This window comes from Tenebrio molitor, chromosome 4 (assembly GCF_963966145.1).
Source record: "Tenebrio molitor chromosome 4, icTenMoli1.1, whole genome shotgun sequence".
NCBI lineage: Eukaryota > Metazoa > Arthropoda > Insecta > Coleoptera > Tenebrionidae > Tenebrio > Tenebrio molitor.
This window is the reverse complement of record NC_091049.1, coordinates 12,765,789-12,909,967: the sequence shown is the minus strand read 5'-3', so window position 1 is coordinate 12,909,967 and position 144,179 is coordinate 12,765,789. Positions and strand designations below refer to the sequence as shown.

Here is a 144,179-nt window from a genome sequence, read left to right as displayed (position 1 = left end):
AGGAACTTCACACGAGTTGTGAAGCTGTCTATGGCCCGATTTAGGTCAGCAGTCAGTTCCCCCTTCGCCTCCACCTGCGGTCCCGGTTCCGCCGCGAATCGACTCAACCGCTTCCTCAAATGAGCGATCTTTGTTGCTATCGTGCTGTTGTTGGCCTCGTCCAACACCCTCGCTAAAAGTTCCTGAATTTCTGTCAGAATTTCGGAGCACCGTTTCATTTCGTACTTGGGGTCCAATCTTGGGCCCGTTTCAAACAAAAACCGCTGCTCTCTAGCGCAAGATAGTATTTGAGATTGTGCACCAGCTTGTCAACTCCGTCCGCGTCCGTGACTTTCGTCCCACGGGCCGACAGCTCATGAGTTAATTCCTCGCGAGAGAGGCGTTCCGGTGTAATAATCAGCTCCATGGCCGCGTATACTAACAACCGCTTGCGAACAATACAAGAGTTTTCGTACGGGAACCAGAGAACAAACAGATCGTTCACCACTCACCCCCTGCCAGTGACACGACGATGACGCCTGCAGGTCCTGGAGGTAACGATGTGAACTCCCGGTCCTTCTGCTCGTCTCTCCTCAAGATTGGGTCGGCTTTTCGGGTCAGTTAGGTTGTCAGGTTCCAAGTGTGTTCCAGATGAAAAACAAAAGAAGAAATTAGACAAAGTCACGATCGGCTCCGCTCACAGGAAATCGAAGCAACGTCACTGTCCCAGACGAGCGCTATCAGCTTGATGAGGTTACGCGCAGCTTTTCGAGGCAACTGAGCTACCAACCCCCATCGTTGAACACCACATTCACACTGGAATAAGTCCCCCCGTGTCCAGTCCCTCGTATTGTATCACACCGGGACGTTAAGAGATTTTAGAGCAGGAAGTACAACATCAACTCGAAACCGGTGTCATTGAAAAATGTGAAAGTGCGTGGTTGTCACCTATTGTACTAGTGCCGAAACCCGACGGAAGTACCCGACTGTGTCGACTACCGGAAGATGAACGAAATAACTACCGCCGACACATGCCCGTTGCCCCGATTAGAGGACTTACTGAATTCCACGGGTCAATCCAATGTCATTTCCACTATGGACTTGTGGAGTGGTTATCATCAGGTGCAGGTACACGAACCCGACCGTGATGAGACTCTTTTATCACCAGCTTTGGTACCTACCATTTCCTCCGCCTCCCTTTCGGACTAAGGAACGCACCCGCCACCTTCCAAAGGTTAATGGACAAATTTAAAGCTGGCCTGAAGGATGTGAGAATTCTGGTCTACCTGGATGACATTATTGTATTATTATCATCTGACTTCGAAAGTCACATGAGCGACCGAAAGCAGCAGTTCAATCTTCGAATGAACAGACACAAGTGCCGTTTTGCATGTAACGAAGTAAAATATTTGGGTCACATCATATCCGCTAATGGCATCCAAGTTAGACCCGATAAAGTGACTGCCGTAACATCTCGTCCTGCCCCGAAAAACGTAAAGCAACTTCTGACGTTCTGGCAAACCTGTAATAAGTACCGAAGGTTTATACCTGGTTTTGCAAATCTCGCCCGGCCATTGACAGAGCTAACCAAGCGGGATGCTGTTTGGAAATGGGACATATCAGATCGAGGCTTTTGACAAATTAAAGCAATCTTTGACCACAGCCCCGGTCCTTCGCTATGCCTAACCAGGTCAACCTTACAAATTAAGAACCGATTCTAGTGGTCACGTCCTCGGAGCAGTATTACTCCAGGGGGAGGGACACGATGAACGTCCAATTGAATACGCCAGCCGTTTATTATCAGCTGCTGAGCGTTAGTTTGGGCTGTACAACGTTTTCGTGGATATAGGTTTAGAAGAAACTTCCGCAATTGTTATCACCGACCACCAACCTCTTAAGTGGCTGATGTCATTTAAATCGCCTAGTGGACGCTTAGCACGTTGGGCACTACAGTTGCAACCGTATCAGCTAACTATAGAATACACACCAGGTAAGGCGAACGTCGTCGCAGATACGCTCTCCCGCCCTCGCACCAGGAAGAGAATGTACACGTCAATCTCGTCTCCATCGACCTTTCGGTAAAAGAACCAGAACAACTACGACAAGAACAGCTGAATGACCCAGTATTACGGAAAATCATATCGGTGTTCGAAACTGAAAACGCTGAGGAAGCTTCCAGGTGGACATTCCAAGGATATCTCCTCACTCAAGGAGTTCTATATCGCTATTCACCCGACGACGATACCGAAGAACCACAATTGGTAGTAGCTACTGGTAGTCGAGAACATATCCTGCAAAAACTTCACGGCTCTCCCGAAGCTTGTCATTTTGGGGCCGACCATACCTACTACAAGATACTGGCCAGGGATGCGACAATACATCCGGGATTACGTGTACGTGAAGAATTGTGCGGCCTGTCAAGGTTATAAGGCCAGGAATCAAAAACCTGCCGGATTACTCCAAACTCCAGAGATGTGCCAACGCTTCGAAGTAATATTGAAACGTTTCGACTTCCTTAACTTTTCCTCGATTATTTTTTTCTCCCTCATTTGGTGTATTGTTGGTTGCCACATTGTGTTTTATTTTTCATTTTGGTTAATTAAGCTCTAACGAGAGGCCGTACCTTCGGAAGATTTTTCAAAGATGAAATTAAAACGATTGACCACACTTCACTTAGATTTTATTTAACAAATAATAGAGTGCGGTGGTGTTTGGTCCCAACAAATTATAGAAATAAATAAATGAATTTAATAACAGAAGTTGGTGGATATTTGACCCAATGAAATTTGACTCGCGGCCCACGAATTGAGATCTGACTCATGAATAAATGATTAAGCTGGGCAAATATAGAAGATTCTGGCGCGAACAGCATTATACGAGTTTGAGATGCGAACTATGTGATCCGATGTAGATTTACTCGTAAATTACCCCACGATTTAAATTGAACCCGACGCGCTGCCCTGGAAACCTGGTCTACTCCGGTGATTGAAAATAAAAGGGAAGAGGGTTCTAACAGACTTATAGGGTACCTCTCTTCACGTGACAGCTGGCCTAGTTTGGTTACTCTCCCGTTTACGGGTGACACGGCGGTTTCTGCACTTATGCCGGACCACAGCTAATTGAGTGCGACGGACACTGGCGGTAGTTTCCCCGACGGTGAAGGCCCCCAAGTAATGAATAATTAATGAAGCTATTTTATAATAAGTTGCAATAGATCGCCTTGGCGAGAATACGTTTCCCCAATCGGTAAATGCAAGAAGATCACATACTTCGCGATAAAGAATTTAATTCAAGATTCTAGAGTCACGTGGTCGTCAAATGCTCAAAGAATAATACAATCTTTACTTTAGAACGATAAAAACTAAATGCTGTTTGACTAATTAAATCGCGACTACAAATAATGTACAAGAATTAGAGAAATAATTGACCTTGTAAATGTGAAGCACGTGGTCACAAAATGGCTGCTGAAAGTACTGAACGTACCTTCGGCTACTTTGGAGATCAAACCCCGAGTGAATCATAAAAGCCTTGTTTCCCGTCCCGCATTCGGTTTTATCATTTCTGGCGCACCCCACTTTCGCAACCCCTACTTGACCAAAGTGACCAATCAGCTCGGTTCTACTTTACGCCGATCGCGACACCTTTTCGATATCTCTAGAACTTTTGAAATTACAGTTTCCGTTTTTCCACCATTATTTTAAATGTTTAAATTTAGGCTTTCGTTAGGACCAGACTGAATGTACAAATTTGTTGTTGAATTAGAACTCTGAAAAAGAACACTAAATTACTGACTCTATACAATAATAAAAATGAGCACCAAGAATTAGACAGAATTAAAATGAAACAAACAGAATTAAATGAAACAAACAGAATTAAAATGAAACAAACAGAATTAAAATGAAACAAACAGAATTAAAATGGAACAAACAGAGTTAAAATGAAACAAACAGAATTAAAATGAAACAAACAGAATTAAAATTAAAGAAACAGATTTAAAATGAAACAAACAGAATTAAAATGAAATAAATTAACCTTATCTTGAAACCTAAATTGGGCTTGAAACGCTGTTACGTAAGTGTCATATCATGCAACTAAATTCCATTGACCTGCTACTTCTACAAATTGTTCTACATTGGTTTGATTCCCCAAAACCGTTCTAATTAATAATTACTTCCTAATTTTCATTCTCTCTCTTTCACTCACACCTCTGATTTCTACGACTACCTGGCTTTACCGTTTCCCGGTCCTTTGTGTTTTCTACCGGGCAGGGGACGATTGCGCCCATATGACCTGGTATAATCCGGGGTCTCTCAAACTACCTGTAATCCACAGGTACGATTGCGCCGGTACTAAATTTAATCCCTTAACGGGAAGGGTAATTAGGGAGGTACCTGTACCTGTTTGCAAATAAAGTAGGGGTAGTTGGGAATATTCGGACAGCGTTTTACTAAAATCATTAGTTTCGTCCAACAATATTCAAGTGATCGCTGGAATAAACGCTACAATGGAGAACATGCTTAGTGAACGTGGCAAGATTCTTGTAATTTTCGAAAATTTTAAATTCCGTAATTGTGGAAGCACGGAAAAAGGTGTTGTATATATCTTTTTTGTAAATAAATGGTTTGTTGAGAATCTTTTATATTATTTGGTTTTCATAATTGCTTTTAAACATCGTTGGGGCCCACCATTACCTATTACCTGTATTTTATTAAGGGGCTTACAGAATCAGGGGTGCGGCGCAATCGTGCCCAGGTATTAACAACCACTTCGTACCAATCGCAATCGTACCATCGGCTTAAAACAACTCAGGTACTACCGGCGCAATCGTCCTATACCGTTTCTACCGACTGCCTTTCTACTTTGCCTTGTTTCTTTTCTAACTAAAGGTGCAAACGATCCTAGTTATTTTCTACGATAAAGTGCTCTGTTTCTAATTTGCAATTCTCGCCCTTTAATTACAAATCTGCTACAAATTTGAGAATGCTAAAAAAAGTAAATTAACCTAATGAACATTGGTTTGGTGGTTTTCTCAATTTGAAACCTGCTAACATCATTCATCATCAAATTCATTAATTCAATTATCCCCTGATTTTAACTGGACTCCCCAAATTGTCGAATGAGTAAATTTTGCAATGTTTCTTTTCCCATGAAAACTGTTATCTTTGTGTTGTGTTTGGATCGGGCGCGTACCTGCATTTTCAAAGAAAGGTTGGCAGATTTCACTTGAGGAATGTGGTGCCGAAACGGCATCAATAAAATTTTCAACAGACCAGCATTTCCGTCGCAAATGAACGGTATTTAAAATATTTCGTTGAAATGATTTTAAAATTAAAATTCTTAATTTATCGAACCTATTCGGACCGTTACAATATTAAATTTGTATCGTACCTGGAAATAGGGGCAATAAAAATAATAACATAACATTACCCATCATTAATTTTAAAATTTAGAAAAACAATTTTATTTAAGAATTAAATCTCTTTTAAAATCAAAATTAAACGGTAATAATTTAATTAAAGCAGTTAATACATATGCTGTTTCATTGTTGACCTATTCTTTTGGTGTTATAAAATGGTCCAAAACTAATTTACAGAATATAAACATTCGAACTAGAGTTCTCTTTACAAAATTTTGTAAACATCACCCCAAATCTGTTATTAAAAGATTTAATTTACCACGCGAAAATGGTGGTAGGTGTTTTTCAAATCTAGAAATTCTACAACACAATCAAATTGCTTGACTAAAATAGTAGTTTATTTGACGAGTTTGTGTGTAAATTGGGCCTTTTTTGGCACGCGTTTTAAAGGCCCACGAGTGCCAAAAAGGCCCAATTTACACACGAACGAGTTGAATACAACGTTTTTTTGTTCGACGAGCCCCTTAATGGCTCCAAATCGCTTAAAACCTTTAAAATTTGCTTGACGTTTTGTTTTGACAAGTTGTGACATTTATCAAAATCCGTTCACATAGGAGAAAATTCTCAAATTATGAGTGTCGAACAAAAAAATTATTTTCTCAATAGAACTCGTGATAACACTTTTTTAAATGCTTTGGTTTCAACGGATAAAGGTTACACACCTTTAAATTTAAGTGATTATTTCCTTCATGTGTTTAGCAACCAATTGCATGACAAATATTGACCAATCAAAACGAGAAAACAAAAAATAACCCGATAAAATTTCTCTAAAATGCACACTGTGCAATAATCTGATAAAAAATGTCGGTACCTGATTTTTTTTTTTAATAAATTATTTTGAATAAAAAAGATTGGAAATAATGCGTTGTAACAATATTGAAATTTCTGCCGCTGTAGTCTATTTTTAGAGTATTTTGACAATTTGACGTTTCTAATAAAGCGCGCCCAATTTTGACAGACTTTAAAGGGTGTACAAAATGTTGCTTGGCAATTAATCATCAATTGTTTCGAAAGGTTACTTAATTGTTTGTGTAGACCCCTATTTGTTAATGTTTAACAATCTAATAATAATCGCGCATAATTTTCGATAAAGGAAACATGTGTTAAAATTACATTTTTTAACTTAAGGTAATTTTATTATTACTAATTGAACCTTCACGGTCTAAAATATCTGTATTTTAAATTTCATAAAAATCCGTTGGCAAATAACCGAAATATTAGGCTCGAAAGTCTTAGCTGAGACACCCTGTATTTATAAACCAGAAAGTTATTTGGAAAAATGACAATTACGAATTATATTTTGATCGTACAGTTTCATTCATATTCAGCTTAACAGACCAGACATTATTATTTTAAATAAACAACAAAAGCAAGCATATCTTTTAGATATACAGGGTGACTGACGAAAAACCTTTGATGCTGTATCTTGCTTATTTTTTTATCCAATTTGAATAAATGACACAACTAAATAAAAAAAATATATTGCGTCTAGTTTTTGACAGATGAACATCAGCTTCTTTTTTTCAAATAGCACTGTACGTTTTTTTTTATTGAGTATTGTAGAGATTTGTCTTCTGAATATAAAAATGCAAAGAACTATACCCATTCATTAAACAAAAGTCAAGAAATGAAAGAGTAAATGTACAAAATTTAAAAATCAAGTGACCAAAATAAACAAGAGAGAAGTTTGTTCTAAATGCTCCAAATGACTAAGTAAGCTCTGAGTATTCATTTGTCGAAACACTTTGATAATAATAATATTATAATGTTGCTGTGGAAGAAAATTTCCAAAGACGATTTAGTGTTAACCTGTGGTGTGGCATTTTTGGAGATAGAATGGACTAGTGGGTCCCTTTTTTATTGATAGCAGTCTCAATCAAACAAAATATCGTATTATTTATTATCAAACGAAATAAGCAATTTTCTGGATGAGATACCATTAGCAGTGTTGAATGGAGTCGTGTTTCATCAGGACGGCGCCATACCACATAATGCACGCATGAATTTTGTATTTTTAAATCATTTAATACATTTTGGTGAACGACGAATGGGTGCTCATGGAGGTATTCGATGGCTCGCTACATCCCCAGATTTGAATCCATTGCATTTCTTTATATTCATTCAAAACTTTCGAGACAATGTTTATTTCACCCCACCAGGTACCCAAAAAGAGTTAAGAAAAAAGATAGTGCGAGTATGTCAGGAAAAACCCCGAAATTTTTTACTAAATGCAAAGGTGGGCATTTCTAGAAGGCATCGATAGTGTCTGCAACAGCATTGAGGAAATTTTGAGCAACTAGAATAGATTTTGTGTTGTTTACAAATTTGATTACTTGATTTTTGATTTTTATCATTTAAAATAGGTTTTTTTGTTTTTCTTTTAATGTAAGAATATTCAAAAGAAGATTCTTTATAAGAACGAATAAAAAAATATATAGAGTGTAATTTGAAAAAAAAAAGTTGGCTATCGTCTGTCAAAAAATAGATGTCGAAAAAAATATCGAATAGGATAATAATGAAGTGTTTTTCGAAGTATTTCATTTGATGTGTCATTTATTCAAATCGGATAAAGAATAAGTAAGATACAGCGTCAAAGGTTTTTCGTCAGTCACCCTGTAGCTGTTCCAAATTCACACAATATAACACAGACATATAATACAAAAATAGCTATGAGACATCTTTGGTGTTTAGAAAAAAAAATCGATTTTACCACTTATAATTTCAACAACGGGAATAGTACCGCAATCTCTTTTTAAAAATTTAAAAAGGTATATTATTATACTCATGTCATATCGTGAGGAAATTCCTTAAGATTGACACAGAACATAAAACACAAAAAAGTTAAAACGTGGAGGCGAGACGCCGGTAATTATGTTGATAAGCACTGCACTATTACTTGATAATATTATCCGTAATAGTGTATGCACTCCGGCAAAATTGCCGTGCCGTGTCAAAAGTCAAAAAAACCTAATGTAATAAAACCTAATCGTACGCCTTTTAATTATTCTTTAGTTATAGCGTTCTTTTGAGAACCTCAAAAAATATCCTTTCACCGTTGGGACCCTTACAGATATCCAGCTCGTTTTAGTCCTGACAAGTGATGTACCCGGTTATTGTCAGAATCAGATTATTTAAAAAAAATCTACAAACCCAAATTATATCTTTAGGTTAAACAGTAACCCATTAAGCAAAAGAAGAATTTATCAGGATATAATTTCATGTCGCATGTACCCCAAATACAATTCGATTTTGCCGAGAAATTTTCAAACAAATTAGAAGTAACTGAAGAACCGCGGTATAAGTCATCATTTCCCAATAGAATTACCACATTATGAAAATCCGTGTTATCTATCGGACTGGAGTTAGATTTAACTGAAGCCGGAGGAAAGTTCAATCCAGTAAGCCCCGAAGATTGCAGAAATGAATGGAAAGTGTTGCACAATTCTTATGAAAACTGAAAGCAAAGCAGCGTCTCAGAGAGATTCGGGCGTTGATACGAGTAAGTTAGCAGAAGAGTCTTTGGCGAAACAGTGGGTTGCAGGAAAATCGGATGCATCTACGGCAATCAACAGCGAAGAATGAACTGATTTAATAATAATCGTCGAATCCTATTTGTAAAGTGTTTGTCCATTTTCATGAAAAATGATATCATCAAACTCTCCTTTCAGTGTGACTGACATGTCAGTTAGAATAGAAATGGGACTTATTCGATTTGTAATGATGCCGTTATTGAATAAATTCGAAAAAAAAAATGATTTGTGAATGTGAAGTCATTCGACATAATATTCCACGAAAAGATTGTATGGGGTGTTTTTTTAAATTTCACCGCAAAGTTGGCGTTGAAAAAAGTAGTTAAGTGAGGCCGATCCTGGCGCGCGAAAATTTGAATTGTTGACCTGGAAAAGTGGTGACAGATTCTGGCTCACTGAAACGTTCGAAAATGTGAATTGTGTATTGGGGTCTTGAAAAGCGGTGGCGGTTTCTGGTTCACTTCTCTTAGTGTGATGTGAATTATTGTTTTGGTTGTGTTGTTTCATATTCTTGATGTGACATGTGTTGGAGAGTGAAATGTCAGGGTAGGTTGTGGGATGAAATTAAAGCAGAATTTGTATGCGAAATATTATGTATTATAGAATGGGTGTGTACAATTTATTGTAGTAATATAAGGTGTGATTAGTAGATATTTGGTGCGATTCTGTTTTAAAATTTACCAATATTGTACCAAGGTTGTAGTTGCTATGATATGAAGCTATTGAGTGGTTGGATCTATGAAAAATCAATGTTGTTCAATAACAATATTGCTAAATTTTGAAAACAGAATCGCACAATCTGTAACAGTTCTATGTGATATTGTTTCCATCAATCCAAGCGTTGTGACTTTCATCGAATTCTAACCATTTCACGTAGAGCTTCTTTCCTTTCTTCTTCAAAACTTTTTCAACTCCATTTCATAGAATCCACCTAAAATATTTTTTCCGTTCATATCCTTTAGCAGATAAGTAGGTTGGTGAATTTAACTTTCCTTATGAGAAAAATTTCATTTGACCAGTTCGGGGTGTATCACTGTGTTTGCTGATTCGAACATGATCTCCAACTGCATATTACATGAGTATAAATCCACTTTAAAATTAATTTTTCATTTCTTTTATTTATCATTGATGGTTTGGTTTTGATCGTTTTGTGATAGCTGTTGTTATATTGTTTTGTAATGTCAGCTAGTACTTTTATCCATTTATAATTACCTGCAAACTGAATTGTTTCCACATTAAATTTTTTAGAGTACGGTTAACGCGTTCAACTATGGATGCTTTTAGAGAATAGCTCTAAAGAATTGGTATTAGTCTGTAGCAATACAGATAATAACGCTTTAATCTTTGATGATGTTGATGCTACTACAAAATCTGCCAAAGTTTTGATACATAAAATAGCTTAACGAGTACCACATATATCCGTGGCTATTCAGGAACAATTAAAATTACTCGATGTTGTTAAGAGCGCAAGAGACATACTTGGGCTATTAAATCGTCGGTTGAAAAATCCCAGTATATAGTTTTTGGTGTTCAAACTGACAGAAAAGATCAAATAAGAAAAGATTGTAGTCGTTTCGATCATTGTTTTTTTTAAATAATAATAATAGGCTCGTTCCCACCAAATAGTGCACTATCGCAGCGTGAAGCGCCGGATACCATTTACCTGTTAACAGGCTCGGCCGATGTTATACCTTTGAAATAGTTCCGACTCCAACAGGCCGAAGCCCACTTATTGGAGTAGACAAAATAAACGAAAATAATTTCATCTAAACTACAAAAGACCAAACTATAAAAACAAAAATAGGTCATACAAAACCGCAAATCGACAAAACGAGACAACAAGAGAACTACAAAATCCCCGCAAAACACATAACCGCCGCATCGGTAATGTCCTTGGTGATGCAGTTAAAAAGATCAACCTCCCCCGCAAGCAAATTCCCCATACGGAACATTCTGATTATTGGTGACCCAGCCATAATATTCGTCTTCTAGAGAAGCAATAGGAAATTGGATTTGTCCCTCGAATTAAATCGGGGCCCACGAAATGAGACTCTTTTTAATAGCTCCGGACAGTCGACTTCGCCAACAATTAATTTTAAGAGAAATTTCACGTCTGCAACGTTTCGTCTGCATTGCAGGGAGACGAAACAGAATTGCCTGAGTAACCCTACCCCTGGGCGGATAATGTCCCTCAACCTTATGGAATAGATACTTCAGGAAGCGCCTGTGCACTCTTTCCAAGCCAGCCTTCGCGTATAGGTAATATGGTGCCCAAACCGTGGATGTGTATTCTAGTCTGGACCTGACAATCGCCGAATACAGTGTTTTCAGGACATCAATCGATTTGAAACTTTTGCTGTTGCGTAGAACGAATCCAAGCGATTTATAACTTTTATTCGAAACACGCTGCACATGCTCGTGAAACGAACGCCGTGCCACAGTCGTATTTCCGCAAGTGTAGTCAAATTGGTCCTATCTGTTTTTCGAGAAAAAGAGACCACCGAGCATTTGCCAATAATCAGACTAAAGTTGTTCTGCCTGCACCACTTGTCAATTGTCTCCAAATCATTTTGCAGCATGACACAATGTTCACTACTGGATACTTGTCGGTAGATCTTTAGATTGTCAGCGAACAGCAGGGCGTGGAACTCTAAATCGGTAACAATATCATTGATGTAAACGTTGAAAAGTAGCGGGCCCAAGACGGAACCCTGGGGAACCCCCGACCCTTGAGAATATTCACCTGAAGAGAATCCATTGTAAGGAGCAAGCTGCCGCCTTCCAGTAAGGTAGGATGAAAACCATTTAAGGAGGAGTCCATGGACACCGAACTCGGAAAGGTTTTTGAAGCAAAATATTGTTATCAAACCCAATCAAACCCTTTGGCGACATCCCTATATATCACATCGACTTGTCCCCTCCTGTCCAAGCATTCCGAGATAAACTGCGTCACACAGACCAAGTTCGTTACAGTAGAACAACCTCTCAAGAAACCGTGCTGCTAAGGTGTCAGAAAGCTTCTCCAGACCGAAGACAAGGAGTTGAAAATGGCAATTTGAAAAACTTTTGAAAAGCGGGACAGCAAAGCCACTGGGCGGTAATTCTCAATCTGAGCCAGGTTTCCGCCTTTATGAATTGGCACAGTCTTTGCAGTTTTCCAAATGTCCGGAAACGTGCCCTGTACCAGGGACAGGTTAAAAATATGTACCAACGGTTGGACCAATACATTTCTGCAATCCCTGACCAAAAAACCAGGTACATTGTCACATTCCGATGTATCAAATTTGTTTAAAGTAAAACATGGCCTGAGGCAATTACTATACGTCCCTGCTGTACACTTACCGGGAAGAGAAGACGTGGAATAAATACTAATAGAATAATCAGCAAAAGAGTTGATTATGTCCTGCGGCTGATTGTAGGTGACATCATCATGGGACATTTTAGCTGGAATTCTGGTGTGATCCTTTCTATCATGAACATATAACCAAAACCCTTTTGGATCCTTCTGCACGGAGTTTTCAACGAGATGGATGTAGGAGTCGCGCAAGATTTGTGTCTTCACCAATCTTCTCAATCTCACATATTCCTTGTGATCACTTTCCGCTCTGAACCTCTTATAATTCTTATAACAACGTTCCTTTGAACGAATGTTGCCTTTCAGCTCCCTAGTATACCACCCGGGGTAAAGACGATAATTGTGAACATAGCAAGGCACACTCTTATAAAGGACAAAATATAACTTCTCATCTACATCACGAATTAGAAAGTGAGTAGAGTGCACTTTTATAATTAAGCCGCATCTTTAGTTTGACCAGTAATTTATTTTTCGCATTTTATACAGTAGTGAACTATATTACTTTACTCAAAATCGTACAGTAATGGGTCACTTTACAGCATAGCAACCATTACTGTACGATTTTGAGTAATATTCCACTTTTTTACGAACAAAATTTTAATATTTCTAAAATGCGAAAAAATAGCGATTTTACTGGAGTCGTATGGCATTTAAGAACTCGCTAACGCTCGTACTTGCCATACTCGTCTAGTAAACTTCCAATTTTCTGAACTCGTAACGTAATCTACCATTTCATAACCATTCCAGTGGATTATTTAGAAATTTTAGGTTCTACTTTTATTTAATTGACATTGATTTTCCGAACTACAACCGACATTTATTTTCTCACCTTTTTAGACAGGAACTTTGCCTTATTTACAAAATATATTTATTGCTTTTCGCCAAATTCGCCATTCTCTCGTCTCGACCTGACGGTCTCGACCAAAAACTCATTCGAATGCGCCAACAAAACAATCATCTTGTGCACGAAATACAAACACTATTTTTTCTACAACCGATTTGAGAATTTTTGATTTTTTAAATTTTTGTAAAATTTTCCTTGAATGCTAAAATATTTGTGAAAAAGTTTCCTTGGATGCTAAAATATAACTATTTTAGCATCCAAGGATACTTTTTGACAAATATTTTTTCACTATCAAAAATTACATACTTTGCGACTTGATAACGATGAATAAATGTCACGTTTTTTGACGGTTGTAGAAAAAATCTTTTTTAATATTTAAAATAAACGAGATCAAAGCTGCACCTTTTGAGCCCCCATATCTTCAAATCTACTTTTAGATTCTTTATATAGAATTTTTTAATTACTTTTCCAATAATTTCTTAACATGAGTTGATATTGCTCAACTGAGTTGTTCCACGAATTTTGGGGCACCGGTATATACAGTTTGTCCCCGGATTGAGTTTAAAAGAGGAAAAAATAAAACTCTCGAGAAAATTTAGATACGAGGCTGCACGGCCGAGTGTTTAAGTTTTCACGAGTTTTATTTGCTGGTAGTCAACAAACGCAGTACAACATTTTATCCACAACGTATTTTTGATTTTACCCAAAAACTTCAGAAGAATGACATTTTTTGGTTCATTTAAAACCCCCATTTGTATTATTAAAATCTCAGCATTGATATACTGTATTCTTAGATTAACATTTTCTGTTAAAATTTGGAGTAAATTTTATGTTATAAATTTTATTACAGTTAACATTGCTTTTTGACAAACAGTATATTATTGTTCTGTTTTTAATGTTCTGTTTTCCCAGTATGTAATGAAATTTTACGACTGACTTGATGTGCTCTTTTGATTTTTGGTGTCGTTCGATACAAAGGGCAATATTTTTAAAATCATTAAATCTTAAACGCGACTAAACCGTGTTTTCTGTTTCAGCAGCAAATAGCATGCAAGGCCAACAAAATAACAAATTTTTGTTCACACTTCCGACGAGTCATGTGCATTTCTGATACCACGTAACCACGTAGTGTTAAATTACCGTCTCTGCTTTCCACTTACGCATACAGGGTGTTTCTGAAATAAGTACATTAATTTTAACTGGTAATAGAACTCATCAAAAGGAACAACTTTTCTCTCTGCCATTTTGGCGAAAAACGTTGCGTAGTGGCTTAAAAAAATAGGAAAGATTTTCCTAAAACCGTTCATATCTCCAAAACTAAGCTACCTAAAAACGTGAAACAACCAGATTCTTACGAATTGGATTTTTTGCTATACGGGTAGATTTCTTTGAATTTCGATTTCTGCGTTAAAACACGTTTTCTGGATGAAAAGGACGTTTTTTTCATATTAGCGCTGATCTCGATTAGCCATTGCAGTATTTAGTGGCGTAGGGTTATTTTAGTGAAAAATCTCTCCAATTTTTTTTTTTGGAATTAAACATCGTTTTTCGGCAAAATGGTAGATAGAAAAGTTGTTCCTTTTGACGAGTTCTATTAGCACATAAAATTAATGTACTTATTTCTGTTACACGTTGTATAAGGCCGGTTAAATTTGGTTGTGGCTGTTCTTGACTTTTTACAATTTGTCGTAAGACAGTGAATTAAATTAAATGGATGATTTAACAATTAATCAATAATATCTTCACAATTTCTTTAATTTCCACATCTTCATTCATTTTATTAAACAACATAAAAATAAATAAAACACGGACTTTTGACCAGGGACCAATAACACCACTCCAAATCTAAAACAAAAACAAACGAGCACCTACAATATACAGTTGTAAATATACGAATATACGAATCGTGACGTCTGAAAACGCGGCATGCCGCCGGCCGATGTTATTTCTCGGGCAGAAAACGATTTATTCCGAGCGAGTCGATGCTAGTTAGGTGCATTTCCATGCATTTTCGTCCGCTTAGCTGGGAACAGTGCTGCGCTAAATTAAACGCTGCCTCCGGCCGACAAAAGCAACAAATGCTAACCGCTAAAATCTTTTTTGCGCGATTGTAGTCTATTTGGTTGTTTACCACGTCTGTTTCCAAGATGGTAAGCTGTGTTTACTCGTTGCTAACGATAAACTCGATGGTAAGTAATTTTTGGTGTTCTAGAACGGTAAGTAAAGTTTATTCAAAATGAATCGATTATTATAATAATTTTTATGTAGACAGAAGTTGAAGGCAAGATGTGGGGGCACTTTCTGGAAACTCATAAAGCTCTTGTAGTCGACTTTCCTTGGCGCTGCAATGAAATAGCATTAGCAAACTTGCCGCGACATTGGCATTGTCAAAATTTTCATACCCCGCATTTTTCTTGTCTTCTTGATTAGGTACACATTGAGGTTGTTGGTTTCGAAAATTCTTCATTTATGTAGACAGAAGTTGAAGACAAGATGTTAGCACTTTCTGGAAACTCACACGGCTCTTGTAGTCGGCTTTCCTTGCTGCTGCAACAAAATAGCATTAGCAAACTTGCCGCGACATTGGTATTGTCAAAATTTTTATACCCCGCATATTCCTTGTCTTCTTGATTACACATTGAGATCGTTGGTTTCGAAAATTCTTCATTTATGTAGACGGAAGTTGAAGACGAGATGTTAGCACTTTCTGGAAACTCACACAGCTCTTGTAGTCGGCGTACCTTGCCACTGCAACGAAACAATTTTAGTAACAGACTTGCCGCGACATTAGAATTGTCAAAATGTTCATACCCCGGATTTTCCTTGTCTTCTTGATTACATATTGAGTTCGCTGGTTTCGAAAATTCTTGATTTATGTAGACAGAAGTTGAAGACAAGATGTTAGCACTTTCTGGAAACTCACACGGCATTCCTTGCCGCTGCAATGAAATAATATTAGCGAACTTGCCGCGACATTAGAATTATCAAAATTTTCATACCCCAAATTTTCCTTGTCTTCTTAATTACACGTTGAGGTCGTTAGTTTCAAAAATTCTTTATTTGTGACGCACCCCATATTCAAAGTTTCTTCTACAACATCCACTTCGTTTTCGGAATCACTAATATCACTCATTTTACTGCTTGTTTTTAAACACAACTCGCAATATTTGCGCACAAAAACTGCAATGGCGGTAGTTGTTTGCAGATTGCCTTAGAAACGCGATACAAAAATCTACATTGTGGCAACACGATATGAAGGGTATAAACACGTATCGCATTGGGCCTATTCTAGATGTGAATGTTTTGTAATAAATATTCAATCGCGCAAAAAATCTCATAAGCATGACGAACGTTAATGACAATGTACCGTTCTTTATACTTAATATACTATTGTAACACATTTTTACGAGAATAATTATCATTTATAAGCAAATATCTTCATAAATAATATGATTTAATATAATATTTAATTAAGTATTATGTTTTTTATTTTCTTTTTATTTAATTTTATTTGGGGAGGCACTGCCTCCGTTGCCTCCTAGGAGGAGCCGCCACTGGAAATAACCAACAACGTGGGTAGTGTGGGGTAGTGGTTGTAACAGATAAAGTCCCCGTCGAAAATTAGTCAATTTTGACTTAAATTGTAAATCATTTTACAATAAAAGAGAAAACCCCATAAATAATTCCATTATACCATCCAATTTTATTGCCCCTTTGTTGTGCAGTACCGACTCAAGGAAGGGCAAACATCGGGTAAACTCCTTATTTATGGTAGTTATAAGACAATTTTTTCTCTTATTGTAAAATGATTTGCAATTTAAGTCAAAATTGACTATTTTTCGACGAGGACTTTACAGTGAGTTCAAGAAAAACACGGAAAGCCAATAAGATCCAGAATCAGTAAAATCCAAGCTGGTGATAAGGGGTCCTTGTCCCGAGGTGTAGAATCGACAAGGTCATTTTCACGCGAACGGTGTACCGGCAACCGCTGCGCGATCACTGATACATCGGCGCTCAAGGACAAACAGGTACAATGGGTTGGACAAAGACAGACAACAACGAGGAAATGGAAGACATAAGGAACATGTTCAGACAAATAGGTGAGATGATTACAACGGTGGACAAGAAGATTGACAAGAACGCAAAAGAAATGAAATGCTTGAGACTGGAAAACGAAAATCTAAAACGGAACATAAGAGAACAAGAGGAAAGATTGGAGATGACAGAAAGAGAAATAAGGAGAATCAACATAATAATACAAGGATCAAGAAAGAGAAGACCACGCAGAAACAAGAGAAAAAGTGCAAAAGGTCTTGAGAAAAATCGGGGCAGATCTGGTCAACGCGAACACGGAAATAGTATAAGTGAGCAGAATTGGCACTTACGAAACAAGGAAGAAAAGACCAATTTTAATAAAATTGAGAACAAGGCAATGTAAGTTGTTAATTCTTAAAAGGACTAAAAACCTAAAAGGTACAGATATATTGTAGTGCCCAGATTCAAAATTCCACTTCACGGCTACCAAGTAGGCCTTGGTTTGTTTACCAAAAATGGAATCCAGTAGGCCATGGTCAAGAAGTGACTTAAGGGATGGTGGGAGGAGAAAGCGCCCTCTCTTTTTCCACCCTCGCCGGAGGCAAGACGTGTTTGGTTCGTGCAGTGTTTTGTTTAAAAATCTCGTTTTTTTTTTGCTAATTCCCACTGCCATCCGCTTTTCATTCGCAAATTAACAGACGGAGTGTTTTCCCGTGAGATTTGGTGCAAATCAGTGATATTGACGCTGTCCCATTTGGCGCCACTTTTTCCCTTTGTCTCACGCGTTACACTAATCTTTGTTCGAGCCAGGACTGTGTTTTGTTGTTATAGGTATGTTTTGCATGTAGAAAAGCATTGTAAATACTGCATGTTAGTTTGTAAGTGTTAGCGTTAAGATTTCTAGCAGAATTCGCTGTTGTTTTCTGTTGCACGCGGTTGTGTCATGTAATTGGGAAAGCAGTTTAGAGCGACATCAGCGTTCGTTTCGTCACGGGTTGTAATAAATGTTCCGCAATTCGTTAGGCATTGATTGGTGATTGGGACTATATAGATCACTGCACGTTGTAGTTTCGTTCGCTCAGCGTAATTTCTTTTCTTTTTTTGTTTGTCCCCTCCGAACCTACGCGTGAGATTCACGTCCTCACATGGAAGTTGTGTGTCCCGTCCCCTCCGAACCTACGCGTGAGATTCACGTCCACACATGGAAGTTGTGTGTCCCGTCATCTCCCTTCCGACCGGCATGCGGATGTAGAAATAGGGCGCGGGGGTGTCGCATGCGTTAAAGGTTGTAGGAATGGTCACACATGTACTCTGTAGTTGTTGTCTCTCCATTTAAACGGCTCGTGACGAAACCGCGCGTTCCCGTATCTCAACTGTACCGAAATGAAATATTTGATTGTAATTAGTGTTTAAGAAAAATTTGTTATGAAGTTGGAAAAAATTTCGCCTTTAAGATACCGTTTACGGAGGTTTTATCGGTCCCGTTTTGCAATAACCGTGTTTTATAATTTGTTTATTTTTGTATTTTGTCGGGAAAAATTCGTTCATTCACCTTAATTCAAAAATCCACTCTGTAGGTTCGTCTGGCGTATGCGAGTGCAACGTGAGATTTGGCATTGTGTCTAATTTCTTGTTTGTCTTTATTTCTTTGAAAATTCATCGTTTGCTATTTCGATTTTGGTAAATTATGTATTTTGTGTTGCATCGTTTAATGCTGTTTATTTGTGTACATATTTTATTTTGTTTTGTTGCCATCTTGCGTTGCTCGCTTCAAAATTCAAAGTTATTGCAGATCAAAATAATTAAATGAAATAAAAGTTTGGCGTCCTCCACACCTAGTTGTTTCATTTCTATCGACACTCCCCGAATCTGATCCGCCTTCGAAATCTTGTCAAAAAAAAAACACAACGTAGGTCCTAACACTTTTCGACGATCACCACTTGGCCACATTTTTGTTTAGTTTTTTTTTTGCTTTTAACGTGTTTACTTCTTTTATTCGTTTACTTTTGGGGTTGGTTTACTTTTGGGGTTCGTTTACATTTCAGGGGTTGTCTATTCTGTTTTCAAAATGGCGGATAAACAGTAATGTTCAGATCATTACAGATTTTTGGTGCCGTGACCAGGATACAAATTGCGTAGGGTCCTAGTGAGGAGTGTCAGGGTGTTGGTCGCTTTTGCATGTTTGTTGAAAACCGTTTCTTGGTTGTGTTTTGTTGTTATAGGAGTCCAGGATGGAAGGTCGCCGCCGAGGAAGGGGGGCTGCGCCGCGAGAGCGAGCAGAGGATCCCACCCTCGCGCTGCTTCGGCAGCAACAGGAAACAATGGTGCGGATGATGGAGCAACAGCAGCGGACCAACGCGGTCATTGAGCTGTTGACAGCACGGCTCGTTCAGGGTCCCGACGCCGGAGGTCCGTTGCCTGTGGCACCACCTGTCGTCCGTCCGCCGCCACCTCCGCCAGCTCCCGAGCCGCCAGTCCAGCCACCGCCGGTTCAGCCTCCACCGGTCCAGCCACCGCCGGTTCAGCCCCCACCGGTCCAGCCACCGCCGGTCCAACCACCATCGGTCCAGCCGCTGCCGTGCCAACCGCCGCCTGTCCATCCACCACCGGCGAGAGACGAGATGTCCGAGTGGCGACGAGTGGCGTTAGCCATGGCAGCGAGTTCGTCTCGTGCGTCAAGGCGCCGCCCCACTTTTGCCAACTCCGAGACGGAAAACCCGGCGCACTTCCTGGAGGAGTTCGAGGCCTACTGGGCCGACGCACACCTGCCTCCGGAGAAGAAGCTGCCGGAGATCGTCGACTGCCTCAGACAGTCAGCGGCCAAATGGGCGAGGTTCCACAGGGGTAAGTGGATGAATTATAATCAATTTCTGCGTGAGTTTCAGGAGAGGTTTTGGTCGACGGGGCACCAGCTCGCTGTTCGAGCACGCGTCATGGGTCGACGTTACAACGCCACGAAGGGAGAGTCGATGGTCGACTTCTTCATGGAGCAGGCCATCCAGATGCGTACGTTGACGCAGGCCATCCCGGAGTGTGTGTTGGTGGAAGACCTGATGCAGCTCTTCCCGGAGCCCATCACACTGCTGTTCAGGTCGGAGAAACCTCGCGGCGAAAGAACCATCCAGGAGGCCTTGGACTTTTTGGAGAGGCAGTCCGTGCTGCACCCACCGAAGAGGCCGAGAGTGGATCCGCCGCCGCGGAACCGAACTTGGGAAGCCCCCAAACCAAACTTCCCACCAAAAGCCCCGTTCAAAACCACCGCTTACCCACCGCCACAAGCAGCCGTGGTCTCTTCCATAGTAGCACCACCGCCCCAACCCTCGTTTGACCCATTTTCAGTGCCACCGCCAAATCATCAGTCGGGAAACGGGCGCAGGACGTGAATGGGAGGTGTTCCCGTCCAGAGATTCCCGATCGAACCTCCAACTTCCCCTTAATTCAATTTGTTTCGGAAGGGTATGTACCGCAGCATTTTCCTTGTTGTTCTGGTTTTCCGTTTTTAGGCCCAGGGCAATACCAGATTGGACCGCTCCCGAAATTGTCGAGGCGACAATGCGCTGCGTTATACCCTAGAGGGAATGATTTCCTCCGCCGTTTGGGGTGGAAGCGACCGTCCCAGGTTCTTAACGAAGGACGTCCCGGGCTCCGAACGCCTTTGGGGTTGGTGTTCAGAGAGGTTTTGTGTCGTCATGATACTCCCAAGTCCCTCGCGTCTACGGCAATAAAGCCGATCAAGAAGCAGTCCGATGTGCCGTACCCCATGTCCAAAAACATGTCCTTGCTGCCACACATCGTCATAACCGTTCACCGGGAGGATTTGCTTTCCCTGCTTGACTACGGAAGCGAGGTGACGTGCATTAATGAGGAACAGTTTGAAATTCTTTCAGCTAAGGTCAAAATTCCCACACTGCCCGTTGCGTCCACTTTTATCCAAGGAGCTCCCGTGTCAAATCGCAGGCCTGGATCGAATTCTCACTGGGAGATAAGATTTCATCGTCAGGTATCTTTTTAGTGGTAAAGAATTTGATTCTCCCTGTGATTTTAGGCATGGATTGGTTTTCCCCTGTGAAAGGCAAGTTGGATTTTGATGCCAATTCGTTGACATTCATGTCCAACAACGTTTGCCACGCCGTCCTGTTCCACATCGACTCTTTTCTCCGAGAAAACGATTCGCCGCCAACGTCGTCGCCTTTGGTTTCCGCCACCTTCGAACCACTTCGATTGGATTTGTCTCGAACCATCACTCCGATGGAGGTCCTTCGAGAAAAGGTCGACGCCATTTCACTGTTGAGCCCGTCCCAAAAGTCCCAACTGTTTGATGTCCTGGTTTCGCATCAAACAGCGTTCAATGAGTTGCCCGGCCGAACAAACGAATATGTGCACGTCATCAAGATGCACGACGCCACTCCGTTCATCAAGAGGGCGTACCCCATTGCTTTTAGTCTCCGCCCAGAGGTTGGAAAAGTCATCCAGCAAATGCTCCAGTTGGGTGTGATTAAGAGAGAAGCGTCCCCTTTTGCTAGCCCCATGACGGTCGTAAAGAAGAAGGATGGATCTGTCAGGATTTGTCTGGAGGCCAGGTGGATCGATCAGCAGATGGTTTCGGACTGTGAAGCTCCTCGACCACCAGAGGATCTGTTCCATTCTTTTCCGTCGATGCGATTCATGTCAGCCATTGATCTCCGTTCGTCTTACTGGCAAATTCCACTGAGCGCCGAGAGCACGCAGTACACCGCGTTTCTGTTCAACGGCCAATCCTACACATATCAGGTGCTACCTTTCGGATTGAAGACTGCTGTGGGTTCTTTTAGCAGGGCCATGGATGTCATTTTAGGTCCCGAGGTCCGGGAGTTCACCATCAACTACATCGATGACCTTTTAATTGTCTCCCAAACTTTCGAGGAACATCTCCGCCACACAGCTGTTAAGGAAGGGCACTGGATGGAGCTGGACTTCTGTTGAGCAACAGGCTTTCGAAAGGACCAAAGAATTATTTTTAGAGACGGTTATTCTACACTTTCCTAATTTTAGCAAAACCTTCTATCTTCAAACCGATGGTTCTGGTGTGGCTCTGGGAGTAGAGCTCTACCAGCTTGACGATGCCGGCGAACATGACGTGATTGGTTTTGCGAGCCGCATGTTGAGAGGACCGGAGTTGCTCTACACCGTGACCGAGAAGGAACTGCTTGCCATCATCTTCGGTTTACAGAAGTTCCGAACCATCTTGTTAGGCCACAGAATCGTAATTCGAACTGATCACTACGCCTTGAAATTCCTGAAGCAGTGTCGTCTGCTTAACGATCGACTCACCAGGTGGTCACTTCTTTTAAACGAGTTCGATTATGACGTGGAGCACATCCGCGGTAAGGATAATGTCGTTGCCGACACCCTTTCTCGTTTTCCACCAGATATGGGTTCCGTTCCGATCCGAGGTCCGAATGTGCCGATCGTTGGCGCCACTGTGATGTCAGAAGTGGAGGTTATCTCAGCAGTTTTTACTGCTTCTGGGTTAGGTGAGTTGCAGGCTCACTTCCAGAATCTGAGACAGTTGCAGGTTGATGATCCGTTTCTGGGCCCGATTTTCAACGCTAGGATCCAGGGGGGTGTGCCACCCGATCATGATCGACTCTTCCCACATTTCCGGATTCATCAAGACGTTCTTATCTTCGTCCATCCTGTCGATAGGACTCCCAAAATTGCACTTCCAGAAATTTTGGTTGATGACGTCATCCGGTTTTTCCACGAACAATATGGTCACTTTGGGATAACCAAAATCTACTCCCTAATGAATCGTCACTTCTTTTTCAGAAGGATGCGTTCGCGCATAGAGCGATTCGTCAAATCTTGCGACACGTGCCAGAAGTGTAAGTTCCCTAACCGAACGCTTTCAGGTGAAATGCATCCCATCATCGCAGAAAATCCGGGAGTTTTGGTGACTGTGGATTATTACGGACCACTTCCAGAAAGTCGTTTTAGGGTAACGTATATCTTCGTGGTCATTGACTCTTTTTCCAAATTTGTCTGGTTGTACCCGCTTCGTCGTGCCCAAGCCAAAATATCGGCGCAGAAGATTGTGAATGATTTCCACCGAATCATTCCAGTCAAAGCTGTCTTGAGTGACCACGGGACACAGTTCCAATCCCGACAGTGGCAAGACACCTTGCGAAGTTGGGGCATCCGACCCACCTTCTCAACGATTCGACATCCGCAATCCAATCCCACGGAGCGAGTGATGAAGGAGTTGAGTAAGTAGGCTTTTCCGAACCTACTGTTCACGTTCTCACGCAGGCTGAAGTACGATCCTATCAAAGATCGAGCTCTTGTTTAACGTCACCCCACACATCAGCACCGGTTATTCTCCTTACGAGATCATCTCTGGTAAGAACCCGTCTAACCCACTTTCAGACTTAGCCGACACCATCCTTCCGGCCAATCCCCCAAAGGCAGTGTATGAAATTTTTTTTTTAGACGAAATTGCGCCCCACACCATTACCCCGGATTCCCGTCTGTGGTGACGAGCGGCAAATTCTTCTTCTTTTCTTAAGTCATGAAAATAGTATAAATATCCATCTGGACCGTCAAGGCAAAATCTTTTTTCATCCGTGAAAATTAGGTACACTATTCCATTGCTCTTGCCACGCCATATGATTTCTTGCAAAATGGACGCGATTTTCTCTATGCGTTTGAGTCAAAAGAGTTTTTTTTTCAAGCGACGTGGACTTAAGTGTGCACACTTTCTAATCAGCCTCTGTACTGTTTTTAAACTAGCTGTAGATTCTGTTGCTTCTTTAATTTTTCTGGGATTTATAGTGGAATTGGAGGCTTCGCATAAAATAGTTCTTCTTTCCCTCGCTGTTCTAGCAGTTTGAATGCCACCTCTATAATTTTTTCCATAATTTTCAATATCTTGAACAAAATTATTCACGACCTTGGCACTACGCTGGATTCTTCTAGCAAGTTCTCCATTGGAGTAGGTACCCTTATTCTCTTAAACATTTAATACTACCAATCTCTTCGGCAGTTAGTCTTTTTCCGCGACCCATTTTATTTTAAGAACTTCAAAATTTAATGTAAATAACCTATTTATTTATTTTTTTTTAATTTTACTTACTTTAAACTTAATTATAATTAGTGAGGCTAATCAATTGTCGCCATTAAAATATTTCTTTTGGAGAAAAAATTCTGCAGTTAATTCTAAGTTGTCAGAAGTGACAAATTTTCTTCCAAACCAATCGTTGCCTACCTTGGTGCATTAAATGAATCTGGCAATAATACCAATTAGCATCAAAATTTTGAAAAAATCTTGTGGGTGAGGCTAATCAGTTGTCGCGGAGTGTATCTGTCATACTGATACGATTCTCTTGATCCTTGACACCGGTACAAGAATATTTAATTTATTGAAAAATTGTTGCAAAATACTCTTGTCTTGTAAATATATCCGCCGCACATGTTGGTCTTATGCTTTCGCAGGCTGCCATCCTCAGGAAATGTTTAAATCTCACGCTCTGTAATTGCATCAAAATTGAAACTGAGGCAACATCAGTAGAACGAATCGTAGAATACACCAAACAGGATCAGGAACACCGAGACGGTGTTTTGGTTGAAGGTTGGCCGCACCAAGGCGAAATAAAATTTAACAACATTTACCTTTCCTACGACTCCGACAATTATGGCTTGCGTAATCTTAATTTTACGGTGAAACCTCAAGAAATGATTGCCATTGTCAGATCTCATATTTCCGTAATTTCTCAGGATCCTGCTTTGTTCACCGGAACAGTTCGAGAGAACATTGACGTAACAGGAAAATATGCAGACGCTGAAATCTGGAATGCACTTAAGGTTGTACAATGCCCAAAAATATTACATTTAACCAACGCAAGATGGCTTTGAAGTTTCACACTCTGATAGGTGGCGTGTAGGCAACACACCAACCTTCTATCCTTATAGAAATAAGATGTCCAAGCACAATTGTTGTTATGCCTATTGACCGGTAGGTGGATTCAAATTCGACCGCTTTCTTTCACTACCTCCTTTCCGCCCTAAGCTATGGGTATAATTTATATCTTTACTGTGGGTATAATCCTGTTAACAGGTATACGAGCCCCGGCCAGCTTCAGTTGGCCCACTTACACTCGCTCCAGAGAAATCTAAATTATATTTTGATACAGGTATTTTTTTTTCACCAATTTAAAGATTTTTAATACAACCTAAGACCTACTAATATTAGTATATTATATTATAAATGATAGAAATGCATCATTATACAAGAGTGAAAATTTTGACCGACGAGTGCGCTTGCACACGAGTGGGTCACTTCTCACGAGTTTCATAATGGCATTTCGATCACGTGTGATATACGACGTTTTATCTTACAGGTGCAACTATTGCAAAAAATCCAAGAAATGAAGTTTCATTCATTCATAAAATGACAGTTGTCAAATTTAGTCACTTATGAATACTTTATGTCACGTTAAATGGCAGCTGTCAAATGTACTCACTAGTGAGTACTTTATCTCACTTGTGATTAAAATTTGACTTCTGTCACCGAAAACAATAGTCTAAGGTAGCTCAAAATCTCCACCTGTAAGACAGTGGGGGCTCGTGAATTCTGGGTGAGGTGAGGCCAAGCGTGAGGCGCATATTTTGGAACATTTAACAACGACATAACTAAATCAAATTGGGGATTCATGTTTGATGGTTGATCTACCTATGTTACCTTACCAAAAATCAAAAATGTGCACTTAACCAAATCAAAATATGTAACCACGCAAAATGACACAAAGGTGACCAGGGGCCTGTTTCATAAAAATAATAGAACTTGTCCGACAAGTACTTTACTATACAAATATTACAAATGTGACAAGTTATTGACTCATAAAACTATAAGTGACTAGTGATTAGTGACAAGCGACAAGTTCATAACTGACAAGCAAATTTTCCTTAAATTACTAGCGTTTTGTTTCATAAAATGACAAGTCTAATAAAATTAGTTAATAAAATTAGTTAATTTTATTAGTAAAAACTGACAAGTTAAGGGAGCACCGTGCATTTTAATAAACACGTTCTAACATATATATTTTATGCCCTTGGACAGTGAGAGTGATGACGATGAACATGTTGAAATTGTAAAACGTCCCAGAGTACATATTTCGAAAAAGAGCAAATTTTCGTTTTCAATATTTTTTTGAATTTAATGAATGGTTCCGTCTAAGTTCTGTAAAAGTGGAAGTACTATCTAATGCCTTTGGAAATAAATTACAACACGAAACGCAAAGAAATTATGCTTTGAGTATACAGCGGCAAATTCAACTAGCTCTGCCACACCGTATCTCTGATACTGATACATTGTTGTTTTCAGAATAAAAATTTCTATCAAAATTATTTTTTTTAAAGTACCTGCAGTTTAGCCTTGAAGCCCTTGGGGCTATATGTGAGTTTATTATGCCCTTTTGTAGCCTATTCAAAACTATTTAATTTGGTGTATAGATAATTAAAATCCTCCCATAAATAAGGGAGCTACGGACTCGTCTTTTTTTTGGGACACCTGTATAAGTCCAGCTTTTTTCGCTGCTAACTATCCTCAAATATGCAGCAATGGTATAAATTTCATGCCAAGCCTTTTGTTTAGTCACTTGGGGTGTTGAGCTTCAAATAAAATCTGTTTTTTTATTAATTTCCTTTAGGAAAGTGATTTTAACTGCTTTTTTATCATTTCAAAGAATTTTACAAGTTCTTGTCAAAAAACAATTAATCACCATAACAATTTAGGAAATTGTCATTTGGTTGACAAGTAGTAAATAATATTTTATGAAACACAAATTATTAGTACTTGTCGTTATTTCTATAATCACTTGTCACTAGTCACTAATCAACTTGTAAGTTTTATGAAACAGGCCCCAGCACAGAACAAATTATTATTCAAACTGTTACTGAATTGTATTAGTTGACGCGAAGGCGCCGCGTCGCGACGGCCCGCTGGAGTAATAAACTGGCGTGATCTTTACGTCATTTTTGGGGGATGATTTCCTATTGGTTAAAAGGCGCGCGTTAAAAAATATGGTGTAGCTCAATGCATGCAGCCAAAATTGTAGTACGAGAGTCCACGATGCTCACCGAGAGGCCCGGAAAATTTCATACCACCTAGCAGATAAACCATTCAATGGGAGTCTCTTTTCTCTGGAATTAGACCCTAATACGCATGCGCAAAGTGACGTAAGTGATTGTGACGTAAGATCGGCCTCGATTCGTAGTAATTGACGCGGCTACTAGTGGATGCCGTGCGACGATAAATATTTGAATATGTATTTCCCGTTGCACTGGGAGCCCTGGATTTAAAATTTATCGCTCTCCAGTAGAACACAGAAAACAAAATAAATGCCTTGAATACTACTCCTGATATTCATGCTAGGATTTACTAGTTTGAAAATATATTAAATTATAAAATAATTATAATATAAAAACAAATCTGCAAAATACTAATTCTTAAAAATAAATTTTAATTTAAATTCATGCTTAAATGAGGATGAGGCCCGGCCTCAGTTGCCTCACCTGACAAGCCGCCACTGCTGTAAGATAAAATTTATTACTATAAGATGATAAATTAAATAAAAAATATGATTTAGACGAACGTGAATGTATTTTTAACAACAATTAGCTAGTCTTTTGTCTAAAGTAAAATATTCGTTCTGAGAATTCCAATGAGAATCGCCCTCAAATGTCACATGATTTATATTAACAAATCACAACTCCGAATTATTTGAATAGCAACCAATCACAATTTAATTAATTTTCCCTAGGGAAAATTTCCGATATAATTTACCTAGGGAAAAGCTTTTTCGGGTGATTCTCTTCGGAATATACCTCGGGACAGAAATTTTTTCTTGCAGTCCAACACTCGTGTTTGTCGCTCAAAATTACCCTCGGGCTGGCGCCCTCGTGTAATTTTCTTGCTACAAACACTCGTGTATCAGGACTGCCCCAAAAAAAATTCCGGCAATATATTGATACCGCGCTTCGCGAATTTAGCCCCGATTTTGTAAATATTATACATAAATGTAAATAAAGAACACGTAGGTTAAGTTAGTTAAGTTAGTTAAGTTAGATAAGTTAGGCTAAGTTTGTAAATATAGTTAAGTTTCTTTTCTGTTGTGAGCCGGCCGGGGCGAGGTGTTGTCGACGAGGAGACCTGTCCTATAGTACGCGCGCGCGGCTGTTCCGCAGGCGTTATAGGCACAGGTTTTCTCTCGGCTGCGCCACCAAAGTTTCCGGCCGGACCAATCAGGAGCCGTCCTTGGCGCCTCGGCCCTCAGCCGGGCGCATATAAATATGGGGCTCATTTTGTGAACCTGCACTCCGGATCAGATCGTGAAGGAGGCTATAATAAAAAACTCTGAACCATTTCGAGCTTTTATTACCGAGAGGTCCCTGCGTTGGCACTATCGCCCAACCACCTCCCGCTTCGCATAAAACCTGACATCGTCTTCTTCGACAAACCGAGGGGTCCCTGTGCTGGCATAATCGACCAGCCACCCCTCATACCAGCCGCCGTCAACAAGGGGTCCCTGCGCTTGCACCATCCTCCAGCCACCCCTCGTCTGACCGCTCCAGCTCGTCACTGTCGTCGCTCCTAGACGCTCGGTGGCCCCGAGAGGATTCCATCGTCCCGTGGCGCTTCGCCCCCATTGGTGCTTCGCCCCCTTGGCGCTTCGCCCCCTTGGCACTCCGCCCCGGCGACGAGGAGTTTCCCCCGTAACAATATCCGTCCTTTGGTATATTATACAGGGTGGAACAAAAGTATCAAATATTGGCTGTAACTTTTTAATTTGACAATTTATGAAAAAATGTTTAATATAAAAGTTGATTGGTGTATTATCCTGCATCATCTGGTCTTTCTAGTTTGTTCCTATCTTCTTTTGTTTCGCTGCTATGGCAACCAACTTTGGTTTTTTAAATAGCACCCATACATTTTTTGTGTGATTTTCAAACAAACGTATCTTTCTGTATTCATAAATATGGTTTTGCCATTATGGGGAAAAAGAATAAAATTTAAAAAACAAAAAACAAAAGTGATAAAATTAACTTACTAAGTAATAAAATGCAATATCAAGAATGCCATGGAAATTTGACAATTTTTGTTGAACGTCATGCATGATAATAAACCAAACAATTTTTATATTTAATTTGAAAAATTATGAAAAAATGTTTATTATTATTTTTTATTATTCATTAAATTATCTCATCGAATTACGCTCGAGGTTTTTTTCGTCCAGGATAAAATTTCATTTTTTAAACTCTAATTTGGATCCTTTTTGGTAAATTGACTCCACAAACCACCAGATAAACTCTTTTTTTTATCGGGTGGTTTGTGTCGTCAATTTACCAAGCAACCAAATTATCGTAAAAAAAATTCAATTTTATCCGGACAAAAAAACTTCTTGTGTAATTACAGTCGACAATTTAATTCATGTATAAAAAATCTCATAAGGCGCTGTGATTTTGTCACTTTGACAGCGGATAAAAGTTTGCCCTAACTTTTATCACGGCAAAAACACTCAGGTAACTTATACCTTTAGTTGCTATGGATCTAATATGTACCTTTAATACCAAATAAAAAAATTAAATTTGTATTTCTCATTCATTAAATTGTCTCGCCGAATTACACTCGAGGTTTCATTTAGTCAGGAAAAATATTTATTTGCAACTCAAACTTATTGCTTGACAATTAGACTCGAAAAATTCCCACGATAAAATCAACTCCGGCCTACGGCCGTCGTGGTTTTATCATTCATTAGTAATACAACGAGAGGGTACGAAATTGCCGGAAATTTTCAATCTTATTATACGAGTATTTGTTTCGACGACAAATTGTCTAAGAAATAAATACGAGTAAAATGAGGAGAAAATTTTCCCGCAATTTCGTACCATCGAGTTGTATTCGGCATGACAATTCCACGAAGGAAAATTTCATTTTCAAATTTTACACAATTTTTTTAATTTATACGTATTCTTATGACTCTCAAAGCGTTAGTTAACGTAGTTGAAAACAACAAAAATTTTACTGTGGATCAAAAATGAGTTTATCAAAATGCAAGGAAGGAGGAGAAAATTACAGCGATAATTTTAGGAAGGTGGAGATGATTATTTTTTCGCAAATTTTAGGACCATGCTAAATTATCACTAGTAATATCCCGAGTGCATGTCAAATTGTCGATAATTTGTTCGAGTGCGCGGAGCGCACGAGAGAAAATTATCAACAATTTGACATGCACGAGAGGATATTTTGGCAGACTATTTCCTGAGAAAAATTTACATGATAAGTAAGTACAAATAAACGTAATTCTGTGTTTAAAAATTGGTTATTCTTTAAATTTTTATGTTCGAAAATTTGGCACTAGTGCAAATTATCGATAATTGCACTAGTGCAAGTATTATCGCTATAATTCAATCGCTATTGGCTAAAATTCAAATATTCGAGCTTTTTGATTGGCTTAAATTTTTCGAAGGAAATAGTCGGTGTAATTCGTTCCTAATTGGTCCATTGATTCAAAATACTACAAGCTGATTGCTTAAATTTTCTGAATGGAATTGTCGTGCCAATTTTTCTCGTCTAATTGCTAAGCAATGCGTTTTCGTTGCAAAAATATTTATCCGACTAAATGAAACCTCTTGTGTAATAAAATGTATGTGGCGCGCCTAAAGAAGTTTTCACTTCAAAAATATGTTTTTTGTTGACTTTCAGCTTTTGGTCATTTTCTTTCTGTGAACCGATCGTCACATTAGTCTTCAGTTTTTTTTTTTTAATAATTTTCTGCTCATCAAAAGACCCATTTAAAATTTCAATTGTTTATCAATTAAAAAATTGATTTCGCTTTCCTGTATATCAGGTTTGGCACAGGATAAACCGTAATGCGAATCGTTGCCTTGATTTTTCTTAGAAGACTAGTGTGATTTTTTACTTGGTTTTTCAGTCGTTAACCAGGTGTTTTTTGTTTACAGACTTTTAAAAACCACTCGCGTCCAAACTGATAGGCGCCTTGGGATTTTATGTTAGCCATTCCTTCTTTCATAGAAAGTTGCTTTGGCCCCATTATGTCCTCGTCCTCAGTGACAATGTTTAGAATTCAAAGGGCCATAAAGCCATAAATAGTACCCAGTGGACGTATTTTGGGAAAAACCCAATCCATTTTACAGTTCCTTGAAATAAATAAACTGTTTGTCTATCTATTAGTTTGCAGATTGCACTGATGATATTGGAGTTAGTAATTGAGGAGATATCCGTCCAGGCTATGGGGACGGTACTGTGCAGTGTTGCATTAGTAGTGTCGCATTTTGAAATTATAATCTCAAAATGCTTTTTTTTGAGGAAAAAACATTATTACAGCCAATCATTTGACTTACATCTTCTTTTCATTTTATTTACAAACTGTACAATAAGTTTTTAATTTTAATTAATGTATTTTTGCTTAATTTCGAATCGTCGTTTTTTTATTTTTTTATGCAAAGCTGTACTATGGCGGACAATAAATTTAGGCCGGCAAATTTCTGACATTTCAAAAAAGTCAATGCAAGCAACCATTTATTGTCATTATGATTGATGTGTCAGTTTGTCAAACTGAAGGTTTTCAAGCTGTTTGGCGTTTCCTTCGCCTTTTTTGTAACTTACAGATCATGACGCACTAGCATAACTGATTTGTAGTAGCACTTCTCTCTGGTGCACGCTTCTTTTCCCAATTTTAATTTTGATTATCGCTGTCAGGATGACAAGAATGACAAAAATCGAAAATGGGGTTAGTTGAACATAATGCCAGCTTCACATTTTGATGTCAACTCAATGACAGGCCGGCCTAAATTTATTGTCCTATCGCGGCCACGGAATTTTGGCCGTCACTTTCATGTCAATTAAAAAAAATGGATGTAGTCCCTGCTTTATTGTCATTATGATTGACTTTTTGAATTGACATCCAAAAATTTGTCACTGTCATACTTCATTCAAATAGTTGCGAACATGACACCAATACCCTATTTTAATAAAGTGCAGATAATATCCCTGTTGCAAGATGGTCTATCACATTCTAAAATTTCGGAACGTTTGGGTATAGGAAGAAGCACGATAAGTGCAATTATTAAAAAATGGAGGCAAGATCAAACAGTGGAACGACGTCCAGGTTCCGGGGGACGTCGAATTTCTACACGTAATGAAGACGAACAACTTTTAACTGTGATACGAAACAGTCCTTTTACTACTGCTACTGCAGCAGTGAATATCAGTAATTTCCCGGGCTCCGTCAGAACCTCACGTCGTCGTCTGAGGAATAGTGAACTACGAAACCACGCAGCTGCTAGAAAAATACGTCTTACCCCTCAGCATAAGGAGGCAAGAGTTGGATTTGCTTTAGAGCACTTGACAAAAGATAATGCTTTTTGGAGCCGAGTTGTGTTCTCCGACGAAAAGGTTTTCCAGTCGGAGCACAATGGTCGTGTTAGGGTGTATAGACCACGAAACAGCCGATATGATGAACGCTACGTTGAACCGACCGAACGATCCGGTCGCTTTTCTGTTAACGTATGGGGGTGAATTTCTGCTGTTAGTCCTGGGGTAATGCTCCATGTGGAAGAGCGGCTGAACTGTGGCGTTTATATTAGGATGCTGGAAAATGTAATGCGCCCTTCAGTGACTAGGGTTTATCCCAATCAAAACTTTATCTTTCAGCAGGACAACTGCTCCGTGCATACGTCTCATAGGGTAGCAACATGGTTCCAGGATCAAAATATAAACGTCCTCGACTGGCCCAGTCGTAGTCCAGATGTAAACCCGATAGAGAATATGTGGGGTTTTTTGGTAAGGCATTTGCAAAAACAGAGACAAATTTATCGTAATAGACAGGAACTCCTTACTGCGATCACTGATGCATGGCACGCGTTACCTCAGGACTACATCAGAAAGCTATGCCTTTCCATGCCGAATAGACTAAGAAAAGTTTTAGACGCAAATGGGGCAGTTACAAAATACTAGTTTCGGTCATTGTTCACTTTAACTACTTCTGGAATTTTCCCGTTTTTTTCTGGCTAGACAGTCTCAGGGCGTCCTCCTACATCGTTTTCCACCACTCAAACCTTGTGCAAATGAATTTTCCTTACCCTTTAGTTATACTAAGACATTGGCGCGACCTTGACACGACCTTGAAACACAACAAGAGAGAAAAAAAAGGCATTTGCACAAGGTTTCCATGGTGAGAAACGATCTAGGAGGACGCCCTGAGGCTGTCTAGCCAGAAAAAAAGCGAAAATTCCAGAAGTAGTTAAAGTGAACAATTACCCTAGTTTCTTTGCATGTTTCTAATACGTACTATCGCGGCCATCCAAAAGTGAACGTTTTTTTTTATAGTTTGATTTTTACTTTAAATCATAGGCGTCCTAAAATGTCAAAGTTTGACACTAGCGATAAAAAAATTATTGAAACTATTTTTTTTAAATGCCACATCTCACTCCGATTCAGACAGCTAGGGCTATTGCAAAGCTAGAAGAAAATTGGTATTTGGCTGCTGTGGCCACAGAATTACATTGCAGTAAGACTTGCATCTTCAATATAAAGAGGCGTTGGCAAGAAAACAGGCTTGAGAGGCCAATACGAATAGGTGTTGAAAAGGTTTCTTTACTAAAGTTTACTTTCACTTTAATAATGTATTAATTACTTCTCAGTCTCATTTTTATTAAAAATTATTTATTACAACTTTTTATTATTAAAATAGTAACGCCTGCTGCACGAACGCCAATGAATACAGCCTGATTTAATCTAACGAAAAATACGGAAATTTTCGCAAGCTATCGTTCACTTTTGGATGGCCGCGATTGTACCTATTTATTATGTTTTTATTTTATTTTTATATTTATCATCCCTACCTATTAATGCTTTCTTTCTCTTTGTCAACATTAGGTTAATAAAATATAATTGTTTGATCGTCACTTAAAGTAGCTTTATTATTATTAGTATCGTAATATTATCGCATTATGTGCAGGAAGGCATGTTTGTGCTTATTTAATGAAAGGCGTTATGCAGCACATGCGCACCTGCGCTAGGGTGCACAGATCTTACCGAGACGAGACTACCGAGAGCTAAGATTCAAGAAGATCCAAGAAAGTCTTGTCTTGAATTCGTTATTGTATATGCGTTATTCCTGCATATACATGTATAATATGTGTGTGATTGACTTGTTGCAGGCAATGAGGAAGCGCGTTTTCATGCAAGTCAGTCAGCGTCAAAATGACAAAAAGCAGAAAGTGAGGTTACGAATACGTAAGGGCCGCTTTACATCTCATGTGAATGGAATGACAAGTGACGGCCAAAATTCCGTGGCCGCAATTGTCCGCCATAGTACTTTCAAAATCACTCAAAAAAAATGGAACACCTAGTATTAGTAATGGTTGTGGGAGAATAAATTTCTTTGCCCTTAGGAGAATTGGACGAACTCCCTGAGGTGTGTCACTGATGTTTGTTGCAATTAAGCTTAAAGAGTCTAAACTCTTGTTCAATTTTTGAATTTTTTACAAGTAAATTATTATTATTATTATAAAGTGGGCAAGTCCCCCAGCCCGAATTTATTGATTGTTGCGGATATTTCTATCAATTAATCATAGTTCCGTTGGATGTATTGTTTACTTTTTATTTTCACTAATCGTCAGTGGCCCATTTATTAAAGAATAATTGGATACTTAATTGTTTTTTTCTATTTTGCACATATAAAACAGTCAGTATAACACTCAAACGAGTTTTCGATACGCGTTTCAGGAACATTTACTTCAATTTTTAATGTTGGCAGTGACTGATAGTGAGTTGTTGCTACGTGATCGCTGCACTTCATGACACTTTAAATTCAAAACATACAATTGTTCGTCTATTTACCAGCGTTACCAACCCATATATTTGCCAAATATAACTTTCCTAGCATTATGTTTTGAACTTTTTTTTTAATTTAAGGGGCAAAATAGAAAAAATATTGGATTATACTCGTTTTATTCGTATAAGCCATTTTGTCGCACTTGTTTGCTTTATAGCACTCGTCGCTGCGCTCCTCGTGCTCTAAAAAACGCGTGCGACAAAACGGTGTCTTGTATAATAAATTACTATTTTCAACTTTCCTTATTTATTATGTTTCAGTTTTTTTATATTTTTTAATTGCTCTTCGTATAATCATTCACATAAAACTTTTTTTTTCCTCTTAATATTGTTAATATGTATTAATGTGTTTTCTTCAAATAAATTCTATAAAATCTATTATCGATAATTTGTTGCCGTGAAAATGTATCGTATAATTTCAATTTGATTGGTCCAATTTTAAAAAATAGAGCATCTTCATAGGCCAATTTTTTGAGGTGAATACTCTCTGATATGCAATTTGAATTTCAGAAACGGTAATCCGCTGTATCTAAATGCAAGTCCGACACTCACATACCCTATGAAAGCGTACAAGAAAAACAAGTTTCCTTTAAAAAAAAACAATTTTTTTTTTTTTTTATCAAAGTACATTTTTATAATTCGAATAAATAGCCATACCCTTACAATGAAACTTTTGGAAATTCGAGAAGAATGTTCATTCTTCTCTTATTCCTCTATATAGTAATATTTATCATGTCCATGGAAGTACGCACGAATCAACATATGAACCACTTTCAGCTGTTTCTGAAAAAAAATTCTTTACTTAGTGAAAAAGTGACTAGTACACATTTAGGTGGATGGAGAGCAGAGAAAACCTAATGTGAACTAATATAATACTGACAATTACATAGCTTAAAAACATAGTTATATATTGTAACGCGCGAAGAATTATGGTGGTGTGTCTAGAACTCGAATCCGCACCTGTGTCGCGAACTGAGTGATCTCACCGGATCAGATAAAAAAGCCGGCACGCCGTACAGTCACAGTCAGACAATTAACTAGAGTTTGTGTACTTATTAATTGTTTACAAGTCTTTCGCTAACGACGTTGGCATCATCAGAACAAGGAAAAGACTCATGTAAACAGTTAATAAGAAGTTTAGGGTGCTTTAGAAAAATGATTAATTGTTTTTTTCTTATAGATCCGCACCAGGTTCTGATGTTGAAGGTAGCTTAAGTTTTTTTATTCCCTTACCGCACTGTCGACAAATTCTGTTCCATTTCTCCTCGCAGTACGAATAGCGTTGCATACGTCGATTTCCAACTCTTTTTGGAACTTTCGGAAAATATAGGACAAGACTACAAATAAGCCAGAAGCGCTGACTCCATCCCTAAGAGCAAAGATTTCGAAATAAAATTACGTAATACAAGTGGAAAGACTTACTTGCACGCAATTAAACATGGTTCACGGTGTTCACCAACTCTGTTAAATTCTAACATAATTTTAAGAAGGTTAAAGGAATTTTTTAACTGCCGTTTTACACTCCAGTCGTGCAGTTCAAACAGACAAATATTAGTTTCGTAAATAATCTGGAAATAGGATATTATTTATTATTTATTTGCTTATAATATTGTGAGTTTTACTTGTCCGGTTGTTTTAGTGAATCTCCGCACTTCTAAGTAATTTATAATACCATAGGATTTTCTACTTTTCTCCAATAATCTGACTGAAATTATCGTTGCAGAACCAACAATCCTATGAGGCCACATGGGAATATTTTCCTAAATTTTGAAATAAATTACATATTTTCAGCTATAAAAAAAATCAGAAAAATTCTGATTTAACATATCTCATACTGATTTTACTATTTTTTATAAACACGACTGCGCCACCAGAACGGTACAAGAATAGTAACAGGGAATTTAATATTAGGTAGGTGTTAAAATTTCTCCTCAAAGTTGGCGTTGAACAGTCGATTGTGAACGCATCACTAGTCAGTCTGCATAGTAAAGGTCTTGGATCTTCTCATGGGCTATGAGTCATATTTGCGCAAATGACGAATATCGGTCTCAAGTACGCGCTACAGACCGACCGGAAAACATCCTCATTCGTTACGTTAATTTCGCCTCTCACTCGTCTATTTGTATGTATTTGAATTTGAAAGTAGTCGACGTTTTCAATTTCGATCTATAGATTTTTCACTGGTTTATCGCTCCGCCTTCACGCAAACACTTCCAAGGGCACAGTCCATGAAAGAATCCAACACCTCTAAAAACATAAACAACGCAAAAACTGAGGTTATGTACTGCGTGGTGCGTTCACAATCGACTCTTCAACGCCAACTTTGACGATAAATATAAATGAACACCCGATATTTTGCTTCAAAACTTACGTTCAGTTTTTTTAAAAATAAAATGTGAGTAACTTGTTCTGTTACGATTATTTTCCAAAACTCTGTAACAGTTTGTTGAGTAGGATGTCGTGTAACTAAATAGTTTTCACTGGTCTCGTACCCATCCACTTGAAAAATATGTAATTATTACCAACACATAATTTTGTGTTTTGCCTTAACTAACCAAAACTAGTGTGAAGTTCTGGATTGGTGGCACATTGAGAACTCTGGGATTTAACTATGCTGTCATTCCACTGCAATCTTTTTAAATAATTGAGTTGTTGTTTGATGACATTTTCATCTAAGTTTTCATGAAGAGATTTTTTAAATGGATTTTCTATTTCCATCAAAACTTCTAAAACAACTAGATGTACTAATAAATAGTTTTCCTAAAATGTTGTGTTATAGTAAAAATTTCAATTAAAACATTAGTAGATTTTACCATTTTATTTACCATATGAGGTCTTTGTTCTCTTAAACATTTTGTTAAATTATAAATATCAACTTCATTTGTACATTTTGCCATTGCTAAAGCTAGATCGCACAAAATTAATGTTCCAGTTCTGTTTACCCCAAACCTGGAAAAATTACATCAGAAAGTGAATAAATTCCTTTAGAATATAATTTTCACTTACCCAGCTTGCCCATTGTAGCTTGAGCTGTGAGGGATGCGCAAAGTTGAATAAAGAGGTCCGATAAAGAGGCCCTGGAAGCAGCAAAGAAATGCGACAAAATTAGTGTTAGACCACTACGCATCCGACTCTCACAGCTCAAGCTACAATGGGGAAGCTGTAACTTTACACAGTCGCAAACTTTTCTTGCCGGTTTCGTATCAGTTATTATTGATTGTGATCAGTGTTATTTACTTATTGCATTTTCAACATTTGCGCGGTAGTGACAATAAAAAACATAAAAAGTACATGAACTGTCATGAACATATAGGTACTATAAAGTTGGCCGTTGTGCTACTATCCAACCTAAAATTGTAAACTTTTGCCATAACGATGGTTATCGAATTATAATGATAACGATAGGATTTAAGAAATACCAAATATGCTGAAATCGTTGTAGTTCAATAGCGACCAATGCTTAACGAGCATCACTATCGGACGGATAGTTGTTTAACGATAAGTTACAAAATAGACCCGTTAATCTCTCAATTCAAAGTAACCAACCTTAGGCATTCAAAATAACTTTTTAAAATTCTAGTTACACACAACATAAAAAACGTTATTTCCCTAAAAGTTCGAATTCTATGGAGTAATCCATTTTTGACACGAGAGTATATGAAATCATATATACTCACATTTAATCGCAATTGTCTACATTTTAATCCTATAGAGCGGGCTGAAATCGACTAATATACAGTCGGGAGTAGAAAAAGACATTTTTCGCACACGAGCGCATAATTTGATGCACAAGCGACGAAGGAGCGAATGCTTCATTTGCGCGAATGTGCCGAATACGTCTTCTCGCATCGAGGTTTGTACAATATTTTTCGAAACGAACATTAACATTTTAAAATTATTACCCAATAGTTCCCAATTTAGTCAATTGATGGCGCTTTCCCAAGTGTCAATCTAAGGTTCTCGATGATAAATAAGGTAGCGATAACTCATTGTTCATTTTTGAGACTCCAAAAAAAAGAGGACATTATCGATAAATGCCGTGAGTGTGACAAAGACAGAAGTATACACAATTTTACGGGATGTTTGTATCGTGTCGAACAGATTAACTTGCATAGACTCCAAATTAAGTGAGATGGAAATATTGGCGCAACCGTTGTCGTTACCTTTTATAATCGAGAACCTTATGTCAATCGAATTAATAGCGATTTATTTGCATTCTTTTGAAATTTTCAACATCTAAATTGGAGAAATGACGTTTTGTAAAGCAGATTTTATTATTATCAAGTCAAATTATTTTCAGAATGCTCAAAAAGGCCAATGCTTTTTAAATGATTTAAGCACTAGTGCGCGAAATCTACGTTCGCGGTTAACTGTTGCGTTTGGGAAATGTCATTTTGAAGTTAGTGAGTTCAAAAATTGTATTAAATCAACCCAACACTACACAATGCACTAGAATACATTAATTAGAGCATAATCTCAGGGCGAATATGTTACTGCTTGAAGGATATATTTAAATTTTACGTGCGCTAGGTGGTTAGGTACTACTTTCTCTACGTAGAATTTAGTGGTTTTTATGTCAACCAATCTCTCGCTGGACAAATTTTACCAAATAACGTCATCGATATTTTTTTAAATGGAAACCCCCTATTTTTTTTTTCTTGATTCTGATAGCCCTTTTAATTGTCTAAACGACAGTATAACAATTTTGTTATCTTACATAAGGAAATTTTTGATAGAAAAAAAATAAAGTTGGAAAAAATTAATTTAATAACGAACAAAGATACTCGTAAGTCAAAACCTCTGTTACTAAGTTCTTAAAATTATGGAATTAAATGTTCAAATTGCCATCCCCCAGCTTGTTGACAATGACAAGTCTATGAAGAAATTCTTCCTGTTTTAGTTTTATCTTTTATTATTCCCGCACCCAATCAAAATTAAAATTTCTATACGTTATGTTTCTGTTAAATGAGCCATTTTCGAAAGCGTTTTGTAAAACAAATAACACATACGAATGAAATTGACAGTACCATTTGACTGTTTTGGTTTTGTGACTTGTTTTTGTTCATTATAAAATTTATTTTTTCCGACTTGTTTTTTCTCAAAAATTTCCTTACGTAAGATAACAAAATGTTTATATTGTCGTTTAGACAATTAAAAGGGCTATCAGAATCAAGAAAAAAAATTAGGCGTTTCCATTTAAAAAAATCTCGATGACGTCATCACTCGAAAACAAATGACCGCTTGGAATTTTATTTGGTATTAAAATATGTATTTTTATATTTTTTTATAAACTAAAATTGACCCGTCCAAAGATTTTTTTGAAAATATTTTGTTTAATTTTTAATGAATTTATTCCATACCTTTGCCGCTCACTGTACAGGTGTCCCAGAACTCGCGGATCAAACTTAGAGTGCATTTTCCTTGATGGTAATGAAGGTAAAAAACGTTTAGAAAAATATTCAGGGTGCAACAGCTTTTTAGTTATGAATTAATCAAATTGAACAATAGAGCTCGATCTAATTGTCCCTTTACGAGAAAATTGAGTACCTTGCCTCAATTGCCAAGCAACGTGTAATTCGTATGAATAATTAAAATTATTTTTAATATTTATCTGGTCGACTTGTCGGAACAGACGTCAAAAGTGACAGCTTCTTTTGAAATAACCAAAACTGGGATAATTTCGCCAAAGGCAGGCGAAAAAATGTATAGAATCTTTACCAGGGAACACAAGAAGTTTCTTCTTCCGGCAATGAATGAAATATGGTTTGTTATTTATAACTGAAAATTTCCAGAGCAATTTTAACTTGGAGGGGTATGGGAAGGTAAAATGGCGACGTAGCGTCAAATGAGTCATATTCATATTACTACTTTAAAACTCTTAGTAAAAAGTGAAATATGCAGGGCCTGTAAAGTGAATCGGAATCACAAGAAATTTGTCCTGGCTCCTGTGCATACACTCTGCATCTGCAACATATTAGCGCAACTACACGAGCGGGACGCGTCATCGTCGAAATGGAAGGAAAGACTTTTAGGAGCATTCTTGACATTGCAAAAAGCTACTCCAGCTTTAGGTCTTGAACAACAGATCAGGCACAGTGGCAGTTCTAAAAGAAAGAAGACAAAACTGGATTGAACTAACCTATATATTTCAGCATCATTATTAGTAAAAATTTAAGATCAAATTTTATAACTTAAACGATGTACAGTCGCGAGCAATAAATTTTGATCGTCAAGGTCATTCTTTGACGCAATCAAAAATGCTCCATTCTAAAACAGGCGTAAATATCATAACCTATCATCATGTTTTATGACATTAATTGTCATTTTTTTCTCATTTTTTTTGACACTTTGTTGACATGGGCATAATCAGGCAGGAAATTTTTTTAAATTTGTGACAATCTAACCAAATTTTAAAATGACATTGACGACCAAAATTTATTGCTCGCGACAGTACTGTTACTTTCATAATTATGTGGCTTCATCCTACAGATAACTTGATCGAGTAGTACCTCTTGTTACTGCTAGGTCGCGTATTTTTTAGAGTGTATAAAAAGGAAAACTGTTTTACCGACTACTGATCCCGCGCTGCACTCCGCGCTTATGTCTTATTTTTCTTCTTACGCGGGTCGCGACAACGTGAAACAGAAGTTCAAAGGCGCCATTTTGGGACAAGTAAAGGAACTTGTGTATCCAGACGTGAGTATAAACTAACCTCTCCTTTGTAGTAAAGAGCAATGGGACGCACCGACAAGTTGTTAAGAAAACTCAGGAAAATCGAGGAGGAACTGAAGCATGGTCGTCGAAGTGCTGGTAGTGAACGCAGTCGGCCCAGCCGGAGTCGCAGTGCCTCCAGAATTCGACGCCATAGCAGCAGACGACGAGAATTACCGGAAACCCGAGTTAGGCCCAGTAAAGATAGGGACCGTTATTCTCGAGATAGGCCCACAAGGGACCGTTATTCTCCACAGACCTTAGTACGGCCCAATAGGGACCGATGCAGGTCTAGCCAACCCAGACCCAGTCGGAGCCGCAACAGCTCTAGCAGGTCGGGGGCGGGAAGCCACCGGAGCAATACCCCCGCGAGCGCCACATCTGAACTCTCTGCACAGCAGGAGGAACGGTTAGTCATCAATAATGACGTTACTCTAGAAGAGGACCCCTTACATTTTCTTGGGGAACTGTCTCCTAAAAACAAGGAAGCGTTCGAACTACACCCATCGCTGTGCAAGCGGTGGGGGCCATCACTTAGACAGGGCCTTGAGGAGAAAATGAGGACGACACTTCTCGAAAAATATCCTCATCCCACAAACTTCGGTGAATGTAAAGCCCCCATTCTAGACCTTGAGATCAAACGCGCTCTCGATCAACTGACCTTGAGACGGGACAAATACCAAGCTTATACCCAAGACAAGGTTGGTAACACGATAGCCGCACTCGGCAAATCTATAAATAAACTTTTGCAATCTGAGTTACCAAAACCTCTCAAGGACGATATCTTGACCGACCTCAACAATGCAGTTCTCATTCAAACAGAGGTTTTCTTCGAAATGTCCAAATCACGCCGATTTCTGATATTACTGATGCTATCTCCAACAGTTAAGGAGGTGGTGCAGGATAGTGCACCGACGGAATCCCTTTTCGGCGGAGATCTAACAGAGAGACTCCGGGCAGCAAAGGCACTAGAAAAATCTAGCCACGAGCTGAAGCATAAATCAAAAATGGTTATGACATCGCACAGAGCTACCAATAAATCTTTAAACGGGAGGGGGCAGCCGAGTCAAATGAGGGACGCTCGGCCACAGAGAAGCCCGACACGTTCCTTCAACGCAGCACGCAGGTCTTTTCCCAAGCAGAGGGCGTACAAAAGACACTACCAACAGCCCCAGCACCAGCAGAGGAACCGCAAATAAATGAGGTAAGGTGCCCTTACGCCGGCATACTAAAGTACTTCCATCATGTTTGGCACAGTATTACTGACAAACGCCAAATAATGGACTGGATTACGGGTTATAAAATCCCATTCACCAGGACTCCTATACAAAAAGCACCGCCAAAAAAGTTATGCCATTCAGTTCATGACAAAGAGACGTTAAACTCAATACAACTAATGCTAAAGCAGGGTGCCATCAGTAAATGTAGCCCCGTAAAAAATCAATTCATTTCTCGCTTCTTCTTGACAACCAAGAAAAATGGCAATAAGCGTTTCATACTCAATTTGAAAAGCCTTAATCAATTTATGACACCTCCACATTTTAAAATGGAGGATATAAAGACGGTAAAAAGTTTAATGTTTCAAAATTGTTACATGACAACCATCGATTTAAAAGATGCGTACTTCCTCATACCTATTCATGCGACACACAAAAAGTACTTACGTTTTAAGTTTGGACAAGACCTGTATCAATTCAATTGCCTTCCGTTCGGGTTGGCGTCGGCCCCTTATCTATTTACGAAAATTGTTAAACCGATCGTTAGTAGCCTCAGAAGAAAAAACATTTCATGTGTGGCCTATCTGGACGATTTCTTAGTAATTGGGAACAGCTACATACAGTGTCTACAACAGACACAGAAGGTCTTAACGGTATTACAGAATCTCGGATTCTATACTTAATAAGGACAAAAGTTCGCTACTTCCCGTTCAGAGATGTAGATATTTGGGCTTTATTTTAGACAGCATACATCACACCATCGAAATTACACCTGAGAAAAAGAAAAAAATTCTTGTTCACTTAAGAAATTTGAAAAATAAAAATTCCCACAAAATTCTCGGTATTGCTAGACTAATAGGGTTATTAGTTTCGGCCGCTCCAGCAGTCAAATATGGCTGGGCACATATAAAATCTTTGGAGAGGGAGAAATGTCGTGCTCTGTTTGACAGCAAGCAAAATTATCTTGTTCGCATGCAAATAAGGTCGACTACGGCACAGTCCGATCTTAAGTGGTGGGAAACAAATATCCACCATGTCTTTAACAAAATTAGAAAAGATACTTACGATCTCGAAGTCGAGACCGATGCTTCGCGGACAGGGTGGGGAGCCTGTTGTCATCACCAGAAAGTGGACGGGTGGTGGACGACACAGGATTCCCAGCAGCACATAAACGCTTTAGAACCCAAAGCAGCGCTTTACGGCATAAAAATTTTCACCAAAGACAAAACGTTATGTAACATATTGCTTGGGCTCGATAATACGACTGCTATCGCAACAATTAACCGTATGGGAAGTACAAAATATGAAACACTAGATGGTATCGCCAGAATCTTATGGTCGTGGTGTGAGGAGCGAGATCTCTGGGTTACAGCAATTTACATTTGTTCAAAAGACAATGTCCAAGCCGACCAGGAGTCTCGAGCATTGCCCGCAGACACTGAATGGGAACTCGCGGCGGGCGCATATGAAATGATTGTACAACGCCTCGGTATACCGGAAATTGACTTATTCGCGTCCATATCTAACCATAAATGCCAAAAATACGTTTCGTGGAAGAAAGACCCAGATTCCATTGCAGTCGATGCCTTTACAATCCCATGGGGAAACATTTTCTTTTACGCATTTCCCCCCTTTAACCTGGTAGGCAGGTCAATGAAAAAGCTATTGGCATTGTAATCGTCCCTCATTGGCCATCTCAGCCGTGTTACCCCCTCTTTATAAAGTTACTCAAACAAAAACCAATTTTTTTGGGACCACAATCTAAACTTTTGTGTTCATCCTTTAGGCAACTACATCCCTTGGCAGAGACACTTACCCTGGTGGCGGGGAGGTTATCCGGCACGCTTTCAGCATGAAAGGACTACCAGCAAATAGCATCGGCACAATAGAAAACTCCCTAGCGGCAGCAACCAGGAAACAGTACTCTACGACCTATAAGCTTTGGTGGGCGTTCTGCTCCACTAATCATATTGATCCATTCCGAGCGGAACCCAACCAGGCAATTAAGTTCCTCCAAGAGCAACTGGATTTAAAACCTAATACGGGATACGGCACACTCAATCAGCACCGCTCAGCCTTGGCTCTAATTCTTGACAACCTCAGCTGTAGTGGTATAGTAAAGCGGTTCATGAGAGGCGTATTCAAGATGAAGCCGTTGACCACCAAATACCGCCATATTTGGGACCCAAAAACTGTACTGAACTACATCGAAAGCTTAGGACCAAACAGTTCACTCTCACTGCGACAGTTAACAATGAAGACTGTCACCTTGCTAGCACTAATTTCGGGTCACCGTTTGCAGACTCTATCCCTTATAAGGCTCGAAAATATCAACCAGAGTCCCCAAAGTTTTGAGATTTGGATCACCGATCACATAAAAACTTCCAGAGTCGGGGGGGAACAACCAACTTTGCAAGTACCCTTCTTTCAAGCTAACCCCTCCCTCTGCGCAGCGACGACGCTTAAAGACTATCTGAAGGCCACCCAACCTCTTCGGAAAGAGGAATTTCTTTTCATCACATTCAGGCAGCCTCACCGTACGGCCTCAAAGGATTCCATCAGTCGATGGGTGAAGGAAGTATTAAAAGCAGCAGGAGTAGATATGAATGTGTTCGCTCCACACTCCACTCGCCACGCCGTGACTTCAGCCGCCTATAAGAAAGGCCTGTCATGGGACATAATTCGACGGTCTGCCGGATGGTCACAAAACTCCCAGGTATTCGCCAAGTTTTACAACCGACCTACTCAACAGCACGGCTATTCATTAGCTCCGGCCATCTTGGCGGTAAATAATTAGAATAGATCTGCTGACAGTATTGTTTACAATAGTTCATTTTTCACAATAAATGCTTGAATATGTAATCGCACCAGCAACAGTACACTCTGAATATCTACTCGATCAAGTTATCTGTAGGATGAAGCCACATAATTATACAATTAAACGAACTTACCAGTGATGTTCAATTGGAATTATGTGGCTTCATCCGGAAGATAACTTCCCAACCCCCCCGAACAACCCCGTCCTGTTGCAATATGCGAATGAGACTTGGGGAAGACTTTAAAAAGAATGAGACATAAGCGCGGAGTGCAGCGTGGGATCAGTAGTCGGTAAAACAGTTTTCCTTTTTATACACTCTAAAAATATACGCGACCTAGCAGTAACAAGAGGTACTACTCGATCAAGTTATCTTCCGGATGAAGCCACATAATTCCAATTGAACATCACTGGTAAGTTCGTTTAATTGTATAATTATAGAGTACACCTCAAAAATCAAGAAGTAGATTTATTACAGTTTTTTCCACATGTAAAGGTGTCTTTGAAATTTGAGCGTCATATTTTTTATATCGGTTAGGTAAGTTTGACAACATAAAGCGTCGCTGATATTTTTGAACACCATAATTTTGTTTGTTTTATCCTCTGCACGGTGCTCTTCGTGGTGTTATAATACTGGGCTACCCTCCAGATCGACCACCCTTCTTCGCTTTTACGTTTTCGGTTAGATTAGACATTTTGTTTGTCAAAATTGACATTGATTATTGACAAAAAATGTAAGTGCAATTCACACTGTAGAAAATTAGGTGTACTCTATAATTTTGAAATTAACTGTACATAGATTGCAACAAATGAAATAAGAAACATGCAAAATAAAAAGAATAATTTATAACAAATGTTCCAAATGACCACCTTTCATCTGAAGGAATAGGTAAGCTCGTTCTATTAAATTTTCCCTTGCTAATCTAAGCATATCAGGAATAACAGTAGCTAGTGCTTCGTGAATTCGGTCATTCAGTTCTTCTAAAGTATTGATGGGTTTGCGGTAAATATAGTTTTTCAAATATGCTTCTTCTACCGTCGTCATCAAAGGACTGAAGAACAGCATCTTCAGTCTCTGGCGTTCTAGCTTCTCGCGGGGGACCACCAATTATTTCTTGTCATGTAGGCACCAAGGACCCAGTGTCTCAAGCACGATTCACCAACCGTAGAATACGTTATAGTTTGGATGTGGCAAACGTTGTGGAAAACGTATTGCATATTCTCTTGCATCCTCACGTGCACTCTCCATAAAGTATGAGCATTTCGGCATACTCTGCAGCTGTATATACATAGTCGTTTTCAACGACATCCGTGCTGTCAGTGTAATTTTTAATAGGTTGTAACCGATTATACACTCAAATTCATAACCAGTATTTAGAGTATAAGCAAATTCAAGTTACAAAAATGTCAAACTAGAAATTGAGGTTATGTTAAACAAAACAACAAAACAACATCAACAACAAACAATAAAACTCTATTTTCAACACAGTGTAAAAAGTTGTTAAAGTAAGTCATTCTCGGAATTCTCATCAGACTACATATTTTCTTTGATTTGTCGGAAATGCTAGATAATAATTTGAATTTGTCAATTTGCCGCGTCAAGGTAAATTGCCAAATTAGGAAATTCAAAATTACTAAACTGAAACAGCAAGTGATGCCAACATGCTGTCATATTGACAGCACGGATGTCATTGAAAACGACTATACATGATTTCAATACGAAGTTTGACAATTTCTAATCAAATAATAACTTGACGTTGTCAAAATCTCCGCAGTTGCCCAAACATTTACTGGAAATTCCATATCATTCTTACTAGAATTATGTTGCTAGGAAATTCAAACTGTTGGTTAAATTTACCTGAAATTAACAGCGCCCTTCTGATTGGTCAACTTTAATTAATCATTACAAAAAATCGATTATACCCTGTACTTTTTTTAAACGTTATTGCTTTCAGTTATCACCAAGGAAAACGCACTCTAAGTTTGATCCGCAAGTTCTGGGACACCTGTATACATGATCTTAATCTGTTTAATTATTACCATAGTCTGCAGTATAATTTTTTAAGTGAAAACTTCTTTAGGCGCACCACATACTTTTTATTCCCAGGCAGTTACGAGTACTTAGTTTCATGCGTCACGCTAAAATCGTTCCCGTTTGCATCTCGTTAAAAAACGTTCGCAGAAAGCTAAAATCTCGGGAGTTGAGTTTAGGGGAGCCAACGAATCACAGTCAAGTGTGCGTCACTTGTCAGTTCCAAATTTTCATTATTCATTGTGTTGTTAAATTTAAGTGACCTCAGTGCAGAGCTGCAGGAGTAGCCATTTATAATAGTAGTTTATTTGACGAGTTTGTGTGTAAATTGGGCCTATTTTGGCACGCGTGGGCCATTTTAAAACGCTAGTGAAACGAGCGTTTTAAATGCCTACGAGTGCCAAAAAAAGGCCCAATTTACACACGAACGAGTTGAATACAACGTTTTTTTGTTTGACGAGCCCCTTAAAGGCTCCAAATCGCTTAAAATCTTTAAAATTAGCTTGACGTTTCGTTTTGACAAGTTGTGACATTTATCAAAATCCGTTCACATAGGAGAAAATTCTCAAATTATGACAGTGTCGAACAAAAAAAACAATAAAGACACGACAGATGGATATAGGATTTAGTAGGTAATTGACGATTACATGGCTTCAACAATTCATCTATTGGAAAAATTTGTGTAACAAAATGTGAAGCGGAAACTGGACAGATTATCATAATACAGGGTATCCATAAATGATTGTCTGGTCTCGCTTGCTATGCAAACTTGTGTTCTGTTCAATACAATAAACCATCGTCAAGAAAGTAAAGCTAAAATAAAACCTAAACATCAAAACCCAACCTAACAAATTTTGCCAGTCTATTTACTTCTAAAAGCAGTTTCTACTGAAAAATACAGACTTTTGGTGTTTATTTAAAAACAGTATTGGATTTTAATAATATCAATTATTTATGCTTTGTTCCTGATTTCTTCAAATATTATCATTTATAATAATATAGTTTATATAATATACAGGGTGATTCATATACTATCATACAAACTTTAACCGGTGGTAGATTCCAACCCCTAGACACACTAAAATATTTTACGTTGAAATAAACTACTGTCGGGCATTGTTATCAAAATGAAACTAAAGCGACCCCTGTATATTACTTAAAATCTTTTACGAGTGCCATGGAAGATTTCACTTGTGTCGTGCGGTCTTAAACACACACTTTTTTTTTATCATATATTTTCGGCATAAAAATTCTGCGATACTTACTTCATATTCTACGGTGTAATTGAAAGATCTCCCTTTTTCAATATTTTTCCAGTCTATTAATAAACTTCTTGAATCGACTAAGGTTGCTTGAAGGGTTTCTAAAATGTCAATATACTGGAATATTACAATTGATACTAAATATGTTACATTCTAAAATAATAATTTAGAACTACGTAAGAACTAAAATTATCAGCAAGAAAATGTTCAAACACAACAAATGTTTTATTTGCCCTATGGGCAAATATCGGGTGTTTTTTAAAATTTCACCTCAAAGTTGTCGTTAAAGAGTCGATCGTGAACGCACCACTCGTGTAAAAACGTAAGATTTAAACAGTTGATCCGTCATCTGAATCCGTAGTGCGGTCCCAATCAACTTTTCAACGCCAACTTTCAGGTGAAATTTACAAAAACACCCGATATACAGCCTGTGCATTCTCAAACTCGAACATAGGTACCTAATTAACATTAGATTGAACGTTTTTGCTGATTCCTGCTCGCCAATTGAACTTACAGCTAAGATAATGGTCTCAATAGAAAGATGAAATTATTGCGCTTCAAATGATACTAACAATAAGACTGAAGGTGCTATTTTTATTTTAAAATACTAATTTAAAAGTTGGCGATTTTTAAATATGACATGCCATGATTTTCAAATTGGACAGGACTTGTCAAAAATTTGGTAATTTGTTGGGTTAAGTCAGCGGGTTTCGGTAAATTACTGTCAAAATTGTTTTCGGAAAATTGAATAGTTACTCAAATGAAGAAGGCATTTTTATGGTAAAAACCTTTTACAGTGGTGTTATTTAGCGGAGACTTAGAGATTTGTTTGCCGTTTTAATACCAGACCTATTCCTTCTGTTAGTACTATTCACAAATTTATAAAAAAATGTGCAAATATTTCTGTAGAATTAGAAGGTAGAGATCAGTAATAAAATGTATTTTTATTGCCAAATTCAAGAATGTGGAAATATCATCCCTACAAGGCAGTGTCATCAAGAGATTTTTGGTGTTGACGAAGAAAGTAGGAGTGCATTGTGTTATAAAATGCAGGAGAGTACTGACAAGGATCGTCACTTTCTGTTGGCAATTTGCTTCACAGGCGAATGTACTTTTACACTAAATAACGAATCAAGTGTTCAAAACACGCGATATTGAGCCCAGGAAATCCTAAAAAAATTCATAACTGGACTGGGATTTTTAGTAACAATATTATTGGTTAATTTGAAATAGAGGGAAATTTAAAATCAGCAACTTATTTAGATTTATTAGTAACTAAGGTAGGACCTAGCATTGGAAGAAGTTGCAAGAGAAAATCACGAAATCTAGTTCCAACAAGATGGTTGTCCTGCGCATTTTAACTTAAAAGTTCCAAATTGTTGGACTGGTAGAGGTAGTGGTATAAATTGTCCAGCAAGATCTCCGGATTTAGCACCTTGTGACTTTTTCTTGTGGGGTCACCTTAAAGGAAAAATTTACAAAAGACGTCACTCAGATATTAATTCTTTGAGAGAAGCAATAACTGCCGAGTGCGCGTTAATTACTGAGAAGCAGTTGGCCAGTGTAAGACATGCTTCTTTTTACAACAGATAGGGGTATTGTTTATTTCAAAAGGGGGAGCTATTTGAACATTGATTGTAATTTTATCTTTCTTTGGTATTGTAATTTTTTCAAAGAATTTAAAATAAAAACTGCTTGAACTGTTAATTAGGTACTTAAATATTATTGTTATTTCCCTCCACCACCCAGTACATACACTATTACGGATATTACTATCAAGTAAGGGGGTCATTCACGAAACTCGGTAAGGCTCGATAAGGCGTTGCAAATTCAAAACCATGACAACCGACATTGTTGAAGCATTGTATTTGCCGTTTCGTTAACGATTTGCAAATTTGCAAAGTTTCGTGAATCTCCCCCTAATAGTGCAGTGCTAATTAACATAATTACCGGCGTCTCGCCTCTACATTTTGACTTTGTTGTGTTTTTATATTATGTTCTGTGTCAATGTTAAGGAACTTCCTCACGATATGACATGAGTATAATAATATACCTTTTTGAATTTCAACTACCAATGTGTTCCCTAAATCCAGAATTTTTAAATTTTTAAAAAGAGATTGCGGTACTATTCCCGTTGCTGAAATTATAAGTGGTAAAATCGAATTTTTTTCTAAACACCAAAAATTTCTCATAGCAACTGAGAGCTGTGTCTGTGTTATATTATGTGAATTTGAAACAGCTATATCTAAAAGATATGCTTGCTTTTGTTGTTTATTTAAAATAATAATGTCTGGTCTATTATGCTTAATATGAATGTCAGTTAAAACTGTTCGATCAAAATATAATTTGTAATTGTCATTTTCCAAACAACTTTCTGGTTTATAACCATAATTGTGGTTGTGTATCTTTTAATAAATTGAATTTAACAGCTATATTCATGTGTATAATTTTAGCGAATATATCATGACGTTTCTTATATTCGCTTTTAGCCAAAACGGTGCAAGAAGAAATGATGTGTCCAATTGTTTCCCCTTCAGTTCCGCAAATCCTACGTTTATCAATTATCGATTGCAAACCGCAGATGTGTTTTTATAATTTCTTGTATTTATAACACGATCTTGTATTGCAAATATAAAACCCTCCGTCTCAGGGTGAATATTTGATTTCTTAAGCCATGCATGAGAAGCCTGAATATTAATTTCTGGTTGTTCCAGTTCTTTAAAGTATCTCCTATGTAAAGACTTCTGTTTTATACCGGGTGTATTATGAAAAACCTCTGGTGCTATAACTTCCTTATTTTTTATCCGATTTTAACAAATGATACGTCAAACAAAATCGTTTTAGAAACACTATAGCCCGACATGCTATGATTTTTTTTTAACATTAAAATTTTTGACAGACCGCAGCTAACTTTGTTTTTTTAAGTTGCACTGTATATTCTTTTATCTTTATTCTGATAGATGTTTATCTTTTGAATACACAAACATTAAAATCAAAAATCAAAAATTTGTTTTTAATAAAAAAAAAATAGAATTTCCAAACATCAAGTAACCATAACTTTACTATAGCAAATGTTTGAAATTACCTCTATTCTCTCTAAGGCACATTCGACACCTTCCACTGACGCCCATTGCGGCGTTTAATAAAAATTCTGGTGGTATTTGTTCACATACTGCTACGATTCTTTTTATTAAATCATCTCTGTTATCGGCCGGAGTCAAATAGACATTGTCTTGAATGTCCATAGCTGTCTTAGTCACTTTGCAAAATTAGAATGCACTTTTATTACTGTTTAATGTGACTGCTTAATTTCTTCTTTTTGTTTCTATGCATGAGCATGGTTGTTTACATTTTCATATTTAAAATAAAAATTTCTATAAAACGGGCTATAGTGTTTCTAAAGCGATTTTGTTTGACGTATCATTTGTTAAAATCGGATAAAAAATATGGAAGTTATAGCACCAAAGGTTTTTCATAATACACCCGGTATTTGCTATAGTATCAGGTATATTTGGCTCAACAATATCTGAAATCATATTATCACTTAAATTTAATGGTGTGTAACCTTTATCGGTTGAAACTAAAGCATTAAAAAAGGTGTTATCACGAGCTCTATTGAGGAAATAATTTTATTAATTTTTTAATATCATTTATGTATAGAAACAATGGTATAATACCTATAAACTGAATGCACAATGTTAATTGCTTATGTTCGACTTTGAGAGTCGACACCCGGTATAATATACACATAAACATAATAGTGTCTTATGCAACGACCATATAATGATGGTTATTAAGACACGAGAAATGAATACGAGTGTCTTAATAGCTATTAAATCTGAGTTGCATATACTATTTTTTCTACGACCGGGTAAACAGTAACTATAAACTGTCAAAAATGATCATTTTAGATCTTTCAGATGCTCATGGCAATATTTGATATAACCGCATATTGCCGTTATGTTGAATTCCTATACCCCACCCCTCTCCTTCTCTATCCTTTCATCCCGCCTCTTCCATATCTCTTTCATTCCTCTGATCTCCCTTCTATCCTCATTTAGTATTTCTCCCCACTCCTTTCCCTCCCTCTCTCTAATTTGTGCTCGATTGTCTTTCTCCTCGTGGCACATTCTGCACCTTCTTTCCTCTCCTTCCATCCAATATTTGTTTTCTCTCTCCTCGTTCCCACATCTGAATCTCGCCATCATTTTTGCATCTCTCATACTCCCTGTTGTACCTTGATTCTTTGATTCTCTCCCTTTGTTCTTGCTTGTCCGTGTCTTTATCCCTTTCACTCAGCTCTACATAATATTCCTCTTGCTCTCAATTTTTCCACTTTTTCATTGGCATATCTGTTCCTCTGAGTAGTACTTTTCTCTCTCTCCTTGTTTTCCTTGTTCTTTTTATGTTCTCTTCAGCATTCCGTCAGTATCCTGCACTCTTCCCTTCCATTTATTTTGTCCTCAAACTTTGCCACTCTCTTTCCCGCTTTCACTCTTAGCCTATTCCTATTACACTCTTCACTAACTATGTTTCTCTGTCCACTCCTAGCACCCATCTTAAATATTTTTCTTGCACTTCCCAGATCTCTGCCCCGTACTTCAGTACGTTCTCGACCATGCTCTCAAACATCATCATTCTCCTCCTCAAATCACCTCTCAACTTTCTCTCTCCTATTCCCCACACATCCCACTACCTTCTTTGCCTTCTTCACTATCTCTCTCATGTGTGCCTTGTCCGAGGGACTTTCGTTGAAAGTGTAGCCCAAGTACTTGAATTCTCTCACTCGTTCTATTTTCCTTCCTTCCCACTTCCACTCATTCTCTTCACCATGATTTTCATCTTCTCAACATTCATTTCCAGCTTTTTCTTCCTCACATACTCTCCAGGCTACTCATCATTTCTTTCATATCTGTATCACCTTGCCACTATTACTATATCAAAATGTTCAAACACATTCTATGCAGACATTTGAAAATTTAAACAATTTAAATTCTAAATAACTTATTTAAAACTAAATATGTTTTCATTGATTACTGGGTGTGTTTGGTTAATAAACTTATGTAATGTCTTTTAAAAGTGTTAATTAAATTAAAATTATAGTTACATCGTGTCTCGAATGACAAAGGCAATATACTTGGCTGAGTAACGTACTTTTATATGTCAATAATTCCGGAACGTTATCTGTAAAAGATTTATTCTGAACGATTAATATTATTCTTATTTTATAAGCGTGCGCTTTTGTTGTCAGATTATTAATTTTGTAAGTCTTTATCTTTAGACTCGGTGAAATTGACTTTACATCTGAAAAGTTGGTGTACCTTCTTTCACTAACCTAAAATTTTAATACATAAGATTAACCGTTATACAATTTCCCTTGTTTTACTTACTTGCTTATATTGTATTTGATAATATTCTGGTTTTGCTTCATCAGCATCGAACCGCAGATTTGCCAGGGAAATTATCACTAAGTTCTCTTCAAGAGAAATTAGTAAAGGAGGTTCCAATGCAACTGGTAATTTTTCTAAAGTTTAACCAATTAGAGGTCCGTTAAATTCAAATAGTTTTGAACACCTACTGGAACATTCTTCTCCGAAAAATTCTCGTGTGCAGTTTATACAACCAATTATAGAATCGCAAGTTTCACAATTAGGATTACATAATGAACTGCAATTTGCTCCCCAATAACCGCTACCGCAACCTAAAAACGAAGGGTTGCAATTTGTTCTAGGTTTTTTTAATGCTTACGTTCATTACAAAACGATCCTGTGTATCCCCAACCACAATAACAAATTTCATTTTCCAAACAAATTTTATGATTTGAGCAGTTTGAGTATGATCTTCCTAGCAACTCTTCACAACTTATGTTACAATTCTTTCCTAAATATCCAATTTTAGTGCAAGGCGTATAATTATCGTCAGATCTGTATTCTGCAGTTAAACTTTTACAGAACACTGTATTGTTTTCGTGAGAAGACAGATTTGTTGAAAAAGTTTCTGCGAATAATCTTGTAGATAAATAATACAAATTATTTGGTCTCTATAATCATTACCTATTTTTTTATCGCAGAAATGAATGTCATCGATTGCCCAATAACCTTTGGTTTGATTATTATCTGACCGTTTGCGATAAAATATTAGTTCTCCTTTTCCAGAAGAATTACTCCGAATTTCAATTTTCTTCCACATTTTCAATGAGTTATGTTCATTAAATCCTTCAACTGTTTTGTTATCAACGATGTTTTGATTCATTTTTAAAATCATATTTAGGTAACAGTTCTTGTCCACCGAAACAAAAATAGACAAACATATATCTTCAGAAGACTCAATGGTTAACTTACTCGGTTTGTTTAAAGTGATTTCGTCAGAATAATAAAAATAATCTAAAAATGATACATATGTTGATTTACAATGTTCGCAATAGACAACAATCAAACGAACAGTTAGATTTCCATATTTTTGATCCTTGATAATTGTTATTAATTAGTTTAGTTTAGTTTCCAATCAGTAGAGAAAAAGTTTCCTAATTTTTTATCAGTTTACAAATTGTCACCCGGCGTCATTGCGTCCCGGTTTTGTTCTGCGCACACTGTTCTTTCATTGGCCGGCCAATGAGCGGGCTCCGTTCGTGTCGAATTTGGAGAATACACTACTTTTCCAACGCATGCGGACCAAAGACCGGAGTTTAATAATAATGGCGCCAACTTAGGAATTCTAATTTCGAAAGGATCGTTGGAAAGAAACCGTTGCCACTATCCACTTGTCGTTACTTAGCGCCTTGACTTACGGTGTTTTGCTGGTTTTTGTACTAACTTTTATCTACTTTGAGTTACAAATAGGCTCATTATTATACCGAAAACAGTTTAATAATGAATCATATTATTAAACTGTTTTTGGTAACTTTTAGCTTTTGTTGTATTGGTAACATCAGCTGTTTGACGTCAGGCGTCAATGTAACGAGTGAAACTATGAAGTAAATTTAGTAAATATAACCTTACATTTTTGTGAAAAATGTCTGTTGCCAACCCACGCGAAAGTCCCTAGTCTAATATAAAAGCTTGAGCAGCTGAAATTTCAGGAATTAGTAAAGCAAAGTAGATAAAATAGTATATTACACTCGTTTAATAAGACGTATTATCACATTCGTTCCGTTAAAAAACACACTGATGTGATAATACAACGTCTTGTTAAACTCGTATAATAATATACTATTATAATACCTATTTGTTTTAAGGTTATGTTACAGCACAGTCATGGAGAGGTGAGTGAATTTAACTTTAATCTACAAAAAAACGTTTAGACATTATAGTTTTTGTTTCAATGGAAATAAACTAATTTGCCATATATGTCAGAAGAAATTTGTTAGCGTTTCAACAAAGAATCGACATTTGAAGACAATGCATAATGAGAAAGTAGAAGAAAGAAAATCCCAACACATTAATTACCCAATATTCTCTGAAGAGAGAAAGGAAATTTTGGCAAATCATGATAGCCTTATTCAACAATTAATCAAGGTACACAATTTAAGTATCGAACAATGTCATTTCAGTTTTAGGAATATGGAAGAATTCGAAGCTTGGAGAACTCGGGAAGGTAGAGAAGTGGTAACTTTTAATAAGTCACTTCCAGTAGGTACTAATAATAATTAAAATGTATGTTACTGTTAAACTTTTAAGGAACGATAAACGTGAAATTTATTAAAACACATGTGGGTCATGAAGATGAATTAAGAACGAAACGTTTGTCTCAGAAAGAACAGACACTGATAGTCGAGCAGTTACAAGCAGGTATTTCAAATGACAGGATACTAGAGGATGCAAGAAAAACCATATGAGAAAGTGACAGGGATTTTGAAACAGTTGAAAAAAAATTTCGAGAAAGAAACAAATAATCAATTATGCAGGAAGAGAAAAATAGAGAAGCAAATGTATTATCCTAACAAGAAACGAGTAGTGAGTATTTTGCAAAATTCTTGAAGATATACAGGGTGTTAGGGAATGGTCTCCCAAGAATTTCAGGGTGAGTTTATCAGCGAAAATGTGGTCGAAAACCTTTATACCGCTTTTAGATAAATTGAACCGTTTTCTGAAAATAAAATTGTTCCCTGTTGTTTTGGGACTGCTGAAATATTGCTTTGTGCACGAAAAAATCTTGTATGTTTCGATTTAAAAATGATTGCTTGGTAACGATTTGAAATTTACTACTGTCAAAGTCTACACTTTGACTTGATCTATCTTTTATCTGTCGCCTGCAAAGATTACACTAGTTTACAACGCCAGAATATTCTATCGAGGAGTATGCAGATATACATTTTGTTTATGGGGAATGTAGCGGAAATGCCAATGCTGCTGTCCGAAGGTATGCTTACACAGGCTGTTTGATGAAAAACGCCTCAACCCATAACTTTTTTATTTATTACCCGATTTCAATGAACAAAAAAATCAAAGATATGGTTTTTCAAGCGCTACAAAATAGCCATAAAATATATTTTTTTGGCGTTATCTTCAATAGCTAACGATAGTCAACTTTTTTTTTTTAAATAAACACATGTAGTTTTTTAGGCTTGGTCTGGTAAGGTTTTTTTTTCTGAATCTAATGATGTATTAAAGTTATCATTTGGTTCATAGCTAACTGTAAAAAAAAACAATTTTTTGTGGTTGTGCCGTGAAAAACAATCGGAATATAAAGTACGATAAATGTCATCTAAACGTCAGCTTCGAAATTTTCATCTGTTTTTTTAAACTTTTTTATTTAAGAATAAAATAACAACATGTTGTCAGTCATGCAGGATAGCAGTCATTTGACTATTATTTTATGGTCGAGTGTAATAAAAATTGTAATTAGTCAAAAACAAAAAGTTAATAGAAAAAATAATAATTATTATTATTATTCATGTTTTCCAAGAAAATAATAATAAAACTCTTCAAGATTGCACCTGAAAATTTTCAAACTGACACTTGACATTTGTTGCTATTTGTGTTCCAATTGTTTTTCACGGCACACTTGAAAATTTCATAATAAACTGAACCACAATTAAAAATTGTTTTATTTTTTTTCAGTCACCTATGGACCAAACGATAACTTTTAATACATCATTTGATTCAGAAAAAAAAACTTTACCAGACTGAGCCTAAAAAACTACATGTGTCTATTTAAAAAAAAAAGTTGACTATCGGTAGCTATTGAAGATAACGCAAAAAAAAAATTATGGCTATTTTGTAGCGTTTGAAAAACCATATCTTTGATTTTTTTGTTCATTGAAATCGGGTAATAAATAAAAATGTTATGGGTTGAGGCGTTTTTCATCAAACAGCCTGTATAATGGCAAACGGAGGATATTTTAAGTATTTATTATGAATGTTTTCAATACAAATAATAGTAGTTTATTTGACCAGTTTGTGTGTAAATTGGGCCTTTTTTGGCACGAGTGGGCCATTTTAAACGCGAGTGAAACGAGCGTTTTAAAGGCCCAGGAATGCCAAAAAAGGCCCAATTTACACACGAACGAGTTGAATACAAGGTTTTTTTGTTCGACGAGCCCCTCAAAGGCTCGTAATCGCTTTAAACCTTTAAAATTAGCTTGACGTTTTGTTTTGACAAGTTGTGACATTTATCAAAATCCGTTCACATAGGAGAAAATTTTCAAATTCTGACAGTGTCGAACAAAAAATAAAGTTACACAGAAATTAACGAATCTTATTAGGGTCAGTGCTCGATTTCAAATCCCTTTAGAGGTTGATCGAGATGTGGCATCAGAAATGAAGCGCACAAATAATTTCAGTTCATTGCAGCAATAAAAGGGGACTTACCTCAAGGTTGTGATGAATCTAGATAAATATTTCGAATATAATTATTGATTTTGTCAATAAAAAATGCAGTCCTGGTAGTTTTTGATGATCTATTATCCAAGAGAAATATTTAAAACCGAAACGTCATTGTGACAGTAGGTACTCGATAAACTCTGACATGAGGTATTGTTGTTTTTGATTGCTAAGCAATTGACTTTCATTACAAAATGTTAACTATTTATTTAATTATCACAGCAATAAAATGGTGCAAAAGCTCCCAAACAGTGGGGCACTATTTAAAAGTTTTATTTTTAAGAAAGCCAGTTATGTTAGGAAAAAATGGTATTAAGGTTTTTGACCACATTTTCCCTCACAAACTCATCCTGAAATTTTTGGGAGACCATTCCCTAACACTGTACATTTCATTTCTAAATTTCTTGTATAATTATGGGCAAAAATGGTCGGTCAGTTTGGGTTGGTGGAGGAACGGATCCGACCCCCTTATCAGATGTATTCAAGAATCAAATAAATTAACATTTAACATTTTTTGGTTTTAAAATTGTAAATACAAAGTTCTACTGCAGTTTGTGATGAAATTTGTGTTTTTTCTGACTCCCATTTTTTTAAACATCCATCTGACAAAATTATTTTATATTAATTGTCAGTGATAGCAGCAGTGCTTGTGTACTTACATGAAACACATTTACTTTTTTTGAAATTGGCGCCATTATTAAACTCCAGAACTCCACCCTCCCTCGGTCATTAGCCCGCACGCGTTGGAAAAGTAGTGTTTGGTCCCAACTTTCCGATAAATATATAGTTAACGCCGGTCCTAAATCGTTCACTTTCGTCCAAGCTCTAAACGTGTTCGTTTCGTTCACTCCTCTCCTCTATAAAAAAGAGTGCGGCTCCGTAAAAGCAAGCGGGACAAAAAGACGATGCTCTTCTTCGAGACCACGTGCATCGAGAGGTGGAACCCAACCGGCTCTTTCCAGAGTCACTCCGGCGTGGCATTGGTCCACAAATCGACACCGGCCGCGGATTTGACAGTTCGACCACTTCAGAGAGACGGTGGTAACAAGATTAAGTGATGTAAATGAAGATCACTAATTACTCTCGTTTAATTCGTTCTAACACAACTCCTATATTATCATAAGCTTCAAATTTTGGAAAAGAGAATAGCCATGATTTTGAATGTATTACACCTGCAATGCTGCAAGAACATTTGTGTGAAACCGTACGCGAAATGAGCGCATCGCGTGAGTACAACAGGCCGCGAAATTGAATTTCGCAGCCGTTGCCTTGACGACGGCCGTAAAAGTAAAAGTAATTTTTATTATCACAATTACAACATATCTATCTGCATATTTCCGGTGTAATCTTACAAAATTTCAATTGGTTACAGTTAAATTTTGATTTTGTGTCAGGAACGGCCACTATTAGTACAGAATTTTCATCCGGTTTGAAATTTCCGCCAATTTCAAATGAGAGCCGCATGAGAAGGAGTCGATAAGAAAGATCCCCATTATCGATCTATCATCTATATAAAACATACACATGTGAATTAGGTTAATTTTGGTTAATTTTTACCGATTCAAAGAAAAATATCTTGTAACATTTCCTGAATGTCATCAACAGACATTTTGGTTTATTTGTGTCTTTGGACGGCTCCTGATATTTCCACGATTAAAATAACCTAAAAAAGGAGCAGATGATACAACCTAGCATAACAGAACTTAACATTTACCTTGCACAATAAATAAATTCCAATAGGTAAGCCAGTACAACATTATCCGACACGGTTTTCACATTCTTCTTGTTACATCAGTCTCAAAGTCACTGTAACATTTTTCATATTGCCGTTTCGATTTTTCAAGATTCAGATGCGACAATGCACAATTTATAATATTTTTTTAACTCTGGATGAGTACACGGAACTTAAACATCGTAATTTTCTTCGGACATTTTTGCAATTTTTTTCAAAGCGAATTGTTTTATTTATGTCGTTTCCATAGCGACATGGCGACATGTGGGCCGACTTTATTTTTATTGACAGTGAAGGAAATTTTACTTGTTCATTTTATAATTACAAATTTTCGGGTTACACATAAAATGTTGTGTACACCTTGGCTACGAAATCCTTTGACGATATTGAGATTGTTGCCTCGGCCGCAAAGCGGCCTTGGCGACAATTTTTCTCTCGGTTCGTCAAAGTACGATTTCGCATCCTTGATCTACAAATAACTATTACGAAATACCCTTTTCCGGCCTCCGTCTAGAAACACTGATTTTCCATTCGTCTAAATCGTCTGGAAACTAGCATTTCCCTGCCTAGGCAAGAAAATCGAAACAGGAATTTTTAACGAATTGTGGAATTGTGGAATTTTTGTAGAATTATTTAAGTGTAAAATATTGATGTCGGGCAAATTTGTATCCTTTATCGCAAGCTGTACATTGTGTATAGCAGTAGAGGTCGAGGGGGTATCAAGCGACGTCTTAGTAATAACAGGGAAGACGACGACGGTTTTGAATATTTGAGGAATTGATTGACTTTTGTCGTGACCGTCGCTTCTTGGATCCTTTATGTTGCCAATGAAAGAAAAATAAATTCCCTATCTGGTCATTTTTTAACAAAAATGATTATATTTTGTTTTAAATAAATTGTCGGCCTAAAAAAAATTGTGTATTACACGGCTATAAAATGTTTTGCAAGTGCTCGCACTTGTGGTCCTCGGCAGACGCTCCTGCCCCACAAACCGTGCTTGCACTTGCAAAATGGCATTTTCTAGCCTTGTGATACAATAGTATATTGTATAACAAGTGTTGAAAATGAAAGATTTCACACGAGTTGCAAACGAGTGTGAAATCGAATTTTCAACACGTGTTATACACGATATTTTTCCAATGACCGCAAAAAAACAAAAAAACGCTAATATTCGGCATCCCATTTTAGTAACTACCAGGTAGATTAGACTAGCACCTCGGCGGGCAAAAACTTACCACTATCCTAAATCGTCATTAATATCATTTTTACAACATATCCTAAACCCATTACAAGTGAAGAAGCTAAAGTTCCAATTTCTCGTTCCCAAAGATAGTATTTATTCTCTCTTCCACTTGCTAACGGTGCAAACGTCAAGTTAAAAGTTCAAATATCATTCGGCAGAGCACTCTAGCTGCGCACAAAATAATTATGCCCTTGCGCGGAAAGGTAGACATCGTTAATCATCGGCCTGTGTGCAAAATAAAAACACCGCTGTGGGACAATCAGATTTCTCAAATTTTTCATTTCACATGGGTAGGCCTTTCGTTCGTCTTCGTGTCGAAATTGTTCGCAATTTTAAAGGGAAAACTGTTTGAAATGTGCCATATTGCATGGTGGTCGTCGGAAAATAACTATTTCCGACGTAGAAGATATGTTGAAAATGGGGGATTGTGCTTTGAAGAATAGATGAGGGGTGTTAATGATTTTTTTGACATCCTGTATTATCTGGTGATCACGGGATATCAAGTTAGTGGAAAATAGGTATTTCGCGGCATCAAAATGATTGTTTATTAATTATTTTACATTAACGTGATGCATGCAAATCAGTAACCTATTTTAACATCTGATCGTTTTAAGTACTATACAAGGTGATCAACAAGAAAACAAATCAACAGTGCTACTGTCACCGGCCCCGGCTTTGAGAAAATTTAGCACACACGAAGAAAGTGAAGTTTTTATTCCCAGTTAACAAAAAAAAAGTTAATACAAAAATTCTCAAGTCAACTTGACAGCGACCCCGTGAACTTGATGAGTGCCTAACGTCTCACTTACTGGTAACACTACCTCATCTTTTGTTTTATCGAAACGTCTTTCTTAGCTTGATGTACACATGTGTCTACTTGCTATACACATTCGTTTTACTGGTTGCCCACCTCTCGAAAAATCTATCATGAATTAATTATTTATTATCCACAATCACATTTTAAAACGACTTTTACCCACTCTTATGAACCGTATTAACTAGCATTTTATCCACTAGTGGAATAAACTACTACGAAAAAATAAACAACAAATAACCTTAGCAACCAGCACCTCGCGTTCTGAGTTTCACCGAGTTTCAGAAGGAACATTCTTTGTGATATTTTAAATAATAATTTGGACTTGTGATTGTGGATAAAAAGTTATATTGCATTCGTGTTCTAGTCGAATTTTATCCACTTAAGAATATTAACGCTCGTGTGTTCGCACTCGCGTTTAAACATTCTTGCATGGATAAAATGCTATCTAAAACACTTATACAATAAATAACTATTAATAATTAATGCTTTATCTTCAGTGATAAAACTCATTTTCCCACTTATTCTGGGATAATTTTTTGTTGCTTACAATTACAGGAAACGTCCGTACATTTTGCCGAAATCGAAAACTTTTTTCAAGGTTAACATCAGCCCCGTTGTTTTAAATTGGCGTTTGTTTAACTTTTCACCGAAAAATCTGCTTACCAGTGGCTTCGCGTTTGATAATAAAGGTGGTAAATTACTCATTCCTACTAATGTAAAATGTTGCTCTTTAGCGGAGTAACGTTAGGTTTTTATTTCGGAACCGGTAGCAAGAGCTCGGATTTGAACGAAATTTTTTTAATGTGTTATAAATAAAACATTTTAAAACCTTTATAGGTTAAAAATTGCCGCTCATTGTTTGTTTCATTAATTTATTGTTTATTTATAAGAACTGAAATTTTCCAGTTAGAAATCGTTATTTTCGCAAGAAAAATACTAGAGAACAATATAGAATGACTTTGGGAAGAGTATATTGAAACTTGTTTGGAATTAGTTGTATGTGGAAAAAGAAGAACAATAGGCAGATGTTCGGTAGCCCAGTGTTGACCGGCTCAGATAGAAACACGTTCAGTTTGTCTTCTAGAGTCGCATAGTTAGCATTTTTTGGAGAAAATATATACTTATTTTTAATGGTTTTTGACAAAAAAGTGTTTAGTAATACCATGCGATCGAAAATAAAAAAAATCCAGAGGTCCGTGAGTAATACGCTTCAGTTGGCAACACGTAAAAATGTAATTCAAATGTCATCAGATGTCATTACAATGGAGAACTGGCATTATTAATTATTGACTATTAAAATTGCTATTGCAATATGTTCACTTCAGAGCAAAAAATTTTCATTGTGCAGTGTTACTTCAGAAACGGCGAATCGTCCTATTCAACACCTCTAGTTTTCGAGGAATTTCAACAAAAGTTTCCGGACTTTCAAGGCACTTACAGTGGAGAGTAAAAAAAACCAGACATAATTTTTGACATAACAGTCATAAGTGTGAAACCGCCCTTCCTACATTTAAACTTATTTAGACTGATTGTGACAGTTTAGTTAATAACTATGCTACAATCGTGTCAAAAATAAATTACTCCCTAGGATTTAGGGATATTCGATACTAGGTTGCCATAAATTTGGTTAGGTTGGGGGCTATGTGGTTTCTGGTGACAGGCAAAAGATATCTCAAAAATGTAAGGCTGTGGCTAATTCCTTGTCACAGTTGCAAATTAATGACTAATGCCTCGCTAAGTGATGATGATTTTTCGTTTCACAATCAATTTTGGTTTCTGTCGGCATATTTAATTGAACTTAATCCCTCAATTCATAGTAACCAACCTTAGGCTTTCAAAATAACTTCTGAAAATTCTAGTTACACAACATGAAAAACGTTATTTCTCTAAAAGTTCGAAATATAGGGAGTAATTTATTTTTGACAAGGTAGTAGGTACGTCTGATCAATTCTTCAAATGTTCCAGTTGTCATAAACTGTCACATTGACAATAAAGAATGGGTTATATTGAATGTTTGAAAATGTCACAATTTTGATGTCCGTTTTTTTTACTCCCAACTGTACCAACTTGCCTTGACTATTTTGTTTTTCCATTTCTGAAAAACAACGTGTTCAAAAATAGGCCACTGTAATTGCCAACCATCAACAATTTTAGATAAAAATTACATAGAAGATGAAACCGGGGAAAATATTTAATTTTTATAATACACTCTTAATAAATGTTTACTTTCAGCATCTCTTGTATATTTTTTACCAATACCCGTCACAATGATCGTTTGAAGAGTTCTACTCACTTTGAATTTTAAGTACATAATTCATTGTCTTAGAATTTTTTTTGGTATCATGTTGTATTGGTAGGTGCTATTTAAGTTATTCTTTACCAAAGAATATCCGACAAACACAACATTAAACACAGGAAATAAGATTTTAATGAAAATGATGAAAGTAATTTTTTAGAAAAAAATTTTGTTATAAAAAGTTGTCAAAATTTGAACAGTATTTTGAATTAATATCTCGTATTGTCAAATTAAAAATTTTAACACGTAAAACAACCGACAAAAACACAACATGGAAGTAGCGCAAACTATTCAATAATTTATTTAAACAAAACAATTCGGTTGCCATGGTGACCATAGCACTCCCGATCTTTGAAAATATCCCAATTTAACTATTATAAAAAAAAAATAAGCACAAATATAATTTCAAGATTATTTATTAAAGAAATCATAATGTGTCGGTGAGTGTATTTCCCACTATGAGCACAGAATAGAATCAATCAGAAAGCAAAGTCGGCAAAATCGCCTTTGATCTCAGTCAGCCAGCGGCAGCCATTATTATAGAGTAGAATATCAGGTCCGCATTTACAACATGTGAGCCCGAGGTTCAGGTCCGGACTCGCATAAATTGTTTTGAGTTATTTGTGCGAAAAGTACATCGAATTACAGCGATAATTTGCACTAGAGCCAACCGGTCGTCAAGAAATTACCTTAGATACCAGTTCAGTGCAAATGTCATAACTGTCAACGACACACAAAATTACGTTTATTTGTACTTACCATGTAAATTTTTCGCAGGAAATAGTCTGCCAAAATTCCTCTCGTGCATGTAAAATTGTCTCATAATTTCCTCTCGTGCGCTTCGCGCACTCGAGAAAATTATTATTATATTATCGACAATTTGACATGCACTCGGGATATTATTGTGATAGGCGCTTATAAAAAAGTTTTTCCAGAAATGTTACAAAGTACGGAGTCGAATATGAATATAATTAATTCAATTCAAGAAGTATCAAGAATCACACAAATGGAATAGAACGAGGTTTTAATTATTAATAAAAAATAGAAAATAAATAAATAATACTTAACAACGTAATATTTTGTCATCCATATGTGACAATTTCAGTAAAGCATAATTTAGAGTATTTTTTTATGTGACAGAAAAATTACGTTCAAAAGTTAATGAAAGTAGTAGTAGTAGTACCTACATAATAGTAGTTTCTTACCTTGCTCGATTATGTTCTTTTGGAAAAGTGAAGAAAGCCAAATTACAGTTGTAGGCTTTGTTTTCACAATTTTTTGCTTATTCATGTATCGCCACCACTGGTAGAAAACCAACTGCGTCAACCGCGGTTATGATACGCTACTGACTTCTACTCTGAACTTGATTGATTCTGATTGATTCTACTCTGTGCTATGAGCGTCAATTTTTAACCTATAAAGGTTTTAGTATTTTGTATTCATGACATAAAAAAAAATTTATTACAATCGGAACTCTTGCTACCGGTTCCGAAATAACGCCGTATTTTTGTCTATCGTTACTCCACTAAGTACTTGGTTTATTTTATAAATTTTCTCCATTATCAGATAATAATAAGAACATCCGTAATTTTCTAAAATTCATTAGGTATCGTTTAAGACCAGAAATTGTCTACGCCCATGCATTGAACGCTTATTTGCATAAGATTTCGCTACCACGTAATCGGTAATAATTTGCAACGCCTGCTCTGATTTGTTATCTTTTTGATCACTTTGTACAAAAGTTCCGTTCCGAAGTAGAGGAATTAACATGATACGTTTGCGTAATTGAAAAGTATAAAACCTGCATTATTTTTGAAATTTAAATATACCAATTGCAAAATATGATACCTTTATAATAAAAATAATTTTGTCGAAGTTTCGTATCTTCAAAATATTGAAATTGGCGGAAACTTTATTGGAGCAAAAAATTTAACATGGTATAAGGTGAATCAAAACAATTTAAACTTGCATCAAAGCAAATTACACTTTTGGTTGTGATAACAATTCTTAAGATCCATAAATATGGACATTAACCGTAACAAACATTATAAACAAATCCTTACAGTCGTGAAATTTTAAATTGTTCTTGTGTATTACCAGTCCGTATGGAACAAAATCACTTCTTATATTTTCCGTTATGTTTTCAATTGATATGTTAAAATTATTACTTTCTGCCACTATGCAATAATGAAACCACTGGAAGGGAAAATTATTTTTCTCAACCTACAATTAAAAAAATCTTCATATAACTTTTATTATACTTTTACTTTACTTATACTTTTCTTATACTGGGTGCCCCAAAATTCGCGGATCAACTCAATGGGGCAATGTCAACTCATGTTAAAAAATACTCAGAAAAATAATTAAAAAATTCTATACCTAACAGATTTGAAGATATGGCTCAAAAGGTACAGGTTTGATCTCGTTTATTTTAAATATTAAAAAAGATTTTTACTATTTGTCTTTTACTACCTAGTGGCATAATAACTCTGAACGATTGTGATCAGGGTTGCAATTATTTACTTCATTGTTTCCAGCATTTCCAAGAAGTGATTTAGTGAAACAAATGGGTCAATATTTTCTACAAAAAAGAAGATTGACTTTTTTTTATTTTTACCTGGTATTTTAATGACTACTTAACAACGTACTGCTAAGTTATTCGCGAATTTTGAGGCACCCAGTATACCTAATACTTACATGTCCCAAATATATTGTTGTTCTGTTTTTCATATCTTTTGAAGAAAAAGTGATATTTACATTGCTGTTATCAGAATATGTCGAAAAACATTGAGTGTTTTTTATGATACATCCATCACGTGTCGTAGTCATAAAATCTCCAAAAATAAAATACAATCTGATGATTTCACAAATAGTTATTTGTGCAATAAGTTGGGAAATGTATTTTTTTCCTATTAGGCATGGAATTTTTGATCGAGACGATAGTCGAGTTCGAAAACATGCCTACGTATTGCACACACGATTTTTCCTACTGGAGTTTGGAAATAGTTATTTACATAATTAGTGGGACAAAAGCAATATTACAGGACTTGAGTGTGAAGATTGCAGATGACGAGGGCGTTAGCCCGAGTTCATCTGTACTCATACGGGTTTCCTGTAATATGCTTTAGCCCACGTGTTATGTACAAAATTTTATCTAAGACCGCCCCAAATTAAAAAAAATTAATCTTATCTATTGATTTTCGCCAGTGAAATAAATGAGTTTCATTACCGCACTCAGTGGGATAAGAATTTACTTATCCCACTGAGTGAGGTAATGAAACTCATTTATCCCACTGAGTGAGGTAATGAAAATGCGTGAGGTAATGAAGTTCTTATCCCACTCAAAATTAGTATCATTTATCCCACGGGATTAGATAAAATAAATTAAATTAGGATATTTTCAATTTTCTATAATTATTTTAAATTAAAAAGTGAAATCAAAATTGTTCTGTTTTCGTTACTATAAAGAAGCAATTTTGTTCATATAAAAAAAAAACAAAGTTTGTGAAAGCGTTTAAGATGTTCGCTCGAGTAAATTTACGGGAATTCTATTAAAATGTCTGCTATAATGAACCGTTTGATATTGAAGAATATGCAAAACAGGCCGAATACTTGAAAAGTAACAACGCACGAATATTGAACAATGTTATTAGTGTTAGTTTAAGGAAAGTTTTAAAAAACATTAATTAGTTGTAAATTTTGAGGTTATCTTTGACAGACTTCAAGTTACGTATCTCAGAAAACAATCAAAATTGAACTTTTAGTGTTGAAGTATTATTTCCGCACTTGTTAGGAAATATTCTACTTTGCCTTACTCAAATTAGTATTCTAATATGTTAGTTTTCCAAACTCTAGTAGAAAAAAGACTTGACTTACTTTGCCATCTTCTATCTGTAACAGGCCCATAAAATGAATATTTTGAGTGTATTTCTACCCAGTCACTATAAAGCCAGTTTCTAAGTTCACGTAATTCTAGCCTCACCCCTATATTGTAAATATACCCCGTGAGCAATAATTACCTACTGTTTGAGTTGGCAATAAAAAATTTTACTTGAAATTGGTAAAACTGTGAATTGTATCTATTTCCATTTGTTTCATTGTCATTATTGACAGCTGACATAACTTGTTTGTTTTTAAAAACTTCTCGTTTTTCAATAAACCGTTGCTTCGCATCACGCATAACCTAATTTTCGGCGATCTATCAAATTTAGCCAACAAGAACGCAAAAAATTCACCACAGTTTTATTGCCAACTCAAATAATTGTTGCACACGCGGTATTTGTGTTGTACAAGTTTTAAAACCAGAATCTAATATTTCTTACCTGGAATTATTGGTGATACATAGACAACTGAATTTTGAGTTGCTACACATGTGACACTATGATTTTTAATTAGTGTAATTACCTCACCTGAAGTAATTGTTTTTACTAATATGCAATTCAACACCACCCACAATAACATTTCTGTATAGATTATTAACTTCAATTAAAAAATGACTTATCAGCTAAAAGATCATACATTTTATCTTTAACAGCCCATAACGGAAGGATTAAATTATTTACAAATGGTAAATAATAAAAATCAACAATCTAATCAACGTCTTACTGAACTTGTGAACAAAAACGTGTTATACTTAAACGATATATCTGATAATGATGTACAAAAAGCTATAAAAAAGCTGAAAAATAGTCAAACGGCGGGCCCTGACCAGATACCCTCTTTTTTACTTTGTGACTGTAAAACAATTTTCTCAAGTCCCCTAAAAATAATCTTTAATCTTATTGTTAAAACTTCCGTGTTTCCAGCTAAGTGGAAGGAATCTCAACTTTGCACAATATTCAAAAATGGTGATAAATCTGATATAACCAACTCTCGGCCAATAACAATAATCAACAACTTTTCTAAAATGTTTGAATTTATTCTGTTTGAAAGAATATATCACCACATATCGTCAAAAATCTCTGTTAACCAGCATGGTTTTATGGCTCGAAGATCTACCGTCACTAATTTGGTTTCCACGACGCAATTTTTGTGTGAAAGTTTGGATGCGCATGGGCAGGTTGATGTTATACAGTCTATGCATTCTCAAACTCGAACATAGGCAATTAACATTGTATTGGACGTTTTTGCTGATTCCTGCTCGCCAATTGAACTTACAGGTAAGGTAATGGTATCAATAGAAAGAGAAAATTATTGCGCTTGAAATGATACTAATAATAAGATTTTTTTTTTAGCTGTTCCAAATTCACATAATATAACACAGACATATAACACAAAAATTAATAAATATTTAGAGCTCTCCGTTGCTATGAGAAATCTTTGGTGTTTAGAAAAAATTTCGATTCTACCACTTGTAATTTCAGCAACGGGAATAGTACCGCAATTTCTTTTTAAAAATTTAAAAATTCTGGATTTAGATAACACATTGGTAGTTGAAATTCAAAAAGGTATATTATTATACTCATATCACATCGTGAGGAAGTTCCTTAACATTGACACAGAACATAATAAAACACAACAAAGTCAAAATGTGGAGGCGAGACGCCGCTAATTATGTTGATAAGCACTGCACTATTACTTGATAGTAATATCCGTAATAGTGTGTATACTCCGGCAAAATTGCCGTGCCGCCGGGTGGAGGTGGGATACGAAGATTTAAGGTGTTATTTTAATTTTAAAATACTAATTTAAAACTTGGCGATTTTTAAATATGACATGCCATGATTTTCAAATTGGACAGCATTTGTCAAAAAATTAAGTAATTTGTTGGGTTAAGTTAAATAGTTAAAAAGTTAAATAACGAACTAAATGTTCAAAACACGCGATATTGGGCTCAAGAAAACCCTCGAGTAAATATTCCTACTAGAACTCGGTGTCCTCAAAAAATTCATATCTGAGCTGGGATTTTTAATAACATTTGAAATAAAGGGAAATTTAAATTCAGCAAATTATTTTATTTCATCCTGTGTCAAATTTCAATACTTTACGTCATCAGTTTGAATCCGGGAAAACGCAAAAAACGGCCGGACGCCGGTTAAGTGTTGCTATTGGAAACACAAAAGTAACAATCGCAATAACAATTATTCAGGTTTAAGAAATGTTTTATTCAAAACTACATCTAAATACAAATTAACAATTTAACTATCTCGGCCACAAAGAAGATGCACTTACCTTCTCAGACTAAAAACGTTAATTCACAAATAAAATAATACAACAATTTAAACCAAATCTAAAAAATATGCCAGCCAGCATAACCTCTTCCGTTATTTTCTTCACATTATTTTCTGATTTTCATTTACAAAAATGGCTGAATTGTTTTTGATACATTTCACCTGACTTGCTAGGTATTAATTCAGCACAGGCTTCTGCAGATTTTCTTACAATTTCTGGAGGATTTGCTTTAGAAGTCATTTTGATGCACCAAATTATTTCAAAAAAATCAACAAAATAAACAATTGCCAAACAGCCATGTTCCAAAAATGTGACTAGATGGGGAGCATTTGTTGAATTATTTTGAAATTAATTTCAGTGTTTCTTTCAAACGAAATTTGAGGCAGGATGAAATAAAATACATAACGACATTTGTCCGTGAACTCTTTCTACAGTACTCGTTTCGAGTTTCAAGACTCGGCTCCTTCGTCGCCTCGTCCTTAAACGTCTTACTCGTACTGTAAACTATGAGTTCCCGGACTTATAACGTTCAATCGTATCCCACCTCCACCCGGCGGCACGGCAATTTTGCCGGAGTACATACACTATTACGGATAATACTATCAAGTAATAATGCAGTGCTTATCAACATAATTACCGGCGTCTCGCCTCCACATTTTGACTTTTTTGTGTTTTATGTTCTGTGTCAATGTTAAGGAATTTCCTCACTATGTGACATGAGTATAATAATATACCTTTTTGAATTTCAACCACCAATGTGTTCTCTAAGTCCAAAATTTTTAAATTTTTAAAAAGAGATTGCGGTACTATTCCTGTTGCTGAAACTAGAAATGGTAAAATCGAATTTTTTTCTAAACACCAAAGACCTCTCATAGCAACGGATAGCTTCAAATATTTATTAATTTTTGTATTATATGTTTGTGTTATATTGTGTGAATTTGGAACAGCTATATCTAAAAGATATGCTTGCTTTTGTTGTTTATTTAAAATAATAATGTCTGGTCTGTTATGCCGAATGTGAATGTCAGTTAAAACTGTGCGATCAAAATATAATTTGTAATTGTCATTTTCTAAACAACTTTCTGGTTTATAAATGTAATGTGGTTGTGTATCCTTTAATAAATTGAATTTAACTGCTAAATTCATGTGTATAATTTTTGCGAATATATCATGACGTTTTTTATATTCGCTTTGAGCCAAAACGGTGCAAGAAGAAATGATGTGTTCAATGGTTTCCCCTTCAGTTCCGCAAATCCTACATTTATCGATGATCGATTGTAAACGGCATATGTGTTTTTTATAATTTCTTGTATTTATAACACGATCTTGTATTGCAAATATAAAACCCTCAGTCTCAGGATGAATATTTGATTTTTTAAGCCATGCATGAGAAGCTTGAATATTAATTTCTGGCTGTTCTAGCTCTTTAAAATATCTCCTATGTAAAGACTTTTGTTTTATATTTGCTATAGTGTCAGGTATATTTGGCTCAACAATATCTGAAATTACATTATCACTTAAATTTAAAGGTGTGTAACCTTTATCCGCTGAAACCAAAGCATTAAAAAAAGTGTTATCACGAGCTCTATTGAGAAAATAATTTTTTCCTGAAGCAATTTGATTGTGTTGTAGAATTTCTAGATTTGAAAAACCCCTACCAAAATTTTCGCGTGGTAAATTAAATCGTTCAATAGCAGATTTGGGGTGATGTTTACAAAATTTTGTAAAGAGAACTCTAGTTTGAATATTTATATTCTGTAAATTAGTTTTGGACCATTTTATAACACCAAAAGAATAGGTCAACAATGGAACAGCATATGTATTAACTGCTTTAATTAAATTATTACCGTTTAATTTTGATTTTAAAATAGATTTAATTCTTAAATAAAATTGTTTTTCTAAATTTTCTTTTATAATTGAATGTTGAATATGATTTGATTGATTAATACCTAAATATTTATAAAATTCTCCTTTATTTAAATTTTTAATGATTTCTCCTTCTTTAGTTATATATTCTAAATTTTCGTAATGACCACGACATATTGATTGCGTTTTACACTTATCAATACCAAAACTCATGCCAATATCATTTGAGAAATTTTCAGTTATTGTTAGTAAAGATAAAATGTGATTCTTTTTAGATGCATAAAGTTTTATGTCATCCATATAAAGAAGGTGATTTAATTTGGATAGTGTGGTATTATTAACTCTAATATTGAAACCATATCCAGTGCTATTTAATAGATTTGTCAAAGGATTGATGGCTAGACAAAACCATAAAGGACTTAAAAAATCTCCTTGATAAATTCCCCGTTTAATTTGAATAGGCTCGGATTTTAATTTAGTATTGTTTATTGATAAATTTAAAGTAGTTTTCCAAAATGTCTTAACATGGGATAAAAAGTTAATCAAATCCAAATTAATTTTATAAATTTTAAGAATTTTAATTAACCATGAATGTGGTACTGAATCATAGGCTTTTTTGTAGTCTATGAATGCGGTACAAATATTTCTATTATTTTTTCTAGCTTGTTCCATTATTACCGTATCTATTATGAGTTGTTCTTTACAACCAAAACACTCCTTAACACAACCTTTTTGTTCTTCATTAAGTATATTTAATTTTTGACAATGGTCGTAAATTATTACTTTAATGCAAGATGTCATAATTTTATAAATTGTAGGCAGACATGTGATTGACCTATATTTTGATGGATTTTTAGTATCGGAATCTTTTGGTTTCAGATATGTTATACCATGGGCCAAAAACTCTGGAAATGTGTTAGGTTCCCTAATAAATCCGTTAAAGTGATCAAGTAAGCATTTATGAATACAAGTAAATTTTTTTAACCAAAAGTTATGAATTTGGTCACGTCCAGGGATTTCCAATTATGTGAACTATTAATATTTTTAACTAAAATTTCAAGGCTAATTTGAATATGATGTCGATGTGGATTATTACAATCTGGTATCTCATTTTCTAAATTAGGAATCCATTCTGCCTGATTATTAAATGGAACTTCATTTGACCATATGTTTGACCAGAATTCTTTAATTTCATTTATATTTGGTAGACCATTATTATTTTGAGTTTTATTATCTGCTAAATTTTTGTAAAACAACTTCTCATTATTTCTAAATAGTTTATTCTCAAATTTCCGTTGTTTATTATTTTTATATCTTTTTAATCGTTTAGAATAAATATTCAATATTTGTAATAAAGTGTCTTTAATTTCTATTAGTGTTTCATTATATTCGTTGTATTTTAAACAATGTATTCTGTTTTTATTTAAAATCGATTTAATACAGTTATTTAGATGATTAGAATTTATACCTTTTAAATATTGAGTTATTCTACCTAAATCTCGTCTGATATTGTTAATGCGTTTATTTAGTCTTCGTTCCCATTTTGGTAATTCTTTAGCTTTTATATTATTTGTCTGGTCAATTTCTTTTGAACCATTTAATCTGATAATTGTTAAAGCTCCACTATATATGATACTGTGTAATTTTCTAAAACTTGTCGTGTAGGTAAAATGAATTGATTTAAAATTTCAATCATTGCAAAGAATTTTTTGGAGCTTTGTTGTTTAGGTAATAGTGGTCTATTAAATGGTTCTATATGTTCAAATTCGTTCAGAGTTCTATTAAATTCATCTTCAATTTGTTCTTTAAAATTTTGATGGTAGTAAAAATTTTGATTAATAACATGTATATCATTATAACTCAAGTCTAAATTATTTATGTCGTTTTGTATCGTGTTGTTTGGTGTTGAATTACTTTGATAACAGAAAGAGTCATTATGATTTGGTAAACTTTGTAAACTTTGCGGTTCAACAGAATTTTCAACTAAATTATTAGAAACTTCATTATTGTCAGAATAATTAATTGACAATTCTAACTTTACATCATTTTTGATCTTTTCTAAAATTGCCGAAGGGATATAGTTTTTCTTCATAATGGCTCTCCTCTGGTCAGCTAAATTTTGAATAGTAACAGGAAACTGGGGGTACTTACTTTGGAATGCTTTAAATAAATCAAGCCTGTAAGTACTCACAACATCCTGTAGTTTCGTGATCCGAAAATATTCCCGTATAATGAAAATATTCATTTCCATAGTCCATTTTTTGCGTTTTCTAACTAGTGTAGCACCATTGGATTGCAGTGAAGCACTTGCAACAACATTTGGCGCGTTTTTATTAGAGAGCAAATTTATTGACATTTAGACAGTTGTCACGGCACTCTCATAACGTTAATTACTATAGATTTATTATTAACTAAGGTAGGAACTGCATTGAAATTTTTTCAAAGAATTTATAATAAAAACTGCTTAAACTGTTAATTAATTTAATATTATAATTTAATTCTTTAATATTATTGATGTATCGAAATAATGGCATAATTAGTGCGATTCTGTTTTAAAATTTAGCAATATTGTTATTGAACAATATTGATTTTGCATAGATCCAACCAATCAACAGCTTCATATCGTAGCAACTACAACCTTGTTAAATAGCAATATTGGTAAATTTTAAAAAAGAATCGCACCAATTATCTATAAACTGAATGCACAGTGTTAATTGCCAATGTTCGACTTTGAGAGTGGACACCCGGTATATATGGACCTGTCCAAAGCATTTGATCGCGTGAATCACAGGTTACTACTTTATAAATTAGATGATTTCGGTTTGTCCGATGGGTTGATTTTGCTCATTGAGTCATATCTTCAGGAAAGGGTTCAGTTTGTTAATGTAGACGCTTCAGATCGGAATCTTTCTCTCAAACTTCCGGGGTTCCTCAGGGTTCTGTCCTTGGACCCCTGTTTTTTAATATATTTATCAATGATCTGACCTCTTTATTAAATGAAAATTTTCAAATGTATGCTGATGATTTGAAGATTTATCGTACAGTATGTATGTATGTATATTTGGTACCTATACAGGTTTACAAAGTAATCCGATTTTTATACATTTCCACTAACTTATACATTTCCACTAAGTTAATATAATATATAATAACTAAAAACTAATCTAACTAAATAAATAAAACAATGATTCCAAATCAATAACCAATTAACAAATTATCAATTATCCCTCCCCACATATTGTCCTTCTTCTCCATTCAATATTCCTCATCCATTCGATCCCTCTTCCATCCTCATTCAACATTTCTTCTCTACTCTCATCTCTCTCTCTCAATTCTACGCATTCATTCAACAAATGCTCTATCGTCTCCTTTTTTTCTCCACACATCCTGCACACTCTAATCCTATCCTCATTCCAATATTTATTCTCTCTCTCCTCATTTCCACACCTAAATCTTGCTATTATCACTCTCTCCTTTCTACTCTCTCTTCCTAGGTACTTTGGTAGTTCTTCCGTTATTATTTTTTCATACTTTCCATTGTACCTAGATTCCCTAATTCTCGTTCTTCTTTCCTGCACTTGCACATCTCTGTCTCTCTGCACCAATTCATCTGTCATTGCTCTGCCTCCCTCTCGCATTCTTTCTATCTCCGCTCCTGCATACCCATTTCTTTCGAAATATGCCTCCCTCTCTTTCCATACCCCTGATTTATCGTACAGTTTCGATACTTGATGATTGTTCTAGGTTTCAGAAAGATCTTGACATCATTCAAAAATGGTGCAATGACAATGATCAGCTAATCAATACTAAGAAGTGCTATGTGTTGACTTTCTGAAGGAAGTTAGACAAGGTTATATGTGACTACTGGATAGGTGGGGTAAAGATATTGAGTGCTACTGAATTCAGGGATCTTGGAGTTGTGTTCGATTGTGGTCTCACTTTTCGCAATCATATTGAATATGTGACATCTGCTGCCTACAAATCTCTGGGTTTTGTTTTTGTAACAGGAGATTATTCCACAGTACTGAGGCAATTGTATCACTTTATAAGGCTCATGTGCGATGCAAATTGGAGTATGCTGGTATTGTTTGGTCACCAATATACAATAACCACACCTGGGCCTTGGATAAGATTCAAAGACATTTTGCTAAATTTTTAGTATTTAATGAAACTGGTCAACACCCACCTAGGGGACTTCAGCAGGAAACTCTTTTAGAACGTGTTCAGCTTCACTCATTGGCGAGTAGACGGGATTTTGCTTAAATCAAATTTCTGTCGGATGTCCTCAGCTTTTCTGTTGAATGCCCCTACCTTTTGTCAAAGCTTCTTATTAAGGTCCCTGCTTTTAATTGTAGAAGATGTGAAGTTTTTGAACTAAGATCTGCGAAGACAAATGTTCTACTAATGTCACCGTTATACCAGATGGTTAACAGCTGTTCAACCAAACCTGACTCCAATAAAATCGACATATTCTTTACAAGACCCTCTGAACTTAGATCTGTCCTGATATATGCCTCTTAGTATAGCAAGAATATATATACGAGTAAGCTGTGATTCCTAATGGGAGAGTAGTATCCTGCTGCTACTCATTCCACTTACTGCCTTAACTAATGATAGCTTGCCTGTAATTAGGTCATTACCTGTTGGCAAGCTCAACTTAATAATAATAATAATAGACATTCATATTCAGCATAACAGACCAGAAATTATTATTTTAAATAAACAACAAAAGCAAGCATATCTTTTAGATATAGCTGTTCCAAATTCACACTCCGTTGCTATGAGAAATCTTTGGTGTTTAGAAAAAAAATTCGATTTCACCACTTATAATTTCAGCAACGGGAATAGTACCACAATCTCTTTTTAAAAATGTAATAATTTTGGACTTAGAGAACACATTGGTGGTTGAAATTCAAAAAGGTATATTATTATACTCATGTCATATCGTGAGGAAGTTTCTTAACATTGACACAGAACACAATAAAACACAACAAAGTCAAAATATGGAGGCGAGACGCCGGTAATTATGTTGATTAGCACTGCACTATTACCTGATAGTAATACCCGTAATAGTGTATGTACTCCGGCAAAATTGCCGTGCCGCCGAGTGGTGGAGGGTTAAAAAAAATTGCGACAAATGCTTCAAATGACCTTACATTTGACTCGGTCGAACCGCTTGTGGATAGTACTACTCCTAGGACTTGAAGTATTTCTAGTCCTTTTACAGAAAAAGCTACTTCAACCGTTTCTATAGAGATAAGTAAGGGGCGATTTTCTACCACTTGAAAATAAAAGGTTGTGACCCAAAATGGGACAGGGACTGCTCCGGACTCTCAGGGTTTTGTCGGGGCACAGGGGTAGGTTTGTGAGTGGGCGCCAGGCAACTTTTTCTGGAGCTATGGTAACCTTGTCCAGCTGCCGGGACATGCGCTCTAGTTTTTAGCGTCGGAAAAAATAAAAAATTTGATTTCGGTTGAAATAAAATGGTCTCGTTTATTCTCGTTATATCGAAACAGCAATTGAATCAACAGTTACTTATTTTGGTGGTGTGCGCTGGTTCATTAAATTGACGTTGATTTTTCTCAATGTATAAAAAAATTAAATAGACCGAACCAGTTCACATGAAACCTTAAATTAACGCTTATTCGGGTCTTCTAGAAAAGCTTTTTCCTCACAATGACCTTGTAACTTATTAATAATTTCTGCTTAAATAAACTTAATACATATTGAGTGCTTTTGAACACTCCTATTTGTCGGTGGTGTTTCCGGGCATAAAACAAGTTTATAAATTAAATCACTTTTCCGAACTGAAATATGATGGTGAACACGGGGTGTTCAATAACTCTTAAATGAACAAGAAATTCTAATAAATGACTTGAATAATGGACTAAATTAATACATTAATTCAAATGCAATGACCTTGATCAATCAAACAATATAAAAAATGTAAAAATGAATAAGTTGAAATCGGAATGACTCCGAGAATCTGAACAATGAATATGAAAGATATGTAATAATGAAAACTCTAAATTGTCCAAAAATTGAAATATGAGAAAAATATGAAATTGAAACCTGCGAAAATCTAAAATTTAGGACATATAAATATATTTGCGAGAAATTCTGAATTGCGAGAAATTTGAATCATAGAAAAAATACGAATTATGAGAAGCGGGAAAGTCGAGGCGTCCTCCTCGTAAAATGTCGCGTCGTGCGGAACGATATTATTAAACTAATGTATCTGTCACAATAGTGTTAATGGTAATGTTAATGTTAGTGTTAGCCAGAATGTTAATCTTCAGAACATTGTTGAAACGTTCAACCGTTCACAATAATGGTGATGGTGATGTTAAGAGATCCAGAAAATGTCGGGTTCTTTAACATCTTTGTTAACATCTACCAATCACCATCGAGAATTTCACGCACGCGTAGGCGCAGTGACAGTTCACACCACGTGGACAGCTGGGCTACCAGGAATGTGTTAGAAATATTTTTATTAATAAAAGAATTCTGACGGTACCGTTCTTATTCTTCCTTTACAGCTTGATATATATTAAAGATCATTTAAACAAATACAAGCTACGGATCAACATGCATACACGTAGCTTAAGAAATAATGATGACCTGCACATTGAGTACCTACGACTTGAGAAAAGTAAAACAGCTTCAAATTATTATGGTCCTGTATTTTATAACAGTTTGTCAAACTGCATTGCCTCGTAATAAGTTCATAACGCAGATTAAAACGCTATTAGCTGAAAGTGCATATTATGATTACAGAAGTTTTTATGCCAGGTGTTGTGCAACATAATTAATCAAAATTCATTGTATGTATATACATATATGTATGTTATGTTTTGTTTTGTTCTGTTTTAATGCGGTTTACTAGTTTATATGTATATGTGTTTAGTCTGGACCTGTGTAAAACATAATGTTGTTAACACGAATAAATTATAAAAAATTTGTTGCACAGTCTAGGACTGGTTTACAAATCTATGAGGGGCATGATGACCAACTCAATAGACCGGGACCAATGGCTTAACGTGACTTCCGGTTCACGAGATAGAATATAGCCTTTTTTTTGGGGAACGATAAAAAGATAGGCCGCATCTAGACAGCCCAGAGGCGTGAAGCCACCTCAGCTCTATATTTTGGGGCCAACGCGTGTTGTTCCAGCCGCCCCGTGTGGCTGGCACAGTGACTCTAAAAGAAAACGGCAACAGAAAACAAAAAAGGGAATCGATAAACAAAAAACTGAAAGATGAAACAATCAAAACTGAAAGGTCTCAAAATGAGCGTTCCGAAAAATGTCACGGCAGGTGGGCGCGTCGCGTCGACATGTGACGTCGTCATCTCTGTCTCTTGCGCTTTCTCTGCTAGCTCCAGGTGTTGTCATGGTCCCGCGTGCATTTGTAGGATCTCTTGTGCCTCCTACACCGGCCAAAAAATTAGTGGCATTTTGTCCTGCTACAAGGTGTTTATTTAAGCTTTTCTATTAGGTACACTCAGATAACATATGATAAAAAAAATTGTTAAATTTTATTTTGTCGTTCCGATCAATAGTAAAATGATATATTATCTGTGTTTTGCGCCAGTGACAATTCTCAGTATTCATTTGCACGATTAGTACTGAATCCACAAATTTAATAACAAACGATTAAAGATGATTAAAGATGACTAAAGATTGAGGATTATAATGTTTATTGTTGGAGTAGATTTGCATTAATCACATGGATTAGATCTTTAACCATAATATACGTTTTTTTTTATTGTCTATTTGTTTACCACGTCTGTTACCAAGATAGTAATTGTGTTTACTAGTTGCTAACGATAAACTATTTTGGCGTTCTAGAACGCTAACTAAATTTATTCAAAATAATTATCCGCCTGTTTTCCTTGGCTAATGATATTTAAGACTTCACCAAACTACTCCACCCACCTCTTTAGCTCATTTTTGACGTTTCATCTCAATTTCCCGTTCTTCTTTCTCAGGCATGTCATTGCTTTCTGTTGGGCCTCTCTATATTTCTTTGCACTCTGGTAGAAGTTCCGTATTCCTATATTTTTGTAATTTTCTTTTATTGATTTTAGTTTTTTATTTAAATTATTTCATTTTTCTTGCCTGCACATTTGTTTCGCTCTCTTCTTTGATATTTCGTATCTTTTCTGATTTTCCTCTGTCTGTCTATTTAGGAGCATGAATCTTACTTTGTTCCGTTCCTCTAGTACTCTTTTACACTTTTCCGTGAAGCAGCCCTTCTTTTCCTTGGGTCTTCTAGGTCATACATTTTCTTGCAAACTTTCCTTCATAACTTTTTCTATCTGGTCCCATTCTTTCTTAATATCTTCTTCCTGGGGTATTAATTCACGTTTCTTGTGAAAATTAATTCAAATAAGCCAGAGAAAAATTTATATTACTACAGGATGGCTACGAAAATTGGATTCACTTTTCCACATTTGCCCAAAAGATGGAACTACAAGAAAAAATTAAAGAGAATTGCTGGCAACATTGTCTTTTTTACGTAACTATGCTTTCAAAAAAATGTAGCTAAATGTTGGTTGTAGCCGCTTAGGATATGTTGCACGCTAATGATCCTGCACTCTTACAGATGCTGTTCTACCAGAGCAATCTTCTTTAGCAGGATAATACCATTTTATGATACTTATTCGCTGCTCAATATTGAAATTCATAATTTTAAATTGGCAGTGACATTGACAATTGTTAAAAATAGTAACAACTCAAATTTTTTGTAAAAACTGCGACATCTCTTGGCAATATGAAGAAAAGTGACTCCAATTTTCGTAGCCACTCTGTATGGTAATCAACTATTATAGCCATATTACTATAACGGGCCTTCAAATAAATTTATATTTAGAGCAACCTATGGAAATTCAATTGTTTGCACAATTTTTCCAGCGTAGAAAATGACACAAGAAACGTCTGACATTTTAACGAAATAAAATTAGGTTAGAAAATATTTTTAATTTTTATAGTGCATTCTCCCTATTCCCCCTCCACGGAATATGACAATATGAAATTGGGAAAAAGCTTACTATGTCACCTGTGTAACTCCGGAGAATAATTGGTTACCTACAAAAATTACTTTACACTGTTAACAGAATTAAAATGTCGCCTACGCCTACTCTAAATATATATTTATTTGAAGGCCCGATAGTAACCAACCATTATGGTCACTTGTGAGCATAATATCTCACTAGTGAGTAAAACTTCATTTTAATCACTTAAAACAGTCGTATAGTGTATGGCAATAGCCGAGAGGATTTCCCTTGCTATTCAGCGTGGAAATTATCGGAAATTTTTGCATTGTAAATCAAAAATGTTATGTAATTATGTTATCAATACAATATATTTAATTTAATACAATTATTATTTATGATTACTACTCGTAATCTCATTGTTTTTGAAAAATGTGTCCTTTAATCCTGAAGAATTATATTCGATTAGATAGTGGCAATGAAGAATTCAATTGTCGCATTTTAGATATTTGAGTACGCATATGCATTCAGTTCTTTACCAAAAATTTTTGATGATTTATTTAAATATTTTATTTCGAGTTTAACATCCTATTGTGTGTGCAAGGATAAACTTTTGGTGAAGTATGTTACAATATATATATTATAGGTCGTTCTCATCTTCTATAATCACAATTAACAAATAACCAATTAACAAAAGAATTAATAGTCAATACACATTTTCATCACTTTTGCAGTTACTTTGTCGAATAAAGAACTTAAACTAATCAGATCATAAAAATCGTGAACTCAAAAATGATTAGAAATTAAAAAATTAATTATTTTAGTATTTAATGAATTTATTAAGAGACACAAATATATTTTTTTACGATCGTGCAAAGAGTGAGTGTTCATTGCATTGTTTTCAGTGGGAAAAGTGCCTCTTAATTGCACTAGTGCAATAAGATCTTTATTCCACGCATCTGTCAACCGTCTGTCAAATTTCAAAATAAATAAATAGAATAATCGAACAATTAAACATTTAATTCAAATTAGTCTTGAACAGTGACAAACGTTTAAGTTAATAGTACAATTATGTCTTGTTATTTTAAATTTTTAAACACGGTAATGAAGAATTTTCTACATTCAATAGAGTATGGTCTCTTGTGCATTTTTCAGCTTCCATACGTTCTGCAGTCATTTCTTATGGAAAGTAGTTATTTTATTTGTGACTTCTCAACCTACCCCTCGGCTACTGTAGCTGACTTCTAGCCGCCGCGCCGTGTCCAAAATATTTGCTCCACTATTCGCTAAGACGGTTGCTGAAGATCTCCTAAAGCTGTGCCCCGTAAGCATATTCAGATTTTCTAAATGTAAATATGTTGCGATTTCACGCATTATACGCATTTAATATTAGCAACGAAAATCTCAGATTAAGCATACCTTTTTCGTATCTGGAGCCTCCTTAATAAACTGGTGGATCTGCTCTCTTGTAATAGCTATTTACAATCGAGTGTGGGAAGTTACATTTAGTAACGCGAAGTTTAATTTGGAACACGACGCGCAGCGGAGTGTTTCATAAACTGAGCGTTGCAAAATGTTTCACACACGAGGTATTGTAACGTTTCCACTTCCTTGATTTTTCCTCGATGAAACTTTCCTCCCTCATTTGGTGTATTGTTGGTTGCCGCATTCCCTCGGATGAAATTTTTTGGAAATATACGAAACAAAAATAATGAGAAAGAAATATTTATGGATCCTACGTTGTGTTTTATTTTTCATTTTGTTTAATTAGGTACCTTTGGAAGGTTTTTCAAAAATAGAATTAAAACGATTGAACACACTTCACTTAAATTTTATTTAACAAATAATCGAGTGTGGTGGTGTTTGGTCCCAACAAACAGTGTGAATAAATCGGTGAGTTTAATAACAGAAGTTGGTGGACATTTGACTCAGGTAGATTTGACTCGTGGCTCGCGAATTGAGATTTGACTCACGAATAAATGACTAAGCTGGGCAAATACAGAAGTTTCTGGCGCGAACAGCATTATGGAAGTTTGAGATGCGAACTATGTGATCCGATTTAGATTTAAATTGAAGCCGACGCGATGCCCTGGAATCTCATAGATCACCCTGGTCCACTCCGGTGGTCGAAAATAAAAGGGAAAAAAGGTTCTAACAGGGCCAAAGGGTACCTCTCTTCACGTGTCAGCATCAGTGGCGGCTTGTACCCTCTTCGTGTGGGTAGGCGGCAATACATAAATTTGAAAATTGCAGTCGGCGAATGAAACATTAAAAAAAATGTCACTAATAGCGCAAAAGATCGGCCAAACCTTCAGGAATTCGATAAACAAAAAACAATTATTTACTTCCAATGGTTCCGGAGTTATATTTTTTTTAATGAAGCCATGTAACCCCGCTTTTTGGAGAAAAAGATGACGTGGGTCAAAAACGATGGCAGATAAGTATTAACAAAAGGACGTTCTAAATTCAGAATTTAACGTAGAATCCAAATTTGTAATTAAAATGGGGCCTTTCTATTTACAAAAACAAAGATGGCGTCGATTTCCGGTATATCCGGAAGTGTCGCCATTTTGAAAATATTTTATTTGAGCTTGGAGTAGTCGATTATAGTCGGCTACCAATTTTCATATTAATACGATTTTGGGAAATCAGAAAGTTTCTAACGAACGGGCTATGTACATAATTTGACACCAGTAGATATTAACTAATGTTTTTGGACACAAAAATTATATGTTTACAAAACTACTAGTCAGTACTTATAATGATACTAATAGTTACAAGATTGCTCATTAATGAAAAGTGAGTTGATTTTATTTCCTTCCTTGATTAATTTGTCACGAGGTTTATACAAGATAACAATAACAAGTTACCTACTTTTTGTAAATGTCTATCCTTTATAAATGAAAATTTACTTATTATAACATCTGTAAAATCATCTGAATTTTGAAGAAAATGAAGCAACAACTCATGCGCCCCAGACTACCTAGGTAGAAAACGAATCGGTGCGAAGGCCGCAAAGGCAACCGATCCAGTCGCCTTCTAAACGCAATATTGACATATTTTGCCCTCACGTCAATTTCACTCTGACACAGTATAAAGAGAGAGGGTAATCTCTCACGTTCACAAAATTCAGATGAAATTTAGCTTAGGCGTGCAGTCGCCTGCCCTTGCTTACAATAGCGTAGCACACATGCAAACATGATTCAAGCCAAAGTATTGGTAGGCAGTGCAAAGTTATTGGCGGAGATTCATTCGTTCATTGCGCGCTGCAATGCTGGATAAAACATTCGATAATGTAGACAAACAAAAGTTAAAAATTACATTTCAGAGTTATTAAATTATATTTATTAATACATTTTAACTTAAATAAATTTATACTTTTGACAAAGTCTGGGTAGGCGGCGCCTACCTTGCCTACCCTGACGAGCCGCCACTTATTACTCAGCTGGCCTAGATTGGTCGCTGGCCCCCTTGGGGGTGACGCGGCTAATTTTGTGCTCTTACGCCGGACCACAGCTAATTGAGTGTGACGGACACTGGAGGTAGCTTCCCGAACTCGAGACGCCAAAACATAGATAATGAATGGAAATGTTTTATAATAATTGTATACTAGTTCCCCTTCACAAGAGCACGTTTCCCCAATCGGTAAATGCAAGAAGGTCACATACTTCGCGATAAAGAAATTAATTCAAGATTCTAAAGAGTCACGTGGTCATCAAAAGCTCAAAGAAAATAATATAATCTTTCTTTAGACCCATAAAGAACTAAATGCTGTTTGACTAATTAAATCACGACTGCAAATAATGTACAAGAATTAGAGAAATAATTTACCTTGTAAATGTAAAGCACGTGGTCACAAAATGTCTGCTGGAAGTACTGAACGTACCTCCGGCTACTTTGGAGATCAAACCCCGAGTGAATCAAAAAGCCTCTTTTTCCGTCCCGCATTCGGTTTTATCATTTCTGGCGCACCCCACTTTCGCAACCCCTACTTGACCAAAGTGACCAATCAGCTCGGTTCTATTTTACGCCGATCGCGACACCTTTTCGATATCTCTAGGACTTTTGAAATTACAGTTTCCGTTTTTCCACCATTATTTTAAATGTTTAAATTTAGATTTTTTTAGGACCAGACCGAATGTACAAACACAATTAAAAATGAAACAAACAGAATTAAACAGGAACACTGAATTACCGACTCTATACAATAATAAAAATCAGCACCAAGAATTAAACAGAATTAAAATGAAAAAACAGAATTAAAATTAAACAAATTAACATTATTTTGAAACCTAAATTGGGGTTGAAACGCTGTTACGTAAGTGTCATATCATGCAACTAATTCCATTGACCTGCTACTTCTAAAAATTGTTCTACATTGGTTTGCTTCCCCAAAATTGTTCTAATTAATACCGAATTACTTCGTAATTTTGATTCTCTCTCTCTCACTCACACCTCTGATTTCTACGACTACCTGGCTTTACCGTTATCCTGTTGTCTCTGTTTTCTACCGACTCCCTTTCTACTTTGCTTTGTTACTTTTCTAACTAAAAGTGCAAACGATTCTAGTTATTTTCTACGATAAAGCGCTCTATTTTGTAATTTGCAATTCTCGCCCTTTAATTACAAATATGCCACAAATTTGAGAATGCTGAAAAAGTAAATTAACCTAATGAACATTAATTTTGTGGTTCTCTCAATTTGAAACCTGCTAACATCAAATTCATTAATTCAATTATCCCCTGATTTTAACTGGACTCCCCAAATTGTCGAACGAGTAAATTTTGCAATGTTTCTTTTCCCATGAAAACTGTTATCTTTGTGTTGTGTTCGGACCGGGCGCGTACCTGCATTTTCAAAGAAACACTTAAATGACATTTTTAATTCAGTTTGACGAATTTGACCAAGGACTTGTCAAAATTTATTTTAAATGTCGAATTCGTTTCAAAATTTTTGGAACACCGTAGGTCATGGAATGGCCTACCAGGGAATGTGGCAACACAGTCAGTGTCCTGGCCTGTAACTTGAGACCGCCTTGGTAGAACCGTCGCACCGTCCGTATTTTTGGCCTCCTGTGATGGAAACTTTACAAATACCCACTGTCCACGTCACATGAAACTTTGTTTTTACAGCGATTGTGCGACGGTGAATTTTTCCCACATATTATGCGGCAAAGTAAATAATCGTTGTTTTTAAATTTTAGAAACGTAGAAGAAATACACAATTTTAAATTAATGAAGCTGAGTTTCAGGAGAAAATATGTAAAGTCCTCGTCTAGAAAGAGTCAATTCTGACTTAAATTGTAAATCAATTTACAATAGGACAGCAAAGCGTTTTATAACAAACATAAATAATTTCTAATTTTATTGCCCCTTTGTCGTGCAGTGCCGACTCAAGGAAGGGCAAGCATCCCCTACTTAGAGAAAGTCTACCTAAAGCATTTGTTCAAGAAATTTTGTCTTCAGTTGTCCATTGATTTTCGTACCTTGCGAATAGAAATATTTTGAATTTGCCACAATAAAAAGAGTGTATTTTTCAACTTATAACCTGTGTTTAAATATGTGCCGTCCTTTTGAAGACAACTGCAAGGAGGAGATGGTCGACGTTGAAACAATTTTTGATAATAACGAGGAAAATGAAGGTAAAAAAAATATTGATAAGGATGTATATTTTAATGCAAAATTATAATAACGGTAGGTGTAATTTTTACAGCAGGACTGAAAAAGAAACGTAGGAAGCATTACTCTAACGATGCTTTTTTGAAGAAATCGAAAAGGAACTATAGTCCAATTTTTACCCTTTTGAGGTGACGTCACGATTTCCTTCCTCGCTTTCTCTTTATTGAAACGACAGAAACAGAAAAAACAAAAAAAAAGTCACGTTTATTTATTGACGGTCACTTTGAGGTTATTTTATGCTCCTGTCAATTTTTAATTGCTTTCACTTATTACATTGATTACAAACATAACCTTTCGAAGTAAATGTCAACAAATTTGACACATTTATAGTTATTTGTGATCAATTCAAATTTGTTTCTGATTCTAGCTCAAACATACGTAAAGTTACTAGATAATGACGTCATCGCAAAAGGGTAAAAATTGAACTATAGAAAAAAATTAATTAACGTTTCTGCATGTATTTTACCTGTTAAATAATTTACCTACTTATTATAAATTTATTCAGTTTCTGTTGTTTTTTTTTGTGGTTTTGTTAGGGGTTGAGATTCGGTTACGTTTTTCGATGCGTAACAAATTAAGTAGTTCCAAAATTATTATTTAACAATAATAATAAGAAAGTGAATGTGAGAACACAGCAAAAAGCAATATTTACCTGATGTTTGTCCTTCCTTTAGTCGGCACTACACAACAAAGGGGCAATAAAATTAGAGGGTATAATGGAATAATTTATAGTAGTTATAAAATGGTCCAAAACTAATTTACAGAACATAAACATTAAAACTAGAGTTCTTTTTACCAAATTTAGTAAACACCATCCTAAATCTGCTATTGAAAGATTTAATTTACCACGCGAAAACGGTGGTAGGGGTTTTTCAAATCTAGAAATACTGCTAAAAAATCAAATTGCCTCACTAAAAAATTATTTTCTCAATAGAGCTCGTGATAACACCTTTTTCAATGCTTTGGTTTCAGCCGATAAAGGCTACACACCTTTAAATTTAAGTGATAATATAATTTCAGACATTGTTAAGCCAAATATACCTGACACAATAGCAAATTTAAAACAGAAGTCTTTACATGGGAGATACTTTAAAGAACTGGAACAACCAGAAGTTAATATTCAGGCCTCTCATGCATGGCTTAAGAAATCAAACATTCACCCTGAGACGGAAGGTTTTATATTTGCAATACAAGATCGTGTAATAAATACAAGAAATTATAAAAAACACATATGCGGTTTACAATCGATAATTGATAAATGTAGGATTTGCAGAACTGAAGGGGAAACAATTGAACACATCATTTCTTCTTGCACCGTTTTGGCTCAAAGCGAATATAAAAAACGTCACGATATATTCGCTAAAATTATACACATGAATTTAGCTGTTAAATTCAATTTATTAAAGAATACACAACCACATTATAGTTATATTTTGATAGAACAATTTTAACTGACATTCATATTAAGCATAACAGACCAGACATTATAATTTTAAATAAACAACAAAAGCAAGCATATCTTTTAGATATAGCTGTTCCAAATTCACATAATATAACACAGACATATAACACAAAAATTAATAAATATTTAGAGTTGTCCGTCGCTATGAGAAATCTTTGGTGTTTAGAAAAAAAATCGATTTTACCACTTGTAATTTCAGCAACGGGAATAGTACCGCAATCTCTTTTTAAAAATTTAAAAATTCTGGATTTAAATAACACATTGGTAGTTGAAATTCAAAAAGGTATATTATTATACTCATGTCACATCGTGAGGAAGTTCCTTAACATTGACACAGAACATAATACACAACAAAGTCAAAATGCGGAGGCGAGACGCCGGTAATTATGTTGATAAGCACTGCACTATTACTTGATAGTATTATCCGTAATAGTGTATGTACTCCGGCAAAATTGCCGTGCCGCCGGGTGGAGGTGGGATAGTTATAAGATGGTTGGCTGTCCTATTGTAAAATGATTTACAATTTAAGTCGAAGTTGACTATTTCTTGAGGAGGACTTTAATAGTGCAGTGGTAATCAACATAATTACCGGCGTCTCGCCTCCACATTTTGACTTTGTTGAGTTTTATTATGTTCTGTGATTCATTGTTTATTATTACCATTTATTGTAGTTATTACGGTTATGTGACGTTTCGCCCCCGTCGTTTAGCCCCACTGTTTGTCCCCTGCCGTTTCGCCCCGGGATGTTTCGCCCCCGTACCGTTTCACCCCCGACCGTTTCGCCCCCGAAATCTACAGTGCGCCCAGAAATGTGGTAGCAACTTTTACACAAAGTGTCACAAGATGGCACTTTCGAAAAGCCAAATTTGTTCAATCTTGCAACATTCAATTTTGGAATTTTTTCAAAAGAATATGTTTAGGAGGTTTTTCAAACAATTTCTAGCCCCGATTTGTGCACTAAAATTTGTCGAGATGTTGCTCGAAGGGTTCAGTTATACATTGAGCATAATGGTGGTCAATTAGAACATTTTCAATAAAATTTAAATTTGAATGTTTTACATTTGACAATTCTTGACATTTATTTATCTCAATTTAGATAGCGGCGTTGCCATGCATAAAAAAGGTCTCTGTAAAAAAGTGTCATCTTGCGGGACCAATCGAAAAACTTGCTACCACATTTCTGGGCGCTCTGTATCTACATAACAGGGTTATTCACGAGAGGGGTATTTCTGAATTTCTTTTTGCCGCAACCCATTATACACATTGCAACAATATCTTGATTTCTAACTTTGAAAATAATAATTATAACTGACGGCTCTTAGTCCTGTCTTTTTGACGTTAAAGCAACAAATCTTTGTCAATTCGAAAAATTTGTGTTACAATAACGACGAAAAGAGTGACATGCTCCTCATTTATGGAGAGTGTGGAAAGAATTCTGTTGCCGCTGCGGACGTTTAGGTACAACCGATGGTAGACACTTCGAACACATTTTACATTAACTTAATTCGTTAATTTATTTGTTGAATTTTGATTAAATACAGGTTATCTGCCAATCTGACATTTCTGACAAATCTATCCAACTTACTTTGATTTCTAATTTAAAAGAAATAACACATTTGATTTAGTAGTTACTGCCACTGGTATTGTTGGTTGCGGCAAAATAAAAATTCAGAAGTACCCCTCTCGTGAATAACCCTGTATATATATCCGGCCTTCAAATAAATATACAGGGTGGTCCCGATATAACCTGCCAAAAAAATTCTGGGTCATTAGAAGGATCTAACAAGTCCAAAAAACCCCTTTTCATTAGGTCCAAAATAATGGGGATAAATTAACCACTATCCACACCAATTCGACGCTGCTGACCACAAAAATACGTAATTAATTGTTGCTGTTTGTAAGGATGACAGTATCTAAGCAACATAGGTGCCTGAATCGTTTATAACAAATCTCAAATCTGACAAACTACAGTGCATTCACTTTTGTTTTGACCAAAGTAGGCTATGGAAATTTGGCGAGTTGTATGGTAAGACTGGCTGAATGACAATATACATCATGTATAATATTTGAGGTTACACTTTCTTGTAAAAATTCATGACTATGTAGCCAAGCATTATCATTTTCCAATTAACTACATAGTTTCGAGGACTCAATAATGTGTGTATTTAGTGGTAAATGTAAATATTGCACAAATTTAAAATTAATTACCTTAATATCTACTTAATAATAATGTCAAATTTGACACTGGCAGTTCGAACAATTTTGATTTTATTATTTTGACATAGCCCCGATACCAACATTTAAAAAAATGTAAATAGCCTACTCTGGTCTAAAACAAAAATGAATGTATTATATGTAAATCAAATAAATGACATTTATTGAAAACGCTCTACACTGTGTGCGTTAATTCGCCAGCTTATTTAGGTACAAAAGCTGATTTTGTAGACTGAGATGAATGAGTAATAAATAAAGTGGTGTTGCTCAATGTGTAAATAAATGTAGAGGTAGTGTGTGCAAAATTGTGGAAGAACTGTGTAATAAGAGTATGATCTTAATTGTGATTAAATAGCCAAAATAATGTATTGAATAAATTTATTTATACTTTACATATTCGTACTTTCAACTCTAACTGAGAATATCTACTAACTAATGAAAGGTAAACTAGACTAGAAAGATTATTTTATAATAAATGTTCTGTGTGCCTTCCGTTGGCATTTAAGCACATTTGAGTACACCGGTACCAATTTTCATAAACAGAATTCAGCATTTCTGGGTTTTTACGAATCTGGTTCGCGGCGTCTGTTACGCGTTTCTGGAGTTGGCCTTTTGTATTTGTTTCAAATTCGTATACCAAATCTTTCGTGTGGTCCCAAAAATTAAAATCCAGAGGAGTTAAACGGAGGATCGGGGCGCCGTCGTATTGGAATCAGTCAGAACCAACCTCTCATAAATGCAGATGTAGCTCCACAAAAGTACAACGGGACGGAAGGACTCCTTCAGGAAAACGCTCGCCGTATGGTCGCCTTGCTGGTCTTGAATTACCACTTGTTTCGCCATAGAGTAAATGCAAATTGGCGTATTCTTGTTTTGTGAATTTCATAACTTTTTGAAGGATTCGCAAGTTTAAAATTAAACTTGACACATGTCATAGGTGTTACAGGTACTGTTGCTAAAGAAATTGCAGCCAAGTAACCAGAATTACCTTTTTAAAACCGATTAACTCATTAGCGTACAGCACATTTTGACCAAATTTTCAATTATTTTTATCTCGAAAACGAAAAGACTTTTATTAGAAACTTTTTTTGTGTATGAGTTCTACTCATCGTCACCTATTACTGGATTTCTTCTGGCAGGTTATATTGGGACCACCCTGTATATTTAAAGTAGGCGTAGGCGACATTCTAATTCTGTTAACAGTGTAAAGATAATTTTTGTAGGTAACCAATTATTCCCTGAATGAAGTGATACGGAAAATTGATTGTACACATTTGAAACCTTGTATGTATCAAGGGAATGTCACCTTAACGTTTCGTAATTTTTACTAATTTTTTAATAAGGTTTATCGTGCGGGTGGTAAAACTTGAATCACATAAATGATCAAAGGGCTTGCTAACAATTAAGCAATATTCTTTTTTTGCATATCGTAATGAAAGTGGCACTTTTTTACACGAAAAGTCGTAGTGAAAGAAGCACTTTTTTACACGAAAAATCGTAGTGAAACTATACAGGGTGGTCCCGATATAACCTGCCAAAAGAAATCCAGTAATAGGTGACGATGAGTAGAACTCATACACAAAAAAGTTTCTAATAAAAGTCTTTTCGTTTTCGAGATAAAAATAATTGAAAATTTGGTCAAAATTTGCTGTACGCTAATGAGTTAATCGGTTTTAAAAAGGTAATTCTGGTTACTTGGCTGCAATTTCTTTAGCAACGGTACCTGCAACACCTATGACATTTGTCAAGTTTAATTTTAAATTTTCGAATCCTTCAAAAGGTTATGAAATTCACAAAACAAGAATACGCCGATTTGCATTTACTCTATGGCGAAACACGTGGTAATTCAAGACCGGCAAGGCGACCATACGGCGAGCGTTTTCCTGAAGGAGTCCTTCCGTCCCGTTGTACTTTTGTGGAGCTACATCCGCATTTATGTGAGGTTGGTTCTGACTGATTCCAATACGATGGCGTCCCCGATCCTCCATTTAACCCCTCTGGATTTTAATTTTTGGGACCACACGAAAGATTTGGTATACGAAGTTGAAATAAATACAGGAGGCCAACTCCTGAAACGCGTAACAGACGCCGCGAACCAGATTCGTAAAAACCCAGAAATGCTGAATTCTGTTTATTAAAATTGGTACCAGCGTACTCAAATGTGCTTAAATGCCAACGGAAGGCACACAGAACATTTATTATAAAATAATTGTTCTAGTCTAGTTTACCTTTCATTAGTTAGTAGACATTCTCAGTTAGAGTTGAAAGTACGAATATGTAAAGTGTAAATAAATTTATTCAATACATTATTTTGGCTATTTAACCACAATTAAGACGATACTCTTGTTACACAGTTCTTCCACAATTTTGCACACACTACCTCTACATTTATTTACACATTGAGGAACACCACTTTATTTATTACTCATTCATCTCAGTCTACAAAATCAGCTTTTGTACCTAAATAAGCTGGTGAATTAATGCACACAGTATAGGTACAGCGTTTTCAATAAATGTCATTAATTTGATTTAGTTTGTCAGATTTGAGATTTGTCAAACGATTCAGGTACCTATGTTGCTTAGATACTGTCATACTTACAAACACCAACAATTAATTCCTGAGTAGGTACGTATTTTTGTGGCCAGCAGCGTCGAATGGGTGTGGATAGGGGTTAATTTATCTCCATTATTTTGGACCTAACAAAATGGGGTTTTTTGGACTTGTTAGATCCTTCTAATGACCCAGAATTTTTTTGGCAGGTTATATCGGGACCACCCTGTATAGTACTTTTTTGCATCATTTTATTCGATCTCCTTGGAAATTATTGTCAAGGCATACCTTTTTTTTTTCTTTCATAAATCTTTTTAGACCAAATTTCTCAACACACATCGATATGTAAAAAAATAGCGTGTCCAACACGTTATGAAAGTCTCTTTTTTCCACTTATTTGCTTTATTTACTCGGGCTACGCCCTTGTTAATCAAACTGCAAATTCATGAAAAAAAGTATGACTTTCATAACTAGTTGTACAAATAGCTATTATGAATACTGCACTATTTTCATAATCATATAACAGGAAGTCATACTATAATGGTCGTTTCAATACATAGATATATAAGGAGAAGATACAGCAATAGGTCTAGTACTGGGGACAAGACGTACCTTTTGTTTCTATTTCAGTCGCACGCATGTAATTAACAAATATATTATTCCTAGCGTTTTCCATGAGTTAGGTATTTCTTTATTTGAAGAATTGTAAGGAGTGGAACATACAACACAGGTCTTCATCTTTAAAGCAAAAAATAATTCACAATTAATTTGTCACGATGATGTTTCTCAATTATCAGTCAACTAGTTGAATACGAGGTACTTCTCTATTCAAATGCAGATGTATAGAAACAAGACAAGAATACATTACACTGTGTGCTAGAAAAAAATGGAGGATAGTACCGGAATCGTTGATATGTTATCCCAAGCAACGAAATACGTTTATATGGAATGTCTGTATCTTCCCCTTATATACAATATCAATGTTTCAATATATCAAATAATGCCATTTATGTATGTAATTTTAAAATGTACAAGTACTATTGCGGGCAAAAAAAGTGGGACATCAACGTCATTGTCTTGACTTTTAATGTGAAATAACCCTTATCTGATTCTAACCCTACTTTGATTTGATTGACGTTGTCATTAAGAATTGTAGGTTATAGGGAATTATTGTAAGTAAGGACGTAGTTATTTAGTTATTTATTTAATGCAAAGTTCCAATCAAAATCTACCTTTATCAAAAGAAGAGGGCATTTGGAAGAGTAAAATAGGAGTATAAAATAAATTTTTAAACTGTCAGCTAGAATAATGTCAAAAAAAGACAATAAAGCTTGAACTACATACATCGAATTTTTCAAAACTGATCTAAATTTGATCTCCCATTTTTATGCTCCCAATAAACTAGAGTAGAAATTAACATAAAGTGTGAATCTAAAGCAAAAATATACTACATCACTTGGGGGCGAAACGGTCGGGGACGAATCGGCGCCGGATGCGAAACGGCGGGGGCGAAACGGTGGGGGCTAAACGGTTGGCGCTAAACGGTGGGGGCGAAACGTCACCATCCCAGTTATTACATACATTTTAAGAAAAATGTTATGTTATTTCTTCAACAAATTAGTTCCTTGATATAGGTTCAATATGACAATAATGCTTATGCAATTTGAAATTATGTTTGTGAAAAAATTGTTTCACATTGGTTTACTTAAAACTGAAACACATATATACAGGGTCATTATAAATTATTGTTCCATCGCAGTTGGCGTGTACCTAAGACCCACACAAATTTTGGATGTGCCGCCAGCCTCGCAACGTTAGACAAACTAGTAGACAGACTACCGCCACTGTTAAGAAGTGTCGTGATTGGGTCATTTTCGTTCGCTTCAAGCACGTGATCGTGAAGCACGTGTCTGTAACCACTCTGTAGTTTGCTAGTCTGTGACTCGCTAATATAACATAACCGTTTTTAGTCGGGTGAAACTGTGTTTCAATTGTTATGAATCTTTAATAAATAGTACCGTGCTTTCAAATAAAATCGGAAGTAGAGTTGGCTGTGATTTTATTATGAAGTTGGAAACATGCAATTTTTAAACAGCAGTGACCTTGGACAGCACAATACATGTGTTAAACGTCTATTGCCAACCGCCAAAAAGCGGGGTTGCAGGGCTTCATTAAAAAATTTATTTAACTTCTGAACCATTGGAAATAAATAATTGATTTTTTTTACTGAATTTGCAAAAATTTGTCCGATTGTCTGCGCTATTAGTGAAATTATATTTATGTTTCATACGCCTACAGCAATTTTTCAAAATTGATAATCAAAAAATGTAGAACATTTCATTTTTTTAAATGGCAATTACCATTTCTCATTAGTATGAGAAATACTAATCTTGTATCTAGTGATACAAATGTAAAATGTATTTTTAAGGCCACTTTTATTATGTGTATGCCTATACCCAGCCGTTTTGGCGTAATTACTATATTTTGAATATTTTTTTTTTAATTTTGACATCATGGCATCTGAGATCTACATCCACGCCGTGGACACGCCCATAACTGGTCTACAAAGATCGGTTCGTGAAAGATCATAGCGAAGCGGTAAAATATTGGGTAATAATTTCGTTATTTCGCTTTTTTAGAGGAATTTCTTTAATAACTTTAATAAGGATAATTTAATAATAATTACATATTTCATGTGATTGATAAATAAATCGTGACAAATACTTCAAATGACCTTACATTTGACTTGGTCGAGCTGCCTCTGAGACTCCGCTCAGAAAAAAATGAAACTCTAACCGTCTCTATGGAGATACACAAAGGCGCGATTTTCTACCGCTTGAAGATAAATATTCATATACCGAGCGATCATTTAAAAAATAAATCGAGTTTGGTTTGGAGCCTATGCTATAGCATGGGTTGCCATAGGTAACACGCCGACTCGATTTATTTTTTAATTGATCGCCCGTTATTATACAACGAGAGGATTGAAAATTCTCGATTATACGAGACGTGTTTCCGGCAACACGTCGAGTAATCGAGAATTTTCCATTCTCGAGTTGTATACAGGTAGACTATATCATGAATAAAATAAATAAATAAAAAAATAAACAGGTTCCCGAAACCGACTGGGCGCATTCAGAGCAGAGCGATTTAATGTGACGTTAATGTGACGGCTAGCGCAAAAAATTTTGTAAGTTAAGGCGGCGAGCGAAAATACAAAGGTTGGTATATTCGAATATACAAAGGTTCGTATATTCGAAATCGCCCTGGTTACTATAATAACCGCTGTAATACATGGTAACTAAAGAAAATCAAAGAGTCTGATTGGTTTATAAAGTAATGAATGATATAGTCAAATTAATCTGTGTTTCCGTTCTATTGCTAAAGTTGGCAAAAGTGTGTGAAATTGGGAAAGTAAACACTCATGTTCTACAAAAAACACACATTAAACATAATTCTGATATCGTGCGTTTATTTAAATTTATCCTCAAAGTTGGCGTTGAAGAGCCGATTGTGAACGCACTATACGGGTTACAGATCACGGATTAACTTGGTTATTGTTTTCCGGGTTGTGCCGCGGTCGTCTGGATTCCTGGGTAGCTGACGTTTCAATAGCCATGCTGCTATCTTCTTCGGAGCTTGTAAATAAACTGATCAACTGTTTAAATTTTACGTTTTTACACGAGTGGTACGTTCACAATCGACCCTTCAACGCCAACTTTGAGGATAAATGAACGCACGGTATGATAACTCGGTAAACTTTTTCAAATTTTAATTTTTGTAAGAATTTTCAACGCTTTGAATTAATTAATGTTAATGAACGTGATAACATAACACAATTTTTTTTATGAATCTACTCGGTGGAAACAAAATAAAATATGAAGTTATTTAGCTTTCCTTTTTTTTAACATTTCTGTAGTTTTATCCAATTTCTATTTGTTACCAGTTTTGTTTTCTGATCAGATTCTTATTATACGGATTTTGCATACCTATTTCATGCTCATTCCCGTTTAAAGGGAGAGTCTCTCAAGGTTAAAGTAATAAACATCCAAAGATCAAAGGTGCCAACAAGAGTGTCCTCTCTTGAATAATTACCTACTCTTTGCTACCGCCAGGAGCGCCACCTATCGGCGATACTAGTCTCACTCATGTTATATCGCTTGTGGCACATTCAACTACGTCACCAACGCCTACTGCGATGGGACAATCGGACAATCATTTATAATGATCCTGTAATAATAATGAGAGTGCCGTGACAACTGTCTAAATGTCAATAAATTCGCTCTCTAATAAAAACGCGCCAAATGTTGTTGCAAGTGCTTCACTGCAATCCAATGGTGCTACACTAGTTAGAAAACGCAAAAAATGGACTATGGAAATGAATATTTTCATTATACGGGAATATTTTCGGATCACGAAACTACAGGATGTTGTGAGTACTTACAGGCTTGATTTATTTAAAGCATTCCAAAGTAAGTACCCCCAGTTTCCTGTTACTATTCAAAATTTAGCTGACCAGAGGAGAGCCATTATGAAGAAAAACTATATCCCTTCGGCAATTTTAGAAAAGATCAAAAATGATGTAAAGTTAGAATTGTCAATTAATTATTCTGACAATAATGAAGTTTCTAATAATTTAGTTGAAAATTCTGTTGAACCGCAAAGTTTACAAAGTTTACCAAATCATAATGACTCTTTCTGTTATCAAAGTAATTCAACACCAAACAACACGATACAAAACGACATAAATAATTTAGACTTGAGTTATAATGATATACATGTTATTAATCAAAATTTTTACTACCATCAAAATTTTAAAGAACAAATTGAAGATGAATTTAATAGAACTCTGAACGAATTTGAACATATAGAACCATTTAATAGACCACTATTACCTAAACAACAAAGCTCCAAAAAATTCTTTGCAATGATTGAAATTTTAAATCAATTCATTTTACCTAAATTTGTAAATAACACGACAAGTTTTAGAAAATTACACAGTATCATATATAGTGGAGCTTTAACAATTATCAGATTAAATGGTTCAAAAGAAATTGACCAGACAAATAATATAAAAGCTAAAGAATTACCAAAATGGGAACGAAGACTAAATAAACGCATTAACAATATCAGACGAGATTTAGGTAGAATAACTCAATATTTAAAAGGTATAAATTCTAATCATCTAAATAACTGTATTAAATCGATTTTAAATAAAAACAGAATACATTGTTTAAAATACAACGAATATAATGAAACACTAATAGAAATTAAAGACACTTTATTACAAAAATTGAATATTTATTCTAAACGATTAAAAAGATATAAAAATAATAAACAACGGAAATTTGAAAATAAACTATTTAGAAATAATGAGAAGTTGTTTTACAAAAATTTAGCAGATAATAAAACTCAAAATAATAATGGTCTACCAAATATAAATGAAATTAAAGAATTCTGGTCAAACATATGGTCAAATGAAGTTCAATTTAATAATCAGGCAGAATGGATTCCTAATTTAGAAAATGAGATACCAGATTGTAATAATCCACATCATATTCAAATTAGCCTTGAATTTTTAGTTAAAAATATTAATAGTTCACATAATTGGAAATCCCCTGGAGGTGACCAAATTCATAACTTTTGGTTAAAAAAAATTTACTTGTATTCATAAATGCTTACTTGATCACTTTAACGGATTTATTAGGGTACCTAACACATTTCCAGAGTTTTTGGCCCATGGTATAACATATCTGAAACCAAAAGATTCCGATACTAAAAATTCATCACAATATAGGCCAATCACATGTCTGCCTACAATTTATAAAATTATGACATCTTGCATTAAAGTAATAATTTACGACCATTGTCAAAAATTAAATATACTTAATGAAGAACAAAAAGGTTGTGTTAAGGAGTGTTTTGGTTGTAAAGAACAACTCATAATAGATACGGCAATAATGGAACAAGCTAGAAAAAATAATAGAAATATTTGTACCGCATTCATAGACTACAAAAAAGCCTATGATTCAGTACCACATTCATGGTTAATTAAAATTCTTAAAATTTATAAAATTAATTTGGATTTGATTAACTTTTTATCCCATGTTATGACATTTTGGAAAACTACTTTAAATTTATCAATAAACAATACTAAATTAAAATCCGAGCCTATTCAAATTAAACGGGGAATTTATCAAGGAGATTCTTTAAGTCCTTTATGGTTTTGTCTAGCCATCATTCCTTTGACAAATCTATTAAATAGCACTGGATATGGTTTCAATATTAGAGTTAATAATACCACACTATCCAAATTAAATCACCTTCTTTATATGGATGACATAAAACTTTATGCATCTAAAAAGAACCACATTTTATCTTTACTAACAATAACTGAAAATTTCTCAAATGATATTGGCATGAGTTTTGGTATTGATAAGTGTAAAACGCAATCAATATGTCGTGGTCATTACGAAAATTTAGAATATATAACTAAAGAAGGAGAAATCATTAAAAATTTAAATAAAGGATAATTTTATAAATATTTAGGTATTAATCAATCAAATCATATTCAACATTCAATTATAAAAGAAAATTTAGAAAAACAATTTTATTTAAGAATTAAATCTATTTTAAAATCAAAATTAAACGGTAATAATTTAATTAAAGCAGTTAATACATATGCTGTTCCATTGTTGACCTATTCTTTTGGTGTTATAAAATGGTCCAAAACTAATTTACAGAATATAAATATTCAAACTAGAGTTCTCTTTACAAAATTTTGTAAACATCACCCCAAATCTGCTATTGAAAGATTTAATTTACCACGCGAAAATGGTGGTAGGGGTTTTTCAAATCTAGAAATTCTACAACACAATCAAATTGCTTTACTAAAAAATTATTTTCTCAATAGAGCTCGTGATAACACTTTTTTTAATGCTTTGGTTTCAGCGGATAAAGGTTACACACCTTTAAATTTAAGTGATAATGTAATTTCAGATATTGTTGAGCCAAATATACCTGACACTATAGCAAATATCAAACAAAAGTCTTTACATGGGAGATATTTTAAAGAGCTAGAACAGCCAGAAATTAATACTCAAGCTTCTCATGCATGGCTTAAAAAATCAAATATTCATCCTGAGACTGAGGGTTTTATATTTGCAATACAAGATCGTGTTATAAATACAAGAAATTATAAAAAACACATATGCGGTTTACAATCGATCATCGATAAATGTAGGATTTGCGTAACTGAAGGGGAAACCATTGAACACATCATTTCTTCTTGCACCGTTTTGGCTCAAAGCGAATATAAAAAACGTCATGATATATTCGCAAAAATTATACACATGAATTTAGCAGTTAAATTCAATTTATTAAAGGATACACAACCACATTACATTTATAAACCAGAAAGTTGTTTAGAAAATGACAATTACAGATTATATTTTGATCGCACAGTTTTAACTGACATTCATATTAAGCATAACAGACCAGACATTATTATTTTAAATAAATAACAAAAGCAAGCATATCTTTTAGATATAGCTGTTCCAAATTCGCCTAATGTAACACAGACATATAACACAAATTTAATAAATATTTAGAGCTCTCTGTTGCTATGAGAAATCTTTGGTGTTTAAAAAAAAAATCGATTTTACCACTTATAATTTCAGCAACGGGAATAGTACCGCAATCTCTTTTTAAAAATTTAAAAAATCTGGATTTAGGTAACACATTGGTAGTTGAAATTCAAAAAGGTATATTATTATACTCATGTCATATCGTGAGGAAGTTCCTTAACATTGACACAGAACATAATAAAACACAACAAAGTCAAAATGTGGAGGCGAGACGCCGGTAATTATGTTGATTACCACTGCACTATTACTTGATAGTAATATCCCGAAATTGCCGTGCCGCCGGGTGGTGGAGGGTTAGAATACACAATTTAAAAATAGAATATCTTAAGATTAAAAAATGATCTTTATCAGACTCTGTTGTAGCATGAAGAGCCGAGAATTTTATTTTCTACTATTAATAGAAGCTGCAAACGCATTTAACAATATTGTTACTTTGCGAAAAGAAAACGAAGTGTGCTGTATTACGCAAGACGTAACATTAGCGACGTTTATATCACCGCCATTTACTGAGAATTCGACAAAATCATTAAGTTTATTAATTGGAGAAGACTGGAGTTGCGACAACTGGATTTTGACAGACGGAAGTAAGTCTTTATCAGGATCTGTAACGGATAAACGATGGGAAAGTAAGTACATAATTCTTAGGTATTTGTTATGAAAAGTAATAAGGTAAATAATACGAGTAAGTAAAATTTAAATTTAAACCAAAACAACGATATGTGACTAAAATGTGAAAACAATAGTTCGTTATTATTTCCAAACGTTGGTGATACGATTGTCAAAAAAGTATACGTTTCAGAATAGAACAATTAAACACCTGATGTTTAGGCAACATTAAGTCATATCTTCCCTTCTTCTTCTATTTATACTAGCGACCAAATTATAATTTTCGACATTTTGATATATATCTAATATAAAATAATAATACAGGTGTCCCCAAAAAAAAAGACGAGTCCATAAGTCTCTTATTTATTGGAGGATTTTAATTATTTATACACCAAATTAAATGGTTATGAATAGGCTACAAAAAGACCTAATACATTCTCGCACAGCCCCAAATTTTTTTTTTAATGTGAACACATATTTTTTTTTTTGTAATTCTAATAGAGATTTTTATTCTAAAAACAATAATGTATCACAAGTATACACTTACATACCAAAAATACAAAAAAAAAAAAATTGTATAAAACGCTACTATCGTCTATACTCCATTTTGCGCTAAACATTGGCCGCATATCTGCGCAACCCCATATGTTATTATTTGTCATTTGTTTTTCCGGGCAGGGCCGGATTGCGGCTATGGTCAACTTTTAAATCTCCCGTTTAAAATGTACTTGGAAAGGTGATGGCCGGATTGCGGCAGTGATTGCATTCGGGTAAAAAGTGGCAGGGCCGGATTGCGGCGATGGACTTATAAATCTTCCGTTTAAAATGCACCTGAAAAAGTGATAAAACTTTTCGACTTGCGTTTACCTAGATTTTGACATTGCAGCTGTTCAATGTGCAACACCAGTTCACACCTTGTTTGGTAGTACTTTTTTCAGAGTATGTATTTAAAAGATTCTAAGAGAATGAACTCTTCACCACGTTTACTAAATATCACTTCCATTTTCACTTCCCCACTTGTGTGGTTAACCAATATCGGTTTTTTTTTTTTCACCTCATAGTAGGCGTTAAAGAGTCGATTGTGAACGCACTCTACAGGTTACGGATCACGGATTAGCTGTTTAAATCTTACGTTTTACACGATTGGTGCGTCCATAATCGACTCTTCAACGCCTACTGTGAGGTGAAATTTAAAAAAACACCCGATATAAGACTAACCATAGTTTTGAAAAGCTGGATATTTATAACAGGGCTTTTATGCTAAGCAATAGACGTTTTAGGATTAAATAAAAAGATGCATAATAATTTCGCCGACCGGCCGCAATCCGGCCCCTACCTTTTCAGGTACAATTTCAATTCCGCCGCAAAACGGCCATCCATGTACAGGGTAAGTATGACCATGACCGCAGTCCGGCCACATCGGTTTTTCCAGCTAACTTAATTTGGTTATTACGTTGTAATGCAATGCATTTTGATAACTTCTAACTTGGTGTTCGTCATTTGTTTCAAAAGTTAGTGTTATTTTTCGATGTGAAGTTGTACTTGTGATACATTGTTGTTTTCAGAATAAAAATCTCTATCAGAATTAGTACAAAAAATATGTATTCCCATTTGAAAAAAAATATTTTGACAATGTAGCCTTGAAGCCCTTGGAGCTATACCTGAATTTAGTAGGCCGTTTTGTAGCCTATTCATAATCATTTAATTTGGTGTATAGATAATTAAAATCCTCCCATAAATAAGGGAGCTATAGACTTGTCTTTTTTTTTGGGGACACCATGTATAAAGATGTAAAGAAACATTATTGCCATTTTAAACTATTGTAACAACAACAATAGTACATTATTATACCGTGAGATCGAAAAAAAAAATTAAAGTAGGCGCTGACCAAACATTTCAGTTGGAAATTCGTGAGATTTTCAATTATACTAAGGACAACATAACATTTTATCTGCCCCGCCCATTACATTTTCTTAGTTACCAACCAAATAGGTTGTTAAGACGATCTGATTTACACAGAAAAAAAATTCTGACATTCGAATTGTCTTAATGACATTTTATTTTGTAAAACCTAAGACAACAATTGTGGACTTGACAGCAAAATTCTAACCTTAAGTTTTTTACCTGACAAATATGATGAAAAATTATACAGATTGAATCTGACTTTGATTCTCATTGGTCAATTTATGTGGGCGGAGCAGATAAAAAGTTATAACGGCAAGACTATAACAGATGTCAGTCTTAAAAGTTAGGTCAGTGATTTTGAGAATGTTGAAATCTTGACTTTCATAAAGAATTTTGTGGGATCTGTCGGTTGTAAAAGAATTTCCTCAGCTAGTGCAATGAAACAATGAGATTTAAAACTCCCGCACCTTTATTTAACGTGAACGCTAAGCACGGAGCCGCGCACGCCGCTTGTTTGTTTATAAATAGATCCAAAATCAAGATCAACGATCATCTATCAATCAATATTATCCAGAGAGGTTGCTGTCGGTTGTGGGGGCTCTTATTGTCAAGGAGTAATTTCATGCACAACAGACACACGATAGAGAAAAAAGTGCAAATCTTTTTTAAGGATAAGCTGAACTGTACCAAATGATAGGTTACTTTCTTGGGTTAATCTCTGCAATAATTCTTTGTTCACCCTCTTCAATATTTTCAGCTGATCTTTTTGTCGGTCGTTTACTGCCTTTTTTGCGCAGAACACTACCTGTTTCCAAAAATATGTTTACGCATTTGTAGACTTTCTGGGCAAGTTGTTGATTAAGTGCCTTGAAAGTCCGGAAACTTTTGTTGAAACTCCTCAAAAACTCGAGTTGTGGAATAGGACCAAGCCTTTCTCTATTGCTGAAGAAACACTGGACAATGAAAATTTGTTGCTCTAAAGTGAATATATTGTAATAGCAAATTTTAATAGTCAATAATTAATTATGACAATTATCATTGTAATGACATTTGAATTAAATTTTTACGTGCTGCCAACTGAAGTGTATTAATCATGGCAATCTCGATTTTTTTTATTTTCGATCGCACGGTATAAGTTTAATAAGAAGGGTATTGGCACACGCGCGTCCAAAGGGACAAGTGCCACAATACCTCTTATTAAACGCATGTAATATGCTATTTATTATATTTTGCACCTTTTAAGCCGTTTTTAAATCAAAAGTAAGAATTTTAAAATTCTGGGGAATTCGCGCGTATTGGCTGACGCTGCCAGAATCCTCTAGGCTTTATAGGATTCTGGCATATATCTATTAACTACTATATAGGTAACGTGGATACGAGAGTGAAGCAAAGATCTCGAGATACAAAACGCAGTCACTTATGCGCAGGCTCGTTTTCTGAAGCAACTGATTGGTGGAGGGTGGGCTGTTTTTCCCACAATCCGCAGCGCGCAGCAGCAACATCCTATATTTAAATTCCTGCCATGCGCACATTATACTTGCTCTTAACAAAGTGGTTGAGAAGATGTTTCTATACTGCTCCCACCCATGGCAATGTTTGCTTCACTCTCGAGCAAAGTAAAGATACGACGTTACCCATATAGTAGTTAATAGATATATGGATTCTGGCAGAGGAGTGTGGCAGTACCAACATGATAACTGTAAATTGTACTATCGCTATTATAGAACTGCTTTCAGCTATTGTGATACTGTCTTTGGTTTCACAATGGAGTTATTGTGAACGCAAAATATAAAAAATAAAGTAACGAGAGAATAGTAAAACTTTATAGTAACAGTTAATTTAATTATTAACGCAAATGTATTTTATGATTTAATCCTGCTCTAGATTTGGATGTAATTAAAACAAATTATAAAACATTTACCTCCGTCCAGTCAGTGTCCTTTTCACTATATTCACCAGGGGAAGTGCATTTATTTGCCAATGACGACCAAGATTTCGACTACAACGATTTAAAGGAATTTAAAAATGGATGGAATCATATTTCCATTTTTTTAAGAAATAACAACGTATTTTACTTGTTAAATAATAAAGTAATTAAATCAGTGGATGCATTTAATCCTCACAACATTACTATTATAACTAATAATGACACACTTTGGAAAATACACGACTGTGAGTATGCAAATGCAAAGACTTTCAAGAAATTTGAGCTTACGTGATGTTATATAGGGTCGTTAATGTATTAAGTTATTATTTTTCAGATCAGTTTATCATGTCGGAAAAAGTTACAGATGGAAAACATATAACACTAACACTACCCCATACTGAAAACGATTGTTTCTTGTTGTACGTATCTTTATGTGAAAAATGTGTTCTGACCATTCCAGAATTGAACCGAATTTATAATTCCACAAATGACCAAAGTGTTTTAAATTCTTGGCAAGTTTATCAACTTGAAATAGAAACTGGTCTAGAACATTTGAGATTTTATAAAACAACAACTGACAACAGTACGCTCGGATACTGGGGAATAGATCTACACGAATGCCCTACGAATGATATAGGTAAATTATATGAATTACATAGTTATTTATTACAAGACGATAAAATTGTATTTTATCTTCGAGAGCGTTTTTTAGCTTCGAAACGTTAGTCGAGACGCTAATTACGTTCGAGAACATAATTAAATTTTATTGTCCTGTATATTATTCTATTTTTTATATAGCATTTGTATTTTATTATTAAACATTTTTTTTAATCATTACTAATCGTGTCAGGTTTTAAAATCTCGTTAGTATGAGCGTTGTTAGGGTAATAAAAAAAATAAATTTCTTTATCTACCCTTGCGGTTAAAATGCTACTTGACCTTTTGATTTGAATAGATAAAAGCATACTTTAACATCTGCTATATAAAAAATTAATTTTTTACCAATTCATGGAAAAACTAAAAAAAAAAATATACATTATAAATAGTTAGAAGTAAAGTTGTCCGTTTTCTCTAAGGTCATATTGGGGCCCTAAAAGTAGTTACCTCCTAATAAGCTACCCTTTTCTGTGGGTTTCAGAAACTACGCGCCCCTACAATAAATCAAAAAACTCTGAACGAAACAACCAGCCGGGTTCGCCTACTGTTTACTACCACAAAATATTTCCTATTGTAGACAAATCAACTTTTACACGATGGGATAATTTTACGGCTTCAATATAACCTTAGAGAAAACGGACAACTATACCTACCTACATACAGGGTCTATCAGAATTGGCGGACCAAAATAGTACGGTGAATTCATCATCTTCTGAGAATAATAGAAAAATGTTCAAAAAATCTTTCTTAAATAGTGATTAGGAAAGAAGCAATTTAAACTGACCAATCCTCTTGTTGATGTTAAGTTACCTATAAATTAGTTTTCCTGCTTTATTTGTAACTATGGACGCATTTCAAATTATGCATATGCATTGTTGGGTATCTGCATTGTTTGTGCAATGACGGACGTTTTTAGGTTATAGTATTTTTCAGGTCATAGTATTTCTGCTAGGATATTCCCTATTGGGAAAACGAACTGCGTGCTCCTGAGCAGCAACTGTGGCACTCTCATCAGTCATCATTCATCACACTGTCCATATAAGACAAGCATATCAAAATATTCTGAAGAAGTAAACATTAAGCGTTTTTAATGACTTTTGTAATTGTCAGAAATAATTTATTATCACATAATATTCAATTATTATGTCTTTGCAACAATCAAATTTGTTTCGATAGTTACTAATATAATTTTTTAAGGTAATTTTATATCTACACGCAATTGGTCAATTAACAACGTTCTTATTTTAAAATCCAATGAGGATGGATTTTTTAAAATATTTTTCCTATTACTCCCAGAAGATGATGATTTCTCCGTATTATTTTGGTCCGCCAGTTCTGAGAGACCCTGTATATATATTAACTGTTTTTATTTTTGATTCTTAGTAATCTTTGTTTTTCATTTATATTTTTTACAATTAAAACAGCTGAAACATACAGTCGCGGACAAAAAAACGTAGGACAACGTTTTTTCGCTAATGTAAATTTGCTTGCCCTTTCTATGGTTACTATGAAAATATTTATTTATTTATTATAGTAACCCCGGTTTACTCAACTCAATTTTGGCTGAATTTCTTAATAAGACTTGTCCTACTTTTTTTTGTCCGCGACTGTATATTTAAGGGTAGATACATTTTTCACTTGTAATAAATCTGTATTTAGTTTCCCACAAAGTAAATGCAGCCGAAATAGAAGAAAACAATTATTTATGTTACGTTTTGAACCAGGAATATAAAATGGAACGACAAATGGAAGAGGATAGCAAAAGTGTGAACGTAGAATCATGTGAAGAAGATCTAAGGTGCAAGTGCATTTGGGGTTATACTGACTCATACGATGACAGTAAGTCAGAATTTTGTTCACTAAAAACCAATACGGGGTAAAAAAGTTTTTTGTAATTGTAATTTTGATACAAAATTATGTAGACATGTACTGAATCTACGTTAAAAAAGCTTATAATATTTTTTACGCACAACTGCATTAAAATTGTTTCTTTATATCTTGGTTACCATGGCCGATAGTTTGGCATTGCATTAAACGGGCTGTAAATTGTAAAGTAAGGCCCGTAAAGTAACGCATAATATACATAGCAACTAACATTTTTACGCCCCCCCCCCCACAAGGTAGCATTTTTTTTTGGAATTAAAAAAACCTAAATTTATTCTATGTATTCGGTAATGCAGTCGTGCGTAAAACGTTGTACACCCTTAGCCAAATAAACGCCCTCCTTCGTGGGGAATCTAGGTAAATTGCTCGAATGCAATTGCTCGAAAACGAATTGCTCGAAAACGAATTGCTCGAAATCAGCTGCTCGAAAGTCAATTGCTCGAATATGACTTTGCTCGAATTACAAGTTCCTAGTATATTCAACGGCAGAATATTGTTGCCCTGTCTGGAAGAACAGTGCACACGTGAACAAAATAGATGCTCAATTGAATACCACACTTCGAATAATAACGGGTACTTTAAAATCTACTCCATCACCATGGCTACATGTCTTAGCGCACATTATTCCGTACGATATTAGAAGAAAATACGTAACAAAACGAATTTGGGATAAATTTCAAAATTCACCGAACATGTACTCCATAACACAAGACATGGCAAATTTACCACCCTTTAGATTAAAATCGCGAAAACCACTTTGGAAAGAAGAATTTCTCATGGAACCATTTTCCAAATCTGACTATTGGAAAGCAGCCTGGCAAGATGTAGATATTTTCAATAAAAATCTAATTGAGGATCCTACAAAACAAATTCTGGGATTTGACCTACCTAGGAAAATCTGGTGCAAATTAAATCGTTTTAGAACCGGCCATGGCAAATGCAATAATATGCTGTTTCACTGGAACATTCGTGAAAACCCTTCTTGTGAATGCGGTGCAGAAAAAGAAACCATTCAACACATTGTGGAAGACGCCCTAAATTGGCTACAACAAATTAAAAACATATAATTTACCATAATTATTTTATGAATTTCGAATTTTAATTGTAATTTTCTTCATACGAATATATATATACAAGTTCCTCGAACGGGAAATTCTCAAAAATGTTTGGTAATGTTATCATGTACTCAGGATAATGCGGTGATTGTTATTACAAAAGCCGCATCCATATTGCATTTAATAAATTTAAAAAAAAAACTGTTTTACACAAAATTTTTAACTTCTGATTTTCTGAAATTAACGAAGAAAAATATTAATTCGATTATTAAATCAAACAATATTAAAAATCTGAAGATTGGTTTTATTTTTGATGTGGGATTTGTAATTGTGATAAGGGTAAAGATTTGCACCCGTTAGAGATCTTCGGGTGCAGGCATTTGAGATTCCAGTATTTTCTCCAAGGCCACAACGGTTTTTTTTTTAATAAAACAATAGGTTTATGCAATAATGTCCTTCCGCTTCGATCCATGCTCTTAAACGTAAACATTCTTTATAAATGAATTGACAAAAAAAACAAACACTCTCAGACACAAAAATCACACTTCAAAATTTCTTTTGAAAGTAAGATTTGGATATTTCTTATCATTTGTCATTAATCTAAACCTACCTGAAAATTAGAAGTTCTATCTATCTATCTGTTACAAATTGCAGAACTGAGGGATCGTGAACTATGGAATCGTGTTACGACTATGTAGTACGTAATTACTAGGTAGTAATTACACTCCAATGATAAACATTTTCTGCCATATAAATTCGAGCAAAACATTTTCGAGAAATTGCCGTTCGAGGAACTTGTATTTCGAGAAAAGTTACAATCGAGCAATTTCATTTTCGAGCAATTAATTTCGAGAAACTGCATTCGAGGAATTTGCCGGAGACGCTTCGTGGGGCCTCAAATTTTGCCGCGGGTGTAATCTTACACTTTCGGGCCTCTATACGTAAATAATTATTACAGTAAACACATTAACCCAAACGGACTGCAAAGAAGCATGTAATTTATGCAATAAAATCGCCAATAAGGATCGTACAGAAGGTAAGTAATAGTTATTTATTATACAAAAAGATAAAATTGAATTTTTTCTTCGAGAGCGTTTTTTAGCGTCGAGACGTTAATCGAGCTAATTACGCTGGAGAAGATAATTAAATTTTATCGTCGTGGATAATATTCAATTTTTTTCTATAGCATTTGTATTTTATTATTAAAACATTTTTTTTAATCATTAAACATTACAAATCGTGTCAGGTTTTAAAATCTCGTTAGTATGACCGTTGTTAGGGCAATAAAAAAAAAACTTTATCTACCCTTGCGGTTAAAATGCTACTTGACCTTTTGATGTGAGTAAATAAAAGCACACTTTAACATCTGCAATAGAAAAAATTATTATTATTGTCAGAATAAATAAGAATCTAATTGTTAGTTAATACGGTGCGATCAACAATTACTTAGATAAGGGGCGGCTATGACTTTGAAAGTGTCAAATTTTTGGTATCTTGGCTAACTCAGCTAATAAATGTCAAACAACTGTCATTATGAATTAAGTGTTAACGCAAAAATGTTTTTTACTTCAAAACATAAAAGATTAATCTTGTTTTTGTAGTGATGTTTTCAATAACAGCGCTGTTGCTTGTTTGACCGAGTTTCGGCAAACATTTCCAAATTTAAATTGAAACAGGTATATGCAACCAGAAATACTTCTATACATTCCAGAGCATCTGTGGAAATACGTCCAATACCTCAACGTCTTCTTTGATCTAAATAATTGTTGATCGCATGGTATTAAATCGAATATTGCCCAACATTTCGGCTACATAAATTAATGCAAATGTTGTATTTCTTAGGGCCGGTTGCACCAACGTGAGTTAAATTTAACTACAGATTAAAATATACGAAAACATTGTTATAAGTTATTATAACAATGGGTAACTAAGTAACGAAGCATTTTAACCTAGAGTTAACTTTAACTGGCGTTGGTCAAACCGACCCTTAACTATATGTATTTATTAATTGTTATAGTATATTATTTCCTGGTAGGTGGTTGCGCGCACCATTTACAGAATCGTCCAACGAAATGCGACCTCCCTATTGGGTAAAGTCCTCGTCGAAAAATAGTCAATTTTGACTTAAATTGTCAATCATTTTACAATAGGAGAGAAAATCGTCTTATAACTACCATAAATAATTCCATAAATAAATAGGGGCTGTTACTTTACCTGATCTTTGCTCTTTCTTGAGTCGCCACTGCACAACAAAGGGGCAATAAAGTTAGAGGGTATTATGGTAGTTATAAGAGGGTTTGCTGTCCTATTGTAAAATGATTTACAATTTAAGTCAAAATTGACTATTTCTAGACGAGGACTTTACTCTATTCCACCAACCAATAGGGAGGTCGCATTTCGTTGCAGGATTTCCTAAATGGCGCGCGCAACCGCCTACCAGGAAAAAATATACTATAGTTAGTTTGTAACTTCTAAATTGCCGCCAACGTCACTTAAACAGTGTCCTTACGGCTGCCCAAAATATGTTCCTCAGCTATAACTCACTGTATGCGAGCATTTTTTTATTTTTGTTAACTCAATGCAATTCAGTGCATTGTAATTACAATATTTTAACACATTTTATATATTTTAATTAGAATATTTTAACAACATATTAAAAATATGTGCTTGATGTTTCTACATGAAGTAGACAGTTTAGGACTGAATCTATACAACGTGTCTCAGAAATAAGTACATAAATTTTAACTGGTAATAGAACTCGTTAATAGCAACAATATATTTAAATACATTTTTCTCCTAAACTTTATAGTTATCCAATTAAAATTATTGAAAGATTTGCCACAAATTTCGTTACCCGCCTATGGGGACTACTTGCTTCGCCGATGTCGATAAGCGAAGAACAAAAAACAAATGCAAGAAAACCTTCACTTGTTTCTTGCGGCTAATTGCTGCGCCCGTTGCTGTAACCTATAATGATAAGCGTGAAAGAGAAGAAAAAGAATCATATGGTAGATATTAAATGAAAACAAGTTTAATAATAAATATTTTAAACTGACCCTAATACTGAAATGAAAATTATATTTCGAAAAAATGATACATAAAAATTGTGTTGTTCTTGACGAGAACTGTCACTGGTTAAAATTAATGTACTTATTTCTGGGACACGTTGTATACAGAGTAGTCCAAAACTTCCGCCAAAACTTTACAGTACATGATAAAATATGCTATACTGAATAAGAAATAATTTTAAAAAATCGGTTTTTCTATGTCTCCAAAAGATAAAGAGTTGCACAAGCTGGAAGAAAGATATCATAATTATACAATGTCTTATAAAAAACGGCACACGCTATAACTTTGCTATTGATGAACCAAATGAAAAAAATTATACAGGAAACGAAGTGGATCTAAAAACACTACAAACCTGAGTGAGCATATAATTTTTATACCATCTACCCATTTGTGGGCAATGGTCAACTTTTATTTTTTAAATGGTAACATAATTTTTATTATTGATTCTGTTAGAGTTTCTTTTTCTGATTGTAATGGCATACATTGATTATTATTTAATTATTAAAACATTATTACAATTGTTATCTTCAAAAAAGATTGCCCAATAATTCTGCGTTGGCTAATAGCAGCCCAAACGCCTACTTTCTGGGGGTACTGGGGTGTTTCAATGAAAAAATGTGGATTTTCTGAACTCCACATTTTTGTATTTGGAGAGTTGACATATCCACTAAGATGGAAGTAGGCTTTATCAGTGTAAAAGGTTCTATCAAGGTGAATATCTAAAGTATTCAGAAACCATTGACAATATTCTAATCTTTGGGGGAGATCAGGTGGATGTAATTCTTGAACAGATGTGAGACGGTAGGGAAATAGGTGAAGATCTTTTTTCACAATTGAATGACCAACAGACACACCAAGTTGTTGTGATAAATGTTCAATTGAAGTGCCTGGGGCTTCTTCCATTGCTTGTCTCGCTTCTTCAATCACTTCTGGAGTTCTTTTCTTTGGCCTGCCGCTTCCAGGTTTTCGTCCCACAGATCCATTTTCTTGGAAATTCTTTAAGCAAATGTTTAAAGTTTGTTGAAACTGCGTATATTCCACTGCAATGTCTGGAAATTCTTCTACAAACTCTTCCATACATAACGCAAGGGAATACTGCCAAACTCCATCTATTTTCACACCATTTCGAAAGTAAGACATTACCATGAAGATTTTATGTTGTTCAGTGAAAGCCATTGTTCACAAAAATGTCGGAAAACAGTAAAACACTGACGCAGATTTCGTTTTAGTTCTGACAAGAACTGATTTTTTGTACGCAAGACGTGGAATAAAACGAATAAAATCACAAACACAACTCAATCTGAAAACGGGAAAGAGAACGAATGTCAAATGTCAACAAATACAGCTGAACTGAATACTCATTTTAAATTTAAATAAAATATGTACTTTAGACATGGACTTCTGCTAACAATTTGCATATTTAGAACATATTTTCCAATATAAATGTGTATTTTCTTATTGTAGCGTCAATCAAATTAATTTATTCTATTTTAGTCAATAATCGTCTTTATACGCCTCCAAATGAAGGCATAAATTGGTCTTTCTGGCACAGATCTGTCAAAAATCTGCCAAGCAACGGTTGGTTTAATTATTCAAACAATAGTATCAAACATAATTTTATTAAAGAAAATCATACATTATATATCTACACAGTAACCTTAACAACATCAAAATAGCTAACTAAATTTGCATGGGCACAACTTTTAGTTGATTTCCTTTAAGGAATACTAAATATTTGTTTGAATCTTTTAGAAATTATAAAATATCGTGTGAGCAACAATTACTGATTAAGTTGGCAATAAATTTTGGTGACTTTTAGTGACTTTTATGTCATGTTCTAACGAGAAAACCAATTTATTAATTAAAGATTATACAAACCAAGACGTTTAAATTTGAAATGTATGCCAGCTGTCAATAATGTCAACAAAACAAACCGAAATAGATACAATTCACAGTTTTGAAAATTTCATGTAAAATTTGTTATTACCAACTGAAACAGTTACTGTTGCTCACCCTATAGAATAAAACGTTGTACCGGGACATTTTTTTAACGCTGAACATAGTCCATACTTATTCCCTATGTTCAATTTTAAAAAACACAGATCAATGCATTGTGAGTTGCTATGGAACCAACTACACCGAACACCAGAGATTTTGAAATAATGTTAAAAATTGTTTCGATTGATGGAATTTATCTATCATGTGTTGCATTGGAAATGTCACGCACATTTATAATGCTCTGATTGGCATAGAATAACTGCATTATGTGTATTTCTTCTTCAAACAACTTGACCATTTTGTTAAACTGTCAAGTAATTATTTTCGTTACCTTGGTTACGTGATTAGATACATGCATTGACCTGTGTTTTTTAAAACTGAACATAGGGAATAAGTATGGGCTATGTTCAATGTTAAAAAAATGTCCCGGTATGTACCACGGGCATAATTGTCGGGAATTTAAAATCCCTCGTTCCCCGGGCTTTAAACATTCCCTCGTGCCATAATCTTCTGATTATACTCTTAATACATAAATAACTATTATATTTTTTTATTCTAGATCTTATGACGACCGCAACAATGATAACACTAATTCTGAGCGGAATTTTAGGAATATTATTAATACTAAATGGACCACATATTTACTCTCTTTACAAAGTACAAAAAATATAAAGCTAAATAAGCCATTCTCAAACAGTGCATTTACATCAGTCGTATGTAATATATTCACCGTGTGTATTCCATTTCAACTATGCACCATTTACTGTTAAAATGATTAGGTGTTTTCTTATGAGGATGTAACATATCTACGAGTACTATACAATCAAATGTATTGTTTAAATCAATAAAATGTACTAAATAAAGCTGTTTATTTCAAAGCATGTGATATATATAACCTTGTAACCATTTTCAAGAATAAACTGCTAAAACATCTCTCGGAAATTCGTGACCACGACTAGTGCTGTAAGCTGCTCGAACGGAGCAAACAGTGAAACACAGCTGTTGAAGACCGTACAACACTAGGGCTTGCTGCGTAAATTTCTGGGAACAAAACAGGCTCATGCCTCTGTTCCTCAAATTGATAATAATAAATAATAATAATATAAGAGTGCTCTTAAGGGTAGGGTTTACCTGATGAAAATTTCATAAGTCGTGTAGTGTGGCTTGAACTATTTGAAATATTTGAAATGAAATAAACGGCTTTTCAGTTGGCCTACTTTTACCTGAAATGCGTAGGTCTTGCCAGAAGGTGTAGCTAATCCGAAAATCTCATTCATTATTATTACTAAGCTTTTAGATATTTTCGTCTCCCAAACTAAACGTTCAAATGTGAATTCAACAGGAAAAATCCCAATTAAAGAGCACGCATAATTCGACCAATACAAATTAAATATCAGAGAATTCAAATGATTTCAGCAATTCAATATTACACGAGAACAGATCAACGAGTATTTCTTTCTGATTTTTGTCCACGTCTGTAAATCTTTGTATTTGACGTTTCGGTAGTACTAAAGTTTCGTACGGCCAAATAGCCCAATATGGTACTACGATTAACCATTCTTCATTCTCGTATACAATACGTGTTTTCTGTTCCAACTCTCGTTTAACGTAGTCTTGTAATAATGGTCTCTTATATTTTTCGTACTATTCTTTTTGGTGTTGATCTTTTGCTTTTGGTTCGTTTGGCATAAAATTTGATGTCCATATCTGACAGTGGGGATGGGGATTTGAACAACCCATTATGATCCCCCGATTTTCAAAAATTTGTACCCACACATATTTTTTGCCCAATTCCTGTGTCTGTTTTATCCACTCGTTTATTATGGCAACCACTTCAGATAATGACATAGTCGTAAAGTATACATTGGAATGTGGATGATAGCAAATCACTCGACAAGTACCTTTCGCTGATTTTGTTTGAAATAAAGGGTCATTACTTTCAGCGGGTTCCGGACCTTCTTCTAAAAGGGCAGGGAAATCGTTAACAAAGACGTAGGTTGATTTATATTGCGGAGTTACGATTCCAGATGAACGCTGGACTCCAGGGCAGAGCGGATTGTTTGGGTCAAATGCTGGTACTGCTTCGGCCGGAGCTGGTTCAACTTGACCGCTCCAAGGTCGTAGTGCTCTATATGGCGATACTAGTACCCATTCTCCCTTCAAAGGGTTATATCGCAAATGCTGATGCTCTGGAAACATATTTAACATTTGTATGCTTTCATTGTGATTATTTGTTGTTTCGTTACGTTTATTTTGAAAAAATGTAAAATTAAAATAGTGCAATTAACAGTTTTTGTAAATTTGTATCTAAAAAGTACTGATGGATTATCTATAAAATTTTGTATTTTTTAGGTTAGTTAAACTTACCACTTGGATTAAACGCCATGTAGTTTATTTGACTCAATGAATAAAAGTTAAATAACCTCTATCAAGATCACACGATGCTCGTGTACACTTACTTTTATGTTCAACTGCACATGCTAAGTATTTGACATTGCCCCTCTCCTTCTAGCATTATCAATAGAAGATAAGGTTGGTGAAATTAGGACGTAATAAAGAATGTTGTTAAATAAGGTTAACTTTCTTTTAATTTTAAAAATGATATGTCATGATACGTCAAAAAATACAAGTGGAGAAATATTATCGCATTATCATATACAGGGTTATTTTAAATGATTGTAGTCGAAGCAGGCCATTCCCATGTTATGAAATTTTTGCCGCTTTCATGTGAACTGTCAATTTTTGTCGCTGTCACTGTCATTTTTTAGGTGAAAAGTGCGGTGATGAGAGTTTTGTTTATTTTTTTTAATTAACGATTCAATCCAAAAATGTTGCGTTGTTTTGCAACCAATTTAAGTCCTGTGTGTGAACGGTGTGTACTCACTTATTAACATCATTTTGATGTTTTTTATACGAAGCGGCAACTATAAATTTTACATTCAGTTTTTACGCCTACTTGGACTACAATCATTTAGAATAACCCTGTATTATACAACTAGAGGATGGAAAATTTTCGATTATACGAGACATGTTGCCCGGAAACACCACGAGATTTCAAAGGAGAAATTTTAAGAAAATCCGTTCTTGGAGTTGGTAAATAGAATTTGTTCGATACCTCCCTAGAAAGTTACCAGTGGGTGAAGGTTTCACTTTCGTTCATTCTCTTTCGCCCACGCACTTTCACTCACGCACTTTTACTCACACATAATTGAAATTCGATTTTATGAAAAAGAATTTGTATATTGAAAATAATTACATGCCAATAATACCTATTTATAACAATTCATCATTTTACATAATTCATCACAACGACAGACACCGAATATGCCCATCATCAGTACAACGTTCTGAAGGATCCACTCTTGTCAGCCGCTTCTAGTAAAAATTTGTAAACATCGTTTCTTGAAAAAGTTGCAGCTTTTTTCGGCTGATAGTTTCTACATTTTGTTTTCAAAAAGGAGGTGACGAGGTGAGACTGATGAACCTGTACTATCTATAATATAAAAATGAATCACTAAATGTGTTGCTAAGCGCAAATCTCGAGATTGGCTGAACCGATTTCGCTAATTCTTTTTTTAGAATATTCCTTGAAGTACGAGGATGGTTCTTACGAAGAGAATAATTTAAAAAATTGCCTAAAAAAGTCTAAAAAGAACGTGCCACAGTTTTAGTTGTCATACTCCTCCGAAACGGCTTGACCGATTTTGATGAAATTTTACATGTATATCCAATAGATCTGAGAATAGGTTCTTATCTATTTTTTATACCCCTAAGTGATAAGGGTGATCCACCCCAAAAAAAAATTTATTTATTTTTTGAACAAAATTGTTTATTTTTATTTTTTTGTGATGTGGCATTAAAAAATACATATAACCCTAAATTTTCACCCTTCTACCATCAACCCCTATTTTTGAATAGCGATATTAGTAATTCAATAATTTTCAACCCCGGTCGATAACTTTATCGTTCAGTTAATTCGGTGATTTCATATAACCTCAAAAGTACTCGACATGTGTCACGAGCTCACAACAATGCTTTTTATTGTATGTATTACACATTGTTGGATTTGTCTCCGCCCCGATTAGCAGAATAACTATTAAAACATCGAATAACTAACGAAAAAAAAATTATGAAGAAAATTCATTTTGTAAGGTTATGTCATCTGTCATTGTGCGCGTATTGACAATTTGAAATTAATTGAGATTTAACGTTAGCTGAGTTTTGACACCAAGTGTGATCAATGGTGATCAACACGTATTACTCTTACCTATTTTTGCATTGTACAGGGTGCGACAACATAACTTCCTTTTTTGAAATGCGCGCCATTCAGACTGTAAAGGGGCGGGAGTGGTCTCATTCGGAAGCCGTGGTCCCGTGGTTTTAAAGATTTGTTCCCTATCTCTGTCAGCTGCCATCATGCGTTGTCAGGAGGGAGTACTATTTGAAAAAAGCGGAAATGGCGCCTAAATGCGCACTGCCATAAAGTGGTACTAAATGAAGAGCGCACCATGTGGAAAGATCCCAGCAGAGGGCCAGCAGTGTCACTAACGCTTGCGCGTAGTTTGAGAAGAGTCATAAAGTGGTACCAGAGAGTGGCCGACTGATACCGCATCTAAAGCATTGACGGTATAGGGCTATAGGGAATCCTCCCTCTTGTTAATACTACCTCCATGGTTAGAAGAGTGGAGATGGAGACCCTGCGTTTGCCGTCGAGGTCTACTTTTCAAACTGATATTCTGTGATCGCAACCCTTCCGAAATCGCTTCAATGTTGGGTCGTGTCTCGAACAGTTGGTTGCAAAAAAAACGGGAACTGTCAGAATAAAATTGACACATTTTTACAATTTTTTCATAGTGTGAAACCTTCTTACGAGAGATAGGTTAGAATTAGTGTCAAAATTCAGACATTTTTATTTGATAGGTATTGTCGAGTAGACAATTAATTGACAAATGGACAAAACCAAATTTACATTAGAAAAATTTTCGTTTGCCGTTTTTTTCTTGCAACCAACTGTATTAAATTTGTTTGTGTATGCATTAAATCATTAAATTTCAATTCATTTTAATTATTCATTTTATCTTAATAAAAAAACTTATTTTAATTCACCTAATAAGTTAACACATTTATTGATTCTGAGGCGGTACGAAGTTCGCCGGGTCAGCTAGTTTATTATATTAAAGCCACTAATAGCTTATTAAAAAACCTCTTACCTAGAGATGTCAATGTTTTGAAAAACAGTGTAGGTACTCTTCAACATTGAATAATATCACGACCGCGCTGATGCTGCTCCTATATTTTTAAAATATGCCGTCATAACATGTTCGTCTTTTCCCTTGATCCGTTTATCGGTCTGCCATTGAGTAAATATTTCCAATTTTTTCTGGAGTTTCTGGTATCGTAATTTTGACTTCGTAGGCACCATTTGGTACTTCGCTGCACTTGCCTCTTCAGAACATTATCAGGAACATATAATTCTTCAACATTCATTTCCACAACGTGTACACAATCACTTTATTGACTTTACAAAACCTTGTTTATTTTGAATTTTATTTTTCCCATATACAGTGAGCGGCAAAAGTATGGAATAAATTCATTAAAAATTAAACAAAATTTTTTTCAAAAAAATCTTTGGACAGGTCAATTTTAGTTTATAAAAATACATCTTTTTATACAAAATAAAATACCAAGCAGTTATTTCTTTTCGAGTTATGATGTCATCGACAGTTTTTTTTTAAGGAAACCCCCTATTTTTTTCTTGATTCTGATAGCCCTTTTAAATCTCTAAACGCCAGTATAAAAATTTTGTTATCTTACATAAGGAAATTTTTGAGAAAAAAAATTATAAATTTGGAAAAAATAAATTTTATAACGATAATTTAATTCATGTATAAAAAATCCCATAAGCCGCGATGCATTTGTCACTTTGACATCGGATAAAGTTAGCTCTAACTTTGCATCTGGATAAAATGTGCTTAAACTTCCATGGCAAACTTTTTCGAACCTGATTATTGTTTGTTGTTATGATAACGAGCCAACAATCTTAAACATTGACACAGCTTGTAATAAATTGAAGTGCAAAATGGCCAATTCAATTTTTCATAATTACCTACCTATTATTATTCATTAAATTATCTCATCGAATTACGCTCGAGGTTTTTTTCGTCCAGGATAAAATTTCATTTTTTAAACTCTAATTTGGTTTCTTTTTGGTAAATTGACTCCACAAACCACCAGATAAAAAAGCTCGTCCTTTGGACTCGTTTTTTTATCGGGTGGTTTGTGTCGTCAATTTACCAAGCAACCAAATTATCGTAAAAAATTCAATTTTATTCGGACAAAAAAGACCTCTCGTGTAATTACAGTCGAACAAAAACAAGTCAAAAATTGTGTTACTAATTAGTTTAAAAAAATTTTGTTTAATTTTTAATGAATTTATTCCATACTTTTGCCGCTCACTGTATACAGCGTGGTATTGAAATGCGTTAAGAAAATTTAAACGGGTCACAATTTATTAGAAAGTGACTTTGCCGTAATTATCGTTAAGTCCTGTCAACCGAAATCGAGGCCGTTCAAGATCTCGGCGTGTCTTGGACTTGGAGCCTGAAATTCTGCAAGCTGTTGAGGAAGAACCGAATGTTACTTGCCGACGACTTGCATTACGAATGGGTGTTTCCAGTTTCACAATTTGGAGAACGCTGCACGAACAAGGATTACATCCTTATCATCTTCAACGTGTCCAACACTTAAAACCAGAAGGTCCACCACGTCGAATTGCATTTTGTCAATGGCTTCTTCAAAAAATCGACGAAGAACCCAATTTTTTAAGCATAGTCTTAACCACAGATGAAGCAGGATTTACTCGAGATGGAGTTTTCAATTCGCATAATACCCACATCTGGTCAGAAGAAAATCCACACCAAATCCGAGAACGTGGTTTCCAACAAAGATTTTCGATTAACGTGTGGGCAGGTATAATTGGGAATCGTTTGATCGGGCCACATGTCTTACCTCCACATTTAAATGGTGAAGGATATTTAAATTTTTTATAAAATGAGCTGAGTGACATTTTGGATGACGTGCCGTTGCAAGTTCGGAGGCATATGTGGTACTTACATGACGGACCGCACGAGGTGTTAATAAATTGGTTGGACGCTAATTTAGAAAATCGGTGGATAGGTCGTAATGGACCAGTTTTATGGCCAGCTCGTTCACCGGACTTAAATCCTTGTGACTTTTTTTATGGGACCATTAAACAGATTGTGTACGAGACTCCAGTTAACACCGTCGAAGAATTAACTGTTCGTGTGAATAATGCTGCCGAATCAATTCAACGAAATTCCGACATGTTGGTGAGAACTCAAGCTTATAATGGCTCGAAGGGCACAAGCGTGCATCGATAACGGAGGGCGTCATTTCGAACATGTAATTTAAAGGTTAGTGCCCTTGATCGAGTGTGGTGCGTAACTTCAATGTCACTCTCACTTACTACGAATAAAGAATTGGTTTTTGCTTGACTATCTAAGTTTTTATCTTCTTTCGCTTTTAATGTACGCACGGAGACATTGGCGGGTACTAGAATTTACGATCAAACTAATTAAAATTTTATCTGGGTTTAGACAGATTTTTCGAAAAAATGGTAAATAGAAAAGTAATTTGCTTTGATGAGTTCTATCACCGTTTAAATTTTCTTAACGCATTTCAATAACATATTGTACATATACAGGCTGATTCACGTAGCCCGTTCATTAGAAACTTTTTGATTTCCCAAAATCGTATTAATATGAATTATCAATTTTAAAAAATTGCAGTAGGCGTATGAAACATAAAAAAAATGTCGTTGATAGCGCAAAAAAGCTGCCAATCTTTCACAAGTCAGTGAAGTAAAAATAAATTATTTATTTCTGATGGTTCAGGAATTATAAATTTTTTAATGAAACCCTGCAACCTCACTTTTTTGCAAAAAAGATGACATACTCGTAGGTCGAAAACGCTGACAGATAAGTATTGACAAAAAAACTCAAAAGTTACCGTAGAATCTAAATGCGGAGTCAAAATGGGGCCTTTCTATTTAAAAAAACAAAGATGGTATCGATTTCCGGTATTTCCGGAAGTGCCACCATTTTGAAAATATTTCATTTGAACTTCGAGTAGTCAATTATAGTCAACAACCAATTTTCCTATTAATATGATTTGTGGAAATCAGAAAGTTTCTAATGAACGGGCTACGTGAATCAGCCTGTATATTCGTATGAAGAAAAACACAATTAAAATTCGAAATTCACAAAATAATTATGGTAAATTATATGTTTTTAATTTGTTGTAGCCAATTTAGGGCGTCTAAAATGTGATTTATTTATTTTATCCAATTTTGCCTTATAAAGTCATGTTTAAATACTTAGATACAGGGGATAAAAGCACTTGTTTAATGAATAATCCAATAAAAATTTTATTGCTCTAGCGGTTTAAAATTTTTATTTTACTAGCGGTTTGAAAATGTCAAGTAAATGTCAAAGAAGATAAATAAAAATTTATTAAACAATAATTATACATACATTACAGGTATTGGGAAGTAATTGTCCATAATTGTATCATCCATTTTCTAGATTTTCATCTTCTACACACTGATACGCCGTAAAGACCTAATTTTATTAGGAGTAATATTGGAATTGGATTGTCACACCGATTTTTTTGTCTCCTGTTAATAAACCCATGGCAACAAAAAATCACACTCAGCGTCTCGACAATCATAGGTGACACAAGCTTTGGACTTGATTTTAAAAAAATTACACTCAAATTGGAGAAGTTTATTAGTGTAAAATTGGATAAACAGTTGTATTATACTCCCGGGCTAAATGAATGTTTAACTTGCGATGTTAACGCGCTTGCGGCTTCGCCGCTCGCGCTGTTAAACGCATCGCTCGTTAAACATTCATTTAGCCCGCTCGTATAATAAATAACTATTATTTTAATTAAAATTTTGAACATAAAGTTACAGACTTAGGGCCAGTTTCATAATAAACTTAAAGTCGACTTTATCTTAAAGGGACTTTAATGGATTGTTGCAACAATATGTTTCTATGGTAAATGGTAAACTTTAATGTTAAAGTAACTTTAGGCTGATTATGAAATTGGGGGTCACAGACTCATTTTCTAAGGAGTTATGTCAGGTATCGAACAAAACCAAATACAGCACTCGAGAGTAAGGCCGCTTTTGTTCACTTGAATTGCATCGTCCAATTCGCAATTCGCGTGAACAAAAGCTTTACCTTCCTCTCTCGTACGGCCGATTGCACCAACGTGAGTTAAATTTAACTACAAATTAAAATATACGAAAACATTGTTATAACAATAGGTAACTAAAGTAACAAGCATTTTAACCTACAGTTAACTTTAACTGGCGTTGGTGCAACCGGCCCGTAGTGTAAATAACTAAAGTTTTTACTACGAGTACTCGTAGTAATAAAATGCCTTCCAACACAAAAATTAATCTGAGTGAGCAGAGAACAACGGTCAATCAAGTTATGAAGGATTTTGTATAAAAAAATAAATTCAATCACTTATTGCGTTCGGATAAACTTTTGAACGAGAAACGTTCCAATAAAGTGGTCTGTGAGTATCCAATAAGGAGATAACGTCCATTCTCTCTGAAATACAAGTATTTTAAGAATGTATTCTGCAAACGTTCAATACTAGCAATGTGAACAGCATGATTAGGAAACCAAACAACCGACGCATATTCAAGTTTACTTCTGACAAATTGTTGAAATAAATGTATTCATGTGGAGGTACTATGGCGGACAATAAATTTAGGCCGGCAAATTTCTGACATTTCAAAAAAGTCAATGCAAGCGACCATTTAATGTCATTATGACTGATGTGTCAGTTTGTCAAACTGAAGGTTTTCAAGCTGTTTGGCGTTTCCTTCGCCCTTTTCGTAACTTACAGATCATGACGCACTAGGATAACTGATTTGTAGTAACACTTCCCTCTGGTGCACGCTTCTTTTCCCAATTTTAATTTTGATTATCGCTGTCATGATGACAAGAATGACAAAAATTGAAAATGGGGTTAACTGAACATAATGCCAGATTCACATTTTGATGTCAAGCGAATGACAGGCCGGCCTAAATTTATTGTCCGCCATAGTACCTACTAGAGAAATCTCTGGTATTCCTAATAATATAGCCATATGTCTTCCAGGAATTTTTTATAACAGAGTTGATGTGGCCTGTAAAAGAGAACTTATTATCAAACAGCACTCCCAAGTCAGAAACCAAGTCAGGTCTCTCCAAAACAGCGCCACCAATATTATAATCAAATTCGATCTTTTGTTTATTATTTCTAAAAGTCATTACGACACATTTGACTATATTTAATTGGAGATTATTTCGCATGCACCAACTGGAGATTAAATCAATATTATCCTGCAACCTGATACAATCACCAACTTCTCCAATAGACGTAAAAATCTCCATATCATCTGCATACAGCAAACAGGATACTGAAAGATCCTCAATTATGTCATTAATAAAAATATTGAAGAGTAGCGGTCCTAACACATATCCTTGAGGCACACCAGAGAAACAATTAAAAATATTAGAACGATGTCCATGAACACTAACAAACTGCTTACGTCAGGTAAGAATACAAAACAATTACAAAGGTAGGAGAGCAACCCAATGTCCCCAGCTTTCTGACAAGGATTTCATTGTCCACCCTGTCAAAAGCTTTTGAAAAATCAGTATATATCACATCAGTTTGGAGGCCCAGATCCATTGAATTAGCTACATACTGTGTGAAAGTACATAAATTGGATATTGTTGACCTACCTTTCACAAAGCCATGTTGTGACTGGGAGATATAACTTTTAAAATGAAAACACAAGTTATCTGATAATATTATGAATTCAAATACTTTAGAAAAATTGCTACAGATCGAAACAGGCCGATAATCTTCAATACAACTGCGATCCCCTTTCTTAAAAATCGGCACAACCCTTGCAGTTTTCCCAATTGCAGGAAACGCATTAGTCTTCAAACATAAATTAAAAATCACTGTCACTCGCGTTTTAAACTGGCCCACTCATGCAAAAAAAAAGCCCAATTTACACACGAACTCGTTAAATAAATAACTATTAATTATAATTTTATTAGTAAGAAGAACATAACATAAACATTATGCCGGATCGCAGTTGCGCCGTGTTTAGTTGCAATAATAGTCGCGTTGTAACCGAACGAAAGGGAGAAACTGTAGTTTAGCATGCTTTTCCTAAAGGAAATGATTTAGTTTCTTCAACTATTAAAAAAGAATGGATTCGACGGTGCACAAGAGCTGATAAATGGAATCCCAACAACAGCCAAATTCTGTGCACTTTACCTCCAGTGATTACGAAAGGGATTTACAGAATGAACTTTTAGGTAAATAACAATAACATATTAAGAAAATGATTACAATTATTAGAAGTAATTTAGGTTTGCCACTAAGAAAAAAATTGAAGAAAACAGCGGCTCCAACAGTCAATTTACCCCATGCAAAGAAAAAAATTGACGATTCACAACAAATAGAAAGAAGCGGCAGACTTTTAAAGAGGCAGAGGCACAAAGAAGTTGAAAAAAATTTAAACGTTAGTTTACCACAATCCTTGAGTTTACCATCCGATAATAACTCCCAGGTTTCAACTTCACAAGTTTGTGATGAGGTCGACTCTGAAGAAATAAAGTCCACAATGTCTGACGAAAAGTTGTCTCTTGAGCTTAAATATAATGAATTAATGAGTCTTACTGGAAAAATATAATGAACTTGAAACGCAACATCAGCTATTTAAGAACAGTACTGGAAAGAAAATTAAGTTATTGAATGATCAATTATGCTATTATAGAAGTAAGTGTCAACAATTCTGTAAACTGGAAAAAGAAGAAACAAATGCTATGAAAAAATTCTTTACCAAAAACCAAATGGACTTGTTACTAAAGAGAATAAAACGTGTTAATTGGACTTCAGAAGAAGCTGCTTCTGCCTTTACTCTGCGGTATTATAGTAAGAAGTCATATCTTTATGTTAAAAGTACATTGCAATTTCTCCTTCCTGGTTTATCTTCTCTAAGACGATGGCTAGTAAACTGATGATTACCAATGGTATTTTAACAAATATCTTGAAATTTATGCAATTAGCAGGAAAGTCAATGAATGACTTTGAAAAAACAGTTGTGCTATGTTTTGATGAAGTCAAAGTCAAGAATGTGTTGGAGTATGATGTAGGAAACGATAGAATTTTGGGTCCCCATAATCACATGCAATGTGTTATGGCAAGAGGCTTATTTTCAAATTGGAAGCAGCCTATTTATCTTGATTTCGATAAAAAAATGACCCCGGATGTTTTGCTGACTTTAATAGAAAAATTATTTGAAATTTCTTTTAATGTAGTGGCAATAGTAAGTGACTGTGGCGGTACAAACGTTGGATTATGGAAAAACTTGAGAATAACTACTAGCAATACATCTTTTAAGCATCCCATTCCCACCAACGACATATTTGTCTTTGCAGATGTTCCACACATCTTAAAGTTAATAAGGAACTGATTACTAGATACCGGCTTCCTATTAGTAGATGGAATTTTGATAAACAAGAACCCATTGCAGGAATTGTTAAAATTAACAGACACGGAAATCAATGTATGTTACACACTTTCAAAAAACATATCGAGTGTAGTGGACCTCAAAGACAAAATGTTCGTTTGGCTGTCTAGTTGTTATCAGAAACTACTGCAAAAGCTATTGGTCATTACAAGCCAGGTGCATACCCTCTTCTTGCTTTGAATGTAGCCAGCTTTATTAGCGACATAATCCTATGATTTGAGATATTTAACAGTTACGCACCTTATAATAAGTTATCAAACAAAAATGCTTTCGAAATTAACTTAGAAAGTCACATGGCACATTTGGATAAAATTATGGTAATTGTTCACTTTAACTACTTCTGGAATTGTCGCGTTTTTTTCTGGCTAGACAGCCTCAGGGCGTCCTCCTAGATCGTGTCCCACCATTCAAACCCTGTGCAAATGCCTTTTTTTTCTCTCTTGTTGTGTTTCAAGGTCGCGTCAAGGTCGCGCCAAGTCTTAGTATAACTAAAGGGTAAGGAAAATTTTCATTTGCACAAGGTTTGACTGGTGGGAAACGATGTAGGGGGACGTCCTGAGGCTGTCTAGCCAGAAAAAACGCGAAAATTCCAGAAGTAGTTAAAGTGAACAATTACCAAAATTATCAAGTTAACAGAAAATATGAAACGTATTGGGAAAAAAATATTCAAATATTTCAAAAGGGCATAATTATATCAACCAAATCATTAAAATCCCTTTTTAAATTAATGCAAGAACAATTGAACGCTAACTACTTATGCACACACCGGTTAAATCAAGATTGCTTGGAAAACTTTTTTTTCCAACTAAGATGTAGAGGAGGTGCAGATGATCATCCTTCGCCGTTAAATGCTCTGTATCGAATTTGTATGATTATTTTGGGTAAAAAACCTGGAATTCTTAGTAGCCATGTGAATACTCAAGAAGTAGAACCTCGGGAATATTTATCGGCAAAAGTGTTTGAGCATGACGAATTAACAGTGCCATTAAATCCTTCAGATAATTTGGCAGAAATTAGCTTATACATATCTTCCTCTTCTTAAAATTCTTCTAATGATGGTCGTAACACAGAGACTACCAACGAGGCGTTACAGTTTACTGCTGGATACATCGCAAAAAAATTTAAAGATAGGCAATTACACCCATCAATTGCTTACCGAACATCAACATAATTTACCCTCATGGGTAGAACACTTATCATATGGAGGGTTAATAAAACCCACAAATTCGTGGCTTTTAAAAGTTAAAAAAATGAACAAATATTTTCGTAAGTACCATGGACCTGAACTTAAGAAGAAATACGCAGTTGCTAAACAGCTGAGTAATTTTATTCATGCGAAGGAAAATATTTCTTTAGATTTAGTTCAAAGCTTTATTAAATTATGAAAATATTAAACAAGAGGAGAGAAAAATTACGCACAGAAAAAGAAAAATTGGAGCTACTGAAAGGAAGATTGCTAAGAAATTCAAAAAAATTATGTCCTAAGTTCGGTTTTTAATGTAAATTTAATAGATTGTATTAGTTTTATAATTAAATTCATATTTACAAGTACTTACCCTATTATGCAGTTTTTAATTCAATTTTTCTAACACATATCTTAAACTGTTTTTTTCTACTTTGCGTTCGTACTGATGCTATTACGATACTGTTTTGCGTATCGTAATAGGAAAAGGCGTGATATAATAATAATACTAAAAACAGAGAAATTTAATTTTTTAATGTTGACGGATACTGTGGTGTCGCGGCAGACCGCAGACGTGACCTTGGGTGGAATCCTTCAACTTTAACGGTTTTAAATTTTAAATTATTTTTTTTTCATTGAAAAAGTGGCAAAGTAGAAAAAATACTGTATGACATCTCGTTTATAAGGCATTTTATCGTACTTACTCCTTTAGGGCACTCCTCGCTACGCTCGTCGTGCTCTAAACCCGTGCGTGCGATAAAATGCTTATGATACGAGTCTTATCATAATATACTATTATAGTGCATTTGAGCTCACACGTTATGTTACCTATAAAATATGTTTTCTTTATAAAAACACGTCGTCAGTAGTAACGTTTTTTATGAAATTATAAAACACGCCGTCAATAGCAACTTATTTTATAATTATAAGATTGTAAAATAGGCAGATGCACATTATTCAAGTAACATTTTATTCATCATTTTTACAGTAATTATTTCAAAATGAAAAGCACAATTATTGGATTGAAAACTCAGGCCTGTACTTGAGCTAGAACTGCCACATTCCTCCCTAATGCTTAGTGTAAGGCGATGTTCCCGTGATCGGTGGCCTCGCACTCTCGCCAGGCGTCAAGGAGCCGAGATTGCACAAATCACGGGCACCGGATGACATCATCCCGTATTCGATTCCCCAATATGAAGAATTGCTGAATTTGCTAGAATAGTGGAATAATTAGCCAACAAGGCATTCAATAATTAAGCCTCGAAGTGTAAAGTTGCTAATAGAGTCTTCTTCATACTTATATACCGAGTAAATTATTAAAACTTCCCCTGACACCTTTTATTAGCTTGGTGCTCTTGTTTATAACATCTACTTCTTTAACTTCTGCTGTTTCATCCAATGCAAGCGTTCCACCACCGAAGACTTTTCTGGCAATCTTTACTTTCTCTTCAAAGGATTCTTGCCGTAATTTGAATTAACTTTTCAATAAAGTTCTGCACACTTACCTTCATATCAAGAAACACCAAAATGACATCTTCGGTTACCTCCTTAATGCCTTTTTTATTCTTCCAACCTTTCGTACGAAATTCTTTTCCCTTATTCTTATTTCTTCTGGAACGTTTTGGCACATTTCAACGATGAAAATTGTTTTTTTCAAAATTTGTTGATATTATAACCATTGTGCCCACGGCAATCTTCGCATTTTGTGTATTGTGACGCGCCTCGAATAATTTATGACATTTTAGAATAATTTCTGAATTTATTAAAATTTGTGATAAGATGTTAGTGTTAGAAAAAATGTTGAAGACAACACGTGTTTTATAGTTTAAAAATCTCGGTCTATTAAATCCTCGCTCCCTGCGGTCGCTCTGATTTAAACTACGACCTCGATTTTTAAATCGTCTCTAAAACACTAGTTATCTTAATAATTATAATATACCTACATACGTATAAAATCCTATAAGCCGCTGTGATTTTGACACTTTCACAGCGGATAATGTTTATCCGACAAAATCAACCTCCAATCTATTTATCCTAAATGTTATGATTTATGAAGCTGTAATACGTGCAAAAGCCATAATACAATAGTGAGTTTACGGCTGCCAGATTTCAGAGGGCCGCTGCCTACGTCACGCCCGAGCACTTCCAATGGCGTACGATTCATTACGCAATCCTCTTATGTTTAGAATCCTTGGCATCGACGACAACGTCACGTATCGGCAGGAACGGTTTAGATTTAATCAACAATCATGTAGGTGGCAAGATCTTTCAATGACGTCCGGTGTCGAAAGCGATCGAGTTAGAAGCGACTCTAGACGCGTCGAGACGGCGGATTTGAGTGTACGTCGTACTAGATCTTCACCATAGTGTCATACTAGGGTGCGATTTTTGCAGTCTGTTTGGGCTCAAGATCGATTTCGCAAGTCGCAAAATAGAAATTGGTTTCGACAAGGTCAGAGTACCCACGTGCGACGCGATGATGGAAGACAGAAAATCATCGAAGTCATAAAGAGCGATCTCGAATCTCTAAATAATGGTGGAAAGTTAGAGAGAACGCACAAGATGACGGTCAGTATCGATACGGGAGACGCGAAACCGTTCAAACAACGCCCTTACTGGTGGTCACCGTACATGCTTGCTGAAGTTAACAAAGAGATTGATCGCATGTTAGAGAACGACGCAATTTCGCCATCCGACAGTCCGTGGTCGTCTCCAATCTTGTTGGTCAAGAAATCTTCCGGAGGGTATCGTCTTTGTTTTGACGGCTCTCCACTACCGCGGGTCGACCGTATTTTGAGCATGTTGCGGGGAGCTAAGTTCATTAGTTCCATAGATCTGAAGAACGCATTTTGGCAGATACCGTTGGATCCCGATTCAAAACCAAAAAGAGCGTTTGCGATTCCTGGCCGAGGTTTGTTTCATTTCAATGTTCTACCGTTCGGATTAACTAACGCGGCCCAAAGGCAGCAGTGCCTCGTGGACAGAATTTTTGGACCAGAGCTAGAACCGCACGTTTTCGTATATCTGGACGACCTAATCATTATTGCGTCGAGTTTCGAAAAACACGTCCAGACACTGAGGGAAGTGATAGAGCGTTTGGGGGACGCGGGACTTACGGTGAACGCCAAAAAGTGTCAGCTTTTCCGCTCCAACTTGAAATATCTAGGCTTCATAGTCGATGAAAATGGTCCAGGGACCGATCCCGATACGGTAGCGGCCATGGTGAGTTATCCAGTCCCGAAAACAAGCGCGGAAATCAAGCGTTTCGTAGGAATGTGTTCCTGGTACAGGCGCTCATACCTCATTTTTCGACCCGCATGTCGCCGATTAATGCGTTGTTGACAGGAAAGCGGAGGCGGCAAAAGACGGAGTGGACTCCAGAAGCCGAAGAAGCTCTTCAAAAAATAAAAAGCGCACTCGCGTCCGTACGAGTTCTATCAAGTCCCGATTTTTCAAAACCGTTCGTAATTCAGACCGACGCATCAGATACGGGTCTAGGAGCCGTGATTACGTCGTTCCGTCGACCCTGCAAATTCACTGGATCACTGTCCCCGTGACTCTCCGCACGCACTAATAGCCCGGGCAAGTTAGCTTGAAAAATAGGGTTAAGGTTACTATAATTTGCATAGAGCTGAAAATTGGTATGAATGTTGGGAACACCATTATAAAAGAAATATAAAAAGTCCCCATCGCTCCCACACCTGCAAAAAAAGTTATTGAAGGTCAAAGGTGGGGAAAATTGGTTTTTTGCATTTTTCGGCCAAACGGTAAGTTTTATCATAAAAATAGATCAGACAAAAATAGTAGAGCATGCAATTCTCTATAAAAATGTTCCTATACTTTTTTCCCTAAGAATAACCATTTCTGAGATATAGCGATTCCAAAAGCTGAAAAAGTTGTGTTAAATTGTTTGAAAAACAAGACTTAGTTAATTGTGTTGAAGTTTTTCAAAAGAGTAATTCTCCTCCACAAGCTGTAATCACCAACGGAATTCGCTTCCTTCTTTCTGTGTACGGAGCTCCAAAAAAACTTACCTGCTTAGACAAGTTTCGATACTTATCTTTTGTAAAAAATACTCGTAACAAAAAACGAGTGCAATTGGCATGTCTTCCTCCAACCTCTGCTTCTGCTCAGCAACATCTATTTTGGGTATATTATCAAGTTCAAGTGTGGCTTGGTAATAAACTGGACCCAGAAGACTGGGGTTGGAAATTAGTTAATATATTACAAATAATTTTTCTTTGAATTCCCACTTTTGATTAAACTGTATCAATATTTTCTTCTTTGCTGTTGTCAGGATGTTTAATCAATTTCGAACACTGAATTTAAAACACTAACTTTATTATGAACGATGTCTTATTATTTCCATACACTCGAATTACTCTTAACTCTAATTCTTAAGTCTACTCAGTCTTTGATTCACACTTTCTCTCCTCAACTTACTTTTATTATATTATTATATTCATACATCCCTATTTCATTCAACCACTCACATTCAATCTAGCTTCAACGGCTAAAATTATTACTAATCTAATAACAATAACTCAGAAACAATCCGTTGAAACCAACCGACTCTCCTAACCGACAATTTTTCTGTTAAATCTAATTCGTTCCGAAGAATCTATTAGCATTCACTCATAACCAAATACACTTCTACATTTCCTTATGACTAACGGATTTTAACGAACTTTTATCGACAGTCTAAAAATTACAACACGAAGAAGACAGTACACTTGAAGTACCATCAGATACCTTAAATAACTTTTTTTGCAGATGTGGGAGCGATGGGGACTTTTTACATTTCTTTTATAATGGTGTTCCCAACATTCGTACCAATTTTCAGCTCTATGCGAATTATAGTAACCTTGAATGTGTTCATTGCCCGGGCTATAATTACACTCTTAAGGCTGTTGCACAGTAATAAAACTTTTGGGCGAGGTGTAGTTCAAGTTGCAGAAGTATTCAGAATTCTTGGATCGGTCAAACACTGCAGCAGGTACCCTCTCGAGACCCGTCAGTCATAAAATTAGCATTTTACAAGAGCATTAAATCTTCGTATTGTGAACAAATTTGTTGGCAAATTTTAGATTTTCTTATTTCTTGTAGTTTGGATGTATTTATCTGTGCACTTTAGTGATTGAATCTTTTACTTGCAGAAAATTCTTTTGAAGAAAATAACGGACAATGATTAATACAAATGTAAAGGCTATCACTTTGACAGTGTCAGATTTTTCGTATCTCTGCTATCTTTATAATTGATTTCATATAAATGTTCATCAAGTGAGCTGTGCATTTGTAAAAGCACCTTTAATTTAGTTACATTACAAAAGTCACATTTATGAAGGTCATATCCAATAAATCTTTACTTGGTAAAAATACAAAGACAAAAACAAATAAGAATTACTTTAATTCAATCAGTAAAAAGACGTAACATTGCTTTTGAAATCAGCAATGTTAAAATGGACAAAAACTAAAAAATTAGTCAAATCGGGTTCGCGCAGAGCAAGCAACTTTGAAAGTTAAAGTCACTACCTTTAGCTTTACTACCAACTGAAAATCAGATTTTCATGGCTTGCTTAGATGCACATTTAATTTCTTTCACTTATTACATTGATTACAAACATAACCTTTCGAAGCAATTGTCAGAAAATTTCATAACATGGGTATGGCTTGCTTCGACTACAATCGTTTTAATACCTAACCTTATAGTTATTTATGATCAATTCAAATTAGTTTCTGATCCTAGCTCAAACATACGTGAAGTTACTAAATAATGACGTCATCGCAAATGGGTAATAATTGGACTCAGAAATAAATTTGGATTTATCAAAAATAACTATTAAATTTCAATTTTGTTGACAATTGCTTCGAAAGTTTACGATTGTAATCAATGTATCTAATAACATAACTAATAAATGAAAAATAAAAAAATGTCAAATTGACAAGAGCATAAAATAACCAAAAGTAATCAATAATAAATAAACGCATCGCATTTTTTTGTTTGTTCCTGTTGTTTCAATAAAGAGAAAGCGAGAAAGGAAATCGTGACGTCATCCCAAAAGGGTAAAAATTGGACCATAACTTCAGAGTTCAGAGATTGAATCTTATTTTCGTAATACTAGGGATTATTTAGCGTAAGAAAGGTAGGATTACAATAGCGCCCGTTTTCATTACCTGTATGTACAAATCATTTCCATTAAAAAAAACCTGTTATCGGATAATACTTACAACTTTTCTCCAATTGCAAAAAAATACTATACTTAGAACTCTGTCAGAATCATTTAGACATTTATTGGAAAAAATTATAGTTTCTGTATAAATTAGTAGGGGTTTTAATATTCTAAGTATATTCAATCGTTACTACAGCTTGGCCGTTTACTCGACGTTACTAGACGCAGGTAGTTTGGCCCAAACGACCGATACCGGGTTCGATATTGGAATGGATGGGAATAGAAAAGTTTGAGTGTCACATTCTGAGATTATTTAGTTTTTAGGTTAATAATAATTAGATGATATACCTATTTTAACTTAGGTTTCTTAATTTAATTTTTTTCAATCCATTTTCATAAAGTAAAACGCCCCAAATTAAATAAACCAAATATCTTTACATCAAAACATTTTCATTCAATTCTAATCACGGATTTTATTTCTCTATGTATTATGGTTTCATAACGTGTACCAAATTTGAACTGCATCGAACAAAATTTAATTTTTAAAGTGATAGTTTTTTGACTGCTGTACCTAGGTAATTAATTTTAACAAAAAAGTAATACCCAATTTTTGTGGCGGTGAACAGTATTTATGCACCTATAATACTTTCATATAAATATAATTTAGTTTTAAAGTCATTTTCGTGCTTGTCATAAGTGATGGGACACCCGGTACATAGTTAAATTTTTATTTCATACTATCCGGTAGATGTTCAATTGCATCATCAATTTGAGTCCGGTAAGTAAGTTATAATAACAATATCAGAGCCGGAAAGTGTCACTAAGCAACACCTAACGGGCTGTTTTATTTTTATACATCAAATCTGATGTTGAAAAGTGAAAAAGACAAAAAATATTTGACAGTTTAACCTTGAAGTCGTTAGGGCTTTACGTGAATTTAGTAGGCCATTTTGTAGCCTACTCACAACAAATTAATTTGGTGTATAGATAATTAAAATCGTCCGATAAATAAGGGAGCTATGGACTCGTCTTTTTTTTTTGGACACCTGTATAATTGGTGCTCCATCAAAAAAAGTGTTATATGTAGGTATTAGGTATTTTAATTACTCGCTATTATTAGAATTAGTGATTGGTTTACTTTGTTAAAAGGATAAAAAGGTTATGATACCGCACCGCGGCAATCCGGCCATCTCCTTTCAGGTATATTTTAAAAATGGGATTCATAAGTTGACCATCGCGGCACGCCGGGCCTGCCCCGAGGGTGTTCCCGTGAGCCCAGTGCAAGTATCTTCCCAACAAAAGTTGCATTGCGGGCGTTAAGTAGTGATTATGTCAACCCGAGTTTACGACCTCCAGGGGCTGCAGGTAGTTGAGAAGTATAGTGGACTGCCTAATAACCGAATTTTACGCGTTTTGTTGAGGCTTTTGTTTATTTTTTTGCTTCCAATCTAATTTGTTTTTCCAAAAACTGAGACAGTAGCCCCATGAGATACGTTCTTCTGAATCCAATGCACTTTTTAAATAGTCTCTAAATGAAAAATTGAGAAAAAATAAGGAGAATTACTGAAAAACGTTATTAATTTTTTTTAAAAGAATGAAGCGATTTTTCAAAAAACTGAGCAGTATAGTCCATGTAATACCCCAAGTCAGTAAAATGAAAGCTTATATTTTTAATTATAAAATTCATGTGCATGAAATTATGTTATGCATGATATTCTATAAAACAACAAGATTCAATTAATCAACAGAGATATTTTTTTTTGCTGTAGTTGTCCGTTTCATTCAAAATTTTTATGTTAGAAAAGGATATTTTACTGACTTGGGGTATTACATGGACTATAGCCCCGTGAGATACGTTAATGTTTAACAAAAAATATAGTCACCATAGCTTCAAACATAAAACTGTGGAAAAATAATTAGAATCCGTTTAGCGCGCTTTACCATTGCTTGGCCAACCACTAGGCAACAGCCTTAACAGCCGTGAACTTCCTCGTCTTTCGCTGGTTCCCACGATTTATAGCAAGGAGTATAGAATAATAGGGAGGGAACATAAGCTAGCTTATGGGCGCGGTAAATTGAAGCGGTGAGGGACAAGGAAACGGGCGTAATTTTATGCAACCCGTAAGGTACGCCCCAGTTAACACTACTTGAGATGTTGGGAATTAACAATAAAACTGCAGGAAAATAAAACACTATAATTTTTTTTTACATCACAAATGTATTCAGAGTATGAGAAACTAGAAAACCACATTAAATATCACAACGCAACTGATTTTATTCACTTTCTTGGGGCGTACTAATAGCAGACATGCGCATTAAGGCGGCTTCATTCGACCGGCCGTATGTCCCCTCCCTATTATTCTATACTCCTTGATTTATAGCTTCCGCCCCCTCTCTGCGCGATTTTTTCGGCGGAAGTCCGTGTACGTTTCCGTCGCGATGGGTTCTAGAACGTTCTAGAGAAATCGCGAAGATTTACAAGCACGCGGCGATTTAAATCGTAACAGAACGTACACTGCGTTTTTTATTTCGCTGAACATACAAATGGCTGTGTTCAGTTCTAAAATGGACAAGTCAATGCATTTGAAATAGGCAACCAAACTTACAGATTCATGAATCCTATGTTCAGTAAAATAAAAAACTCGCAGTATGTTTATGTATGTAATAAGATCTGTGATTTTTTTGGAAGCAATGTGATGGCACCAAACGCTTTAAAATTAAATTTCCGAGGGCCCTATACTTTTTTTTTGTTAATTTCGCATTAGGTTTTAGTGTTACAACTTCCTTCATAGTCCTCAAATTGTGATTTATTTTATTGTTATTTATAACGAAATTGAAATGGCGCCCTAGAGGAAGGACGTATCTTTCAAATAAAAAAAATACCTTGCCTTCATCTGTTGTTGTTTTAAATACTTGAATGTTTAAAAACCACCGTTTTTTGGCCATTTCAAATCGGGTTAACCTCACCCTTAAGTTTTATAAACCAATTTTTATTATACCTGAATCATAATCCCTATTTTTGACACTAAAATGCGTGCGAAAATGGGCCTTTAAAACACTAAAACTTTAAGGGTTGCTTAGATAACAACAAATTCACCTACATTTTGAACAATGATAAATACACATTTATACACAATTTATAACAAATATATATGGCAACGAAACAACAACAATTGACCATTTCTATATCAACGATTAATGACACAGATTACTTCTGAAAAGGTATTTCAATTTACTTTTTTCATTATAATTTTCAGATTGTAGTGTAGGTATTATAAAAAATAGCATATGATACACGTTTATAAGGAAGCCTTTAATGCACGCGTGACGAGTTTAAAAGCACGACGCGTAGCGAAATGTTTTTAACGTCGCAAGTATACTTCTATTTTTATGCTACGAGTATTTTTTCTAATTTGTATATTAATGTTTTTTTACAAATAATATAGATTCTCGTTAAATTTTATCACTTCCTTATTTTTCATCAATTATGTTCATTTTGGAAAACAGTATTGAAATAATAACGACAAATTTCAGTGCTAAACAGATGTTATTAAAAGAAAGAAGAAATATCCCAAAAATTTCAGTTCGCAGTTCGTTAAGATTTCACTTATTTGATGTCAGTCAACAAAAACGCAGTATGTGGGGCCCTTTAAAGAATTTTGTGTGACCTGTCGGTTGTACATGAAAGAATTTCCTCAGCAAGTGCAATGAAACAATGAGATTCAAAAATTCCCGCACCTTTATTTAACGTCAACGCTGAGCACGGAGCAGGCGCACGCCGCTTGTTTATAAATCGGTCTAAGATCCAACAATCATCGATCAATCAATATTATCCAGAGAGGTTGTTGCCGGTTGTGGGTGCTCTTATTGTCAAGGGGTAATTTCGTGCACAACAGACACACGATAGAGAAAAAAGTGTAAATCTGTGTTAAGGATAAGCTGAACTGTACCAAATGATAGGTTAGTTTCTTGGGTTAATCTCTGCAATAATTCTTTGTTCACCCTCTTCAATATTTTCATCTTTTTGTCGGTCGTCTACTGCCTTTTTTGCGCAGAACACTACCTGTTTCCAAAAACATGTTTACGCATTTGTAGACTTTCTGGGCAAGTTGTTGGTTAAGTGCTTTGAAAGTACGGAAACTTTTGTTGAAATTCCTCAAAAACTTGAGCTGTCGAATAGGACCAAGCCTTTCTCCATTGCTGAAGAAACACTAAACAATGAAAATTTGTTGCTCTAAAGTGAACATATTGTAATAGCAAATTTTAATAGTCAATAATTAATCATGATTATTTCCATCACTATAGCTACACAGACAGTGGTCCAATGAGAATTTGTCTTTTGAACCAATCATTTTTGTTTATCGCGGATAAAAATTCGCTTCCTCTTGTCAGTGATTAAAATTTTTCTTTCCTCTTGTCACATTTGACAGTTCATTTTATAATTGAATGAAAATGACTTCTTTGTCGATAAATAATAAGATATTGTCGTTCTTTGTTGTTTTTTTTTGTTCTGGAAATAATCTCAACAAATATAACTCGACCTTGTTTTTTTCGATCGGAATAATTTTTTAACTGAAGTGTATTAATCATGGCTATCTCGATTTTTTTAATTTTCGATCGCACGGTATTATTCACAAGTGAGATAAAGTACTCACAAGTCAGCTGCCAAACAATTATTATCTGCCTTCCACTTGAGGAACAGATTATACTCTTTCTCGTACATTATTATTTTTCGACTTTACCGGAAGCAAACTGGAAACGGCAGCTTCCACGTCTAATTGGATATTTTGCTAAAACATCCATTTTTGTAATAATTTTTTTACAAATTGTGAAAAAAACAACGACATTGTTTATTTCAGAAACTATAACAACCATTGGTAACTGCGAAAACTGATACATATACAAGAATACTATTATATTTTTATAGGCGAATATTTTACTTGAATGAAATTTCATTTCTTGGATTTTTTGCAATAGTTGCACCTGTAAGATAAAACGTCGTATATCACACGTGATCGAAATACCATTATGAAACTCGTGAGAAGTTCTCACTCTCGTATAATGATGCATTTCTATCACTTATTAATATTATACAGTGAGGGGCAAAAGTAACGCAACAATTCGATAAATCATAAACTGTCGAGTTTTGAAAAAAGAACAAAAACACATGCCAACTGTTTTTATTCATCAAAAATTTCCATACCGTCATTTACAACATCTTGTAAGACAACATACAGTGGCGGACAAAAAAAAGTATGACAAAGTTTTTTCGCTAATGTAAATTTGCTTGCCCTTTCTATGGTTACTATGAAAATATTTATTTATTTATTATAGTAACTCCGGTTTACTCAACTCAATTTTGGCTAAATTTCTTAATAAGACTTGTCCTACTTTTTTTTGTCCGCCACTGTACTTCTTCTTGTGCGTTATACATGGACGATGTAAATAACTCTAACATTGTTGCATTTGAAGTGAAGTTTTTACAGCACATGTTCTTAACATTAGAATAAATTCGAATTCGTAATATTGCTTCTAAAACTTGTAGGAATACAAAACGATTTCAGAACTGCTTCAGCTAATTGTTCAAAATAGATAATATCTTGAGAGTGTGGTGCACAGACGTGTTCTTCGTGCTCTCCGTTTTTAGCGCTCATACTGTGACTTAGGCAAGTATATTTACATCTAATTTCGCATATCGTTGATTCCTCGTGAGTCTCATAAGAAACACCCAAATTGGTACAATTGTGATTTGCAGCAGTTAATTGATTCATGACATTGGTGGCGTTTACTTGTTGGTATTATCGCCCGAGTTTTTGTTCGCCGGAGATAAGTTTTTTTTAACGGCAGGCCGGGAGGCGAATGAATTGCACTCTATTTGGTTGTTTATCACGTCTGTTTCCAAGACGGTAAGCTATGTTTACCCGTTGCTAACAATAAACTCGACGGTAAGTAATTTTTGGTGTTTTAGAACGGTAAGTAAATTTATTCAAAATTAATCAATTATTATAATAATTTTTATGTAGACAGAAGTTGAAGACAAGAAGTCAGGGCACTTTCTGGAAACTTATACAGCTCTTGTAGTCGACCTTCCTTGGCGCTGGAATGAAATAACATTAGCGGACTTGCCACAACATTAGCATTGTCAAAATTGTCATACCTTGAATTTTCCTTGTCTTCTTGATTACACATTGAGGTCGTTGGTTTCGGAAATTCTCTATTTATGTGGACAGAAGTTGAAGACAAGATGTTAGCACTTCCTGGAAACTCACACAGGCCTTGTAGTTGGCCTTCCTTGCCACTGTAATAACATTAGCGAACTTGCCGCGACATTAGTATTGTCAAAATTGTCAAACCTCGAATTTTCCTTGTCTTCTCGATTACGAGGTCGTTGGTTTGGGAAACTCTCTATTTATATGGGCAGAAGTTGAAGACAAGATGTTAGCACTTTCTGGAAACTCATACGGCTCTTGTAATCGGCTTTCCTTGCCACTGTAACAAAATAACATTAGCGAACTTGCCGCGACAATAAAATTTTCATACCCCAAATTTTCCTTGTCTTAATTACACGTTGAGGTCGTTAGTTTCAAAAATTCTTTATTTGTGACGCACCCCACATTCAAAGTTTCTTTTACAACATCCACTTCGTTTTCGGAATCACAAATATCACTCATTTTACTGCTTGTTTTTCAACACAACTGGCGATATTTGCGCTCAAAAACTGCAATGGCGGTAGGTTGTTTGCAGATTGCCTTAGAAACGCGATACAAAAATCGACATTGTGGCAACACGATGTGAAGAGGTACATTGTCATTACCGTTCTTTATACTTAATATACTATTTATTTGCATCTATTTAAGTAGTAAGTCTTTGGTTGATGACGTGGTCTCAAACCACTCATCCATCACCATCATTGACAAGGTCGTTGGGGTACGTCGGTTAAAGCTACGGTTTCTTGGAGAAGTACGCCGCGCACAACTCACGGTAAGTCGTGCGCTGCGCACAACCGCGTAAATCTAATCAGTTGATACTGATGGAAGCGTTTTCTTAGAAAAAGCCAACAATGCGTTCAGCTGAACTTTTTCTAAGAAAACGCTTCCATCAGTATCAACTGATTAGATTTACGCGGTTGTGCGCAGCGCATGACTTACCGTGAATTGTGCGCGGCATACTTCTCTAAGAAACCGTAGCTTAATAAACCCTGCGCGTCGTATCATTTTGTCAAATGTTTGCCCTTCAATTCCCCATCGCCATCATGTTTTCGAGAATCAAATTAGAGCTCTTGGATTTACTGTACTTTCGCAAATGTCGTTTGTCAGGGCAAGAATACTGGATGATGAATATTCACATGTCCTTAGTTTTCGCAGACAAATATATGTTCAGCCGGATGACGATATCGGGCTGCCAGATTCGGTCGTGTTAAAGTTCGATAATACAAACTACCGTATATTTATGACCTTCGACGATATATGTTTTAAGTGCAAAATGATTGGCCATTATGTGAGCGACTGTCCACAGGACAGAGATGCTGACCTTGCAACATCTACCCCTAATAACAACCCTACAACGGATGCTGCGACTGACACTCTGGCAGGAAAGCGGTAAATGACGGATGACAACGAGACAGAGTTAAGCCCTTCAAACCCTACGAACGCGAATTCCGATAGCACCGGTAAATCCAAAAAGATAAGATCCAGTGATTCAGTGGAAAGCCTGACCTCTACTTCTGAACTGTTAATGCTTGCAAAAGACGCTGTTAATAACTCTGAGCAGTATCCAATTGACTTCGACCAAATGGTCGAGTTCATGGAGAAAGTCAGCGGTGAAACGGATATACTGGTACGATCTTTCACGAATGATACTCAAGGCGTAATCAACCTATTGCATGATGTTTACAATATAAAATACAGTCTATAATTCTATATGTATAATAAAATAAGGCTAACAAATCACACTAATCATAGCACTATTTTTTCAGTCTCTTCATTTTTCTTTGGTGACCCTCAGATACTGCGGAAAACTTATCCTTGTCCCTGCAATATTTATAAATTAGAAAAGTGGTACACTTATCTAAAATTAAATTAAAACAATTGTGTTCCACGCAATGTATTTGCCCAAAATCGACCTTTTGTTTAAATGAACTTTTGAAAGTGTTTTCCAGATTTCTCTGAAAACCACACTTATCAAGAAATTCATATAAACAGTGTATATTTTGAACAAATCCCATTACATGGTCACTAGCATATGTCAGCCTCTGAGAGTTGTCCGCTTTTTTAAAAGTTGTCAGGAGATGACGTGGAGTTGCATCTTTGGAAAATAAAATATTCCGGCAATTATCACAATCAGGAGTGTCAATATTTTTCAACACCCAGCCTGCAACATACGCAAGACCTTGAGTATCTTCAACAGGAAGATCCTCAAATTCTGGGGAGATGAAATCCATTGATACTTCCGTCTGCGACAATTGCTCCTGCGTCTCCGTCGAAGTATCTCCTGAAAATTTCAACAAAGTGACCAAATCATCCAACGGCGTGCAATTGTCATCTTCGCAGTTTCTGCCAACACCTTTTGGTGAAGCCAAGCTGTTAACTACAACAGTTTTTAAGGCTGCTGTAAACTGGTGACAGGTGGGTTTGGTGTTAGCTACGCCATGTTGACGGATGCTGGAAAATAGATTCTCCAATGGATCTTGATTAAATGAACGTAGATTGAAATAATCAAAACCATTCACATCTTTGAGTGTATCCCACTGAAAAATAATTGATCAAATCGTTGTCTGCCAACCGCGAACAAATGAATACCGATTCGAAAGATCGGCATCAGTCTCCAAATCAATTAATTTCCAGTTGTTCAACTCTGTCAATAATTTTTTCCAAAAGTCAAGCGTTTATGGTCAACCGGCTAATATTTCCACTATTCAATGAATCCAGCAAATAGTTAACTTTTTTAACAAATTCCGCTGTGAAAATGGCCTCGGCAGGCAGTACACCCAAGGTGGTCAACGTTTCCATAGCACTAGCCATGGAGCTGCTCAGTTGGGCTGCAGCAACCTTTACTTTCATTTTCATGTTGGAATCGTTTTTGAGATTGAAATGAGGTTGTTTTAATTTCGGCAAAGATTTGAATGTTTTTTGCTGGTCAAAATTAAAGACAGACTCAATGTGGTGGAATCTGGCCCATTTGTGAGGAGCAAATTGGATTTTGCATTTCAATAATGCATTACGCGTATTCTTTAAGAGATGAGGAACATCGAAAATGGTCACAACTGGCTTGTCCTTAACAAAGAAATAATAGGAACTTTGGCGGGGATGACGCTGATCACAAAGTTCCGATATGTGTAGTCTGTGAGATCAGATTATGGCAGCGAAATCTGGTCTCACAGACTACACATATCGAAGGTAAAGCAGAAACTAAATCAAGTGCAGGGAGTCGCAGCCAAGCTGATGGGTCGCTGTTACACATCTACATCGCACGATGCGGCCGGAGTAATTGCTGGCTTGCCTCCCCTCGATCT

At 35.5% G+C, this 144,179-nt stretch overlaps 3 protein-coding genes, 1 long non-coding RNA gene and 1 pseudogene across 30 annotated transcripts; 2 read left to right on the top strand and 3 right to left on the bottom strand.

The window, feature by feature from the left end:
• Positions 1-15,064: 15,064 nt before the first annotated feature.
• LOC138128795 (uncharacterized) lies at positions 15,065-16,507 on the bottom strand. Of its 2 annotated transcripts, XR_011158914.1 has the most exons (5): positions 16,124-16,507; positions 15,936-16,063; positions 15,732-15,872; positions 15,527-15,668; positions 15,065-15,466 (listed from the first exon to the last, which is right to left on the bottom strand). It is a non-coding gene; the product is annotated as an uncharacterized lncRNA (long non-coding RNA). The 2 variants fall into 2 exon arrangements; XR_011158913.1 differs by having other exon boundaries at positions 15,065-15,668.
• A 19,136-nt stretch (positions 16,508-35,643) lies between these two features.
• On the bottom strand, positions 35,644-70,215 carry LOC138129111 (receptor-type tyrosine-protein phosphatase U-like). 16 transcript variants are annotated; one of them, XR_011159088.1, is made up of 17 exons: positions 69,321-69,604; positions 68,875-68,982; positions 67,696-67,832; positions 67,062-67,221; positions 55,143-55,472; positions 54,838-55,086; positions 54,668-54,790; positions 54,480-54,613; positions 54,197-54,424; positions 49,093-49,190; positions 37,866-38,001; positions 37,608-37,812; positions 37,424-37,551; positions 36,675-36,812; positions 36,475-36,620; positions 36,286-36,421; positions 35,644-35,835 (listed from the first exon to the last, which is right to left on the bottom strand). XR_011159088.1 is itself a non-coding variant. In XM_069045376.1 (17 exons), exons 10-17 carry the CDS (start codon positions 49,095-49,097, stop codon positions 35,758-35,760), a joined length of 972 nt encoding a protein of 323 aa, XP_068901477.1. In that variant the 5' UTR covers positions 49,098-49,190; positions 54,244-54,424; positions 54,480-54,613; positions 54,668-54,790; positions 54,838-55,097; positions 55,143-55,472; positions 67,062-67,221; positions 67,696-67,832; positions 68,875-68,982; positions 69,321-69,574; the 3' UTR covers positions 35,646-35,757. The 16 variants fall into 16 exon arrangements, 14 of the variants coding, with proteins under 14 accessions (XP_068901477.1, XP_068901476.1, XP_068901478.1 ...); XM_069045376.1 differs by having other exon boundaries at positions 35,646-35,835; positions 54,244-54,424; positions 54,838-55,097; positions 69,321-69,574; XM_069045375.1 differs by having other exon boundaries at positions 35,646-35,835; positions 54,244-54,424; positions 69,321-69,574.
• On the top strand, positions 42,620-46,298 carry LOC138129115 (integrase/recombinase xerD homolog). Its single transcript, XM_069045387.1, has 2 exons — positions 42,620-42,967; positions 44,767-46,298. The coding sequence occupies exon 2, from the start codon at positions 44,833-44,835 to the stop codon at positions 45,775-45,777; it is 945 nt and encodes a 314-aa protein (XP_068901488.1). The 5' UTR covers positions 42,620-42,967; positions 44,767-44,832; the 3' UTR covers positions 45,778-46,298.
• LOC138129113 (uncharacterized) lies at positions 56,169-129,798 on the top strand. 11 transcript variants are annotated; one of them, XR_011159090.1, is made up of 10 exons: positions 82,447-82,650; positions 83,185-83,353; positions 86,997-87,174; positions 87,233-87,670; positions 87,742-102,206; positions 105,976-106,263; positions 106,353-106,655; positions 108,335-108,514; positions 110,573-110,650; positions 115,241-115,544. XR_011159090.1 is itself a non-coding variant. In XM_069045381.1 (7 exons), exons 2-7 carry the CDS (start codon positions 101,945-101,947, stop codon positions 115,351-115,353), a joined length of 1,224 nt encoding a protein of 407 aa, XP_068901482.1. In that variant the 5' UTR covers positions 82,498-82,650; position 101,944; the 3' UTR covers positions 115,354-115,544. The 11 variants fall into 11 exon arrangements, 6 of the variants coding, with proteins under 6 accessions (XP_068901482.1, XP_068901483.1, XP_068901481.1 ...); XR_011159092.1 differs by lacking the exons at positions 82,447-82,650; positions 83,185-83,353 and adding exons at positions 56,169-56,183; positions 56,324-57,041 and having other exon boundaries at positions 86,997-87,670; XR_011159091.1 differs by lacking the exons at positions 82,447-82,650; positions 83,185-83,353 and adding exons at positions 56,605-56,717; positions 56,766-57,041 and having other exon boundaries at positions 86,997-87,670.
• Positions 114,284-117,153, bottom strand: LOC138129116 (probable galactose-1-phosphate uridylyltransferase; annotated as a pseudogene).
• Positions 129,799-144,179: the final 14,381 nt, after the last annotated feature.

Excerpts from the sequence above, each read along its gene's own strand:
- LOC138129115 (XM_069045387.1), top strand. The coding sequence starts at position 44,833 with ATGAAAGGACTACCAGCAAATAGCATCGGCACAATAGAAAACTCCCTA.
- LOC138129111 (XM_069045364.1), bottom strand. The coding sequence starts at position 69,459 with ATGTTATTGTGGGTGGTGTTGAATTGCATATTAGTAAAAACAATTACT. Across the intron at positions 55,473-67,061 it reads CAATTTAAAATTTCACGACT|ATTATTTTTATTATTCTGAC; the intron begins GTAAGGATTTGT and ends TATCATTTTTAG. Across the intron at positions 54,425-54,479 it reads ATCAAATACAATATAAGCAA|GTTAGTGAAAGAAGGTACAC; the intron begins GTAAGTAAAACA and ends TTAAAATTTTAG.
- LOC138129113 (XM_069045379.1), top strand. The coding sequence starts at position 101,918 with ATGATCTTTATCAGACTCTGTTGTAGCATGAAGAGCCGAGAATTTTAT. Across the intron at positions 102,207-105,975 it reads AACGGATAAACGATGGGAAA|ATTTGGATGTAATTAAAACA; the intron begins GTAAGTACATAA and ends ATCCTGCTCTAG. Across the intron at positions 106,264-106,352 it reads ACTTTGGAAAATACACGACT|ATCAGTTTATCATGTCGGAA; the intron begins GTGAGTATGCAA and ends ATTATTTTTCAG.